Source organism: Schistocerca gregaria, chromosome 6 (assembly GCF_023897955.1).
Source record: "Schistocerca gregaria isolate iqSchGreg1 chromosome 6, iqSchGreg1.2, whole genome shotgun sequence".
NCBI classification, from domain to species: Eukaryota; Metazoa; Arthropoda; class Insecta; order Orthoptera; family Acrididae; genus Schistocerca; species Schistocerca gregaria.
In genome coordinates, this window is record NC_064925.1 from 44,208,810 (window position 1) to 44,339,828 (window position 131,019).

Genomic DNA, 131,019 nt, shown 5'->3' on the forward strand with positions numbered 1-131,019 from the left:
AAAAAACAAAGCACAGTGTAAAGGGAGTCGTACAGTGTACATACCATTTCGCAATAAATGTTCAAGAAGTATCCACAGAGTTCAGTGTATTTAGCTGCAAGCGAATGAACAGATTTTGTTGCTTGTTTCCACTTCGCAGGGTTGTTCTTAATTTCGTCTATTGTATTTATGAGAGCAAGTAATGCATATACACGTCTTGGACATGTTTCATTAGATTCGCCAGACCAGTAACAACAAAATAAATGGTAATTGTGCTTCACTTTAACCTCGTATAGTTTTGCGATGGCTTCGTATTAGCGAAGTTGCTAAATTTCAGGTAAAATATTTTATTAGCCGTAACTCCGCAACTAAACATTTGTGGACCTATGATTAACTTCCTTCTTTAATCTTACTTGTAGAATGACACATTAAAATATTTGGATGTCTTCGTGAAGCACCCTGTACAATCAGTTCTGCAGGCCTGCACGGATCGTCAGAAAGATTTGAGGAAATGGGCGAGACTTCTAAAAAATTTAGATCGTTGGAAATTTCTGTGCATGGTGTTGTTTGATACCAGCTTACATTGTCTGAGACCTGTAGGCTGAAAGGAACACCTGACAGAATATGAGAGACCTGTATGGAAGAGGCCGGATGCTGGTAGCCAATTCCCCTTTTAAGGACCTGGGCATCAACCTCGAGCAACAAGGCAGTCGGTGAGTAGTCACAGTGCTAGGGTGGATATTACCACCGGGCGGTAAAGGAAGTGTTTGAACTGAAAACTATTGAAGTCTTGTTCTTGCAAGTTTTTCCCTGATCTCTCGAACTGTATGACGAATATTTTGCCTCCGAAAGTGGTCATACTCACAGGAGGCCAGCCTTAATCTCGGGAGTCGTGTTGTTCGTTAAGGCATCCATCATTGCTTACCACTGTTTATAGTTTCCTCTACTGATGACCAATTCGTTCTCCCTTCTCCGTTTGAAATGGAAGAACATGAACGAACTTGGGTTCTGAGTCTGATGCCACGAGGGGATCTGGCATTGCGGGTTTCCATTCTACTGTTCTTCCCTTCTGTAACTACTTCAGAGCACTGGAACGCAAGAGGGCTTACCTGCTGTGGCGGTAGCCGGCAGCCGTGGGTCGCGCAGCCACTGGCTGTTAGTTTCGCAACACATTATAAAGTAGGAATTATGCAAATGAAACTACAGGTGTGTGCCTATGCTGCAGTAGTTGGATAGTAACAAATTAGATTCCATTTGATGCTGGGGTACTATTCCTATACAGTTGGAGAGCCTCTTGGGAGTACCAAGTGGGATGTGGCACGATGGAGGATGGAAGCGTGCTAGGGTAGTCAGGGCGATTGCGGAAAACGACTGTGCCAGGTTGGCGTAGTGGTTAGCGTGTGAACAAGGGACCTGGGTTCGAATCCTGCCATTCGTAAAAAAATTTCATTCGCCACTTCAGTCCGCATATATACATCACTGGTGTCGGAGGTATCTGGAACTCTGTTTCATTTGAGTAAATTATCTTCCTTTAGTGGCTCTGCTACTAATGTAGGTGTCTGGTTGTGCAACCTTGCACTTTGCCATAAAGAAATATGTGAATCATAAAGGCCCACTCTGAGGAAAAGTCAGTGATTGAATTGTGCTTATCCATTACGGATATTTTAGAACCGTGACTGTCAATTGAATGTAAATAAGTTATACGCAACTGCAACCAGTCACTTTTCAGTAATAATGCTTTATTACATGAACCGGTTTTCGAACCTTTTCAGGTTAATCTTCACGTGGTTTCGGGAGAATCCAGGAAGTTACATCATTACTGGTAGTAGCATAATGCTGGATGCTGGTTCTATGGCAGAAAGATCGGCCACACTTCAATGTATCGCCATGACTATAGCTTATCTGTCGATATGGTTGTAAATTTTTTACTTACGAAAAAAGCCGCCTATACTGTCACAGTATCTGTCTGCCTCCATTTTGTTGCCCAGGACACTTTCACACAAACTATATTAGTTTACATTTTGACAGTGACACTTTACCAGCATCCAGCATGCGCTTTACAACTGTTGCTTGTAACAAAGATCTTGACAGATGTGGCGTAAGCCTACTTTGTACAGAGATGTAATTTGTTGTTCTTTACATGCGTTAAAGTCGGTATACGGCAAGTATTTCAATCAGAATGGTGATAACATGAGAGCACAAGATAAAATAAATTACTACAAGAACAAATTTCAGGTGATCTGATATCTTATTTCTACTTATTACAGGCAGTTTTTTTAATAGCAATTATCATGTTTAGCATTAACATGAATCCCATGGAATCAATAATACAGAGTTGTAGTATCTGCAGTGAGGTGCAGCTGTCTGTATGACTAGGACCTGTATATTTTATTAATAACAAATCTTCAGATGAACTGTTGGCTTATTTCTGTTGTTACGTTAACTTGATCTGGGGTATCACCAAGAGCAGATTCTGTTTATTTCAGCTAAAGGTATATGTATAAGAGTTTTAGTGATTTTAATGGATTAAAGCTGTTTGTATGGCTGTACTTTTAATATTTAAAAAATCATGAACAAAAATTCTTTAACTGTTTTCTTATTTTTATTCTAACATTAGAGTGATCTGGGATATTGGTAAAGTCAGCTTCTGTTTGTTCCAGCTAGAGTTGATAAATATAAAGTACTGATTTATGTTAGCAATGGGGGGCTTCAACATTTAGAGATATGGTACATGTCTTATTCTGTGTTAGTATATTACATTGACACCGGTGTGGTTAGGATGTAAGGAGAGGGAAGGGGTGGGTCATTGGGGGGGGGGGGGGGGTTGGGGGGCAGGTGTGGGTTCATTGAGTGGTTACTTGTTTTGAACTAGTAGATCTTCAAAGTTCTGAAGGAAAAATTGTTTCTCAGTTCAGTTTGATCATTGAGTACGTAGTCAGGTGCTGTATTTGTGTAGATAAATATTTCAATTTCTTCAAGAAGGTAAAGTATTGTGCCTTTGTTGGCAAAATGGAGTATTCGGAGATTCTCTTCTATGTTTGCAGAATGATTGTGTTGGGCAAGATGTGAGGTAAAGCTGGACTTACTCAGGTTGTTAAGACAGAGTGCATCTGTGTTTTCTTTAAATCTTGTTGTGAAGCTTCTACCAGTTTGTCCACTGTAGAAGCTTGGGCACGAGTTGCAAGTGAGCTTGTACACACCTGACTTTTGATATTGTATGGTGGTTTTGGTGCTGTGTATTTCTGTTTCTTTCACTTGTGTCCATTGGGATTTTAAGCTTGCGATTAACCATTGTTCTGAAGAATGCTTTATGTTGCTCTGGATGGCAAGAGGATTTGTGTGTGGTAAGATTGGTGGTTGTTGGCTTTCTGAAAATTTGAAATTTATGCTTCTGATTTTTGAGGTTGTTATAGTTAATGCCTTCCGGTGTTTCATATTCTACTGTGAATTAGATTTTGTGTATTTTATTAAGTTCTATCTATTTCTATATCTATTTCTATATCTATTTCTATATCTATTTCTATATCTATTTCTATATCTATTTCTATATCTATTTCTATATCTATTTCTATATCTATTTCTATATCTATTTCTATATCTATTTCTATATCTATTTCTATATCTATTTCTATATCTATTTCTATATCTATTTCTATATCTATTTCTATATCTATTTCTATATCTATTTCTATATCTATTTCTATATCTATTTCTATATCTATTTCTATATCTATTTCTATATCTATTTCTATATCTATTTCTATATCTATTTCTATATCTATTTCTATATCTATTTCTATATCTATTTCTATATCTATTTCTTCTGTTGCTCCATTGAACAGAATAGGTGTGTCGTCAACATAGCGTTTGTAATAAAGCAGCTTATCTTTTAGTTGGATTTGGGACCTAAAAAGTTCTTTTCAAGGTTATTGATATATATGTCTGCTAGCAAGCCTGCAAGACTACTACCCATTGCCAGTCCATCTTCCTGAATGTAAAGCTTGTTGTTGAACAGGAAGTAGTTGGGTGACAATATAAGTTCCAAGATCTCTAAGAGGTCATAGATTTCAGCTCTACCCATTGTCCCATGTTTTAGTAAGTTATTCCTTATTAAACTAATTATTTTCTTGACAGGTACGTTTGTATATAGGTTTGCTACGTCAACAGATGCAAATTTAGCTGTGACTGGGATATCTTTTATACTATTGATGATCTCATAAGTGTTTTTAATGGAGTAGTTATTTTCAAATGCATATGCCTTGCGATGACTTGGTCAGTGATGGCACAAATCGACACCATTGAGATGTGATATAAACGCTACTCTTTTTTTTCAGGTTTCAGAATGAGGGAGGGAGGCGAGACCTAAAGTTTTTAAGTTAATTACGCTCTCACACTTTAGAGGTCTGGGGGGGTGGGGGGGTATGTTATCGTGAACGCAATTGACATAAAATATTCAAAGGTTCCGACGCTTTTTGAAAGTTCCTGCTGTTCTACCCAAATTGGGTTTTTTGTACGAGAAAAGTGTTCGCATTTTAAAGCACACTATGCAACAGGATCACCATATTTTTTGATTATCTTAAGAATTTCAATGACCACCTGCTCCCACCTGATACTACGTAGAAAATTTTCTGTAAAAAGCTCGCCTTCTACATCCATCACAAAAAGAATGATCACTTGCTTTTACTGATATACACAACTTTAACGCATTTGTTTCCCCTCTCATAATCTTTAAGGAGCAGCTGATCAATTGTGTTTGTTGTACCGGTATGTGCTGAATTTAAAAATCACACTCTTGAAGTGATAACAACCGATGCGTTGGCCTGCTGTTCATTAGGTACAAATTTAGGAAGAATGAAAGTGTTTGATGCTCTGTAACGTTATCTCATCCCAGTACCAGCGAAACATTTTCAGTGGAAATGCTCTCTTCTCCAGTGAATATGTACTTCCTCTCCCAGTGAGTGAGTGTACGGATTGCGAATGCGACAGTAAAATTTACGACGGTTCTGTTAACCTCGTACTTTTCTGCGCCAAGGTAAAAATAAATGGAATTAGTACCAGTGTAGAAACCAGTTTGGCAAAGTATCGGTGCCTCACAACTGGTTTTTAGTTAACTCGGATGTTCCTTATTCCACTTCAGAAAAAAATTGAGTATCAAAACTGTGATAGAAATTGCACAAACCGAGAAGACTTCATTTGTCTACAGCACTTCGGTGCAGGAAAGTTTCTCGCTGCTTCCATTTCCGTCAGATTAGGTTCGGTTCCGCAGAAAAAAATGTGTCCAAGGTATTTAATCGCGACCTGGCGAATTCTTATTTATCCGACTTAAAATGTGACTCCAGCTCCGTTAAGCGCTTAAAATATATGGCATAGAATGTCTAAAGGTTCTCCCCCAAGGCAGTACTAATCACAATATCGTCTACATAATGTTGAATGTGCCTATTATTCTTCTCTTGGAACTTCATAAAGTGCTCTCATAACGGCCCCTGATGTAGACAGATCGAAAGGCATTCCTCTAAACTGGTAACATCTTGGGTTCCACATAAAGGCTGTACACTTCCTCCTATATCTTCACCTTCCAGTTGGTCACATTCTACAATAAACGGCATCATTCCGCCATGAGCGTCAGTGAATAAATGCGCACTGCCGTCTCTTTCCGTTACAGTGTGCATTGGATTAAAACGTCAACTGTCTGATGTTCATCCCTTTAGTTGCTTTATTAACTACTGCTTTGTAGGTACTGGTTACGATTTGCTATGGAACCGCTCATGATTCTTAACTTCACTTCCACTAGTGCATTATCAGCCAAGATGTTTTTGAAAATAGATAGACGTAACATCTTAATATTTCTACCCGTTCCCCCCGCTTAGCTTCAGGCACGTCCACTGATATTTTAATCTTACTTTGAATACTAGTCAGAGCATTGTAATGGTTTTCCTGAAGACCAGTGTCTTCCTCAGAATTCTTGTAAGTTCCAGTACTCCTTTTTTCGAAAACGATTAACCTCATATTTACGAATGCAACACCCTAATCATCTCCCGCGTCGTATCCTTACTCTCTCCTCTCCTGTCCCTTCCACTAGTCAATCTTGGTTTGACGGAAATGAAGTGTAAGAGAATGTATTTACAAACCTGTTCAGAGCCGGGCAATTCTGAGAACTAAACTGATATTAATTGATACGGAAATGGATACACTTTGCTCGTACTTCTGAATTCTGAGGTTTGTCAGTGCCTGGCCTTTAATGGGTTTACTTTGTTCACAGCAAGGACAATATGCGGGTGATACTGAAAATGCAAGTGGGTAGAATTTTCTGAAATAGCTCCCCTCCTCCTCGCTGGCTGTTGTCCCAAATTCCCCATATTTGGACTACTATGAAAGGCATTAAAATGTCCTCTCAGAGGCTCAGCATTCGTTTGCTCAGTAGGTGCTTCGCGACCCCGGGGTTCCTGAGCTGGGGACTGGTAAGCGCCACCGGTCCTGTCACCGCAAGCTCTGGTTATAGTTCAGCGACCACCGTGCGGCGCAGCGGTTGAATGGTGAGAGTTTTGGAGAACGCAGGGGTCTCTGCTTCATGGCCTGGACCGCGAAGAAGGTACACAACTCTATAAAAAGAACCTCAACCTCAAGGTGTGCTACGTGCTGAGGTGGTGAATGGGTGTTGAGGTAAAACAGTCTCTAGCGGCCAACCTCTGGGGCACCTGCCGGCCCCCAGTTGTACGACGCTTGCTCAGGCACTCACGGCTCTGCCTGGGTCGACGGTTGTTTCCCCAGCGTCTCGTGGATCCCTGTGCAACTCTCATCAACCTACTACTCCTGACGTTCCGTGTACGGGTGTACGGTCAGGCAGCACCTACACCCACTCCTCAGAGAGAGCTCGGTTGGTCAGTCCTCCCGAAAAGACTCCTGAGAATCGTAGTAACAGGTCATTAGTGTGCCATAACGCTTTCATTGTAATCAAGATAAATAAGGAAAGCTTTGAGAATATATTGCCTTTCTATATTCACAAGGAATTGCAAGGTATTGCTGGGTCTCTGAAAAGCGTCAAAAGACTTCGTAATCGAACGCTTTTAGTTGAAACTGTTAATTCCAACCAAATGTCGAAGCTTATGGGATGTAAGGCCTTAGGTGACTGCCCAGTCCAGGCTGAGTTGCAAAACACCCTTAACTTTAGTAAGGGCGTAGTTACGTGTTCTGATATAATGGTGGACCCCACGGAGTTACGTGAGAAGAAGAACGTGGGAACCACGGAGTTGCAGAATTGTATGAGGAGAGTCAATGGTAAGTTGGAAAATCGGCAACGGCCATTCTAACGTTTAGTACTCTAGAATTACCGGAACATATCCTTGCAGACTACATCCGCCTTAAGGTTCGCCCTTTTGTTCCGAAACCCATGTGATGCTATGCACTTGTCGATGTACCTGCGGGGGAAACGCTGCACTTGCAACTGACGTCGTTCGGAAGCCGTCAGCAGTAGGCTTATCACCTAAGCCACATACCACTCCCCAACATCAGAAGCCGAGTAATCCATCAGCGCAACCCAGGCAACCGCTTCCTATTGTCAGAACTACTTTTCGAAGAACGTATTTGTTTGCTAGGTCCAGGAAAGCGGCAGGTAAATCGTCGAACCGACGAGCTTTCTCACTTCCGGATGGAGACTATGCTCTTGAGGATATGGACTTCCAATCGGAGGAACCAGAGAGCATAGAACCCTTTAACGTTCCCCTGACCTCCCCAGTAAATCAACGCCTCCGAGGGAGAAAGGAAAGAACCACCATCGCTAACCAAAGGTTTCCAGAGACTTCTGTGCTGCTGTGGAATTAGAATGGAAATCGCCCACATTGCAGGTGCTGGTCCAGGATAAAACTTTCTGCACCTGCTTACAAGAAACACGCCTTAGTCACAGAAACTTGCATTACAGGGCTACCACATACACAGGAAGGACGATACTACTGGAGACAGGATCCTTGATGACACATGCCACTGCTCTCATGTCCCTCTTACCACGACCATGCAATTGCTGTGGAAGTTCTCACCTTTTAATATGACTGTTTTTCGTACCTGCCTCCCAATGACGGTTTTGACGCTGTGGCAGACTTCTTCCAGGCACTCCCACGCCCATTCTTCCTTTTTTTGGGGGGGGGGGGGGACTTCAGTGCCCACAGTGTGCTGTGGGGCTCGGCTATTACTTGCTAAAGGGGACGGATGATCGAGCGACTCGTCCATGCTGAGAATATCTGTCTTCTGAACGCGGGTTAGATGACTCACTTTTCCACAACTGCAGGGTCTTTTTCAGCTATTGACCTTTTTTGTTTCCCAGTTATTGCAGACTCAGTTCACTGGGAAGAGGCTCCAGATTTACATTCTAGAGACCACTTTCCAGTGTGGATCCGTCTACCAACTAGGATGGTGGCGAACTCGAGACCATGCAGGTGGCTGATACAAAGGACAAATAGGTTACAATACAGTCGACAGGCTGTTTTTGAACTAAAGGATTGTGCATAGGAGGTGGTGGCCCATATCATCATGAGATCCAAAGGGCTGCCACAGAGCCCATCCCCAGCTCTAGTAACCACCTCGGACGACGGCCTGTACCTCAGTGGAATGACGACTGTCCATTGGCAATCAGGGCCAGACGGACAGCTCTGTGGAAGTTCAGTGTCCAACTACAGACAGTCTTCATGCTTTCAGGTCTCAGAGAGCACATGCAAGGCTAGAGATCAAAGAACGGAAGAGGGCTTCCTGGAGAGCATTTAAGACTTCCATTAATCGTCCACTTGCGCTCTGCATATTTGGGAATTAATAAGATGGATTTCAGGCAAGGGTAATCATTGTCAAATAGTGGTGTCTTGGTGGGCACGTCAGAAGACATGGCCCACGTTTTCGCTGAACACTTCTTTTCCGTTACTAAGTCATCCAGAAAAGCTCCTGCTGTTCACGTATTCCATCAAACTGCAGAGATGAGCAAGTCCTATTTCTCCTCGTCTAATGAGGAAGTCAACAACCTTCCATTCTCCATGTGGGAACTGGAGTCAACTTTACCTGCAGCCAGAGTCACTGCTCTGGGACCTAATGATATCCATTATACCATGCTTCATCTAAGCCCTGAAGCGAAAGGTCATCTCATCTCTCGTTTCAGATCTGGTTTGGTGGACAGTACCCCACGACTAGGAAGGAGGCAATATTAATCCCATTTTGGAAACCAGTCAAGGACTGTAGCGCCCCTAACAGTTAAGAGAGTCACCCTTACTAGTTGTATGGGTAAAACTCTTGAACGCATGGCCAACCGCCGCCTCATCTGGCTGCTCGAGTCCCGAGGCCACCTGAGCCGCTCCCAGTGCGGTTTTGGGCGCTAGGATTCCACTCTTGACAACTTAATTCTACTGGAGACAGAGATACAGGAGTCCTACTTAGTCCGAAACCATTTAGTTTGTATTTTTTGACCTCTATACAGCATAAGACACTACTTGGAGGTAAAACATCCTTCGCCAACTTCATGAATGGGAACTATGTAAACGCCTGCCGCTTCTGATCAAATCCTTTCTCGAGGACCGGCGTTTCCGTTATCGCATTGGAGATGCCATGTCTTATTGCAGTTTTCAGGAGTATGTCGTGCCCCAGGGCAGTATCCTCCGTGTCACATTGTTTGCCATCGTTATCAATGGCATTTCCTCTGCAGTCAGCAGCCCTGTCAAATGCTCTTTCTTTGTGGATGACTTTGCAATCTTCTGCTCTTCCTCTGATCTTCCGACGAGGCAGCTACAACTGACCATTAGGAGGCTGGAAACGTGGACTCAGGTAACTCGTTTTCGGTTCTCACCTGAGAAGACTGTGCGTGTGTGCGTGTCAATTTTAATCGTGCTCGTCGGAGTTTTAACCAAGCAGAGCTTACAATGGGGGACTGTATTCGTCTTTTTCAAAAGATAGTGCGCTTTTTGAGTTTGTTTGACTCGAAATTAACATGGCTCCCACATCTGAAGGACCTACAAACAAAGGCCTTCAGGTTGTGGAATGTTTTGAAATTCCTTTGCGGAAAAACAGAGCGCTAACAGGTCCCGCCTCTTGCAGTTTTAAAGGGCATTTGTTCGATCATGAGTAGCCTATGGCAGTGTGACTGGATCTGCCAGCGTATCCTTCCAACCTCTGGATGTTAGAAGCTGTCTACCATCAGGGCATTTGGATATCGACTAGGTCCTTCCAGACCAGCCCAGTTTAGTCTGGTTTAGTGGTGAACCACCAATCTAGATGTGGCGACGTATCCTTTTTGGTTCGACAGGCGCTGAAACACTCAGCGTTGCCTCAGTCGTTATCTTTTAGTTCAGTGATCCAACCCACTTCGAACGACTGTTATGGAATCGGCCCCCAAGCGATCCAGCCATTTGGCACATGTGCTACGGCCTGCCTCAAGGATCTGGACTTCTCTGGCATGAAAATCTACACCCAGGGATGGGACGCACTGCCGCCTTGGTGTCTTCAGAGGCCCAAAGTGATTTTAAGCTTGACACAGTACACGAAAAGTTGTACTCCAGATTTGGTTGTTACAACTTAGACGAAAACAATTTTAAGTATGTACCATAGTTTTATCATTTATACAAATGGATCCCATCGGGGGAATGCTCTCGGTTGTTCTGTGGTTTTCCCTGATAGGGTTCTCAAAGTGTCTCGTCCATGACTCCTCAGTGGTTCCAACACTGTGGCAAGGTGGTGATCTTTTCTTGGGCACCTGGCCGCATTGGGATACAGGATAACGACATGGATGACAAAGCTGCCAAGGAAGCATGTTGGAATGGTGCTGTCCATCAGTGTCCCATCCCGTTACACGCCATTGTCATTTTCTGACGGATGTAAGATGCATCATGTGCCAGTGGGAGACTGAATGGTCGCTCAAATCGACTACAAAGGCTCGGCAGACTTCGTGCCAGCCTCGCTGCTGGAAGGAGGTTTTGCTTACCAGCCTGCGCATCGGGCATAGCCCTTTCACACGTGGCTTCCTCCTATGGAGAGAGGATCCACCATTCTGTGAAGTTCGTGGTGTGCCGCTTCCAGTTCAACATATTACGGCTACATGTGGCCTGTATACTGATAATAGGGCAACCCTCGGTCTCGCTGGAGATCTGCCCACCGTCCTCCCAGATACCGATACCAGTGTTACATCTACATGATTACTCTGCATTTCACATTTGAGTGCTTGGCAGAGGGTTCATCGAACCACAATCTCTACCATTCCACTCCCGAACAGTGCGCGGGAGAAACGAGCACCTAAACCTTTCTGTTAGAGCTCTGATTTCTCTTACTTTGATGATCATTCCTACCTATGTAGGTTGGGCTCAACAAAATATTTTCGCATTCGGAAGAGAAAGTTGGTGACTGAAATTCGTAAATAGATCTCGCCGCAACGAAAAACGTCTTTGCTTTAATGAGTTCCATCCCAACTCACGTATCACATCTGCCACACTCTCTCCCCTAGTAAGTGATAATACAAAACGAGCTGCCCTTTTTTGCACCCTTTCGATGTCCTCCGTCGATCCAACCTGGTAAGGATCCCACACCGGGCAGCAATATTCTAACGGAGGACGAACGAGTGTAGTGTAAGCTCTCTCTTAAGTGGATTTGTTGCATCCTTTGTGTCCTGCCAATGTTACGCAACCTTTGGCTTGCCTTCCCCACAATATTATCTATGTGGTCTTTCCAACTAAAGTTGTTCATTTTAACATCCATGAATTGTGAAATTTTGTGAACTGTCAGGCCCCATCCCTAAACTGGTAGAGAAGGGCGGCAGACTTCAATACGTCATAAACTGCTCCCCATGTGGGAGCCTTCGTCTCCACCCACGAGACTTGAATGTTTACTTTTCGTTAGGGCGCTGATGACCATGCTGTGGAGCGACCCCTAAACCCAAATAATAGCCCATCATCTTCAAAATGTATTTGATTCTCTTTCTTCTCTCTTTAAATCTTTCTTTTTTTTTTTTAGCCACAGTGACGCGTTTGCACTTGATAGTCCTCACTGCGACTTCTGACCCATTTCCCATTACTTCAGTTTCAGAGCGGGCCGTCTCCAAAACTTCATTTGCTTCACTGAATTACGACTTCTCAGATTACGACTTGTGCTTGTGGCAGGCTGTAACCATTGATTTTGCACTCTATCTCCGGCATATGTTCGAAGTTTTTTGTTTTTTCTCGAGACCAAAATTTAAGAAAGGTGTTTCAAATTCTTCACGTTCCGGATAATTTTCGGATACATAAATGTTCCAGATATGTGTTTATCACTTCGCGTGGCTGACGCTCATGTCTGTTTTAGCTTGTTCACTTTAGTGTGTCTGAAATGTTTAAGCTGTTTGATAAGGGGCACCGGATGTAATCCTGGTAGAGTTCATTGTCCTCAAAATTCCATTATCTACAGTTATTTAGGGCCCATTGTCACTGTTAGTCTCTTTCGTTTAATGCTACATTAATCTCGTGCAGTAGAAGCTCTATTCCGTCCGACTCTTCGCCGCAGTCTAAGACTTGGCGGCGGGTTTCGTTTGCTTCAGCACCCACTACCGCTCGCCCACCCACCCACCCACAAACTCTACTGACCAATTTCGCCGCGCACGCTATTGCGCATTGTTTCTGTCAGCGATATTACATTCAAACATGTACGGGTACTTCTCCTTCACAATAGGTACGGTGGTACTTTGTATCGACGATATTATACAACCTAGCCACTAGGGAGTGCACAGAAGCAGATTAAGCTACCTCTCTGACCTCTTCACCTCAAGAAAGAGAGCAATAGCTGCGGAGCTGACACTCTCCAGTCTAATAAATGTGACGTTCCCAGGGTGATTTGCCGTGTAAGTGAATGCCCAAGAACTTGATGGTATCTAATCTTTATTTGGTGATTATTCAGTGTCACTGACCGTCTGTTTGGCTTTCCGTGACTTCGTGTAAATTGCCTAAGGTTTCTCTCTTACGTTGGCAGGAAGGGAATTAACAAACCTGCTACAGAATGTTGATGAAATTTGTGTTCGACGGATATTCTGTTACAATGATGGCGTCATCTGCAAATACGGTACATTTCTGCTGTACACACACCATTCACAACTGCAGGCAGATCTTAGCACACATCAGTCGCTGAAGGAATCAGGGGGACAAAAGGTGTTTTGGTACCCAAATACTATTGTCTGTATTACTAAATGAATAATGCGGTTCATGACCCAATACCAGATGCACGCTGCATATGTAACTTTGATTTTTCAGTATTTCATACAAATATGGAGTAACTTCTAATTGTCATAATATAGTACTTCGGAGGTATAACCTTACGACAAAAGTTTAACATCGTAGGGCGAGGTACGTTGTTGTGGTCTTCAGTCCAGAGACTGGTTTGATGCAGCTCTCCATGCTACTCAATCCTGTGCAAGCTTCATCTCCCAGTACCTACTGCAACCTACATCCTTCTGAATATGTTTAGTGTATTCATCGCTTGGTCACCCTCTGCGACTTTTACCCTCCGCGCTGCCCTCGAATACTAAATTGGTGATCCCTTGATGTCTCAGAACATGTGCTACCAACTGATCGCTTCTTCTTGTGAAGTTGTGCCACAAATCTCTCTTCTCCCCAATTCAATTCAGTACCTCCTGATTAGTTGCGTGATCTACCCATCTAATCTTCAGCATCCTTTTGTACCACCACATTTCGAAAGCTTCCATTCTCTTTTTGTCTAATCTATTTATCGTCCACGTTTCACTTACATACATGGCTACACTCCATACAAATACGTTCAGAATAGACTTCCTGAAACTTAAGTATATACTCGATGATAGCAAATTTCTCTTCACAAACGCTTTCCTGGCCATTGACAGTCTACATTTTATATCCTCTCTACTTCGACAATCATTATTTTGCTCCTCAAATAGCAAAACTCATTTACTATTATAAGCGTCTCATTTCCTAGTCTAATTCGTGCAACATCACGCGACTTATCGACTACATTCAATTATCTTCGTTTTGCTTCTGTTGATGTTCCGTTCAGCTGCTCTTCCAAGTCCTTTGACGTCGCCGATGACATTGTAATCCTGTCAGAGACAAGTTTTTATTTCTCCTCCATTGAATTTAATTCCTACTCCTAATTTTTCTTTTGTTTCGTTTACTGCTTGCTCAGTATACAGATTGAATAACATAGGGGATAGGCTACAGCCCTCTCTCCCTTCCCAACCAATGCTTCCCTTTCATGTCCCTCGACTCTTGTAACTGCCATCTGGTTTCTGTACAAATTGTAAATAGCCTTTCGCTCCCTGTATTTTACCCCTTCAATCTTCAGAATTTGAAAGAGAGTATTCCAGTCAACATTGTCAAAAGCTTTCTCTTAGTCTACAAATGGTAGAAACGTAGGTTTGCCATTTCTTAATCTAGCTCATAAGATGAGCCGTAGGGTCAGTATTGCCTCAGGTGTTCCAACATTTCTACGGAATCCAAACTGATCTTCTCCGAGGTCGGCTTCTAGTTTTTCCATTCTTCTGTAAAGAATTCGCGTTAGTATTTTGCAGCTGTGACTTATTAAACTGATAGTTCGGTAATTTTCACATCTGTCAACACCCGCTTTCTTTGGGATTGGAATTATTATATTCTTCTTGAAGTCTGAGGGTATTTCGCCTGTTTAATACATATTGCTCACCAGGTGGTAGTTTTTTTCAGGACTGGCTCTCCCAAGGCCATCAGTAGTTCCAATGGAATGTTTTCTACTCCGGGGGCCTTGTTTCGACTCAGGTCTTTAAGTGCTCTATCAAACTCTTCACGCAGTATCGATCTCCCATTTCATCTTCATCTACATCCTCTTCCATTTCCCCCCTGCGAGTCCGGGGGTTAGAATAGGCCCGATGTATTACTGACTGTCGTAAGAGGCGACTAAAAAAGTCCCTCCCCCTCAAGGGGGTAATTAGCGCCTGCATCCAGAGACGGAGGGTTCCACGACCTATATTTGCGTTCATTTTGGTTTTTCACTTCTGGTTTCTTTCTTCCTTCCTTTGGTTGGTTCCTTTTTGTTCTTCTCCACCTCACTGTCTTACTTCTCCATGCCGCCTTGAGACAGTCTGTCCTCTCTTCCCCTCTCTCCTTTTTTTCCCCTCTTCTTCCTTACTTCCTCCCTGTGCGTGCCTGAAGGCCGACCAACGCATTCGCATGCGTAGCCGGTGACGGGGTAACGCGTAATTCCCCGCCCTGGGTAGACAAGTAAGGCACACACGTACCCCCTGGTAAAGGCCAGGCCCAGGGAGGGGTGATTGCCTGAGCTGACACCTTCCGACCATGCCGATTGGTCCCTCCGTCCGTTTCTCGAGAGGTGTGACCTGAGGTGTGAACAATCACCTAAGGCGGAAGTGCCCTCTGGAAGGGCCCCCAAAAGGAAGGAGCGCGCCATTGGGGACGCTGGCAATCATGGGGGATTCCTCCGCAATGGATTTCTCTTCGTCTCTCTCGACTTCTGCCCACAAGCGGAAACTTGACTAGCCACCAGTGACAAAAGTACTACCGCCTGCCCCACTGTTCCTCGTAGTTTCTCGATCTGAGGACGGAAAGGATTTTTCCTCTGTCAACCCTTTCTTTATCTAGAAGGGCGTAGATGCCATAGCCAGATCGGTCAAGTCTTGTACCAGGTTGCGTAATGGTACCTTGTTACTAGAAACTGAGAGAGTCTTTCAGGCACAAAAACTGCTTCGGGGCACACTCCTGTACACTCCTGTACACTCCTGTACACTCCTGTACACTCCTGTACACTCCTGTACACTCCTGTACACTCCTGTACACTCCTGTACACTCCTGTACACTCCTGTACACTCCTGTACACTCCTGTACACTCCTGTACACTCCTGTACACTCCTGTACACTCCTGTACACTCCTGTACACTCCTGTACACTCCTGTACACTCCTGTACACTCCTGTACACTCCTGTACACTCCTGTACACTCCTGTACACTCCTGTACACTCCTGTACACTCCTGTACACTCCTGTACACTCCTGTACACTCCTGTACACTCCTGTACACTCCTGTACACTCCTGTACACTCCTGTACACTCCTGTACACTCCTGTACACTCCTGTACACTCCTGTACACTCCTGTACACTCCTGTACACTCCTGTACACTCCTGTACACTCCTGTACACTCCTGTACACTCCTGTACACTCCTGTACACTCCTGTACACTCCTGTACACTCCTGTACACTCCTGTACACTCCTGTACACTCCTGTACACTCCTGTACACTCCTGTACACTCCTGTACACTCCTGTACACTCCTGTACACTCCTGTACACTCCTGTACACTCCTGTACACTCATGTACGGGTGGAGGCTCACCGCACTTTGAATTCGTTTTGTGGTGTGGTATACACTAGATCACTCGGTGGATTGACTGAGGAGGAGATTCAGTCTTTCCTCGCTGAGGAGGGCGTGACGGTTGTCCATAGGGTCATGAAAAACGTCAACAATGACCTTGTACCGACCCAGGCACTTTTCTTGACCTTTGATAGTGTTCAGCTGCCGCCGCGCATCAAAGCGGGCTACGAGGTTATTTCTGTTCTCCCCTATGTCCCGACACCTACGCGCTGCTACCAGTGTCAGCGTTTCAATCACACTCACCAGTCTTGTTCCAATGTGGCTAAATGTCACTTGTGGCAGGGATGCCCATGAGGGTGACTGTCCACTTCAGTCTCCTCGTTGTGTGAACTATCAGGGTGACCATGCAGCATCCTCCCGCGACTGTCCCATCTACAAGGAAGAACGATGTATACAGGAAATTCGGGTCAAAGAGAAAGTGTCCACCTCGGCTGCTCGCAAGCTATTTGCTAGTAGGAAGCCCCTGTTGCTCCCAGCGGGGAAGTACAGTACTGTCCTCGCCTCGCCTCTCCTTGGACTACCAGGGAGGTGGCGACGCAGACATGTGATCTTTCAGCACTACGGTCATCCGTTTGGGCAGCGCTAAGGTCGCCCGGTCGACGCCTCCACTTCCTCCCGTCGTCCCTCAGACACAAGCACCTTCATCAGCTTCTGCCAAGACGAAGACCCAGAAGTCCGATGCACGGGCGTTAAAGAAGGAACTGTCCCGTGCAGACTTCCTACGTACCTCGAACTCACAGCCATCGACCAATACTTCCACAAAACGACCTTCCAAGAAGGCTCATAGGAAGCACAGTTATCCTTCTCCGCCACGGCGCATTTCTTCTACTGCGCCACCCAGCGGTTGCCGCCCCAGGCCGTCATCCGTTTCGCCTGGCCGCACCGTTGGTAGCTGAACATCTGGCTGTTCACCAGCAGAGGAAACTCCCCCTCCCGGCCACCTTAACAAGATGGCCGGTGAACCTATAGAACAAATGGACGATGACTGTCCGCCTACTGCCAGCGGCTGCAGTGCTCGCTCGAAGCCAGGCCCTCAGCGGCCTTTGAGGTGACCCCTTCTTGCATCTTCTTCTCACGATGGTACTTATTCACTAGACTATTCGCAGCATTCGTTCCAACCGAGAGGACTTGAAATTTCTGCTCCGCTTGCACCGTCCGCTCGTCGTAGCCGCCCAGGAAACGAAGCTACGCCCATGCGATCAAATTTCATTGGCACACCTTACCCCTGTGCGTTTTGCCCTACCCCCTGTGGCAGGTATTCCGGCTCGTGGAGGGGTTATGTTGCTGGTCCGGGATGATATCTACTACGATCCCATCACGTTAATTCGGACGGCAACTGCCTGCACGCCGGTGTGCACTCTCCCCACTTTTACATTTTCCATTTGCACCGTTTACACTCCATCGTCGTCTGCCGTTACCAGGGCAGACATGCTGCAAATTATTGCTCAGCTACCTGCACCGTTTTTGCTAATTGGAGACTTCAATGCTCACCATCCTCTTTGGGGCTCTCCAGCATCCTGTCCGAGACGCTCCCTGTTAGCAGACGTTTTCAACCAGCTCAGTCTAGTCTGCCTTAATACTGGCGCCCCTACTTTCCTTTCAGACACCTCTCACACCTATTCCCATTTGGACCTCTGTCTGTACTACCCAACTTGCACGCCGGTTTGAGTGGTATGCACTTTCTGATACATATTTGAGCGACCACTTCCCGGCCACCTAACTTCCGCTCCTCGAATCGTGAAAGTTACAATGCCCCATTCACCATGCGGGAACTCGAAAATTCACTTGCCCGGTCACGGTCCTCCGGTCCAGGGCCTGATTCTATTCATATTCCGATGCTGAAGAACCTTTCTCGTGCAGGTAAAGGTTTCCTTCTTCGTACTTATAATCGCATCCGGATTGAGGGACATGTTCCCGCATGCTGGCGCGAGTCTGTTGTTGTACCGATTCCTAAGCCGGGGAATGACAAGCACTTGCCTTCCAGTTATCGACCCATCTCGCTTACCAGCTGTGTCTGTAAGGTGATGGAGACAAAGGTTAACTCTCGTTTGGTTTGGTTGCTCGAATCTCGACGCCTACTTACCAATGTACAATGTAGATTTCGTAGGCGCCGCTCTGCTGTTGACCATCTGGTTACTTTGTCGACCTTCATTATGAGTAACTTCTTGCGGAAGCGCCCAACGCGGCTGTGTTCTTTGATTTGGAGAAGGCTTACGACACCTGTTGGAGGGTGGGCATTCTCCACACCATGCATACATGGGGCCTTCGCGGTCGCCTCCCTCTTTTTATTCGTTCCTTTTTAATGGATCGACAGTTCAGGGTACTTGTGGGTTCTGTCCTGTCAGACACCTTTCGCCAGGAGAATGGGATGCCACAGGGCTCAGATATGAGCGTCGCTCTTTTCGCCATAGCGATCAATCCAATAATGGATTGCCTCCCAGATGATGTATCAGGCTCTCTTTTCGTGGACGATTTTACCATCTATTGCAGCGCGGCGTACATGTTTCCTGGAGCGCTGTCTTCAGCGTCCTCTTGACCGTCTTTACTCCTGGAGTGTCGCCAATGGCTTCCGTTTTTCTGCCGATAAGACGGTCTGTATTAACTTCTGGTGCTACAAAGTGTTTCTCCAATCGTCCTTACGACTCGGTCCCATTCCTCTCTCATTTGTGGAGACAACAATTTTTAGGTCTTACATTTGACAGGAAACTTAGCTGGTCTCCACATGTGTCATATTTGGCTGCCCGTTGTACCCGTTCTCTAAATGTCCTCCGTGTTCTCAGTGGCACGTCGTGGGGAGCGGATCGAACCGTCCTACTTCTCCTATGTCGGTCGATCGTCCGCTCCAAGCTGGATTATGGGAACTTCGTATATTCCTCTGCACGGCCGTCCATCTTACGCCGCCTCAACTCCATACAACTTTGGTGTTTACGTCTTGCGAACGGAGCGTTTTATACTAGTCCCGTCGAGAATCTTCATGTTGAAGCCGGTGAGTTGCCACTCACCGGCGCGATATACTGCTTTGTCGTTATGCCTGTCGGCTACTGTCAATGCCCGACCACCTATCGTATCGTTCCTTTTTTGACGACTCTCTCGACCGTCAATACGGGTTGCATGTCTCCGCCTTGTTACCCCCTGGTGTTCGCTTTCGTCGCCTCCTTCAACACCTTGATTTTTCACTCCTTGCAACCTTTAGAATGGGCGAGAGCCACACGCCACCTTGGCTCCATGCTCAGGTTCGCGTTCACCTTGACCTCCGCTCGCTCCCAAAGGAGGTTACCCCCGGTTCAGTATACCACTCCCGTTTTGTCGAACTTCGAAGTTCATTAATATGACCTCCCTGTATACAGATAGCTCTGAGACCAACGTCGGGGTCGGGTGTTCTTTTGTTGTCGGGGCACAAAGTTTCAGATACCGGCTACATGGCCGTTGTTCGGTCTTCACAGCTGAGCTCTTTGCCCTCTACCAGGCTGTTCTTTACATCTGCCGCCTCCGACATTCTGCTTATGTCATCTGCTCCGATGCCCTGAGCGCCATCCAGAGCCTCAGTGATCCGTATCCGGTTCACCCTTTCGTGCACCGGATCCAACGCTCTCTTCTGAAGCTGGTGGTCGACGGTTCTCCGGTTTGCTTTATGTGGGTTTCTGGCAATGTCTGCAGATGTCGCGTCGGAGGCTGCGGTTCTCCAGCCTCGGGCGGCTTCTTGTGGTATCCCTTCACCAGATTGTAGCAGGGTCATTTGTCGGCGCGTGTTATCGCTGTGGCATGCCGACTGGGCTGCACAACAAGCTTCCGGCCTTGAAACCTCTTCCCGCGGCTTGGACGTCCTCCTCAGGCCCTTCTCGGCGGGAGGAGGTCGTTTTGGCCCGGCTACGAATTGGACACTGCCGGTTCAGCCATCGCCATCTGCTGACGTCAGCGTCGGCGCCGTTCTGCCCATGTGGGCAGTTGCTGACGGTCCGCCACATTTTAACGTCCTGTCCGGATTTTACTTCACTGCGTCTTGATCTTGGCCTGCCATGTACTCTGGATGCCATTTTAGTGGATGACCCATGAGCTGCTGCTCGCGTTCTTCGTTTTATCAACTTGACACACCTGTCTAAGGACGTTTGATTATGCTGTTGTTTTTTTTAATCCTATGCCTGTTAATGTCTTTTATAGTGTTGTCCCTTATAGTTGCTGTTTTAACCTTGTGCCTCGCGGTGCATTCCTAACTTAGTCTGGGCGCTAATGACCATTGTAGTTGTGCGCCCTAAAACCATAAAACTCTTCCATTTCCATATAATTGTCCTCAAGTACATCGCCATGTGTAGACCCTCAATATACTCCTTCCACCTTTCTGCTTTTCCTTCTTTACTTGGAACTGGGTTTACATCCGAGCTCTTGATATTCATGCAAGTGGTTCTCTATTCTCCAAAGTTCTCTTTAATTTTCCTTTAGGCAGTATGTACCATACCCTTAGTGATATACGCCTCTAGATTCTTAGATTTGTCCTCTAGCCATTCCTGCTTAGCCATTTTGCACTTCCCGTCGATCTAATTTTTGAGACTTTTGTATTCCTTTCTGCCTTCTTCATTTACTGCATTTTTGTATTTTCTCCTTTCACCAGTTAAATTCAGTATCTCTTCTGTTACTCAAGGATTTGTATTAGCCCTCGTCTTTTTAGCTACTTGATCCTCTGCTGCCTTTACTACATCACTCAGAGCAACCCATTCTTCTTCTGCTGTATTTGTTTCCCCCATTCCTATCAATCAATCCCTAATATTCTTCCTGAAACTCACTACAACCTCTGGTTCTTTAAATTTATCCAGGTCCCATCTTCTTAAATTACCACCTTTTTGTAGTTTCTTCGATTTTAATCTACAGTTCATAACCAATAGATTGTGGTCAGTCCACATCTGACCCTGGAAATGTCTTAATTTTAAACCTGGTTCCTGAATCTCTCACCATTATATAACCTATCTGAAACCTTATAGTATCTCCAGGCTTCTTCCATGTATACAACCTTTTATGATTCTTGAACAAAGTATTAGCCTTGATTAGGTTGTGCTCTGTGCAAAATTCTACCAGGCGGCTTCCTCTTTCATTTCTTAGCCCCAATCCATATTCACCTACTAAGTTTCCTTCTCTCCATTTTCCTACTACTGAATTCGTCACCCATGACTTAAATTTTCGTCTCCCTTCACTATCTGAATAATTTTATAAGTTTTCTTTATCCTGATAACGACGTCCTCTTCAATAGTACCCGCCACGATGGCCGAATGACGGACTATTCTACCTCCGGAATATTTTACCCAAGAAGACACGATCATTTAACCACACAGTAAACCTGCATGGCCTCGGGGAAAATTATGGCTGTAGTTTCCCCTTGCTTTCAGCCGTTCGCAGTACCATCACAGCAAGGCCGTTTTGGTTATTTTTACAAGGCCAGATCAGTCAATCATCCAGACTGTTGCCCTTGCAGCTACTGAAAAGGCTGTTGCCCCTCTTCAGGAACCACACGTTTGTCTGGCCTCTCAACAGATACCCCTCCGTTGTGGTTGCACCTACGGTACGGCTATCTGTATCGCTGAGGCACGCAAGCCTCCCCACCAACGGCAAGGTCCATGATTCATGGGGAGATATATATAAAATTTTATAGTAAATGTTTCATAATGAGAGCTTGAAATTATGTTTAAAGTATTTTGGATTCACAAACCTTACCTGCTTAACGTCAGATTCAAAACAGTCGTGCATCTGCAAAGCAGTCAGTCTGAAACTTTCATGCGTTGGAGTCTCTAAAGGTACTGAAGACGTTTCATGTGGAAGATACTTTTAATGAATCCTAATTTGAGAATATTTTTATGATCTTGTTGTTCGTCACTCGTGCCTGAAATTATCCTACCCACATGTGCTTTTGTAGCCATTTGGGATACATATTATTGTACTTCGTTATAGGTCAGCCTTGTATTGTACTTGATAGATAAGCAGCTGATATATGTATTTGCTGATATGTCTGTTCCATTGTCCTGAGGATGAGGTGAGAATCGTGAGGGGCTGGATATTATCAGTCTTCTCACTGTGTATAAATATTATAGTCCAGTAACTTGGTTTATACCATTTTGATGTATTTTAGAATGTAAGATTCAACTAACACTAATTGGCACGACACGTAACTCTGTACTGTGCCTAATGTTGAAGTATCAGAAGACTTGTAAATTTTCTTTAAGTGTGTCTTCGGCAGAAGTTGTAACAGCTGATTAATTGTTCATTCTGTGTTATCAGTAGATTTGATTAGTTGTGGTTCGCACACGATACAGTATGTCCTGCAGTGAGAGGACGGAATCTTCGTCCTTGAGTTATTCTAGGTGTGGAACTTCCACATACTGTACTGTTCTTTCCTTTCTCTGATACAGAACATACTGTTGCCCATGTGTGGCTTCGTGTGTGGGCTGATACTTTGGTCTGTGCGTCACATCTCGTGCGACATGGCGCACATTTGTAAGTGGACGATGTTTTCTTTGACATCTTTTACAAAATGTTTATATGAGAGTTCGCAGCCTCCAGATAAGATTGTCGGACTTAATAAACGTAGATATAGAAATTATAGGTGAAGGTGTAACTATACTTAAGAATTTAATGACCTTGAAAGTGATTGTCATTACTTTTATTAATTTGTAGAAAATTTACTTTAAGATAATTTAGAAACACCCTAAATAATTTCTGGAAAGTTATATTTACTTCCTGTTGTGTAACCTGTGTATACAGGCAGTTACTATATTTTTTGTTATCCGCCTACATTACTACAGCTACCACAATGGCAGTACGTTTTCCTACAAAGTATCTCTCAACACACTACTTGTAAAATCCCCCAAGTTTATTTCTGTGTGATGCTTTCTCCACGTAATGACAATCTCTATTTGTAACACTATGTAGGAGGAGCGTTCAGTAAGCAATGGGACATATTTTCTCAGCCAATGTCAGTTTTAAAAATTAACAATTTGTCGTGGGACCGAAGTAGGAATATTCCGCGGATTTCCGATAAGTGGCAGCACTGTACGTAGCCTCGAAGTAGAGACCTGTCGAGTTCTCGGTGCAAAACCAGACCAACGCATATATTCGTAGGCCCGGGAGAACATCTACAGAGACCTGGTTGTGGAACAAAAGAAGCACGCCGGCCGCGCACAGCTGCCACTCTTGACGTCGGATGACTCCTCGCTGCTACTCGCCCACCAGTGGGGTGTGTGCCCTTCTGGCTTCCTCGCCGCCTATCTGAGGGCCGTAAAGGGCAACAAAGTGGCCAGCTGTCTGCGCGTTAGGAGGCTGACGGTGATAATTTTTCGTCGAAACGTGGGTGCGTCACTTCCAATCAGAAAGAAAACTGCTATACGTGGGTGGCGCCATACCATCTCCTCCGAAGAAAGAGTTCGAAGACACATCCTGGCCCACTAGTCACGGTGGCGGTCTTCTGGGACTGTGAAGGTGTTGCTATGTTTGATTACATCTGTCACTGTGTGACAGTCAACTCTAAAGTGTGTTGCGCCACCGTGAGGAAGCTGAAGGAACGCCTCCAGCGTGTTCGTCGCCACATAAATGGAAATGAACTTTTACTTCTCCGTGGCGTCTCAAGACCTCAAACGAGTCTGCACACCCGAGAGGAGCATACAAAATTACTTCGGCACAAAGAGATGGAAGCCAGAAGGTGCGAGATCCGGACTGTCGGATGGCTGAATGATGCACTCTGCAGGCGGCGGGGCAAGGGAGCCTGTCGGTGCGACGAGACGCCGACGAGTGGAGTGGAGTGGAGTGGTGGTGGTGCGTGGGCGAGAGAGCCCTCCCAGCAAGGCCGCGACACAACGGAAATTTCGTTGAGAAGTAGGGTTTTGTAGCCGAAATCGCAGGGACTAATATGGTGTATTGGAATCCTGAGTGAAACCAACCTGCGTTAAAAAAATTGTTGCATTACTTACTGAACGCCCCTCGTATATTTCAGTATTTTGTACAATCGAACGTTGCAATTTAGTAATGTGGAAATTATTATTTTGTTGTATTACGATCAGGTCAAACAACCTGCAGAAATATTTCATCTGTACTCGACGTTAAGAAAAGTCTTCCAACACTAGTATTTATTTTCAGCTGTGCTGTAACCTGTAGTGGCTACAGATGCTTTTACATGTTAAATTTGTCTGTGTTGTAAAAATTGCTGTTTAAATGAGTCAATAAATGTAACAGCACAAGTATCTGGTACCTTGGAGGTATTCAGTTTTGTAATGTTGCATGTAATGCAACAATGTACCCATTGTTGTATCATGACCAAAGAATGTTCTTCCAGTATTAGAAAACATATTGCATCTTGCCTCAGCATAAATTTAATACTGTATGATTTACATATGACATATCCTTGTTCTGTTTGTCAAATAGTATTCGACCATATTTAAAAAGTCTCTCTCTCTCTCTCTAGCTGTCAGCTCACTAAACACGTCTGACATTGCTTCCACTCGCTTGTCAGGCGTATTCTGTTCCCTTTCCTGTCGGTCTCTCTTGACCAACTCTTGATTTTTTCGACCCCGACGGTATTAGGTTGCGAGGCCGGAGGGTGTCTTTCATTTTCTTCATTTAATCTTATCTCTTATGAGGAAGAGGACCTGATCAGGCATAGTAGTAGTAGTAGTAGTAGTAGTAGTAGTAGTAGTATTGTTTCGAATCTCCACATTGTATCTGGAGAAAGTTTTGGCAATGCTTGTATTTGAACATTGTGAAGACTGTGCTGTCGATGAGCATTAATTTGTCACCGTCAGCCCATAAGCTGGTGGTAAAGGGAGCAACTTAGTACTGGCTGTGATTCTGAAGATACAATCCTGGCTGCCTGCACTGCTACATCTCCTAACATACTGGGTGTCTACACTGCAGTGATCCTACCATTACTCGCAGTTCCGCATTTGAACACATGATGCACAGTTGGAGACGTTTCTCTGCATCAAAAGTGAGTGTATGGAAGGCTTCTTTCGCCGTCCACCCTTGAGAGACAGATGTTAACCACGGTAAGTGGGAGCCTGCTGCTCTTGGAGATGTCTTCACCAAAAGCAGTGGGGGATACTGGAGAGCTATAACTGCATGTTGCTGCCATTAGTAAAGGGACAATCCTGGAGAGAAGCACAGCACTGAAGTGTCCTTCGTGGCGAGTGAACAAATGCTTGTGACAGAAAGCAGGCTGCTGTTGAAAATTCCCGTGACGTTGTGCACGAGGCTGGAGATTGCTGACGAACACAAAAGTAATTTTGGAGGTGCCAGATGGTTTGAGAAGACTGAAGTAAAAATGACAGGGCACTGTGGTGGAGCCAAGTACGATGTACTTCCTCCCAAAACAATACCTTCTTGGTAAGCAGTCTCCCAGATGCTACTTTGTTCAGAGTTGGGTCTTTGATCCCAGACCTCACGGATGTCTGCCCTGAGCCTATCGTTTGTATTTTGGTGGCCGCTGCTGGGAGAAAGATCACTGTCATTGTGGATGAATGTTTTGCAAGTCTGCTAACGGGAAGACGACACGATGTCTACAGAGCTTCGCCAGATGCCTGCGCGACCGTTACCTGCACCCTACACGGAGAGGGAACGTCAGCTGCCTGCGGGCCAACGACCTTCCACAAAACTGTCTCACGTCAGAACCCCTCTGCCGAGCAGCACGTTTCTTGCAGCCATGTACGTGCCTCACCGTTCCACAAATGTGTACGTCAGTGTTACAGAAGCCAGGACAGCAGTGTACGGAGGGCAGCTCACGAGTGCCGCCGACTGCAGGTCGACGATTCTCCGTCACGCATAGACGTTGCAGTTACTCGCAGCACATCGAGGTGTCCGAACTTGAATTGGGCTGAATGCCATGTTACGCAGAAACAGTGGGTATCACTTTTGTCCGGTGTGGAAGGTGCCAGCTTAGAAGAAATACAGACTTAGCCCAGCACCTCAAACGTGCGATTCCCTTCCCAATGTTTCAACACAGCCGGTGCGATCTGGTTGAGTTGGTTGTGTGTGCACAGTGCATGAAGTATCCGGTCTTCTCTCTACTTTATACTGTACATGTATTTGAATTTCTTTTCTGCAGCTTAATTTTTTCTCCTTGTGAACTCTAATATGTTTAACCAGAAAATACTATATACAAATTTGTGGTTTATCATTTCTCACTTCTGATTAGCAACAGTTTGCTTCAGAGGGGCTGTGGATTTCCAACTGACCCACATGATGCATTGTATTTTAAATCAATGTAAATGAAATAATTACCATTTCAAATAACGTAACTTGTTTGTATGTAATGTGCCATTTAATGTAAATGGCATGGGCAAATGATAGTTATTTGTTGTATTATAGCTGCCAATGAAGTAGGAATATTTCACCGATAACAAACACGCAGCATATCATGACTTCAGAATTAAATCTATCAAAGAACAAGTCATTATTTTGGCCATTTATTTAGTCACAAATATCATACCATTCATGCTCTTGGCACATTCACTGGTGTTGAATTTAATATGTATTAAGCAGTGTGTTGTAAAATTGCCACACCATGCTGTTAAATTTTTACGTTAATGAGCATTTGGCTTGGTGTGGAAATTTTGCAACGAAATATATCCACGCAAACTGAGATGGAAATTTTAAGGTAGATTAATTATAAGTCTTTTATCGTCAATTTTTGGTTCCAGACAGTCACGGCCTAAAGAGCTAGTTGAATTATGTCGCCTCTTTAATTCAGTAATTGCTGAAAGATGATTTATGACTGCAGAGATGCTATGATAATTCCGGAATGAGATTTTCACTCTGCAGCGGAGTGTGCGCTGATATGAGTACCGGACGTGAGTCGCGCTTCGGCAGCTCAGTCGGCAGAGCACCCGCCCGCGAAATGCTATGATAATGCTTGTTTATAACGTGAAAATGTAGGCACATGTTCATAGAAACACTCTAAAGCCTACTTTTCCACTATCTTTTTAAATGATTAAAATTGTTTTGGAACTTAGCTGCTGTAATGTTCTTACTATTGGGGCACTGCACTTACACTATTCATATTAAGATGGGTAGCCACTCACAACGCCCAGGACATTTCACAGTTCCTATTACAGGCTTGTAGAAGTTGTAGAAGGGACTTTGTAAATTTTCGGACATGGGTTCATTAATGAAACTTAGTGGATAAAGTTTGCTCTACAACCTCTCTGTAACAGGAACTGTGGGACACCCTGGCTTTTTTAGTGACCATACGGATGGCGTGTGTTGTGGAGGCTACTGAACCTCAGTAAGCCAGTGTCCATATCTAGTTTGCACATGATTCCGCTTGCTACACATGTTATCAATATTGCTACACGGAAATTATATATTACTTTGGTGTAGTTTCTTTTTATTATGCTAGTTGGTCAGTTGGATTCATGACAAGCTTGTTGTTTGCAGTAAAGCTTATTTTGATGCCTATGTAGTGAACTAAGTTTTTTTGTAAAGGCTTTGTTAATTTTTGAAACTTTAAAAACAAAGTATTTTGTTACCTGGCGATGAAAAACAGAACTGGTTGCACTTAAACTTAGCTTTCGTCTTAATTTATGAATATAAATTTGCAATAATTCAAATACATCGTTGTTATGTGATGTACATACGATTCTCTCTTTAGATACTTTTGTACAAATATTGCCCCAGTCAAGAGTACAGTTACTGAGTCACGTTTTCCTTATACAGTTTGAGTGACGAAGAATGTGAATGATATACATTACATAATAATAAAATAGATTGTTCATAAATATTTTCAGAGTGCGAATGCTGTTACAATAAGGATAACATATGATTTCCAGCTGTTACCACACACTTTGTTGTTGTTCACAAGTTACTGTAATGGTGCACATATTATTATTACAGTGATATTTCCATATTCCTGTTGTTCATATGTGAAAATTCAGTACCTTGTCGTCGAGCTGTTGTAAATGTGCCAGGAAACTGCCGACTGTTCAGACTCTGCCGTCTATAACACGGCGTCAAACTTCTGACTGCTTTGCAAATGAGTTAATGTGCTAAATATTTCACTTGCATCATAATTTCAAGCCTTTAATAAACTTTCTCCTGCTTAGGCGCTTGAAGTTCATCAGAAGTCTGTGAGTGCGCTCACCTCGAGATGCTTGACGAATAAAGTCTGGGTGTCCGCGCGCACAGTTGCCAACTGCCGACACTCGCCAACATCTGCTCGTTAAGACGTAAAATCGTATGTCAAAGACAGTCAATAACTACACGAAATATTGAAAATCAAACTTTTATAGTTGCTGGAAGGCATTAATTAGGCAACTTGCAACTGGTACAGGGTTCCCGGGTAGCCCCTGGATATTCAGCTCAATAGTCAGTATCCCTTAGTAAAAGTTACCTTGAAGGTCAGTTACAGGAACAGTGTTAGTTTAATAAGTGACGATGTCATTCGTTGTTATGAAAGTGAATTCCGTGCCTACAGAGTTAGTTTCATGATACTGTCTGACTGTATAGTGACTTTTTTAACGTAAGTCTTCAGTTATTGGTGTCAGGGCATCTCCATCTGTTCTCTTGCCTGTTTCTACTAAACGAGATGTTGGCAAGAGTGTTTTCTCCGTCAGATGCCTGTATTAATGCATGTCGCCTCTATGCAACTTTCTTATTGGTCTGAATTTTAGGTACATGATGATTGTGCACTTCGTTATTGGGTGGTCAGAAATCACTAACTCAATCCATTAATTAGTGGCTAATAACAAAAGCAGTTCCCTATTGCGGAAGGTTCTTCATTCTTCTGCATCGTATCTTCACTTACACATGCCTGTCTTCTGATAATGCGCACTGCAATACGACAGACAAAGTATAAAGTGTGTGTGTTAACTGTTCTAGCTTGAGTATCAACTCACTTCTCAAGATCGGCAGTGTGGCTAAGGTGTTCTGTTGCTTGTGTCTGATTTTGTTAGTGGCTGCAAGAGTCGGACTCCCACAATCCAAACCCCCACAAATACCGTCAAAGGCGGTGATGGGTTCCGTAAGACGTGGGGTAGTTGCTTCCGTAAGTTGTTCCTCCATGATTTAGTGGTAATTATTTTGGGGGATCGGACTGTGAGCTGCAGTAGGTTTGTCCTAGCTGTTTGCCCCCATAAGTTGGTTGCGTCGCAAGGTTTTTTTTGTCATCAGTCTTTTGATTGGTATGATGCGGCCCGCCACAAATTCCTCCCCTGTGCTAACCACTTCATCTCAGAGTAGCACTTGCAACCTACGTCCTCAATTATTTGCTTGACGTATTCCAATCTGTCTTCCTCTACCGTTTTTGCCCTCTACAGCTCCCTCTAGTACCATGGAAGACATTACCTCATGTCCCTTCTCCTTATCAGTGTTTAACAAATATTCCTTTCCGATTCTGCGTAGAACCACCTTATTCCTTACCTTATCAGTCAACCTAATTTTCAAGATTGGTCTGTAGCACCACATCTCAAATTCTTCGATTCTCTCGTTCCGGTTTTCCCACAGTCCACGTTTCACTAAGATAAAATGCTGTATTCCAGACGTGCATTCTCAGAAATTTCTTCCTCAAATTAAGGCTGATATTTGATATTAATGGATTTCTCTTGGGCAGGAATGCCCTTTTGCCATTGCCACTGCTTTTGATGTCATCCTTGGTCCGTCCGTCATTGGTTATTTTACTGTGTAGGTAGCAGAAGTCCTTAACTTCGCTACCAGCAGTCGTGATATTAAGTTTCTCGGTTTTCTCAGTTCTACTGCTTATCATTACCTTCGTCTTTCTCCGATTTACTCTCAAACCATACTGTGTACTCATTAGACTGTTCATTCCGTTCAGCAGATCATTTAATTCTTCTTCACTTTCACTCAGGATAGCAATGTCATGAGCGAATCGTATCATTGATATCCTTTCACCTTGTATTTTAATTCCACTCCTGAACCTTTCTTTTATTTCCATCATTGCTTCCTCGATGTACAGATTGAAGAGTAGGGGCGAAAGGCTACAGCCTTGTCTTACTCCCTTCTTAATACGAGCACTTCGTTCTTGATCGTCCACTCTTATTATTCCCTCTTGATTGTTGTACATATTGTTATGACCCGTCACTCCCTATAGCTTACCCCTACTTTTTTCAGGATCTTGGACAGCTTGCACCATTTTATATTGTCGATCGCTTTTTCCAGGTCGACAAATCCTATGAACGTGTCTTGATTTTTCTTTAGCCTTGCTTCCATTATTAGCCGTAACGTTAGAATTGCCTCTCTCGTGCCTTTACGTTTCCTAAAGCCAAACTGATCGTCACCTAGCGCATTCTCAATTTTCTTTTCCATTCTTCTGTATATTATTCTTGTAAGCAGCTTCGATGCATGAGCTGTTAAGCTGATTCTGCGATAATTCTCGCACTTGTCAGCTCTTGCCGTCTTCGGAATTGTGTGGATGATGCTTTTCCGAAAGTCAGATGGTATGTCGCCAGTTTCATATTCTACACACCAACGTGAATAGTCGTTTTGTTGCCACTTCCCCTAATGATTTTAAAAATTCTGATGGAATGTTATCAATCCCTTCTGCCTTACTTGATGCCAAGTTCTCCAAAGCTCCTATAAATTCTAATACGGGCTCCACTCTCTCTTCTAAATCGGCTCCCGTTTCTTCTATCACATCAAATCTTCCCCTTCGTAGAGGCTTTAAAGTTATTCCTTCCACCTATCCGCTCTTCTTTATTCCTCTTTATTATTGGGATTGCCTTCTTCTCAATTGTAAAGGTACTAAAACTGCTGGAGTATTTCTCTAGAATATTTCTAAATATTTTCGATGTGGCTATTTAGAGTTATTTCTGAAGTCATATTCATTTTCTGTGTTGGGTTAAATGTACTAAACGTGCCGGTGGAAAGCTCTTTCATATTGTCACACCACGGAGTTTTGTAACAAGACTGCTCTCGACTTTATTATCTTAAACAAATACTCGGTCGCGGTGAATGTTCGTACACCACGACAGAACAACCCACATAAGCCACAGTCTGTCCGACTGCGGACCCGATTCGTGGAGCACTTGATTGCAGCTCATCGCTGTTTCCACCTTTTAATAGAACTGTCCAATCATCAGCAAACAGGATACCTTTTAGTGCTTCTACACTTGGGTCCAGTGTGTTCAGCTGCTTTGCACTTTAATCACAATTACGTGCTGCAACGTTTGCTGATGACGCTGTGGCACCCAGAGAAGTACCGTCGTTAAGGGACTCCAGGAGGATACATTTTTTCTGCGTGTAGAGCAAGCTGCCATTCATGACACCAAATACAGATTCAGTGTAAGATAATGCAGATGAGTAGGGGACACAAGCCAGTAACGTTGGAATAAAACATCCGTACCGTGATGCTCGAAACAATTTACATCCACATGATTAATCTGCAGTTCAAAATAAAGTGCGATGCAGGTGGTTTATCGACCCACCTTCACGCTTTTTTTTTTACGTTCCACTCACCAACAGCGCGCGGATTCACGAACACTTCAGTCGTGTCGTGTGAGCTCTGATTTATTCCATTCGCATTATTTCTCCCTACGTAGGTGGGTGCCAACAAAGTATTTTCACACTCTAGAAGACTGATGATTAAAGCTTCATCAGATGATCTCACAGCATCGAAAAAGACCTTTGTCACGGATATAAGAGAATTAGAGTGTTGATCATTAAAACAGTGTCTCCCCTACTTCGCGATAATACATAACGAGCGGCCCTTCTTTGAACTTACTGTTGTCTTCCGTCAGTCCAGTCTGATGCGGGTGCCACACCTGGGCGGACAAGCTTCGTGTTCGCACTCTTAACTTGTAGAAGCTGCGGCTCTCTCCAAGCGTTCTGCCAGGAAATCTCAGTCGTCGGTTTGGTTTCCTCACAACATTCTGTACAATGGTTCCAGTTTAATTCTTCCGTAATTGTTTCTAGCTATTAAGCTGAATTGGCAGCAGCGGATATTTAGTACACATGTGGATGCTCTCACTTCTCCTTATCGGTAGACAATCGCTCCTCTTTGCACCATACAGACATCTTCTCTAAATCATTTTGCAATTGGTTTTGATCATCTGAAGACTTTAAACGACGGTAAAGAACGGCATCGTTTGCTAACAATATAAGGGGACTGCTCAGATTGTCTCCTAAATCGTTTGTGTAGATCAGGAGCAGCACAGGGCCCATAAGACTCCCTTGGAGATCACTAGATATTACTTCTGTTTCACTCGTTGACTTTCCGTAAATTAAGATCTCTGAGCTCTCAAACGCAATCTTGAATTCAGCGAACAACTAAGATAATACATAGTCATGCAATTTTATTAGAAGTCGCGTCCGAGGAATAGTGTCGAAAGCCTGGAAATCTAAAAATGTGGAGCCAGTTAGAAACCCCCCTGTCGATAGCACTCATTAATTCGTGGATCTAACACGCTAGCTGCGTTGCACTGTTTCACGAGAAAGATGTCTGAATCGGTGCTGACTGTGTGTCAACATCGTTTTCCTCGAGATAATTCATGATGTACGAACACAGTTTATGTTCAAACATCCTGCTGCAAATCTGCGTTAGTGATAAGAGTAATTTGCTCTTAATTGCAGACCACTATTTCCTTTCTTGGGTATTGGTGTGACGTGTGCAACTTCAGTCTTTAGGTGTTGATCTTTGTCAGCGAACGGTTATATGAGATTGCTAAATACGGAGATACTGTATCAGCCTATTCTGAAACGAACCTGAATTGTATACAATCTGGACAGGAGGCCTTGCTTTCATTAAGTGGTATAAGCTACTTATGAACAGAGTAGTAATCTTGGCATTAGTTCTTGATTTAAATACTGGAATATTTACTTACTTTTCTTTGCTGAATGAATTATGGAAAATCATGTTTGGTAACTCGGCTTTATTGCCACTTCATAAGTGACATCACCATTTTTATCGCGCAGTGAAGGTACTGATTGGGTCCTGACGTCGTACTTCACATACGACCAGAACCTCTCTGGATTCTGCCAGATTTCGGGATAGTTTCGTTGTAGAAGTTGGCGCTAAGTTTCCAGCTTTTGCAAAACACTTTCGCCAGTGCTGGGATTTTACGTTGTCTTACATTTGGCGTGCTTTCCTTCGTAGCTTCTGTAATGGTTTACCGACCTGCTTACTGATTTGGTATATCTCTCTCAACTGCCGTCAATTCTATTTGAATCCAAACTACGTCTGGTCTAGGCTTGCATAGTGAGATCGGATTCAGAGTTAACGCTGTTTCTTAGAAAGGCCTCAAGCGCGTTTTTATTTGCTTTTATACATATAAATGTGTGGACTTTCCGTTTATTTTTGGTGCGCCTGGATGTTAAGATTATTACACTCGCTACAAGGTGGTCACTAACCCCTGTATCCGCCATGACGCTTTGTATTTTCTCATGATTATTTGTTGCCAAGAAATGAGCAATGCTTTAACAATAGCTTACGCTTCAAGTGAGCCCTTGAAGTAATAATTACTGTTAAAAATTCTTACCTGAGAAAGCTTTCGGAAGGATCTCGAATGACGTCATATGTCTACAACCGGCTTCATAAGTGTTTCCGTCAGCACCTCACCGGTAGATTGAAGTAGTCACCGTCTGCAGTTGTAAGATTTTTGTTGTTTTGGTTTTGGGGCGCAAAACTGCTATAGTAATTAGCGCCCGGTCTGTGACTTAGGAAACTGTAAAAAACGAAAATGGAAAGCAGCAGCAATGGCAACGAAACTCAAAAAATTGGAGAAACTAAAAGCAGCAGGAAAGGTTAAAAATCCACTACAGAAAGGGGTTAGTTGTCCCCAAAAAGAGCTTCAAATGACTGACGTCATCTCACTGGCACTAATAAACTCGAGAACGCGATCGGCCGAGCGCGTGTCATCTGCGACAGCTGTAGACGGGCGCGTAATGGAGTAAAATAGGGGCACTCAAGTAAAAGGTCTTACCGTCCACAGCTGAGAGCAGTGGGGACAGAGTGGGGGAGGATCGCTCCTTAAAATATGTCGATGGCTAAAAAGACATTGCCCTATCCGGAGTCTAGTTAAAATTACCTTCTCCCGACGACGCGCTCGGGAGGAAGAGGTCCAAGCACAGGGAAGAGCTTTCACGTCCCGCAATTTATTATGGGGAAGTGTCGACCAATGTGCGTGCCATAAAAGAACAAAACGTAGACATAAAACGCTCCGTAGATCGGCGAAGGGAATCGATCGAATAGCTGGCCGAAGAAGAGAGACTGCAGCCTTGGCCGCTATGTCGGCCGTCTCATTGCCACAGATACCAACGTGTCCTGGGATACAGAGGAACACCACCGAGACGCCCCCCAAATGGAGCAAGCGCAGGCAGTCGTGAATCCGGTGGACCAGAGCCGAAATCGATTTGGGGTGTCGCCAATAATATAGGCACTCCCTACACCTAACGATGTTTTCGTGCCATCAGTGTAAATAAATGTGGCTTCCTTCATTTGTGCACATAGAGCAGCAAATGCCCGAAGATAAACAAGTGAAGGGGTACCATTCTTGGGAAATTAGCAAAGGCCACGGAGCGAGAATTATCGCACAATCAGCTTAACAGCTCATGCATCGAAGCTGCTTACAAGAATAATATACAGAAGAATGGAAAAGAAAATTGAGAATGCGCTAGGTGACGATCAGTTTGGCTTTAGGAAAAGTAAAGGCACGAGAGAGGCAATTCTAACGTTACGGCTAATAATGGAAGCAAGGCTAAAGAAAAATCAAGACAGGGTCATAGGATTTGTCGACCTGGAAAAAGCGTTCGACAATATAAAATATTGCAAGCTGTTAGAGATACTCAAAAAAGTAGGGGTGAGCTATAGGGAGAGACGGGTCATATAGAATATGTACAACCACCAAGAGGGAATAATAAGAGCGGATGATAAAGAACAAAGTGCTCGTATTAAGAAGCGAGTAAGACAAGGCTGTAGCCTTTCGCCCCTACTCTTCAATCTGTACATCGAGGAAGCAATGATGGAAATAAAAGAAAGGTTCAGGAGTGGAATTAAAATACAAGGTGAAAGGATATCAATGATACGATTCGCTCATGACATTGCTATCCTAAGTGAAAGTGAAGAAGAATTAATTGATCTGCTGAACGGAATGGACAGTCTAATGAGTATGGTTTGAGAGTAAATCGGAGAAAGACGAAGGTAATGAGAAGTAGTAGAAATGAGAACAGCGAGAAACTTAACATCAGGATTGATGGTCACGAAGTCAATGAAGTTAAGGAATTCTTCTACCTAGGCAGTAAAATAACCTATGACAGACGGAGCAAGGAGGACATCAAAAGCAGACTCGCTATGGCAAAAAAGACATTTCTGGCCAAGAGAAGTCTACTAATATCAAATACCGACCTTAATTTGAGGAAGAAATTTATGAGGATGTACGTCTGGAGTACAGCACTGTATGGTAGTGAAACATGGACTGTGGGAAAACCGGAACACAAGGGAATCGAAGCATTTGAGATGTGGTGCTGTAGACGATTTTTGAAAATTAGGTGGACTGATTAGATGGGTTGATAAGGTAAGGAATGAGGAGGTTCTACGCAGAATCGGAGAGGAAAGGAATATGTGGAAAACACTGATAACGAGAAGGGACAGGATGATAGGACATCTGCTAAGACATTAGGGAATGACTTCCATGGTACTAGAGGAACTGTAGAAGGGAAAAACTGTAGAGGAAGACTGTTATTTGCTGGATGTATTCCAGTCCCTGAGGACGTAGTTTGCAAGTGCTACTCTGAAATGAAGAGGTTAGCACAGGAAAGGAATTCGTGGCGGGCCGCATCAAACCAGTCAGTAGACTGATGACAAAAAAAAAATTCACTGCCGTAGAGTTCTCAGATCGGCTGGACTTCAACTCGGCTATGGCCAGGCGGAGGCTCGCTTCTGTTATCTCCGCCTAGATGGCGCCCCTGTCTCGGTGTCGTCCTAGAAAGCGCTCAGTCAGCGTACTGATGGATGATGTCATCACGGCCCCCTCTGCTCAAGCGCCGGAACATCCCTCCCCCGAAAAGCGACGGACCGTCCTCTTATAGGGGATCGCGACAACGGCGTTGGGGGGAGGGGGGGGGGGAGGAGGAGGAGAAGTGTGGACGCTTCGCTGGAACAGAAGTTGTGGCTGCAGGGGACGTCAGGCTTTCGGCAGCACCCAGCCATGTGGCTTCACTCTGGAGGAAACTTCACCTGGAAAACAGCCAGAAGGGCACGCGTCCACGTCACGAGGCCCGTAACCAGATGCAGTAGGCGTCGGTTGCTGTGGTGTGCGCGGGTCCAGAGGAGGGAAGACTCCGTCTCCACGGGGTCGTCCTTTGATATCGTGAGGACACCTTCTGGCAGCCGCTGTGGCCGCGTTGTCCTCGGGATCCGCGAATCTGAGGGAAAAGACACGGAAGGTTCAATATGTACGTGACAGTGGCGAACTTCTTTGTGATGCCGGTGCTGGAATCCGTCTGCACCTGAAATGAGATACATGCGTGTGCCAAGTCGACGTAGGGTCTCGCCTCGCGCCCACCCTCCGCTGCCGCTAAAAACCTTGCCAAACAACATCAAGCGGTGCGAAGCGATGCTTACTGCCTTCCTTCGGCGCCGGGTGCTGACGAGGGCCTAGCAGGTGGAGCAGTGACCGATGGCGGCGGCCGTGAAGCAGTTCCGCCGGCGATGGTCCATCTCGTAGGTGCGAACGACAGGAGGCGAGAAACCATTCCACACACACCAGGGATCAAACATATGAACTAAGTTTGGCCATCTGCTGCTTGAAGGTTCTGACAAAACGTTCCGCTTCGCCGTTTAACTAGTGCAGCGTTGCATCCACAGTCAGATGCTTTATGCCATTGCGTTCACAGAATGTTTCAGATTCATTTGACGTGAACTGCGAGCTGTTGTCTCAGGTGTTGTCCCCCATTTTTTGCTTCGAGGGTTTGCCTGAACTCAGTGTCGGACATGCTACGCGACGTTGTCGAGTTCATTGGCACAGCAAAAGGAAACCTGCCGTACGAGTCAACCAAAATCAACCAGCGAGTGTTCCAAAAAGATCCCACAAAATCTATGTACACACTTTGCCAAGGTCATGGATAATGTTTGTGGAGGAGCCGACTGTTTTTCCACTTCCACACATGTGATGCTGTGACACCATCTGTTTTGTTTGTACTTGGGGGTGGGGGGTAGGTGGGGTGTATGGACACCCAGTCTCGACGTGCTAACTGTTACGTACGAACAATCCCCCAGTGTCCTCGGTGAAGTGACTGCAACACTTCTCCTTGCAAAGGTTTAGGGATCAAGACACGTGACTGTCCACTGTTACGTCGCACAAGAATCACACCTTTGTGTATAGCGAGGCTATGCCGACGTTCAAAGGTGTGATTCTTGTGCAAAATAACAGTGGACAGAGTTCTTTATCTTCTACAACCAGCATGTGAATATACTGAAGCAAAACGTTCAAATCTGAATGTTTCCGTGGCCTGTGCAATTTTCAGATGATTCTTAATTGCTTCAATCCTTTCATCAGTGTGACAAACCGATTTAGACGGTTCTGGTGCATCTTGTTATGTCCGCAGCATCATGTTTATCTGTCGGACGATAGTTCCACATCTTCCGGTGGGCCCTGATACAATCTCATGCTGATATTGAGACAACAACAAATCCTATCTCTGCAATTTTTGGGCAGTTCGCACAGGAACCGATTTCGTCAGATGAAACACAGTTACGAATCGCAAGCCGCTGCAGTCCAAGTAGAATTTTCTGCCGTACAAATAGCGGTGGAATTTGGTGGCACCATACACAATAGCCAGTTCCTCTTTCTGTGAATAGTCACTCTGAGCGCTGGACAACAAACACACTCTTGATGCGAAAGCAATAGGCCTGTCTTTATCACCAATTCTGAGCGAAAGACTGCACCGATTCCGTAAGAAGCAGCGTCAATTTACTAGACAACTGGTTTGTCAGCACCGAAGTGCACCAAACATCGATCGCCAAACATCGATCACTAAACAACGCATCTTTAAGTTTTTGAAAAGCGCCATGGCACTCTTCTGTCCAAACAAAGTGAGTGTTGCTGCGACGCAAGCGATGCAATGGCGCTGCGGTGTGAGCAGCGTTTGGTATGAACCGAATATAATAGTCCATTTTCCCTAAAACTGACTGCAATTCTGTGATATTAAGAGGAACTGGCAAATCTGATACGGCTAACAAATGCGACTGGAGAGGATTTACACCTTGACTATTTGTGACATGACCAAGACACTGCGACTCAGGTTTTAAAAAATCAGTTGTCTAATGTAGGTAACGCACGAGACAAACAACGCAAATTTTCAATGCGTTTTTCAGATTTACAACCTGTTACGACAATATCGTTCAAGTAGTTTGGAACAGCTGACTGCTCAAGTACCAAACTGTTCAAATAGCGTTGGAAAATAGCGGGTGTGGAGGCACTGCCAAAAGACAAACGCAGATATTTAAACAAGTCCAAATGAGTGTTCACTACACACACTTGAGATTATTCATCGAGTGCTACTAGAAGATATGCATCGTACAAATCAGGTTTTGAAAATTAACGACCAGCACCTAATCTGTCCATGAGGTCATCTGAGGGTGGCAACGGATAAGTATCAATCACAGTTTGTGGGTTGACGGTAAACTTAAACTCAGCACGGAGGAGAATGCGAATGGGGAGCAAAACCAGTCGACTTGTCCATGGACTAAATTATTTAAGGTACCAGAGTTATTGCGCTCATACAAACTAAAGTTCAGTAACGACTTTGTTTCACATATTACTACGAAAGACCGTACTCAGGCGAAATTTTGCTGGGCCAGAACTGTTACCATTTCACTGTGGAACAAAGTTGTTAGACTTGCCTAAATCTTCAGAAAAAGTGTAGCTTGCTGAAAGAATTTCCTGGACTGTGATGAGCATTGAAAGCAGACTCTGACAACACATTGCCCCGTATTTTAAAGCCAAATAAATAAAATGAATCAAGGCCAAATATGTTCTCACAATTGCATGATTGTAGCATAGTGAAAGTTACAGTTCGCGTAAGCGAGCGATACATGGCAGATAAGTTAAATTTCCCGAGAACAGGAATGTCTTGTCCATTGTAAGCTCTCAAAAAAATGGTTCAAATGGCCCGTAGCACTATGGGACTTAACATATGAGGTCATCAGTTCTAAGGACATCACACGCATCCATGCCCGAGGCAGGATTCGAACCTGCGACCGTAGCGGTCACGCGGTTTGACTGAAGCGCCTAGAACCGCACGGCCACACCGGCCGGCATAAGCTGTCAGGCTCGCCACGCTTGCCTGAAACTAGCATGCACCTAACTGTTACATTGCTGAATTGTAACACATATGAACTGAGGCACCCGTGTCCAACTGAAATTTCACACGTGTTCCTCAAAGAAGCAAATGAACAGAAAGTTTGATGGACTAGCACAGCACTGAAGAAACTGGTCTGTTGCTCGTTTTGCTAATGCCTGCAACACGCTTTTAAGACACTACTCATAAAAATATATTTAGACAGACAGATTGTTTGCCACAAGCATCACACGGTGCTTGTCGGGACGCGCAGTCATGGCGTTTGTGGCGTGAATAGCAGCAAGGGCAGGACTTAGTTCTCCATGGCGCATGAGCAGCCCTCTAAACAGGCAAACAGAATTGTTTACGCCGCGACGCGCACGCCAGCTATTACTACCTAAGAGACTCAAGCCAACAAGCTGCTGGCCCCTCAAATATGGGCTAACGATTCTCACCCTTAATCGCCTCACAGTTCAAAGACCAATTACGGTCTTTGCTGCCCTTACCTCGCATCTTGCGTCAACTATTCGGCCTAGGGCTACTGTACGCGGGACACTGCAGCACTAAGTGATGGGTAGCTCGACAACGATAACATGGTAACTTGCGAGGGCTATAGGACACCATTTCTCTACCACCACGCAAGGTTGTTTCATTTGGCATTGCGGTCGTTGATCATCAACTGGGGAGACCGTTTCTACGTAATCAGTTAGCTGCTGGAACTGTGTCAATGAAGTCGGACGCTGCGCAAAAGTTAAGCTCGAACGATCTTTAGGACGCATGCCCTCAAGCAGATGTTCCTATTGACATTTCGATATCAGAAGTAGATAATATTGAACAACTGCAGTTCTTACTCGATCAAAATATTGGGCTAGCGTCTCATCATCTGCTTGTATCCTCCAATAGAAATCACGCCTCAACTATACCCGTATTCGATGCGAGAGCTTTCTCCCTAAAATTTTCCGGCGGATTTCAACCAGTGTTCCTTGATTCTGCAACTCCTCCGCTGAGATCTTACCCCAACGCACCCTCGAGCCATTGTATACAATAAAGACAAAATTACACAATGCTCCACTCCTAATGAATCACAATAAACTAGTAACCAAACAAACAACCACAACAATTACATATTGAAACCTTATTTCAGAATTGCTGATTATGGTCTAACTTCAATGTAAAACTGTGTACTGATTGTTTTTTGAAATTGCTGTATCCTAGTGTAAAATTGTTTGCTCTCCCACATCCTCATCTCTGCTCCGTACAACGGGCTCGTCTCCCAAATTTCACTCACCTACAGCAAGCGCGACGGTAGAAGCCTGAAAATTACGAACGTCACAATTTGTCGATCTCTGTGACGCATTGCAGCAACTTCGATATCAGTCGATAAATCCGTTTAACGGTTATAATAGCAATTTAGGTCTGAATCAGAGGCCGAGACGGTTCTGCGACTGTGTGGGCTGCAGATTCCTCGACTTGCGCCATAGGATGGTGGGGTTTCGGGTTCCACTGGATAGGTCAGGCGTCCCCTACACACAGCAGGCGACTACACGGGTAGCAGGTGTTGTGTGGCGTGGACTGGGCTGTTTCTTAGGTTAGATGGCTTCGGACAAGTACAGAAAGGGCAACAGCCTCAAAGGGTGCGGGGCAAAGTCAGGACATGCGGGGACCAAGCAGCAATTGGTATTGTAATTCTAAACTGTCGAAGCTGCGTTGGTAAAGTACCGGAACTTCAAGCGCTGATAGAAAGCACCGAAGCTGGAATCGTTATAGGTACGGAAAGCTGGTTGAAGCCAGAGATAAATTCTGCCGAAATTTTTACAGAAGCACAGACAGGATAGATTGCATGCAACCGGTGGTGACGTGTTTGCCGCTGTTAGTAGTAGTTTATCCTGTACTGAAATGGAAGTGGACACTTCCTGTGAATTATTATCGGTGCACGTTATACTGAACAACGTTATACTGAACAACCAACTTAGGTTAATAATTGGTTCCTTTTACCGACCTCCCGACTCAGCAGCATTAGTGGCAGAACAACTGAGAATCTGGAATAAATTTCATATACATTTCCTCAGCATGTTATGGTCTTAGGTGGAGATATCTATTTACCAGATAGACTGGGACACTCATTATGTCACTGGTTGATCTGTCCTGAACATATGAGTGCAATCGTGGAGATAATATCTTGGACCTACTGATAAACAGACCCGAACTTTTCGATTCTGTAAGCGCAGAACAGGGAATCAGTGATCATAAGGCCGTTGCAGCATCCCTGAATATGGGAGTAAATAGGAATATATAAAAAGGGAGGAAGGTTTATCTGTCTCAAAGTAATCTTACTAAACAGATTTCAGACTACCTAACAGATCAAAACGAAAATTTCTATTCCGACATTGACAATTTGAGCGTTTATGGAAGAAGTTCAAAGCAATCGTAAAATTCGTTTTAGACAGGTACGTGCCGAGTAATACTGTGAGGGACGGGAAAAACTTAGCGTGGTTCAACAACAAAGTTAGGAAACAACTGCGAAAGCAGAGAGAGCTTCACTCCAAGTTTAAACGCAGCCAAAACCTCTGACATCGTTTGGCTTCTATTTGTCAAAGTAAGGAGGGCTGTGCATTAAGCGTTCAGTGAATTCGAAAGTAGAATTCTATGTACCGACTTGACAGAAGATCCTAGGAAGTTCTGGTCTTAGGTTAAATCAGTAAGTGAATCGAAACACCATATCCAGACACACTGGGATGATAATGGCATTGAAACAGAGGATGACAAGCGTAAAGCTGAAATAATAAACACCTTTTTCCAAAGCTGTTTCACAGAGGAAGATCGCACTGCAGTTCTTTAAATCCTCGCACGAACGAAAAAATGGCTGACACCGAAATAAGTGTCCAAGGAATAGAAAAGCAACTGAAATTCCTCGACAGAGGAAAGTCCACTGGATCTGATGGGATACCAATTCGATTCTACACAGAGCACGCGAAAGAACTTTGCCCTCTTCTAACAGCTGTGCACCGCAAGTCTCTAGAGGAGCGGAAGGTTCCAAATTATTGGAAAAGAGCACAGGTAGTCCCCGTCTTCAAGAAGGGTCATCGAGCAGATGAGCAAACTATAGATCTATATCTCTGACATCGATCTGTTGTAGAATTTTAGAACACGTTTTTTGCTCGAGTATCATGTTGATTCCTACGAAGTAGATTCTGGGTTCCCAAAAGTGACATTGATCGTGTGAGACCCAACTCGCTTTATTTGTTCATGAGACCCAGAAAATATTAGATACAGGCTCCCAGGTAGATGTGGCCGGATTGTAGAGTTTTTACCAAACAGAACACAGCATGTTGTTCTCAATGCAGAGACGTCTACAGACGTTAAAGTAACCTCTGGCGTGCCACAGGGGAGTGTTACGGGAGCATTGCTTTGCACAATATATTTAAATGACCTAGTAGATTGTGTCGGAAGTTCCATGAAGCTTTTCGTGGATAATGCTGTAGTATACAGAGAAGTTGCAGCATTAGAAAATTGCAGCGAAATGCAGGAAGATCTGCAGCGGATAGGCACTTGGTGCAGGGAGTGGCAACTGACCCTTAACATAGACAAATGTAATGTATTGCGAATACATAGAAAGGAGGATCCTTTATTGTATGATTATATGATAGTGGAACAAACACTGGTAGCAGTTACTTCTGTAAAATATCTGGGAGCATGCGTACGGAACGATTTGAAGTGGAATGATCATATAAAATTGTTGGTAAGGCGGGTACCAGGTTGAGATTCATTGGGAGAGTCCTTAGAAAATGTAGTCCATCAACAAAGGTGGTGGCTTACAAAACACTCGTTCGACCTATACTTAAGTATTGCTCATCAGGGTGGGATCCTTACCAGGTCGGGTTGACGGAGGAAATAGAGAAGATCCAAAGAAGAGCGGTGCGTTTCGTCACAGGGTTATTTGGCAAGCGTGATAGCATTACGGAGATGTTCAGCAAACTCAAGTGGCCGACTCTGCAAGAGATGCGCTCTGCAAGAGATGCGCTCTGCAAGAGATGCGCTCTGCAAGAGATGCGCTCTGCAAGAGATGCGCTCTGCAAGAGATGCGCTCTGCAAGAGATGCGCTCTGCAAGAGATGCGCTCTGCAAGAGATGCGCTCTGCAAGAGATGCGCTCTGCAAGAGATGCGCTCTGCAAGAGATGCGCTCTGCAAGAGATGCGCTCTGCAAGAGATGCGCTCTGCAAGAGATGCGCTCTGCAAGAGATGCGCTCTGCAAGAGATGCGCTCTGCAAGAGATGCGCTCTGCAAGAGATGCGCTCTGCAAGAGATGCGCTCTGCAAGAGATGCGCTCTGCAAGAGATGCGCTCTGCAAGAGATGCGCTCTGCAAGAGATGCGCTCTGCAAGAGATGCGCTCTGCAAGAGATGCGCTCTGCAAGAGATGCGCTCTGCAAGAGATGCGCTCTGCAAGAGATGCGCTCTGCAAGAGATGCGCTCTGCATCGTGGTGTAGCTTGCTGTCCAGGTTTCGAGAGAATACGTTTCTGGATGAGGTATCCAATATATTGCTTCCCCCTACCTACACCTCCGGAGGAGATCGTGAATGTGAAAGCCTGCGTGCGGCTCGAATCTCTCTAATTTTAGACAGTCCTTCTTCCCGCGAACCGTACGCGACTGGAACAGAAAAGGGAGGTAATGACAGTGGCACATAAAGTGCCCTCCGCCACACACCGTTGGGTGGCTTGCGTAGTATAAATGTAGAATGTAGATGTAGGTGAGCCTGCACGAGGCAAATTTGCCTCTCGACTTTTTAAGATCTTCTCAAGTTATGTAGTGTATGACCAATGTCGCCCACCGACACTTTAACGCATGTGAGCCACTCACCCACATCAGCAAGGTAATCAACAGGAAGCGAGACCCGAGTATCCGCCGCCACCAACTCGTCTACACTACCCTCCACGGGCAAATCGCGTACGCGCAGCTCGTAAACTAAATGCTCGCGGAGCAAATATAAAGTTCCAGGGGAGGTCCGTCCGCTCATGCTGGGCAATTTCCTGAAGCAGCAAAACGTATTGGTTAAAACTTGTGATGATTGTTAAATTTCCCAGACGTTATTAACACTAAGGATAGGAAAGGACCCCCCCCCCCCTCCCCCTTTGTTCATTCTGCTAACAGCTGAGCTGTTTTCCTGCTCAAATTACTTGCTAGAGAAACCAAAATTGCAATTTAACCATAGCTACTCAAAGGAGATAGGAAGCTAGGGATCTTTGCTGATGGACAAACTCATGGTTGTAATTATGTAAAAATGAAATTTGTTCTTTAGATAAAATTAAAATCATGTGCGAGAATCGGAAAAATAAAAAAAAATTAATTCGGACCTTTGTCTTCGCAAAATACAAAATGGAATTTTCAGAGGACAGTCTTTAAATTTCGGACGCTTGTCTTTTACCGAACTTAGTTTTTCTATGTTACATTAATCCATGATCCAATGACAAACATTATTGTAAAAATGGTAATTGTATGTGATGCTTTTGCAATCACATCTAGTCACCACCATAAGCACACTATTAGGCTCACTGCTTACGTAACCACAGTTTACACAACACTGACTCACCTTGAGCTACTTACGGAAAGATCTCGTCCGTCCCGGCGGAGAGGCCGGATATTTAACTAAAGGATTGACGTGAGGATTACACACGGTGGTACTCGGAACAAACGCCGAACGCAGCCTAATCATCCTCGAAATTGCTTGGCGGTTTGCTTTCTGCTCGTGTTTTCTACTCTGGCTTACATTCACGATCTCAGCCTGCCCGCCAAGGCGACAAACCCCATCTGCCTCATTACCACACCATTTCTGTAACAGCAAACAATTCACACGGCATACAGATTCAACTCGTGATTAGCATTTTCCAAGACCATGCAAGGCTTACTACCTATGCGACTATCTGTACCCTAACTGAAAACCAAACTGAGATATTTACCGAATAAAAGAACAATTAAAATTACGCTGACTTAACAAAAGCTCTGCCTTTCACACTGAAGAAAGTCTACACCCAGAACTGGGCGGAGAGCACACTAACAAACATACATCAAATTAAAACTGCCAGGAACCTTTAAAATAAGCAGTAAAACTCTATTTCGGCAAATGCAAAAGGGAATAGAGTCCGCTCCGCGGAAACAACACTTTAAAGCATTAGACTTCATAACTTCAGTTAAGGATGGTTTTGAATAAGAGAGTGTTGTACTGATTTCCGTCAGATACAACATGCCACCATAAGTTTCACAAATCTTCACAAGTTAAAGGCACAATATCAATCGTGCGTGACTTAATGCTTCCAGTTACGCTATGAGAAGACGTCCAGTATGAGATGACGGACCCGCCGCCGTTTCGCACGCAAACGCGTCGGCTAATCAGCACCGTACTCCCGGCGCGTGGCGAGGGCGGCGAGGTCCAGGCACAGCGGATAGAGGGGGGCCTGCCTTCAGAACACGTTGCCTCGTCGAACGCCGACCGGAGAAAGCCCCCGGCCACACGCAAAGCCGGAAAACCCAAGACCGAACAGTATAACCTGAAGCTTGTCATGGGTGCACAAGAGGCAACCATGACGTGCTGCTCGGACTTCAGCAAGTCATTTGACATTGCCAACCCTTAGTTTCCGAACGTAGCATACTAAATTTCTCGCCGAGTGCAGTGTAATGGTATCACTCATACATGTCGCATCGCCAGCAATGTGTCATGTTGGGTACCATGAAAACTCAAAGGAGGCAGGCAGTTTTACTCAGGTCCTACGGTTCTTCATTAGTTTCTATAGTCTGTTCATTGAATGCCAATGATGTGTCATGCGTTTTGTCCTGCTGAAAATACCACGTGACCAAGCTGTATCTAAGTACAAAACCAATAGGCCTGAAGACTGCCTACATTTTGGTATCGCGCAAAGGTCGGTATTTACATTCTCGATGGCTCTGTCGGGTTAAAGGGGAACTCACCCTAAATCTCAGCAGTACTGACCCGTCATTCTAGGCCTCATTAGCTCCAATTATCGGGAATTCCTACCACCTTCAGTCCTGATTGGAAATTATGTATCTCAGCACATGTCCTGGAAGAAATAATAGATGAAAATGTAGATTGGGATGAACACCTAACTGCTCTGCACAAGACGGCATCAGCATCTGTGCATGTCCTACAAAATATACCATAAAAACCTCTTCCCTCTTGATCAGAAAAAGAAATTACTACGAACACATACACTTCCATTTATTGATTACACTGAATGTACCCTGCAAGGTCTTCCTCAGGAAAGCCCAAGGTACCTGTAACTGGTCATGGATGCCACTGAAACCTTGATCATGTTTCACCATCGTATACATACCTATCCTGACTACGTGCAGACTAGTGCAGATTTTTTCCATATCCTTCGGGTTCTCTACTGTCTTACCAACGTACACTGTCCTTCATATCTTCCTGGACCTTAACGTTCCTGTCTCAACAACACTGCAGCAATACCCACGCCTATAAGAGAAAAACCCTTTCTACACCACTCCATGGTTGAGCCACTTTCACGAAGCCCTTCTCAGAAGCAGGAACTCGACCATGGCATAACCTCCTGCTCTATTCTAGATAACTGAATAACATTTACAACTTCAGAATACGGCTAGTGACATACCTACTGAAGCATAAATAATAGATACGACTGTTCCTGAACGCACTCGCTAGCGCCAAACACACTTAAATTTCCTTTCCCCAGAATTCGCTGTATCGAGAAACATATATTTTGTACACGTACACATTCTTTTTTCATCTTCCATTATCAGCATTGTCATCGCTGTCACGATTACCATCTTTTATTGTTATTAACGGTATTAGTGGCGGCGGCAGCGGTAGTAGTACTGCCAGTATTAACCTCTCAGCTCACAGTATTACCCACATTATTTGTATCAATACAACCATTTTGATTCTATTTATCATATTAAAATTTCTATTTTTTAGGTAAATACGACGTAAAAATGTACTTGGTGAGATGCATGACAGGGCCCGAAGGCCATAAGTTGTTCAGGTTGAGAAATAAATAAATATTTCTCTTGAAGGTGGTTCTAAGCTGATGGCTGGGAGTTTAACGGTGTGTCACAGCTACAGCTGCAGCTGCTGATGCCACTCCTGAAGATGGAGTAAGTGTCACGTTTGTAACCGATTAGGATGCAGTATCTGCTATCGTTCATGTTCATTTCAAAACAGCCCTGTTAGCAATGTCGACATTTACGTCAGCGTGTTAGAAAGCAGATCCTGAATTGTGTCATCTCGGGCTCTCGAACGGTCTAACACCTCTTTCAGCCTCGTTTGAAAGTACTCATATCTGTATCTTTGTTTTTACCTCCCTCATCAGTTGCCGTACTGAACAGTGTTACTAGCTTTCTTTCAATGTTTCGTTTCTTATTGAAATTGCACAAACATATTTCTGTATCCGTCTCCACATCATGGTGGTGTCACATGCGAAGAATCAGAGAATATACTACACGAAATTGCCCATAGATTGCGCTATCGCGAATTAATCCTACGCTGGAAAATTCAGAGATTATAACAATATAAACAAACAATAGATAGCGTTGCCTGCGGTTAAATATTTTATCATTAAACGACTTTGTTTAAACTTTTACTGTCCAGCCTGTGAATGACCTTCTCAATACTTGCAGAGTTTACTTAATATACGTTTGCTAGAATAGTAGTCGCATAGCCTCGGCCCGGCAATTGAGGTGTACGCTTTAATGAGTATTCTGCTGTATGCTGTCTCCGTTCTTACCTCGACTCGAGGGCGTGAAGCAAGTGGACGTCGATTTTCGTCTGGCAGCTGGACTCCCACTCCACTGCTATACTATCCTAGTCACAGAAACCGGGTGTCGGTACTATATTATGCACAGTGCATTAACTGATGTATAATGTTTACAACTTTATTTATGTTTCCAATCATATATATATATATATATATATATATATATATATATATATATGTGTGTATGCATATATATGTGTATATGCATATATATGTGTATATGCATATATATGTGTATATGCATATATATGTGTATATGCATATATATGTGTATATGCATATATATGTGTATATGCATATATATGTGTATATATAAGAGATGAGTAAAGGTCAGAGCACATTCACGATGAAGATCATGTCGAACTTGTATTCGATTAAGACAACTGAGGAATCACTCATGACTAAATGTAATGCCAATTATGGAACATAAAAACTTCATTTGCTTGACTCTGTGGAACCAGGAGCTATGGCTTAAAGGGCGTGTTTGGCTATGTTTGTCCATAGTCTTTCCATTTACTGTTCCTTGACGACTGATATTCGAGTGCCCCCTCTAGTCTTCCTTTTCATTAAAATATGCCATCTCACCGAAAGATTGCATTATACAGAAGTAGTGGATGAGTTAGTGGGGATCGCTGATAAAAATGGCTCGTTAAATATAGTGTTAGCATGTCCCTCGATCCACATAAACGTTAACTTCTACACGAGAGTACAGACCTTTTTTGTGGCATTATTAGTGTCCGCTGCCATTAGATTGATTTTTCTGAGAAGAGCTCACGTCTGAATGTCTTGGAACAACCTTCTACAGTACAGTAAAAGCGCAATGTTTATATTGTGAGTTTCTGCAACTAATTTAAAGCTTCACGCATAGTTCGTTGGCGCTTCTATGGAAAGTCTCCCTGAGAAGTGCAATCGGATTCTTTGCAACATGTGCTTGGCCACAGGAACACGCAACAACCCCCGCCATTAGCTGTGGTTTTGGAGCCGTCATTATGTGCACTACCGGACAAAAGTTTTCTATTAACTATCACAACTAAGGGTTTTTAATTAAAATATTTAGAATGAAATCTGTTTCATTATGGGAATCAGGGATGTGATAAAACAATTAGTACAGGCGCTTCCAGCTTTACATGATTCTGAGTACTTGACTGGTTGTTCACGTAGAGAGGCACTGATGAGCATCAGCTACAACACAGAACGGAACCAGCTTAGGTCAAGGTACGTCAAACAGGCCACATTCCTTCAGTTCGCGTTAGTGTACAGTACAGTGGGTGTACCTGGCAGTGTGCTTCTATAACTAGTGAGGTTCATAACGTATTATCTCCTAATGAGACAGAATCAGAAGACTGCACCACGTTTTTGAATTCCAATTTAGCCCTGCAGCAACGCTATTCTAGAAAGACAACAGCAACAAAAGTGGGCCAAACCTCATCTACAGTGATGTATACGTTGTAGCGGTTCAAGTAAACTAGTGTCAATGTGTGTCTGGAAGACACCGACTAACATAAATTCAAATGTGCACAGACTACTCACCAGAGGACGCGTACTGCACCTTAAATTCTCGAGAAAGTAAACACTATGCGAGCAACTCCAACCGCTGTCCCAATAGCTCAATGCCTTCTCCGTGACAAATTGTGAAGTGGTTTATAGCGGCCATAAAACGGTCATCATGTGAACAAAATAAGGTGGAATTATTACGACGAGCACAGCGAAAGCAGTGGTTTTCACGGACGAATCTAAATATGAAGTATTTTAGAAGCTATCGTCGACTTCGTGGAGAACGTATGAGGAGTAATGTTTGGTGGCAACGGCGGATGGTCGGCCATGGTGTGGGGATGTTTTATGGTTGATAGTCTATGGTCTAATGAGAATTAATACAAAAATTAGAGAAGTAGTAATAGTACAAGGATACTCATCAACAATACAGTTCCATCTGGCAAGAGACTTAAATTTCGTGAATTGTTCTGGAGCAGGACAACGATCCGAGACATGCATCTAAATTGTGCAGCGCGTCTGTCAATAGAAAAGAAAAATGTGGGGGAGCAGAAGAATATGATTTGGCCAAGTCACTCGCCTGCTTTAAATTCCATTGAAGTCTTATGCGATGGCCTTGACAGGGAGAATAGATAAATGAGGTTATCTAATGTTGAAGGTCTGTGGAATAATTGAAGAACAGGGATGTGAAGCGGCCACAGTCCTTTGGAAATGACATGACTGAGGCCTCTGAAAATGGAACTGTCGACACGGATCAGACCTGTCTTACTGGCGAGCCACACTTTCATCTCCATAGGTACATCAACAAACAGAACTGGCACTACCAGGCTGCCGAGAATCCACATTTTCTAGCTGCTGCTCGACCGCATCAACAAGAAGTCACTGTGTGGTGCCCACTTAGCACACGATGTACTAAAATGCCTATTTTTATTGCGGGGCCCATTAATACACACCAATAAAGCTAGGTATTGGAACATGAATTTGTACCGACTACACGATGCGACGGAATGCTTCAAAACTACTGTTTCACGCAAGACGCAGATAGGACGTTCATATCGTACTGCGGCCAAGATTTCTCTCGAGAGACGTCCAGGGATCGGACCATTGCCCTGGACACCTTAACGGCGTCATTCTAAACCGTGCACAGTGAATGTTATAGTGCCGATCTCAGCGCTGGTGATAATTTCAGATGAGATTATCAGGACAGACCCTTCAAAGGTGCACCTGCAACAATCCTAGATGTTGGTACTGCAGTTTACAGAGAAATTTGACCGTTCTAAAATAAATTCCGTGATGACTTTCTGATTATAATTAGTCAAGGATGTACCTGCATCCTTGGGAATGATGTGACGCAGGTGAATAGCAAATTTCTGCAAGGCCCGCTGAAGTGTCGGAAAATCGATGCTGTCGATGAACCCCCTTAAAGGCTGTTTTCTGATCAGCAATTATTTTTGAGCTATTGCTGTACACCTTGTTTTCAACATAGCCCCACAAAAAGGAGTCGTAAGAGTTCAGATCCGAAAAATATGGCGGAATATCGAGGGTCATGGCAGTGGCCTCTGACTACCCAACAGGCAGAGTGTGGTCCCCAAAGTGCTCCTGCACGGCATCAAACACTCCCCCTGCTTAGACAGGGTCGAGTTACATCTCGCACGAATCACATCTTCTCGAAATTAGGGTCACTTTAAATGAGAAGGATGAAATCATCTTCCAGAATCTTCACGTAAAATTCGGTAGTCACCGTGCCACGAAGGAATATCTCCCCGACTTTTCCGTCACTGGACGATGCTCACCACGGAGTCACTCGAGGAGGGTGAAGAGACTTCTCGGTCGCGAAATGCGGATTCTCAACCCCCGAATGCGTCAGTTTTGGATATTGACGAATCCATCCAAGTGAAAGTCGGCTTCGTTGCCAAAACAAACCGTGCATTCGCGTACTAATTCCCACCATGCACGCGGCCAACCGTGCACTCTCGACGTCTTAACTCAAACCGCTGAGAAGCTATGACGACTTTAATTGGCACAGTTCAATAATTATCATGTAAATGGATGAAACTTTCGACTGCATTCATCTATAAACTTCAATTTTTTTTTGCACCGCCAAGAGGCCGTAAGCTTTAGTAGGTGGCTAAAGGCATAAAAGTTTCAACTCGATACGTGTACATGTACCTGAGATAGACGGAAAGACAGGGAGAAAGTTTTTAACAGGCTGATCTCTATCTGTTTAAGTGGCCCTAAAAGGTTTCCGTTCTTGCCGACCGAGGTACGAAACCAGCGAGAAATGAACCGTTTATAGTACCATTGTTTCCAGGCAGCATTTAGTACAGCGGAAGGTGTACAAAACGGTAATTCCAGGGTCGTGTGATAGAGTCCCTGGACGTAAGCTTATTTTAGTCTTCGTTTTCACTTTCAATTTTTACGTTGCACCGTCGACTTCTTCGGAGCAAGTCAGATCCTCATCGCACACAACCGTATACGCTGACAAAACTTCCGCTGCTTTCTAGTGTGTTTTACTTACAGTATGAATGCATTCTTCAGTTATTACCTTTGTACTTTCTGAAATGATTGTCATTTTCGACCGAAACATGTAAACTTTAATTCAGCGTCGTTTTCAGTCGTTGCTTCGACACATGTTCGTGGATACTATCATCTTATGACTCCTGGCTTCCTTCTAGCGGTGTTCCAGGCACATCAGTACTTTCACTTGTACTATCAGAAATCTTCGCTCGACTCGAAACTTTTCACAACCCTTTTACTCTGTTCTCACGGTATTCTCCTAAAATTCACTTTATGGCTACAGAGCTCATTCATTTGCGACCTGTCCACCAAGTAGTTAGGGCTAGCAGAAGGTAAATTCTGACAATCGGCCTTTGGGTTCAGCGCTATTATTTGCCTGCAGCTGCCAAGGGCTGTTTGAAGATCAAATTGACATTGACGGAATACAACCCGTTCTTGGAAAAAATGGCAAAAAAAAGATGCATACGAACTACAGTTTTCCAAAGGCACAATAAAAAGGGGTAGCGTTAGCGATTAGTAATAAAAACGTCTTCGGCCTCAGGTTCTAACCGCGCCATTGGTGATGATTTTTATTCAAAATTTAAAAAAAGGCAACCGAAGACCTGCGGCATAAGAAGTAACCAACATTATGCCAACGGCCTTATCAAAGTAGGCCGAGGAGTGGACAGAGATTCAGTGCACTCTCCCAACCTTAGTGTTGGGAACACCCCGTGAAAGGTGAAATAATCAGCCATGACAACGGCGTGATGAATCAAAATTCAGTGGAAACCGCTGCATTAAAAACACACAACGTGTATCCATAGGACGGGCCTGTAGTTTAAAATTTGTGGGGGTCCACATGAAACCATTTTCGTCAGAAGACTGATGAGTAAAAAGTAAAAATAACATAGTGGATCTTTCCCAAAGCCTTCAGACTTTGCTCGAAAAATACTTTTCTAAAGCGTGCTTAAGGATATTTTTGAACTTTTGTCAGTTTCTGCCTCACATCTCCGTCCTCATTATTGAGTATTTGATGTTGACCACAGAGATAATCTGCATTTTGTACCTGTCATTATCGTTAAGCAAAAACATATTCCTACCATTCTTAGCATTCTTTGTAAACCCGTAGCCGTTGTTCCTTACTATAACTGAAACCTTCCTCAGCGTAACTGATTCGATAAGTTCAGGTCTGTTGCTGGGAGGTATAAGACGTCACCTTAACGAGCTGTTTCTCTGTCTGCTCGAAGCAATATTCGGAAAACACATTCAAAATAATATCACATAAGTCCCTGTGTGTGGCCACCAGTTTTGACTGTTCAATTTGCCAGGCATTGGTTCGGAAGGTCGTAGTCACCCTCTGGCGACTAACGCATCCTCATGATTGATATTCCAATCGGAGCCTACGATTTCTCTGCTATTTTCTTCCGGTTTCAGTCTACATTCTGTTCCTAATACCAACTTGGCATTATAGCCTTCAACAATCGATACTAGTTGTGGGAACTTTCCTTGGGTGCTCGTGCGGTTTAAAATCAGAAACTTTTCGACATTCAGTCAGCGAAGACGAGCATTCTGTAAGAACATTGTGGTTGTTGTAATTTAGGTTAGAGGAACCCCCTTTGGATAAGAAACGTTTCTTATAGTTTGGCAGCAAATTCGTCTATGTGCATCCCAAATATACTCTGCTACACTAGTTGCCGTTTCCTGCTTGTAGTGCACGCCTGAGGTATTAAGGGAACCCTACAATTCTCCACCCAGCTGCGGAGGTCGAGAAATTCGCATCTGAAACCTCCGTAGAGTTGTCTGAGCGTCTGGCTTGAACCTCTCACTCTGCTCCAAACCCGAGGACCGCGATCGACACTGGGTACGATGCTACGAATAGCCAGCATAGCCAGCACCGCGTGTACGATGCTACTTGGGGTTCGTCACAAGTAATAAATGACTATTGTGGTTCAACCTATCACCAGTAACCTTTATTATAGTAAAGTCAGAAGTGGCGACGTGTAGAAACTCTAATATGAATTTCAGACCGCAATGCCATTACACAAAGTAGACGCTAAACATGATATTCCTTCTCTACCATCTTCACTTGGCGTAGCCAGAAGAGAATAGAATCTGTCTCTCCCTATCAAAAATCATCGGAGGAAGTTAGAATCTAGCCCATACCATAAGTATACCACCCTATCATCAATCCAACAGACCACTGAATCCTCTTTTCTGTGACTCATTTCTCTATCGTAGCGCCACACTGGATGAGAATTCTGACTCAGGCTCCCTGTAGTAGTTTCCAGCATGTTCAGTACATTCATTTACTTGTTAGAGTCGAATGTATGCACTGGGTAGCCGAGGCAGCAATTCATGGCGATTAGGTCAATTTTGTAATAACCGAAACGAAATCACGTAATTGCCACCTATACAGAACTGCCAACGGTGTAGGATGCAGAAATTTAAATAGGTGTTCCTTTCCACTTGAGCTACTATATTGCGCTATCTGTTTGTTGAAAACGTCAGACAGTTCCAGCTTTTCTTTTTCACTGCATGTCTCTCAGAAGTCTAGATCTGGCCACATGCATTATCTCACAGCACCGTGGAATGCGGAAGTTCTGTAGGAACTGTTATTGACTTCTGGAGCTGTTGTTGCTACGTGTCACCTAGTAGTGTAACGGTAAGTGTCGTTCACCACAGATAACTTCGTGAGGCAGAGTACAGTCACTGCTACACTTTTTAAAAGAGCAATGCTGCTGTCTGCTGATGTCTTATCAGTCTAATGGAACTTTGAACATAATTCCCTTCACTTTTCATCCCAAATAGTTGAATGTGGAAAAATGGTTAACTTCTGTGGCACTTTGTTCTTTACAGGTTTAATAGACAGCCAGGCAGCAGATGCATCAGATAAGTACTTCCTAGTGTAGCTGTCGTGTAGTAATAGCATTATTGCATACCTCTACAGTGCTGTTCCTAGCACAGCCAAGCACTGGCAACATCGTCACAAAACTTTTGGCAACTCTGAGACAGTGCAATCACTTCCATGTACGGTACTGAATTGACTCACTAAATTCACTTGATATTTCGTTTCTATTTGAATGACTCGTGTTATATAATTCTCAAGTAATCTAGGACACTGAGATAGAAAATTTTTGGCTATAGAAATGCTATTCGTCTATAAGTGACAACTTTTGATTAGAATTAGGTAGTCTTCTTGCGTCCTCAGCCTCATTAATGCATCGTGAAAGATAAACACACTGAGACGCCAACTTGTTCGTCATCATGGTGTTACGTGGACAGAAATAGTTGGGTATTATTGCCTGCATCACCGGCATCCCATTGTCGTCTTCTCTTACTGAGATTTTCATATCACCCTGAACACAAGACGCCGAGATATGGACACACTGCTGCCAGCACACCACTCTCATCATGGTATAACCCCGTGGTACAGCCCGTGCCTCGTGTCGCAGTGACTCAGTGAGTCGTCAGTTCTAACCGTGGTAGGGGCCAGCATGTGCGAGCTTTTTTTCTGATTTTTTTCTGGAAATTCGCAGCTCCATAAAATAATTCTGTAACGAAATCTGAAGAAAACCTTCACACATCAAGTCCTCTTGGTAGCTAGGCTCAGATCTCGGCCTTCTGACTGCAAAGCTATCACCATTAACAACTTACTGTTTCACAACACAAGCATCTCTACTGAAATTCGTACTGTTGACGGTCGATTTGAATTTCTTCATTGTTCTTCACTTAAGACTGACATGCCAGGGTGATAAGTATGAAGGAAACGAACTTCTACGCTAAATTCCCACAGTAACAATTAGTAAGTTGCTGGAGCCGCTGTTAGGATCTCTCTGCAGACATTTGCTGTTTCTCTGGGTAGCTTCAAATATAGGTAATATTTAAAATATTCGGTTGGATTTAAGACGACAATCACTTTTGAAAAGAATTCACTTTTCCATTAATTAGTCTATGAACCTGAAAACAAGCAATTTGACTGAGTAGCTGTAGAGCAGGTTCTGAAAGGTATCCACACAATGTTTCGCATCCATTTACCATATGGAATCAAACAAAGAAACCAAGCACATTACATTGCATTTACTCTCTGTGCCTTAACTAACACACATGAATCCATGACAAAAATAAATTTCATTGTTTCTGATTCAGTGCACTATAATTAAAGCGCCACATCCTGTTCTTTTTCCTTTCACAGGAGATTCTTCAAATTACTTTGTTACGCTAGTATGCAATACATCGATGTTTCACAGAATTAATTCTCATCAAATAATTTTATGGATCACCACTCAACAACATTAAAGAATTTTACACCGTCGAGAGTGAGGAGTGGAGCAGACATTGTCGGGGAAGGCGAGACAGCGCAGTGCCTCAGCCCCCGCCGGTAGGCAGCAAACGTGTCCCAGAGAACTGAGACGCAATCGGTGTTCAGCGAGCGATTTGTTGGGTGGCTATCTGCCTCTAAAATATTGTTGAACCAAGCTGTTATTACCAATGTGGCAGAAAGCGAAATACAAAGTTTATCGTCGGTAAAGCAGATGCCGGACTGAGATTCATTGGAAGAATCCTAAGGAAATGCAATCCGAAAACAAAGGAAGTAGGTTACAGTACGCTTGTTCGCCCACTGCTTGAATACTGCTCAGCAGTGTGTGATCCGTACCAGATAGGGTTGGTAGAAGAGATAGAGAAGATCCAAGGGAGAGCAACGCGCTTCGTTACAGGATCATTTAGTAATTGCGAAAGCGTTACGGAGATGATAGATAAACTCCAGTGGAAGACTCTGCAGGAGAGACGCTCAGTAGCTCGGCACGGGCTTTTGTTAAAGTTTCGAGAACGTACCTTCACCGAAGAGCCAAGCAGTATATTGCTCCGTCCAACGTATATCACGCGAAGAGACCATGAGGATAAAATCAGAGAGATTAGAGCCCACAGAGAAGCATACCGACAATCCTCCTATTCCAGTCTCGTATTGTTCGAGGAAAGAAGGGAGAACCGATAGAGGTACTCAGGGACCCTCCGCGCCTCCGTCAACTGGTTTGCGGAGTATGGATGTAGATGTAGAACTATAGCGTATGTATTGTATACATGTGTGTAAACGCCTTCCAATGCCCACTCAAGGAAGACAAGGATGCACAGTCTAGCTTTAATATTATAAATACGCCTCAGTTTGTGGATGAACTTATACTTAGGTTACTAATCATTTTGAATATTGTACACCAATGTGTACAGTACTGCTAAACTCGTTTTCAATCAATGATTCCCACAGCTACAGGAACACTACTTGTGATACCTCTTAGCACTGCATTAGTATTTTGTGTATCAGACGAAAAGATCAACCTGACACAAACTGTGGGAAATTTGTTTTACAACCTTCGCACCTGCATAAAGAGCTTTTACTATTAGAGATATCTGTGAACGTTGCTGCATAAGGCAATTTAAGAAGAAACTAAATTCCTTCAGCTATGACAATGTTTAAACAAATAGTCTAAATACCACTAAATCGTGGTTTGTGAATCATTTACCAGCCGTACTGTCAGTATGCTTTTTGCCTTCCAACAAGAGAAATGCGGCAAATTTCACATAAGCAGAAGGGGGACGAAAAGTCATGTTGTGCTTATACTGACAACCTCACTGTTCGTTTCACCTGATTTTGTAATCATTTAAATAACACATTACTGTTTCCAGTATGATGATCTACTGCCCAGGGCCTGTAATTAGAAACGGCCCGTTTAGGTCAGGCATATTGTATACAGAAGTAGAAGAGAGAGCACCAGTAAATTCTACAATCCGTATGCATTGCATATACATGTGGAGCCCAATGAGTGAACTGCCTAAGTACACTATAAAAGTAATTTCTATTTTCCAGTAAGAAAGTCGCTGACCATAAATTCTAGTTCAGAGTGACACCAGTTTAAGTAACCTAATGTAGCGAAGACTGACCTTACACTTGGAGCACTGGCAAACAATGAGTCAAATGTGGGTTTTGCAACTGTGAAATACTTTCCTACATTATAGAAGCGCATATTAAATTTGAACTAATATTGCGATAAGTTTGAACTTGCATAGCTTAGAGTGTGTTTTAGAAAAACAATTGTTTTCCTTTGCAATAAACAGAAATATTTTCAATCTGTCATACACAACATAAAACAGTTCTGCCATATGATTTGATCGACGTGGCCTGACAGCGACGTACATCGGAAGGCAGTAAGATCCCTTGGCTTTTGGTTTGGCAGTATTCGACAGCCATTTCTAGGCCCAAGTAAATGAGAAAAGGCAGCGTGTTTTGTTGTCAAGTAACGTCTTCATCAATTACTTTAGTTTTAATGTAATCTAAGAGTAGTTGCTGATGTTTGATGTTGTTGTTATTGTTGTTGTGGTCTTAAGTCCTGAGACTGGTTTGATGCAGCTCTCCATGCTAATCTATCCTGTCCAAGCTCCTTCATCTCCCAGTACCTACTGCAACCTACATCCTTATGAATCTGCTTAGTATACTCATCTCTTAGTCTCCCTCCACTATTTTTACCCTCCACGCTGCCCTCCAATACTAAATTGGTGATCGCTTGATGCTTCAAAACATGTCCTACCAACCGATCCCTTCTTCTAGTCAACTTGTGCTACAAACTTCTCCCCAATCCTATTCAATACACCTCATTAGTTGTGTGTTCTACCCATCTAATCTTCAGCATTCTTCTATAGCACCACATTTCGAAAGCTTCTATTCTCTTCTTGTCCAAACTATTTATCGTCCATGTTTCACTTCCATACACTGCTACACTAAATACAAATACTTTCAGAAACGACTTCCTGACACTCAATTCTATACTCAATGATAACAAATTTCTCTTCTTCAGAAACGCTTTCCTTGCCATTGCCAGTCTACATTTTATATCCTCTCTACTTTGACCATCATCAGTTACCTTGCTGCCCAAACAGCAAAACTCATTTATTACTTTAACTGTCTCATTCCCTAATCTAATTCCCTCAGCATCACCCGACTTAATTCGACTACGTTCCATTATTCTCATTTTGCTTTTGTTGATGTTCATCTTACATACTCGTCTCAAGACACTATCCATTCCGTTCAACTGCTCTTCCAAGTCCTTAGCTCTCTCTGACAGAATTACAATGTCATCGGTGAACCTCAAAGTTTTTACTTCTTCTCCATGAATTTTAATACCTACTCCAAATTTTTCTTTCGTTTCCTTTACTGCTTGCTCAATATACAGATTGAATAACATCGGGCAGAGGCTACAACCCTGTCTCACTCCTTTCCCAACCACTGCTTCCCTTTCATGCCACTCGACTCTTATGACTGCCATCTGGTTTCTGTACAAATTGTAAATAGCCTTTCGCTCCCTGTATTTTACCCCTGCCACCTTCAGAATTTGAAAGAGATGTTAAGGAAAGGCAAACCTACGTTTCTAGCATTTGCAGACTTAGTATTCCAGTCAACATTGTCAAAAGCTTTCTCTATTTTCTAAGATAAGTCGTAAGGAGGTCAGTATTGCCTCACGTGTTCCAGTATTTCTACGTAATCCAAGCTGATCTTCCCCGAGGTCGGCTTCTACTAGTTTTTCCATTCGTCTGTAAAGAATTCGTATTAGTATTTTGCAGCTATGGCTTATTAAAGTGATAGTTCGGTAATTTTCACATCTGTCAACACATTCTTTCTTTGGGATTGGAATTATTATATTCTTCTTGAAGTCTGATTGTATTTCGCCTGTCTAACACATCTTGCTCATCAGATGGTAGAGTTTTGTCAGGACTGGCTCTCCCAAGGCCGTCAGTAGTTCCAATGGAATGTTGTCTACTCCGGGGGCCTTGTTTCGACTCAGGTCTTTCAGTGCTCTGTCAAACTCTTCACGCAGTATCTTATCTCCCATTTCATCTTCATCTTCATCTACATCCTCTTCTTCCACCTAACGACAATATTATGGGAATGGGAGTATATGGAGGGTCTATACAAGGTCGATGTACTTATCTGCTTTCCCTTCTTTACTTAGAACTGGGCTTCCATCTGAGCTCTTGATATTCATAGAAGTGGTTCTCTTCTCTCCATAGGTCTCTTTAATTTTCCTGTAGGTAGTATCTATCTTACCCCTAGTGAGATGTGGCTCTACATCCTTACATTTGTCCTCTAGCCATGCCTGCTTAGCCATTTTGCACTTCCTGTCGATCTCATATTTGAGACGTTTCTATTCATTTTTGCCTGCTTCAATTACTGCATTTTTATATTTTCTCCTTTCATCAATTAAATTCAATATTTCTTCTGTTACCCAAGGATTTCTACTAGCCCTAGTCTTTTTACCTACTTGATCCTTTGCTGCCTTCACTACTTCATCCCTCAAAGCTATCCATTCTTCTTCTAATGTATCTCTTTTCCCCCATTGCTCTCCCTGAAACTCTGTACAACCTCTGGTTCTTTTAGTTTATCCAGTCCCATCTCCTTAAATTCCCACCTTTTTGCAGTTTTTCAGCTTGACCACAATCTATTCGTTATGATCTGTAGATTAGAGTCCACATCTGAACCTGGAAATGTCTTAATTTAAAACTTGGTTCCTGAATCTCTGTCTCACCATTATATAATCTATCTGATACCTTTTAGTAACTCCAGGGTTCTTCCATGTATACAACCTTCTTTCATGGTTCTTAGTCATAGCTAACACTGGGTTTAAGTTGTGCTCTGTGCAAAATTGTACCAGGCGACTTCCTCTTTCATTTCTTAGCCCCAATCCATAATCACCTACTGTGGAATTCGACAGTAGGGAAAGGGAGAGAAGGAAACAGTCACCCATGACTGTTAAATTTTCGTCTCCCTTCACAATCCGAATAATTTTTTCTTTCTCATCATGCATTTCTTCAGTTTTTTCGTCATCTGCAGAACTAGTTGGCGTATAAAATTGTACTACTGTAGTAGGTGTGGGCTTCGTGTCTCTCGTGGCCACAATAATGCGTTCACTATGCTGTTTGTAGTAGCTTACCCGCACTCCTACTTTTTAATTCATTATTAAACCTACTCCTGCATTACCCCTACTTGATTTTGTATTTATAACCCTGTATTCACCTGACCAAAAGTTTTGTTCCTCCTGCCACCGAACTTCACTAATTCCCACTATATCTAACTTTAACCTATCCATTTCCCTTTTTAAATTTTCTAACCTACCTGCCCGATTAAGGGATGTGACATTCCACGCTCCGATCCATAGAACGCCAGTTTTCTTTCTCCTGATAACGACATCCTCTTGGGTAGTCCCTGCCCGGAGATCCGAATGGGGTAAAATATTCCGGAGGTAAAATAGTCCCCAAGAGGACGCCATCATATAATCATACAGTAAAGCTGCATGCCCTCGGGAAAAATTACGGCCGTAGTTTCCCCTTGCTTTCTGCCTTTCGCAGTACCAGCACAGCAAGTCCGTTTTGGTTATTGTTACAAGGCCAGATCAGTCAATCATCTAGACTGTAGCCTTTGCAACTACTGAAGAGGCTGCTGCCCCTCTTCAGGAACCACACTGGAGGTGGTGGGGGGGGGGGGGGCTGTGATGTTTGATATTAACATGAAAAAGGATTCCGTAGACAGGGAAAGAACCTGTTCTTGGGCAACTCCTTCGAAAATCACCAAAATGCATAAAATGATCTTCAACCACATGTGTTTCAGCAGCGGTATGAAGAAAATGATAGTTCGAGAAAATTCAGTGTGACGTGTGAAATTACCAGATAATTCGATTATTACCGTCATTATAACTAAGAAATTTGTTAAATTAATGAAAATTTCAAAATGGCTTCACATCGAGGCTATGATGCCTAGAAGTCTTTTTGCTATTCTCACTTCAGCAGGTTGTAATCTCCGCATCAGACTCTTGCTTCTACTTAACCATTTAATAGACTCGCATTTTTTGCCCTGTGACTAAGTACATCATACGTTACAGCACACTCCTGGGGCTGGGAAATGTGGCCGCAATGGTCTGGTGGAACAAACCATCATAGGTTCAACGCGTGGGTTCAGGCTTTTACTTTTGAGACGTACAAACAGATTTACTTTACCTCTGGTAACCTCAAGAGAAAGACGTTATAATCCAGAATCCGCATTAAACATCACGTTCCTTCATTACCAACTGGGCAGAGCCGGTTTGTGTTGGGAAATGACATTGGAAGCAAAGACCTGCCTTCTGTTCGTTACAGTGGTTACGTGCACCGTAAAGTGAAGGAACCTACAGGTATTGTTACGCGCGTGTGCGTACGACGAAAACCGGATTATTGCAAGGAAAGGATGCAATCGAAGAACGGAGATGCCTCTAACGTACCAAAACACCTCTGTGAACCACACGATGACGCAGCTCTGGAAGTGAGAAAACAAGTGGAGAGAGCGGGCAGGAGAGCCACAGTAGGTAGTACACAGTTATCTGCTACACAAGTGGATGAAATGGGAAATTTTCGTGAAAAAAGTTTGACATTGTGACACTGATGCCTAAATCTTCATCTATGATTGACTCCGCCGGCGGCTCAGGATCCTCTTCACAGAGGAACTAACAAGAGCCATGGAACTCTCACCAAATTCATCTTCATTGATGTCTGTTAAAAATGGGAGATGCCATTGGTTTCCTTCTAGAAGAGATAAGATTAAAGGATAGGAGAGAGAAATCATTTTCAATGGAAACAAAGGAAAAGAAAGCTTAAATGCTCTTCCCGTAAAAAAATGGGAAGATGTTTTTAAGAGCTGCAGCAAGTGGTTTCCACAAATCTATACCATGCATGCAAGGGCCAGGTACTGTGTTCTTACTAGGGAACTGTCAAATGAAACAGGCAAACATATGTGTCTTTATTTGCACTTTCACTTCTGTAGGTCCTAGGACCACTGGGGAACTGCTTGTTTAATCAATTTTCAGGCAGCTGTGATATCGGTCCTTGGTTAAGGTTTCCCCTCAAGTGAAATAAACGGATGTTATTTCCATATCGAGAAGAGATCAAGGAAAGGACTTAAATATTCGTTCTGGCTGTAACCCTCAGTTAGACCGAGATCTTGAAGATTCGCCCCTTGCAGCCGCTGGAATTTCTAATGCCAGATGACATATGTAACGGATGCTTTGAGATTCATGCACAAGCTCCTGATAAAGAAAGGCTCTCTCAATGTTTTGACTACTTTGTGGACGACGGCTGTAGAATGAGGATATCCCAATAGCGGCGCGAAAATGCCACGGAGAATGGCACCAAACGACGAAGACAGTTGAAGCGCGGCACAGTAAATAATATTATTGAAAACCCTCACCCTAGAATCACCTGTTCGGTGGAGTATTTAAAGAAAGGAGCGAAGATCACAAATTGCATGCACACGAAGGTGGAAATGAATCTTCAACTATTTCTTTTTCTTCTTCTTCTTTTTCTTCTTCTTCTTTTTCTTCTTCTTCTTTTTCTTCTTCTTCTTTTTCTTCTTCTTCTTTTTCTTCTTCTTCTTTTTCTTCTTCTTCTTTTTCTTCTTCTTCTTTTTCTTCTTCTTCTTCTTCTTCTTCTTCTTCTTCTTCTTCTTCTTCTTCTTCTTTTTCTTTTTCTTTTTCTTCTTCTTTTTCTTCTTCTTCCTCTTCTTCTTCCTCTTCTTCTTCTTTTTCTTCTTCTTCCTCTTCTTCTTCTTCCTCTTCTTCTTCTTCTTTTCCCTTGAAGGTGGACGACAGAATAAAGAGAACCAAAAAGAACTATGAAAAGGGTTTCAAAATTAGGGCCTGCATGAAGGCCATTGCCCACATTTAGGAACTCGACTAATAAACTCTAAGAAGAAGAAAAAGAAAAAAACGCCGCAACACGAAGAAATTATCTGAATGGGGCGCAAGTCGGTAAATATGACGTACATGAAGATACAAACGAATGATTGCAATTTCAGAAACATTGAACCACGTACTCTTCAATAAATAATCCACAGATTGAGCAAGTTAGTAACGCATTGGTCCTCCTCTGGCCATTATACAAGCAGTTATTCGGCTTGGCATTGATTGATGGAGTTGTTCATTTCCTCCTGAGGGATACCATGCCAAATTCTGTCCAGTTAGCTTGGGATGTTGACTTTCGAACGCGCTAATTGGAGAACCCTGCCCTTAATTCTCCAAACATAGTACTTGAGGAGAGGTCCAGCGGGATTGCTGGCCCAGGCAGGGTGGCGACTACGAAGACAGGCAGGAGACACTCGGCGAGTGCAGGCGGGCATTTTGTTGCTGAAATGTAAGCCCACAATGGCTTGCTACGAAGCGCGACGAAACGGGGTGTTGAATGCCACTGTCAAACTTCTGTGCTGTAAGGGTGCCGTGGCTGACACTCAAAGAGGCCCTTAAATGAAAAGAAATCTCACTAAAGACTATCACTCCTGGTTGTTGTGTCTGGAGGCGCCCCTGATAGGTTGGTACCTCACGACTAACTGTCGCCTACCAAACGGCCCGTCTTCAACGAAGATCATTGGCTGGAGTAGAATTGCCTTCAGTAATGCGTCCCACATCCAGCTGAGAGCCAGTAGCCAGTGGCCAGCGGTCATTGTGGCCTGGAATCTGTGTCTTGAGATGCCTGAGACAGCAGCGGTGGGGTACTGCGCTGAACCGGCAACCCTGTCGCAGCAACTCGGCAACGATGTCAGCAGCAGGGGAAAGAAAGGCAATCTGCAAACCAACAGGCTTCACAACAGCCAAACCGTGTACCCAATATCGACGGTCGGCCGTAGATGAAATTGTAAGTTCTTTTTCCAGTTACTTGAAAAATCCATAAAGAAAAGCATTAAGCTGTAGCAGATTCAACCTGGAAGATAAGGATAGACGCAGCAAAATTCACCAGTCCCCGTCGTAGAAACGTTTGCCTTTTATCGTAAAAATTTTTTTTTTTGACAGTTCAACACAGTGTTTGTATATGTTCGTTGTGCGACCTGATACTCCTTGATATATTTGCCAGAATAAATTGAAAATTTCCTAATTTTTCCTTAAATAATTGATTTTTTAGTGACATTAATTAATCTTGTTCACATTTAACGAAACATTCCACTTTTAATACTTCAAAATCGATCTTCTTGACCAATATCGCCGATAAACACATTTTGAAAATAATCGATACTGTTAAGTGTATTAAAATTGTGTCGGCTTCTCATTAATAAAACTTTGAACTAGTTAATTATTGAAGATTGTCCACACTCCTCAAAGTTCTTCCCGAATCTCTTCAAGAAGTCTGTGAAATTTGCAAATTTTTTAAAATTCACACAAAGTTGATAACCAATTGACATCCAATTACAAACTGTGTTTTAACTTCCACCTCGAAGTTTTAGTCAGTTAATTCTGTTCTTAAGACATACATCGTAAATATTACTTATCATTCCCCATCCAACATTGAACTCGTTTTTATTTTATAAAAAAAACATAAAACATATTTTAATAATGGTCGGCATGATGTTTCAACGGCTCTTCCAGCCGCCGGCCGGCCACCACGATGCAACAGTGGTTAGCTCTCGTCGTCCGCCGCGTCTAGAGTCCCCAGTGGATCATCTTGCTGCCACGCTAGACATGTTATTTAAAAATATTTTCTTTTCTTTCAAGTCTCCACTTAATATGTATTTTTATTTGTAGTAAGTTAACATTTCTCACCTGGCGTCGCTCACTAGGGAAAGAAACGCGATGTTTCCTGATCAGACTTTTGAAATACCACAGTACCAACCTGTTCGTGACACACACCACGGTCTGGCAACAAGGAGTGGGGAGGAGGGGAGACGTCACAGCAGGGCCCCTTTGGTTGTCATTTGCGGCACTCTTACAGCACAGCAATACGTCTACAATATTCTACGCCCCGTTTTGTTGCCCTTCCTGACAATTCATCACGGGTTACATTTCAGCGAACAGTTCATGCACACACGAGGTGAGAGTTCCCACTGCGAATGTTCGTGCTTGCCAAAATCTACCTTGGCCAGCAAGGTTGCCGTATCTCCTGAAATTTATGTTTGGGGCACTACGGTCAGGACCCTCCAACCAGCCCGGGATTTTAACGATCTAACCCGCCAACTTGACAAAATTTCGCCAGTTATCCCCAAGCAGAACATCCATCAGAATCAGAAAGTCCCAATGGAGAGACGTCTGCAGACGTTAAAGTAATGTCTTACCACAGGAGAGTGTTAGTGGACCATTACTTTCCACTATATATATATATATATATATATATATATATATATATATATATATGAGACCTAGTAATGTCGGAAGTTCCATCCAGCTTTTCGCGGATGATGCTGTAGTATACAGAGAAGTTGCAGCATTAGAAAATTGCAGCGAAATGCAGGAGGATCTGCAGCGGATATTCACTTGGTGCAGGGAGTGGCAACTGACCCTTAACATAGATAAATACAATGTATTGCGAATACGTAGAAAGGAGGATCCTTTATTGTATGATTATGTGATAGCGGAACAAACACTGGTAGCAGTTACTTTTGTAAAATACCTGGGAGTATGAGTACGGAACTACTTGAAGTGGAATGATCGTATAAAATTAACTGTTGTTAAGGCGGGTGCCAGGTTGAGATTCATTGGGAGAGTCCTTAGAAAATGTAGTCCATAAACAAAGGAGATGGCTTACAAAACACTCGTTCGACCTATACTTGAGTATTGCTCATCAGGGTGGGATCCTTACCAGGTCGGGTTGTCGGAGGAAATAGAGAAGATCCAAAGAAGAGCGGTGCGTTTCGTCACAGGGTTATTTGGTAACCGTGATAGCGTTACGGAGATGGTTAACGAACTCAAGTGGCAGACTCTGCAAGAGAGGCTCTCTGCATCGCGGTGTAGCTTGCTGTCCAGGTTTAGAGAAGGTGCGTTTCTGAATGAGGTAGCCAATATATTGCTTCCCCCCTACCTACACCTCCAGAGGAGATCGTGAATGTGAAAGCCTGCGTGCGGCTCGAATCTCTCTAATTTTGGACAGTCGTTCTTCCCGCGAACCGTACGCCACTGGAACAAAAAAGGGAGGTAATGACAGTGGCACATAAAGTGCCCTCCGCCACACACCGTTGGGTGGCTTGCGGAGTACAAATGTAGATGTAGAACCGAAAAAGCTGCTTGCATAAGGAACACAGATGGACCAACACGTCATTGACTTGCTCAATTTGTGAAGCCCTTTCTCTTCAATAAATCGACCAGTTCGTCTGAAATTTTAACAGCTTCCTTGTCTGCGTATGTACGTATTACCGATTTCCGTATAATTCGGATAAATACTTCGGTGCGCTTTTTGTCTAAGTGTATATGTTAATAATATGAAGACCACAGAGTCCTCTCAGTTTATTTAGTTAAAAGCTTTTTAATGAAATTATTTTTAAGTACAGTCAGTTCTAAAAGAGTGTGTGCGATAATGTCGCTGCGGACGTTACATTTTACATCTCTCGTAGCGTTCTCGAATCTGTACTCAATACGCTTTTGTAAATTTTAAATAAATGTAAATACCCAAACTACAAACGGCAAAACGTTCAACTCTCGCACTGTTTACAAGTAAAGTCAGTTTAAATGCTGGAAAAATATGCAATATTAATGACGTCCGTTAAGAAGCTAATTTGTTTCGAACCTCGAATCATCACCCTATTGAAACACCCAGTTTGCGAACATAGCAGCCGCCTCTGTACAGCGTAGAAACAAAACAGTGGGTTGTCCAAGATGGATTGGCCTGCAGTATCTCCGGATGCAAATCCGATCGAAAACTTTTGGTCGTATATTAAGACGAAGCTTAAAGGAAAGCCAATACATACATTGAAGCGGTTGTCACATATAATCAGGACGATATGGAGATCGTTATGGAGAGAGAAGCGGAAAACCTCGTGAAAAGCATGCCAAGAAGATGCGAAGATATAATCGATAATGGCCGCGATTGTATTTACTATTATGTAGTTGTATTTTCATGTAATTACTAATTACACATGTTAACATATGATATAAAACACTATTATAAATATAACGGCGTATACTTTCTTGTGGAACTGACTGTATACTGAAATAGTATTATCGGCGCTAATATTAAGATCTAGTTGTAATTAAAGTGTACTACAATTCTTGCATAAAGCCTGATTCCTTCAGACTTTGATTTCAAACACGCCTAAATGCACAGGATTTGAACTGGTAAAATGATCAGTGTGTTTCAGGCCTCACTACACTACCCCTAAAAAACTTACTGATTAAACGCCCGTGATCAGCTAGTAACGTCATTAAGAAGTGAGACAGCGCTTAACGAATCGACAACCTTCCAGTCACCAGAAATTACAATTATTTCAAACATTTTTCAGCATTTTAGTGATGTTTCACGGATCAACGTTCAAAACAGAGTAAGAAATTGTGCTTACTAATGAATTTTTGACAGCAAGGGTATAGGAATTTTAGTGAGTACATTGACATGAATTATGGCGTTCTTCTTTGACAACCCAAAACACGATAAGTTAAGAAGAAATAGGTATGCAAATGATTGATTTTTACCACTGTGGCTATTTTGATTACTGTGACTACAAACTCACTTTAACATCGTTCCTTTCCTGCTCCTCCCGTGGCGATGGGCTGTTTCTATCACAGTAAGTTTGAAAAGAAGCTACCACATAGACGATGGGAGAATGGAGCTATATTTATGCTTGGAAGAACTAGTGACAAATTGACACAGTCGATGGTATTGCTTTCGCTTCCCAAAAAGTTTTTAATATTTCGATATCCAGGTATTCAGGAGAAACTCTATATTTCAGCATATTGAACAGTAGTTGGAAATATGTTTGTATTCGATGCAACTACGATACCTAAAATAATTATTAATCGTGCCCCACTACATATATGAATGTCATTATTTTCATTTGGCTCCACGAATTCAAAAAGCCAAAATGTCAAAGGACAAGCCCTGTTACTACTGGTTGCGTCAGGTAAGATGTGGAGACTGCAGTTTGCAGGCGGACACGACACGACACGACACGACACGACACGACACGACACGACACGACACGACACGACACGACACGACACGACACGACACGACACGACACGACACGACACGACACGACACGACACGACACGACACGACACGACACGACACGACACGACACGACACGACACGACACGACACGACACGACACGACACGACACGACACGACACGACACGACACGACACGACACGACACGACACGACACGACACGACACGACACGACACGACACGACACGACACGACACGACACGACACGACACGACACGACACGACACGACACGACACGACACGACACGACACGACACGACACGACACGACACGACACGACACGACACGACACGACACGACACGACACGACACGACACGACACGACACGACACGACACGACACGACACGACACGACACGACACGACACGACACGACACGACACGACACGACACGACACGACACGACACGACACGACACGACACGACACGACACGACACGACACGACACGACACGACACGACACGACACGACACGACACGACACGACACGACACGACACGACACGACACGACACGACACGACACGACACGACACGACACGACACGACACGACACGACACGACACGACACGACACGACACGACACGACACGACACGACACGACACGACACGACACGACACGACACGACACGACACGACACGACACGACACGACACGACACGACACGACACGACACGACACGACACGACACGACACGACACGACACGACACGACACGACACGACACGACACGACACGACACGACACGACACGACACGACACGACACGACACGACACGACACGACACGACACGACACGACACGACACGACACGACACGACACGACACGACACGACACGACACGACACGACACGACACGACACGACACGACACGACACGACACGACACGACACGACACGACACGACACGACACGACACGACACGACACGACACGACACGACACGACACGACACGACACGACACGACACGACACGACACGACACGACACGACACGACACGACACGACACGACACGACACGACACGACACGACACGACACGACACGACACGACACGACACGACACGACACGACACGACACGACACGACACGACACGACACGACACGACACGACACGACACGACACGACACGACACGACACGACACGACACGACACGACACGACACGACACGACACGACACGACACGACACGACACGACACGACACGACACGACACGACACGACACGACACGACACGACACGACACGACACGACACGACACGACACGACACGACACGACACGACACGACACGACACGACACGACACGACACGACACGACACGACACGACACGACACGACACGACACGACACGACACGACACGACACGACACGACACGACACGACACGACACGACACGACACGACACGACACGACACGACACGACACGACACGACACGACACGACACGACACGACACGACACGACACGACACGACACGACACGACACGACACGACACGACACGACACGACACGACACGACACGACACGACACGACACGACACGACACGACACGACACGACACGACACGACACGACACGACACGACACGACACGACACGACACGACACGACACGACACGACACGACACGACACGACACGACACGACACGACACGACACGACACGACACGACACGACACGACACGACACGACACGACACGACACGACACGACACGACACGACACGACACGACACGACACGACACGACACGACACGACACGACACGACACGACACGACACGACACGACACGACACGACACGACACGACACGACACGACACGACACGACACGACACGACACGACACGACACGACACGACACGACACGACACGACACGACACGACACGACACGACACGACACGACACGACACGACACGACACGACACGACACGACACGACACGACACGACACGACACGACACGACACGACACGACACGACACGACACGACACGACACGACACGACACGACACGACACGACACGACACGACACGACACGACACGACACGACACGACACGACACGACACGACACGACACGACACGACACGACACGACACGACACGACACGACACGACACGACACGACACGACACGACACGACACGACACGACACGACACGACACGACACGACACGACACGACACGACACGACACGACACGACACGACACGACACGACACGACACGACACGACACGACACGACACGACACGACACGACACGACACGACACGACACGACACGACACGACACGACACGACACGACACGACACGACACGACACGACACGACACGACACGACACGACACGACACGACACGACACGACACGACACGACACGACACGACACGACACGACACGACACGACACGACACGACACGACACGACACGACACGACACGACACGACACGACACGACACGACACGACACGACACGACACGACACGACACGACACGACACGACACGACACGACACGACACGACACGACACGACACGACACGACACGACACGACACGACACGACACGACACGACACGACACGACACGACACGACACGACACGACACGACACGACACGACACGACACGACACGACACGACACGACACGACACGACACGACACGACACGACACGACACGACACGACACGACACGACACGACACGACACGACACGACACGACACGACACGACACGACACGACACGACACGACACGACACGACACGACACGACACGACACGACACGACACGACACGACACGACACGACACGACACGACACGACACGACACGACACGACACGACACGACACGACACGACACGACACGACACGACACGACACGACACGACACGACACGACACGACACGACACGACACGACACGACACGACACGACACGACACGACACGACACGACACGACACGACACGACACGACACGACACGACACGACACGACACGACACGACACGACACGACACGACACGACACGACACGACACGACACGACACGACACGACACGACACGACACGACACGACACGACACGACACGACACGACACGACACGACACGACACGACACGACACGACACGACACGACACGACACGACACGACACGACACGACACGACACGACACGACACGACACGACACGACACGACACGACACGACACGACACGACACGACACGACACGACACGACACGACACGACACGACACGACACGACACGACACGACACGACACGACACGACACGACACGACACGACACGACACGACACGACACGACACGACACGACACGACACGACACGACACGACACGACACGACACGACACGACACGACACGACACGACACGACACGACACGACACGACACGACACGACACGACACGACACGACACGACACGACACGACACGACACGACACGACACGACACGACACGACACGACACGACACGACACGACACGACACGACACGACACGACACGACACGACACGACACGACACGACACGACACGACACGACACGACACGACACGACACGACACGACACGACACGACACGACACGACACGACACGACACGACACGACACGACACGACACGACACGACACGACACGACACGACACGACACGACACGACACGACACGACACGACACGACACGACACGACACGACACGACACGACACGACACGACACGACACGACACGACACGACACGACACGACACGACACGACACGACACGACACGACACGACACGACACGACACGACACGACACGACACGACACGACACGACACGACACGACACGACACGACACGACACGACACGACACGACACGACACGACACGACACGACACGACACGACACGACACGACACGACACGACACGACACGACACGACACGACACGACACGACACGACACGACACGACACGACACGACACGACACGACACGACACGACACGACACGACACGACACGACACGACACGACACGACACGACACGACACGACACGACACGACACGACACGACACGACACGACACGACACGACACGACACGACACGACACGACACGACACGACACGACACGACACGACACGACACGACACGACACGACACGACACGACACGACACGACACGACACGACACGACACGACACGACACGACACGACACGACACGACACGACACGACACGACACGACACGACACGACACGACACGACACGACACGACACGACACGACACGACACGACACGACACGACACGACACGACACGACACGACACGACACGACACGACACGACACGACACGACACGACACGACACGACACGACACGACACGACACGACACGACACGACACGACACGACACGACACGACACGACACGACACGACACGACACGACACGACACGACACGACACGACACGACACGACACGACACGACACGACACGACACGACACGACACGACACGACACGACACGACACGACACGACACGACACGACACGACACGACACGACACGACACGACACGACACGACACGACACGACACGACACGACACGACACGACACGACACGACACGACACGACACGACACGACACGACACGACACGACACGACACGACACGACACGACACGACACGACACGACACGACACGACACGACACGACACGACACGACACGACACGACACGACACGACACGACACGACACGACACGACACGACACGACACGACACGACACGACACGACACGACACGACACGACACGACACGACACGACACGACACGACACGACACGACACGACACGACACGACACGACACGACACGACACGACACGACACGACACGACACGACACGACACGACACGACACGACACGACACGACACGACACGACACGACACGACACGACACGACACGACACGACACGACACGACACGACACGACACGACACGACACGACACGACACGACACGACACGACACGACACGACACGACACGACACGACACGACACGACACGACACGACACGACACGACACGACACGACACGACACGACACGACACGACACGACACGACACGACACGACACGACACGACACGACACGACACGACACGACACGACACGACACGACACGACACGACACGACACGACACGACACGACACGACACGACACGACACGACACGACACGACACGACACGACACGACACGACACGACACGACACGACACGACACGACACGACACGACACGACACGACACGACACGACACGACACGACACGACACGACACGACACGACACGACACGACACGACACGACACGACACGACACGACACGACACGACACGACACGACACGACACGACACGACACGACACGACACGACACGACACGACACGACACGACACGACACGACACGACACGACACGACACGACACGACACGACACGACACGACACGACACGACACGACACGACACGACACGACACGACACGACACGACACGACACGACACGACACGACACGACACGACACGACACGACACGACACGACACGACACGACACGACACGACACGACACGACACGACACGACACGACACGACACGACACGACACGACACGACACGACACGACACGACACGACACGACACGACACGACACGACACGACACGACACGACACGACACGACACGACACGACACGACACGACACGACACGACACGACACGACACGACACGACACGACACGACACGACACGACACGACACGACACGACACGACACGACACGACACGACACGACACGACACGACACGACACGACACGACACGACACGACACGACACGACACGACACGACACGACACGACACGACACGACACGACACGACACGACACGACACGACACGACACGACACGACACGACACGACACGACACGACACGACACGACACGACACGACACGACACGACACGACACGACACGACACGACACGACACGACACGACACGACACGACACGACACGACACGACACGACACGACACGACACGACACGACACGACACGACACGACACGACACGACACGACACGACACGACACGACACGACACGACACGACACGACACGACACGACACGACACGACACGACACGACACGACACGACACGACACGACACGACACGACACGACACGACACGACACGACACGACACGACACGACACGACACGACACGACACGACACGACACGACACGACACGACACGACACGACACGACACGACACGACACGACACGACACGACACGACACGACACGACACGACACGACACGACACGACACGACACGACACGACACGACACGACACGACACGACACGACACGACACGACACGACACGACACGACACGACACGACACGACACGACACGACACGACACGACACGACACGACACGACACGACACGACACGACACGACACGACACGACACGACACGACACGACACGACACGACACGACACGACACGACACGACACGACACGACACGACACGACACGACACGACACGACACGACACGACACGACACGACACGACACGACACGACACGACACGACACGACACGACACGACACGACACGACACGACACGACACGACACGACACGACACGACACGACACGACACATGTGTTCAGCTGTAACACACACACACCGTCCAGCACAGTAGTGGGACAAACTATACTCTTGTGAATTTTGTTTGTGTGGGTTGCCTACATCAGGGCCAGGTATGCACTCTGGGAGCAAACATATTGTTCTCCTCTGACATCATTAACCTATTGTTTTGTAAGATCCTTCCTTTGGATTGACAGGTCCTTAACCTATTGTTCCTCCTCTCCCCCACTCACTCAGGAAACCTCCAACCAACTCCCTCCCCATCGCTGATGCATGTACACTTTCAGATCTGAGTTATTTGAATAGCCCTCTCACTCTTATCAATTTGATTGACTACTTCATTAAACTTGCCACTTAATTAACAACCTCCTACCCCTCTGGTAAACCCCCATCCCTCCTCCCCCCCATCCTTATAAAGGGACATTCAAGGGTATAATGTTTAATTACTAAACAAATCAGTTAGCAGAGAATGATGAGCAACAGAAATCGAACCCCTGCTGTTTTTGTAAGATGCAGATCTTGTAAGAAGTAATTAAATCGATTGCTTTATGCTGGGATTCCTTGCACGATTTGTATCTTAAAAAAAAAAGCACCTATCACACATAATGACAGTGGTAGAAATCTTTCTATCACGAAGCATGCGCCACACACTGGACCGCACAGACCACCACCACAGACGCTGCCAGTAGTCGGTGTGCACCAGCAGCCTCTGCAAAGCGATGTCGCAGCTGTCAGCTGCCGAGCCAGGCGCAGCTGTCTGAAAGTATCCCACCGCCTCATGCTTGCAGGACCCGAACAAACTTGAAAACTGAGAAATTCCCGTTGAAACATGTGTTCACCTACGCACCATGGCTGACACCTAGTGTTTGTACCTGCGAGTACAGCACAGGCCTAATTGCCGAGCAAGACATGTTTCCCTAGTGACTCACCCCCACAAGTGCAGCTAAAAGATAGCCATGAGATGTCAGTATAACACTGGCAATCTAAAAAAAACAACCAAGTCTCCCTCTGGGTGCACTATAGAAATCTTTTGCAATGCTTTCAGAAACTGCCAGCAAAAATATCCCAGAATAACACAGGATGCATTCATCTTGGCGATTCTAACGTGACACCGGTGCATCACGTGTTGCCCTTCCCAGAAACAGCAACATTCTTCTTTCAACATATGTCTCAGAAACGGTAAATGTTATGATGAAGGCATTTAACGGTGTTTTTGCAAGCCCTCTGACACTTGCTCATTCTCTCACTGGTAATCATAAAAGCATTCTTGTTCTTTGCGTAATTGTTCTGATTTTCCTGTCTGCTTAGACAGGGCTGTAATTTTCGGTTTGGAAAGAGAGCAATTTTCCTCTTCTGTAGGACAATGTGCTTCAAATTCAGAGTCTTACGACTGCTGGTCTGGAGGTGTCATAATGCCACAATGGTTAATGAGGGACGGCATCACGCCAGAGATGGACAGTCTGCTTCAACTTGTGCTGATTTCTTTGTTCAAGTGTTCAAAGTCATGTCTCTGACATTCCATAGATACTTTGGTTTAAACAAGATGGAGGCAGTCTGTAGTGACTGTCTTTCACAAGACATTCTTTGTGGTGAATCAGTGGAGCATTCTGATTGGTGGGTAAATTCAGTAAGAACCAAACTGCTGCTGCTGCCACTGTGATAGCACTATTCGCCATTTTTTTTTTCTGTGGAAGAAACTTTCAGTGGCAAAACTATTTTGTACAGATCGCCATGTCACACTGACAGTTAAACCCAGCAAAAGTGGTCTCCATATTTCATGATCTGTAAAGACACTCCTTCAATTACACTGCTCTGCTACTGTTGAACAAAGCTTGAATATTGTAACCTGGCTATTTCACCACATACCGTATCGATGTAGTAAACAGACAATTCGTATCCTGTACCGCACAAAATCACCACTTCTGTATCCTGCATATAGCTATCGACCACCAGACACTCGTACTTACGGTATCTGTGTCTGTGGGATATGTACATGCAGCAGTAAATATTTTCTGTGGGCTCGGTAGGCCATCCACCACAGCCGATAGTCAAGAGTCATTTGCCCTCGCACATACACTCGTCGGACGTCTGACCAAAGCACACTCATTGGACCGAGGCCACTCTCCGAACTGTTATATAAAGGCTGGGTCGGTTCCCCTCGACACAAAGGCGTTGCTGTTTCCGGGCCCAACCTGCTTGCTTGCTTGCTTGCTTGCTTGCTTGCTTGCTTACTTACTTACTTACTTACTTACTTGCGTTTCTACTCCAATCTCCAGACTCCAGGATTAAAACATGATATTCTGGTAAAAAAATGTGAAAATACATACCATTTATGCGATACTTCTACTGTGCAATCGATAGTGCTGTGCAAGCGATGTTGCTATGTGCTTGATATAGAGAATTCCGAAGACACAGACTGGAACTCGAACCTTTAGCGAGGTGCAGCGTGCTGCAAACCAATGAGTAACTAGAAATTTCTCATGTGAGAAAACCTTTACATGAAAACTCAAAAAAAGAAAAAAAATAAAGATAGAAAGAAAAAAACTACAGAAAATGATCTCCACTCGACTCGCAAATACCGATGTCAGTGATATAAGGATGATTTACAATTTACAAAGATTCCAAAAGTCAACTAAGGTGTTTCTCATGTCTAGACAACCAGCAAACGTGTTTTCCACCTTTCACCTGCGGGATGCGCGCGCACACACACACACACACACACACACACACACACACACACACACACACACACACGATGTTCTCTCAAGCAAATAAAAGTGGTAAATGTGCAGAAACAGTCAGACATTTTGTTGTGGTTGGCAGGTGAGCCAACACCGTATAACTAGAGGAGGCCGAAAGGCACGTGATTTAGCTCACGCAGGCTGGCGTGAGGTCTGGAATAGGACAAGGAAATTAGAATTTAGAAACAACGGACGTAGCTGGTGGAATACTTAACTTTAATCCATTCATGGAGAACGTCGCTCTTTACATGATTCACAATATCGATAGTAACTGATGTCAAGGCGCCTTGCTAGGTCGTAGCAAATAGCATAGTTAACGTAGCTGAAGGCTATCGTCTCGGCAAATGAGAGCGTATTTGCTATTCAGCCGCCCAACTGGTGATCCCACTCAGATAGCTCCTGTCATTAGCCAGAAACTTGAATCATTCCCATCACAGGCCACAGCCACTGCGCATCACACACCTCCAGTCATACATGTAGCCGGATTGCTGGGACGATTCTATTTTATCGTTATACTTACAATTAAATATTACGATTGCGGTCTCAATTGGATGATATTTGACAATGAGCGAAGTATTGACAATACCCCTTTCTGATGACTGAGGCTGTGGTAATATAAATACCTCTACCATTCTTGTGACTTGAATTAATTTACCAAGTAAAATAAAATCTTTCATTCCCTTTGCTGCTATCGCAGTATTCCACATCAGATCAATACCATTGTTACGACAGGACATACCCATTTCTTTGTGCGTGTGCTCAGACATGTGCACTTTACTGTCGTTTCTCTCTCCTGGGTCCTTGAAATCAGGGACGCTTATAGATCGGACAGTGATATGCTCTACAATGTGGTGCATTTTTCAAAGAATTTATATTACCGCGTCAGAAGTGCGAAGTATCGTCGCCAGAGTGCAGGATGGTCGCATGAAGTGAAAATGGCGACTCCACAGCAGCACGTGCAAACAGTAGTGTGGTTTGCAGAAACAAAATTGCCGATTACTGTGCAATTAAATTATCGTCATGTGTATGAATGTGATCCACCTGATGTGAAAACAATTAAGGAATTCTACAGGAAGTTACTTCCTGACTTCTTCAGTAGACTTTGTTGCTGATTCTTTAGCTGATCTCCTGTGGGATCTTCCACTGAGGTACTTTGTCTCCAGCTACGACTTGAACTTCGGCCACTGCACCTATATGTGGTGCAGTCCACCTTCTCATGCTGCAGTATCATGGTGAGTTCACACGCCAGTGTGATCGCAGGTCGAAAGGTGCGTTTTGCTTCAGACTTTCAGGGATCCTGTCACAGATTCTATGGTGCTCCACGGGTTGCTCATGACTACATCGATCATTGTGGGGTGAAAGTAAACACATGCAGGCCCTCTGATACCTTAATCATCATGTCCTGTTTCGAGCCATGTTTTGAATTTATTTTGAAGCAACGTGACTTTCGTACCAAACGAATTCTCATTCCCTTTCTCTCAGACATCACCACTTAGCGCTGCTTTATGTTAATAGATTGTACTGTAGATATTTTGAAGTTCAATTTTTTCTTAGTATCTTCTCCAACACAACAGATATATTTCATGTATAAATAATGTTTGATTTTCCTTTTGAATTTTATAACAATAAATATTGATGAGAGTGAACCTATTTTTTCTTCTGCAGTTAGATGAACCCCATAGCTCCACTTATTTTTATTTTCACAAGTGCCATGTCTACAACAAATTTGTGTGCAATGGAAACGAATGACAAATTATTGGCCTTGACAGTCTGTACGCCTTTAACTCAGATGTGTGATGTGACAATCTGTGTATCAAGGGGGTTCCACTGATACAGACCACAGGCACAATTTCCATTTATCCGTAGGCCAATGGCACCTTGAATTTTCCCGCTTTGCTCCAAAAATAATATAGGAATCTGCTAATTGTAATACAGGAATCACAACTAAATGCAACCTGTCATTGCCACGAGGGTGCTGACAAGGCTTAATATGCTTCCAGAGAATGTTGTCAATGAAAACAGTTGGAAAGGAACTACAGAAAGGATACAGCAGCTGTGGAGCATTATCTTACAGTTCTGCTGTAACATGACAATGAATTGGGTAAGCTATTACAATTTTAATGTAACTAAGAGGAATTTGTTACTATTTTCTGCAACATCGGGCAATTTTGTCAAAATTCGCTATATAACAGCATATTGTGTTACAATAAAACAGTAACAAATTGTCCTATGTTAAAGCAAAATTGTAACACGGGGCATTTTGTTACAATTTTGGTGTAAGATGAGACAATTTGTTACAATTTTGATAAAACCTGGCAATTCATGGGGCATTTTATTACAATTTGGTTTTAACATGAGGCAATTCGTTACAGTTTTGCTGTAACATGGGGTAATTTGTTACAATTTTACTCTAACATGGCGATGCATGGCATCATTTGTAATGATTAGGATGCCTGAGAATGTGATGTCCAGATAGAAATGTGACCTGGTAGGAATTCAGTGGCTCTGTGGCTGTACTATTTTCATGCGATCTTGCTACAATAAGCTGTAACGTGAAAGTATGGCGCAACTGACACGCAGTTGGCATCGCGCAATATTAATACTGTCAGCAGAAGCTTACCATTTGTGTTGTAACATACAGTTAATAAGGATGGTGACACTACAATGGTTGAGTAACTGTAAAGTAGTTGAATGTGGGTAGTTGAAAACATGGCAACCCCCATTTTCCCACCTATAAAATTATGTATTACTTCTGTTCAGCATGCAGTTTCATGAAAGTGTTATGTAGTTTCCACTGTATGACTGCATGCGTCATTCATCTATTAGTGCACTCTGGTTCTATTACACTACAACATACACATGGAACACCTACTGAACTTAAATGTCAAAGATGGATGCAACTGCGAGAAACTGTACCAGAAAATGTCTCTTACAACATTTGACTAATATCGTGCATCTTCCTGTCACATTCTTGCAGCAGTGGAAGGAACCTGAGAAACATTTGGATGACAAGAGGGTAGGATTTTGGACGAGATAGTTATAGGTTATAAACATCCGTCAATATTTTTCTTATAATTTCAGAGTAAGACTGGTAATAAACAATATGTAAGAGAAGTTCTAGGAAATTGTAAAAATGTAAGTCCAACGGAGAAGGCACAGACGCTGTCGTACTCTGGACATCAAAGAACTCTGGGGTATTATTGTATACCAGGCAGTAGTACCATCTGAATCTCCATCTTAACATCTGCCAATTCCACTTTACATGATGTGGCTCAAGGGTTGTAGATGCTTCCTTCCCCATTTTATGCAGCATTCCCCTTGCTGTCACACTCTCATTCCCATGTAGAAAAAAAATGGTATTTCTGCCTTGACGTCGTCTCTCGCGGAGATGAATTTGTGTGTGGTGCATTTATGTGGTAAGTTATTCATTTTCTCCTTTTACGTGACAGGCGGTCCCTTCTCTAACTTTTCAGTCCAATTAATCATAGTTTTTAAGCATCATAACAGAATCACAAAATGGTTCTGCAATGGACATAGAAGAATTTAAATATGCATAAGGAATTTGCCGTTTGCTATTTTTTATGTGATTTATGCTATCGATGTCAATAGCAACTTTGTCCATTTCTTCAACCAAGCGTTCTTCAGTTAGACCTCTCTACATCCCAAGAAGTTGAGAGATGTTGAGCACTTTAGGGCAGCTTATATTAATGCTTTGAACTAGCGCATAGTAAGAACTATTCTTGCAGTGAATCAAGTCGTTTCTGTTTTCCTTCCTTGGGAATATGACTGCTCAATAATTATAGTATGTACGAATGAAGCATACCAGGTGTCCGTACGAATAGCAAAAAGCGGTATACGGCGTGCTACAGGGTGTGGAGACATTTTACATTTTGGTTTATCAAGAAATACTGTGAAAGTATTTGCCAGATATCGATCGGTCAATCAAAGATAAGTAAGAACATTGTAATTACGTCATTGTCTCTTAGAGTCTGTCACTCTTTAATTATTAGATTTGTACTAGTCTTCCGTTCTGTTTTTGTTCGTCATAAAGTGTAGACGTTTATGTGAAACCTGGTACTATATCTATGAAAGTTTATTCAAATAATCACCAGATTATTTGTATTATTAGGCTTCCATAAATAGAGATTTCGTTTTGACTTAAACGGTTATTCCTATTATTCTAGAACTGACATATCATCTGCACATTTTCTTGGTGTAGCAATTTTAATGGCCACTAGTGTAATAACTGGTCCAGGAGAATATCATTATATTTGTCCAATGATTACATTTTCACGCAATTTGGGTGCGTAGATCTTGAGAAATCAGTACCCAGAACAACCACATCTGACTCAATGCCCAGGCGTATCATGGTCGTTATTACGGCCAAACACAGCTTGGATGGCGTGTACAGGTACAGCTGCCAATGCAGCTTCAACACTGGCGTATTGTGACGAGCCAGTTGCTCGGCCACCATTGACCACACGATTTTAATTGGTGAGAGATCTGGTGAATGTACTGGACAGGGCAGCAGTCGAACATTTTCTGTATCCAGAAAGTCCCGCACAGGACCTGCAACATGCGGTCGTGCATTATCCTGCTGAAATGTAGGGTAGAGCCACGGGTCGAAACACATCTGAAAAGTAACGTCCACTGTTCAAAGTGCCGTCAGTGCGAGCAAGAGGTGACCAATGGCATCCCACATCATCACGCCGGGTGATACGTCAGTGTGGCGATGACGAACACACGCTTCCAATGTGCGTTAACCGCGATGTCGCCAAACACGGATGCGACCATCATGATGCTGTAAACAGAACCTGGATTCATCTGAAAACATAGACGTTTTGCCATTCGTGCACCCTGGTTCATCGTTGAGTACACCATCGCCACCATGGTCCCCGAGCTGATAGTCCATGCTGCTGCAAACGTTTTCGAACTGTTCGTGCAGGTGGCTGTTGTCTTACGAACTTCCTCATCCGTTGACCCGGGGATCGAGACGTGGCTGCACGATCCGTTACGGCCATGCGGATAAGATGCCTGTCATCTCGACTGCTAGTGATACGAGGCCGTTGGGATCCAGCACGGCGTTCCGTATTACCCTCCTGAACCCACCGATTCCATATTCTGCTAACAGTCATTGATAAAGGCGGATTGTAGCCTGACGCGATTGCGGTTTATCGTATTGCGACATTGCTGCTCGCGTTGGTCGAGATTCAAAGTCGGAAACGTGATGATACTCATTTCTCCTCCTTACACGAGGCATCACAACAACGTTTCACCAGGCAACTCCGGTTAACTGCTCTTAGTGTATGAGAAATCGCTTGGAAACTTTCGTCATGTCACCACGTTGTAGGTGTCACCACCGACGCCAACCTTGTGTGAATGCTCTGAAAAGCTAATCATTTGCATATCACGTCACCTTGTTCCTGTCGATTAAATTTTGCGTCTGTAGCACGTCATCCTCGTGGTGTAGCATTTGTAATGGCCAGTAGTGTATCTATACGAGATGGATACAGATAGCAGTGGCGATCATCGCGATGGCACAGTCGAAAGGAGGAGGCAGGTGAATACGCCTTTTTCTTCCTTTGTGGCAGCCATTTTCATTTTTTAAAATTTGGTCATTTGTCGCGACACTACTACCTGCAATCTCCATCGTTCCTCCTTTTGTGACGAAGTCCGATTGCAAAGAATACTGGCTATGGTGGAAATAAGAACGAGATAAAAATTATAACAAAAGCAATCAGGCCACAGGGAAAGGTAAAGCTAATAAAATACGAGCGTCTACTACACGCGCAAACAAAGTTGCCTTTACGGTCGCTCCCATCGGCCACCGCGCCGTGTGTCATTTCCTATTTACAGTCGGTCCCATCAGCCATTGCGCCAGGTGTCAACATTGTTTGCACGAACATTACCTCACCCCTATGTTCGTCGTATATGAGTGACTTTTACAACAATATACGCCCCCCTTTCTCGTTGTTGCAGCCAGTCTGGTATTAAATATTACTTACATTTTATTAGTATTCCGTGGCACAGTTTCCACTTGGATTTAATTATAAAGTCACGTAATAAATCTCGCAGTGGAGGAGCGTTGCGACAGTAGAAAGACACACATTTTCGAAATTGCTGTTACAACTGGCGTAATAATCAGAAATATTAAAAAACAATGGGAAAGGCGAATTAGAAAGGTTAAAAATCAATGTACAAGGCGAATTACACCGGGTTATGTAGTTTGTGGTGCAGTAGCCCGGGCACAAAGCACGTGGACGGACGAGGCAGCTGAGCTGAGGGATATCAGGTGTATGTGCAGAGGAAACAGAGCAGAACGGACCTCGTCGATCCGTGGCACACTCTTGCGGATGGAAGGGTGGGAGATCCAGGATTAGGCATGGTTAATGACGACAAAAGAGGAATGATATATAGAAAGGAAGCCAAAAGGCTGATGGAGATCAATGGAAGTGCATACGCTGTAGTTTGAAAAGGGTACCAGGATGCCTTACTAGGCCAAAGGTTTTTTTCTTGTCAAGGGATACAAAAATGGATTTAATGGCGTTTATTCGGTTTCAGGCAGGAGAGTTGAATGAGTTTGAGAAGTTACTGATCTGCATAATATATATTAATGGCTGCTGGGAAGGGGTAGCTGCAGGTTCTTCGTTGGAGACGAAGCTAATGATCACAGTAGCTGTTGTGGAACCGTCTTGAGTAGGAGTTCTATTTACTTATTGATTGTCTATTATCAAATCATACATGAATACCTTCTTGTAAGGCAACACTTACGTACATGCAAGTTAGTGGCCACAAGACATATAGATGCAGCGATATACAGTGTAGCTTCCACACGTCAACATCACTGTATGAAACCTCCTTCTACCCACTCATTAGAAGCTTTGACAGAGATTTGTTAGGTTCCGGGAATAAGAGCAGTTTCTACCGCAAGGCATGGAATTCCATCCTACACACTATTTTGGAGGTGATGTACAGCTTTTTCTGGGAAATGAAGGAAGGAGAGGCAGCCGTCATGAGGGTGATCGCAGGTGCCATGACCAGGCACACAGTTGTGATTCTGGGAGACTGAATTAAACAAGCCAATTAGTTTGCAAGACATAAGTACAACAGTTTGTGGCATTGCGTGTAGATACTGAAAGCTGGCAGCAACGGTTGGGATAATCAGATTGGTACTTTGGTGCAGATCGTTTGGATCAATGATGTCTTGGAGGTACCGGCAACGAAGTTAGCCTTACTGAGGTTCGCTGGTTGGTTATTGTGAAGAAGAGGACAATGTTAGGGATTTATGCCAGTGAGACAATGAAAAGCTTTTCAATGCTTTATTGAGTTCATACATATTGAGTTTTGTACATGTCTGCCGCCAGTTTCGTCGTTTCTTTCTCTGTGGGAGGTTATGGATGTACTGCTGTAGTTGCCTGTGGCGTGTGAGGGTGTCCCAGTCTCGGGTGTGACGGATGGATCGTTGAAGCCGGTGGATGCACTTAGGAGTAGTACAGCAGTTAGAAGTAGCACGCAGTTTAAACTGGGCTCATAGAGTTGTCGGTGTACGTGGCTCGAGAAAGTGTACCGTGGAGGAACGGTTTATCTACAATATCCCTCATTGCACCGAGTAACTTTCTATCTGGGCGTATCTCGACTAAAGTGCGTAAATCGAATGCTTCCTGGGCCTCATCACACGTATGCCGAAAATGCGGATACTGATATAAGCGATCGCGGAACAGAAAATCACCTAAAACTAGTCAACAGTCGGGTGGGGTTCTACAGGGGTTATGCGAAACAACTTGCTCCTGCTGTAGCAGTAGCTTATCGTAGGTTACTAAAGCAGCGGAAGCTAGCCATCGACTGGTCACTCCCGTTTTCAAGAGAGACCGTTAGGCAATAACCCTAAGCATCTGTCCATGTCGCTGGTGTCAGTTCGTTGCAGAACTATGGGACAAGTTTTATGCTCACGTATTTTGGGGAACGTAAACTTCCCCTATAAAAATCAACGCAGATTACGTAAACACATACCTTGCGAGACTCAGCTCGCTCTGTTCCTCTGCGAGATCCGAGGCGCCGTAGGCAAAGGCGCTCAGGTCCACAGGTCGATGCCCTGTGGCTTGACTTCCAGGAGGCGTTTCATACAGTTCCGCACGGTCGTTTAGCTAGCAAAATACGAGCTTACCGAGTACGACCCAGGTTTGTACTGGATACAAGACTTTATCTTCACTGCAAAGACAACTCGGCACATAGTTCCCAAGGGAACAAAATCGACAAATGTAGTTTCTGGAGCACTCCTTGAGTGTAATTAGAGTAGCGGCCCTGTAACACAATGTACATTAGCGTTCTAGTGGATAACGTTGGAGGCTTCACAAGACTATTAGCGGACGATGGTGTTCTCTGTAGAGAGGCTGCGACGCCAGGAGACTGCAGCGAAACACAGAAAGAAGTGCAGAGGTCCGAAGATTGACGAAGGGGTGGGCACGTGATCCTCAGCGTAAATTTATTGTAAGTAAGCTGTTTAGGTTTTCTTATTGGTAACGCCGAGTAGCGCTCTGCATACAGCACAGCCAGTGATTTTCATACAGTCTGTGGCTAGTTTGCATTGTTGTCTACCATTGTAGTGTTGGGCAGCTGGATGTTAACAGCGCGTAGCGTTGAGCAGTTGGAGGTGAGCCGCCAGCAGTGGTGGATGTGGGGAGAGGAATGGCGGAGTTTTGAAATTTGTAAGACTGGATGTCATGAACTGCTATATATATTATGACTTTTGAACACTATTAAGGTAAATACATTGTTCTGTATCAAAATCTTTCATTTGCTAACAAACTATGCCTATCAGTACTTAGTGCCTTCAGTAGTTTGAATCTTTTACTTAGCTGGCAGTAGTGGCGCTCGCTGTATTACAGTAGATCGAGTAACGAAAATTTTTGTGAGGTAAGTGATTTGTGAAAGGTATAGGTTAATGTTAGTCAGGGCCATTCTTTTGTAAGGATTATTAAAAGTTAGATTGCGTTGCGCTAAAAAATAGTGTGTGCGCTTAAACTGAAAAATTGTACATGACTGACAAAGGGGACGTTTCAATATGTAACGCACTGCACACAGACAGGGGAAGAGCTCCACTACCATTCGATTGCACTGTACACGACGAACCACTGGAAACAACTACTACCGTAAGAAGAGTTGCAAGTAGATCATTTCGTTCTAAGTGGCCGAACTTGCCCATTTGGGGACTCTACGCCATTGACACCATATTTTTAGTTGAGGCAGCACTGGGCGTCTAGCATGTCAATGATAATCAAATGATGATAACGCAACAGCCAATGCCCAGGCAGATAAAATTTGCCACCCGGCTCGGATTCGAGTCTAGGACCGCTACGTGGCAGGATTGATTACACGAAGCATTATTTGATGTTTCATCGAGGTTCATTGTGAATGAATTAAATTTCCTTATGAATTCCTCACTTTTCGTCACGCAATCGTTTACTCGACAGGAGAGCGCGAAGGAGGTGTGAAACGCCCTGTAAACCCGCAGCACAGGACAGCCACTAATTTTGGCCCCTTTCCACAATTCCAACTATCTGTCAGTTACACTCGAACCCACATATAACTTTATTTATTTGACCAAACATTACATTACAAATTCTTGAACTTAGCTGAATACGCCGCACTATCTTATGCCTGATAACATAGGGCACAACCACTTTAAATTTTGAGTACACTTTTTTTTTAATTAGACGCCAAAAGGAATATTCAGAAGGCAGAGGGCCTCACGTTAAGTAAGATTTTTGGGCCTCCAGCCAAATTATAGAACTAACACCTTGTAACCTCCCAACAGTTTCAATAATTATAACAGTCACATTTTATTGCGAGGTTACGGAAATAATCTGTTGGGAGGTTGCACTAAATGTGAATAACTCTCAATAAAATTGTGACTCAATTATTGAAAGGTTATATATAACTGACTGTAAATCTAAACTGGTAAATCTGGACGTCAGCAATGGTGTGTCATGGCCCTGAAAAGTCATTCTGAATAAACTGAAAATTCTTACCTCAGTTATGTCGCCGGATAACGCGTATATATGTGCCCCTATAAGAAATTTTACTAGCACAGCCCAGTGCAATGCTGGCCGCTAGATTTGTCATGTATTAAAAGAAACAACTGACTTTTCTTTGCATAATCGGGATGACTAGTAAAGTCTTTAAATTTTGACAATTTTTCCTACCCATAATCATTCATCTTAATAATAATATTTCTTATAAAATTAAATTCAAAGATCTTTTTAAAAACGTTTACACATGACTTGATATAGCAATAACACAAAATCAGTTTATTCATGGCAGTGCGCATTTGTAATTTGTGATTCTTGGTTTTACCTTATACTACGTCGCTCAGGCACCGCCATCGCTCTCCACGACTGGCCCAACCGCCCGACTGCGAGCACTACCACTACCACCACCACTACTGCTGCTGCTGACACTGCTCTGTGGTCTATTGTAGCTCACACGTCGCAGGCTGCCAGTGAGCAATCCATCGAAGTTACATCTGCTCAAGTGCGCTAATAATAAATTCCTTAGTCATGGACCTCTTAAAATTAAAAGTTTCTTGCTTGTCAGGTTGTAAAACTGCTGAATGCTCATGACTCAAAACACAAGTAAAATAATTTTCAGTATGCAGGAGGCCAAAGGCTTTGTCTTCAAACAATATGTTAATTAGGCTGAAGGTCCAAACAATTTAACACTTCAAAAGCCAGGAACTTTAATTTTAAAGCTGCTGAACGCCCATGACTTAACACCACTAAAAAGAATTCAACTTTATTTGTATGGCTCATAGCCGATGGTTCTGAATTACACACAACAGAAAATAAGAAAGGGAGTGCAGCTAATGGTGCACAGGCAGTCGACCCAACCATTCCCGATCAGATGACAACCCAACCAACAGACAGTCAGCGGACCCACCGACGAGGTAACTTGCGCTCCACTCGACCAGCACACAACCGGGACATCAGTGCAAATGTAAAAGGCATGGACGCCCTCAACCAGGCATACATTAAGCTGTCGAACTACACACTGTGCTGGACAGCGACAACACGGTGAGGAAAGGACACTAACTGTATTTGGTTCTTTGCAACTGAAGTGCACCAGCCGAATTTTCTGCCTTGTGATCATTGCCTGAACTTACGTCAATGGCCAGGACAGGTAACCGGAACGTTAGACTCCACCGGACAGTGTTCACGTTGACGGAGGGGTAGCCACACATATTGTTGATCGTGGCAGTGTTCCTAAAGCCAACAACGAGAACCAAACGGCACAATGCGAACAGTCTTGACTTGCCGGTAAATTAAAAAGAAACTCAATTTTCGTGTCTAGGGTCGGTGAGGCACGGACCTCGTAGCAATGGGCACAGCCCCAGACACTCCGACGCTGCGTAGAGGCCGCCAGCAGGCCCAGCCAAACTAAGCCCCGCGGAGATTTCCACGCTAACCAACCGACTGCTACACATCAGCACAGACAAAGCGCAAAAAAAAAAGTGTGTACCTTGTTATGTCGACTGCTCAGTTCCCCGAACACTTGCACGAAGGACTAGAGAATAATAACGGCAGCGACAAGGACGAATCACCACGAGTCGGCACACGCAGGCACCCCATGAGCGGTCGCCGGCCATCATACAAGTCGTCCGACATGACGACCGACCGACGACCAAACACGGTGGTCCGCACTCAGGTGGTACGTGTCGGCAACCGTCGTGCGAGTCACGGCTGTCCGGACCTCACTGCTGCCGTGCCCCGACTGAACTTGTGCTACGTCCGAAGTCAAACACTGCCAGGTCTGAACTGCACAGCTAGTGTCTCCCAACTCACTGACAGATCCGAACTGACTCTGCTGACTGATCACACGACAACCGGGAAGTAACAGCAAAGATAATACGCCTGGGCTTATATCGATAAGCACCACTGCTGCCGCTCACGGGCAGGCAAAGCAGCCACACCACTCACCCCCCCCCCCCCCCCCTGCGGGTCCGGGGGTTAGAATAGGCCCGAGGTATTCCTGCCTGTCGTAAGAGGCGACTAAAAGGAGTCCCTCCCCCTCAAGGGGGTAGTTAGCGCCTGCGTCCGGAGACGGGCGGTTTCACGACCTATATTTGCGTTCATTTTGGTTTTACACTTCTTCTGGTTTCTTCCTTGCTTTGGTTGGTTCCTTTCTTTGTTCTTCTCCATCTCACTGTCTTACTTACTCTTCTCCTTGCCTTCTCCTCCTTCTCTGGTCTCCGCTTCGGCGTTTGAGACAGCCTGTCCTTTCTTTCCCTCTTCTTCCTTACTTCCTGCCTGTGCGTGCCTGAAGGCCGACCCACGCATTCGCACGCGTAGCCGGTGATGGGGTAACGCGTAATTCCCTGCCCTGGGTAGACAAGTAAGGCACGCACGTACCCCCTGGTAAAGGCCAGGCCCAAGTAGGGGTGATTGCCTGACCTGACACCTTCCGACCATGCTGATTGTTCACACCTCAGGTCACACCTCTCGAGAAACCGATGGAGGGACCAATCACCTAAGGCGGGAGTGCCCTCTGAGAGGGTCCCCACAAGGAAGGAGCGCGCCATCGGAGACGCTGGCAATCATGGGGGATTCCTCTGCAATGGATTTCTCTTCTTCTCTCTCGACTTCTGCCCACAAACGGAAACTTAACCAGCCACCAGTGTCAAAAGTACTACCGCCTGCCCCACAGTTCCTCGTAGTTTCTCGATCTGAGGACGGAAAGGATTTTTCCTCTGTCAACCCTTTCGTTATCCAGAAGGGCGTAGATGCCATAGCCGGATCTGTCAAGTCTTGTACCAGGTTGCGTAATGGTACCTTGTTACTAGAAACTGAGAGCGACTTTCAGGCACAAAAGCTGCTTCGTGCCACACTCCTGTACACGTTCCCTGTCCGGGTGGACGCTCACCGCACTTTGAATTCGTCTCGTGGAGTGGTCTATAGTAGATCACTCGACGGATTGACTGACGAGGTGATTCAGTCTTTCCTCGCTGAGCAGGGCGTGACGGCTGTCCATAGGGTCATGAAAAAGGTCAACAATGACCTCGTACCGACCCGGACACTTTTCTTGACCTTTGATAGTGTTCAGCTGCCGCCGCGCATCAAGGCGGGCTACGAGGTTATTTCTGTTCGCCCTTATGTCCCGACACCTACGCGCTGCTACCAGTGTCAGCGTTTCAATCACACTCACCAGTCTTGTTCCAATGCGGCTAAATGTGTCACTTGTGGCATGGATGCCCATGAGGGTGACTGTCCACCTCCGTCTCCTCGTTGTGTCAACTGTCGCGGTGACCATGCAGCGTCCTCCCGCGTCTGTCCCGTCTACAAGGAAGAACGCTGTATCCAAGAAATTCGGGTAAAAGAGAGAGTCTCCACCTCGGGCTTCCTACTAGCGAATAGCTTGCGAGCAGCCACGTTGCTCCCAGCGGGGAAGTACAGTACAGTACTGTCCTCGCCTCTCCTCGGACTACCAGGTGGCGGCACAGACATGCGATCTGACCTTCAGCACTACGGTCGTCCGTTCGGCCAGTGCTAAGATCGCCGGGTCGACGTCTCCTCTTCCCCCGTCGCCCCTCCGACACAAGCACTTTTATCAGCTTCTGCCAGGACGAAGACACAGAAGTCAGAAGCACGGGCCTTCAAGAAAGAACCGTCTCGTGCACACCTTCTACGTACCTCGAACCCTCAGCCATCGACCAATTCTTCCACAAAACGACCTTCCAAGAAGGCTCATAGGAAGCACAGTTATCCTTCTCCGCCACGGCGCATTTCTTCTACTGCGCCCCCCCAGCGGTTGCCGCCCCAGGCTGTCATCCGTTTCGCCTGGCAGCACCGCTGGTAGCCGAACATCTGGCCGTTCACCAGCGCAGGATGCTCCCCCTCCCGGCCATCTTCACAAGATGGCCGATGAACTTATAGAACAAATGTGAAACGTCCCCTTAGAAAAATTTATACAAGACTGTGCTTAAACTGACACACAATATTTTTAGCGCAACGCAATCTGATTTTCAATAATCCCTACAAAAGAATGGCCCTGACTAACATTAACCTATACGTTTCACAAATCACTTACCTCACAAAAATCTTCGTTACCCAAGCTACTGCTATACCGCGAGCGCCACTACTGCCAGCTAAATAAAAGATTCAAACTACGGAAGGCACTAAATACTGATAGGTATAGTTAGCAAATGAAAGATTTTAATGGAGAACAAACAATGTATTTACCTTAGTACTCAGAATATATTCTATCAGTTTATGACACCAATTCTTACAAATTTCAAAACTCCGCCATCTCTCTACCCTCGTCCACCACTGCTGGCGGCTCACTTCCAACTGCGCAGCGCTACGCACTGTTTGCATTGTTGTCTGCCATTGTAATGTCTGGCAGCGGCAGCTGGATGCTAACTAGCCACAGACAGCGCTCTGTATGAAAAATCACTGGCTGTGCTGTGCGCAATGTGGCGTTACCAATAAGAAAACCTAAACAGCCTACTTACAAATGGACGATGACTATCCGCCTCCTACTAGCGGCGGCAGTGCTCGATCGAAGCCGGGCCCTCAGCGGCCTTCGAGATGACCCCTTCTTGCATCTTCTTCTTCTCACGGTGGCACTTTTTCACTGGAATATTCGCAGCACTCGTTCCAACCGAGAGGACTTGAAATTGCTGCTCCGCTCGCACCGTCAGCTCGTCGTAGCCCTCCAGGAAACGAAGCTACGCCCTTGCGATCAAATTGCCTTGGCACACTACACCTCTGAGCGTTTTGACTTACCCCCTGTGGCAGGTATTCCGGCTCATGGAGGGGTTATGTTGCTGGTCCGGGATGATATCTACTATGATCCCATCACATTGCACACCGGCCTGCAGGCAGTTGCCGTCCGAATTACTCTCCCCACTTTTACATTTTCCATTTGTACCGTTTATACTCCAATAATTTGCAGCATGTCTGCCCTGGTAACAGCATACGACGATGCTCAGCTCCCTGCACCATTTTTGTTAACTGGAGACTTCAATGCTCACCATCCTCTTTGCTAACAGGGAGTCCCTCGGACAGGATGCTGGAGAGCCCTAGACGTTTTCAACCAGCTCAATCTAGTCTGAAAGGAAAGTAAGGGCGCCAGTATTAAGGCAGACACCTCTCACACCTATTACCATTTGGACCTCTCTGTCTGTACTACGCAACTTGCACGCCGGTTTGAGTGGTATGCGCTTTTTTACATATTCGAGCGACCACTTCCCGTGTGTTATCCATCTCCTGCATCATACCCCCTCTCCGGGCTCAACTAGTTGGAACATCTCCAAAGCAGACTGGGGGCTCTTCACTTCCAGGGCGACCTTTCAGGATCAAACCTTCACAAGCTGCGATAGTCAGGCCGCACATCTCACGGAAGTCATTCTCAGTGCTGCTGAATATTCCATCCCTCACACTACTTCTTCTCCACGCCGCGTACCGGTCCCCTGGTGGACCGCAGCATGTAGAGACGCCTTACGTGCTCGTCGACGTGCTTTACGCATCTTTAAACGCCACCCTACAGTGGCGAATTGTATCAGTTATAAACGATTGCGTGCGCAGTGTCGTCGTATTTTTACAGAAAGCAAGAAAGCCAGCTGGGCTGCTTTCACAAGCACCTTCAACAGTTGACTCCTCCTCCTGTTGTCTGGTGAGTGGACCTTAGTGCCAGATAGCCGGCGTAGGCTACCCCAGTTTCTGGCTTGACGGTCGCGAATGACGTCCTTGTGGCCCCTGAGGATGTCTCCAATGCCTTCGGCCGCTTTTTCGCAGAGGTTTCGAGCTCCACACATTACCCCCCTGCCTTCCTCCCCCGAAAGCAGTCAGAGGAGGCTCGGCCACCTAATTTCCACTCCTCGAATTGTGAAAACTACAATGCCCCATTCACCATGCGGGAACTCAAAAATGCACTTGCCCGGTCACGGTCCTCCGCTCCGGGACCTGATTCTATTCATATTCAGATGCTGAAGAACCTTTCTCCTGTGGGTAAAGGTTTCCTTCTTCGTACTTATAATCGCATCCGGATTGAGGGACATGTTCCCGCATGCTGGCGCGAGTCTGTTGTTGTACCGATTCCTAAGCCGGGGAATGACAAGCACTTGCCTTCCAGTTATCGACCCATCTCGCTTACCAGCTGTGTCTGTAAGGTGATGGAGTGAATGGTTAACTCTCGTTTGGTTTGGCTGCTCGAATCTCGACGCCTACTTACCAATGTACAATGTGGATATCGTAGGCGCCGCTCTGCTGTTGACCATCTGGTTACCTTGTCGACCTACATAATGAATAACTTCTTGCGGAAGCGCCCAACGCGGCTGTGTTCTTTGATTTGGAGAAGGCTTACGACACCTGTTGGAGGGTGGGCATTCTCCACACCATGCATACATGGGGCCTTCGCGGTCGCCTCCCTCTTTTTATTCGTTCCTTTTTAATGGATCGACAGTTCAGGGTACTTGTGGGTTCTGTCCTGTCAGACACCTTTCGCCAGGAGAATGGGATGCCACAGGGCTCAGATATGAGCGTCGCTCTTTTCGCCATAGCGATCAATCCAATAATGGATTGCCTCCCAGATGATGTATCAGGCTCCCTTTTCGTGGACGATTTTGCCATCTATTGCAGCGCGGCGTACATGTTTCCTGGAGCGCTGTCTTCAGCGTCCTCTTGACCGTCTTTACTCCTGGAGTGTCGCCAATGGCTTCCGTTTTTCTGCCGATAAGACGGTCTGTATTAACTTCTGGCGCTACAAAGAGTTTCTCCCACCGTCCTTACGACTCGGCCCCGTTGCTCTCCCATTCGTGGAGACAACAATTTTTAGGTCTTACATTTGACAGGAAACTTAGCTGGTCTCCACATGTGTCATATTTGGCTGCCCGTTGTACCCGTTCTCTTAATGTCCTCCGTGTTCTCAGTGGCACGTCGTGGGGAGCGGATCGAACCGTCCTACTTCTCCTATATCGGTCGATCGTCCGCTCCAAGCTGGATTATGGAAACTTCGTATACTCCTCTGCACGGCCGTCCATCTTACGCCGCCTCAACTCCATACAACTTTGGTGTTTACGTCTTGCGAACGGAGCGTTTTATACTAGTCCCGTCGAGAGTCTTCATGTTGAAGCCGGTGAGTTGCCACTGACGGGCGCGATATACTGCTTTGTCGTTATGCCTGTCGGCTACTGTCAATGCCCGACCACCCATCGTATCGTTCCTTTTTTGACGACTCTCTCGACCGTCAATACGGGTTGCATGTCTCCGCCTTGTTACCCCCTGGTGTTCGCTTTCGTCGCCTCCTTCAACACCTTGATTTTTCACTCCTTGCAACCTTTACAGTGGGCGAGAGCCGCATGTCACCTTGGCTCCAGGCTCAGGTTCGCGTTCACCTTGACCTCAGCTCGCTCCCAAAGGAGGTTACCCCCGGTTCAGTATACCAATCCCGTTTTGTCAAACTTCGTTCGAAGTTCATTAATATGACCTTAATTTATGCAGATGGCTCTGAGACCAATGACGGGGTCGGGTGTTCTTTTATTGTCGGTGCACAAAGTTTCAGATACCGGCTACATGGCCATTGTTCGGTCTTCACAGCTGAGCTTTTTGCTGTCTACCAGGCTGTTCTTTACATCTGCCACCACCAACATTCTGCTTATGTCATCTGCTCCGATTCCCTGAGCGCCATCCAGAGCCTCAGTGATCCGTATCCGGTTCACCCTTTCGTGATCCAACGCTCTCTTCAGCAGGTGGTGGACGGTGGGGCTCCAGTTAGCTTTATGTGGGTTCCTGGCCATGTCGGTATCCCTGGGAACGAAGCTGCAGATGCCGCGGCCAAGGCTGCGGTCCTCCAGCCTCGGACGGCTTCTTGTTGTGTCCCTTCATCAGATTGTAGCACGATCATTTGTCGGCGCATTTTATCGCTGTGGCATGCCGATTGGGCTGCACTTAGGGACAACAAGCTTCGGGCCTTGAAACCTTTTCCCGCAGCTTGGACGTCCTCCTCACGTCCTCCTCACGTCCTCCTCACGTCCTCCTCACGTCCTTCTCGGCGGGAGGAGGTCGTTTTGGCCCGGCTACGAATTGGACACTGCCGGTTCAGCCATCGCCATCTGCTGACGTCAGCGTCGGCGCCGTTCTGTCCATGTGGGCAATTGCTGACGGTCCGCCACATTTTAACGTCCTGTCCGGATTTTACTACACTGCGTCCTGATCTTGGCATCCAGAGTACATGGCAGGCCATTTTAGCGGATGACCCAGGAGCTGCTGCTCGCGTTCTTCGTTTTATCAACTAGACACACCTGTCTAAAAGACGTATTGACAGGCATGGGATTAAAAAACTACAGCATAAGCAAACGTCCTTATAGTGTTGTCCCTTTTAGTTGCTGTTTTAACCTTGTGCCTCGCGGTACATTCCTAAATTAGTCAGGGCGCTAATGACCATTGTAGTTGTGCGCCCTAAAACCACAAAAAAAGCAGCCACTCAGTTTCAATTACTGGTGTCACTAACGTAAAGAGGTGGTAGTACAGTAAAAACAGGATGTCAAATGAGATATGGCACCACCTTGAGCCGTGCATGGCTCGTGCTCTTAACATGTTAAAGCCTCTCGTACAGCATCCGGCACTGGCATTTGTTCGTTTATCACAGAGATCGAAACTTTCAAAATTTCGAGACCTTGCGCTAGAAAGAGAGTCGGACGGTATAATACTTTTCCCACAAACATCTCACGGAATGACCATGAAGAAACGGTTAGAAGTATTAAATTTGGTTTAAAGCTTTACCGACGGTAATTTTTCCCACGCGCCGTTCGTGAATGCAATAAGAAATCGTGGGTAAAGAAATACCGTGCGACACACACTGAAGGGTGCCATGCGGTGTGCAGACGTGAATATACAGGGTGACAGTTACTGAACTATATGAAATAAAGTCGTCATAACTTCTGAACGGTTTGCGGTAGGATGTTCGAACTGCACGGTTGGCCGCGGACCATGATGGTATTCAGTACGCGCTCTATGGTTTGATTTAGTGACGAAGCCCACTTTCGTCGGAATACGTCCGTCAACAAGAAAAATTGCCGCATTTAGCGGACTGAGGATCTGCATTTTGCGATCTAGAAGTCTCGTGAGTGTGTGGTAGTCACCGTGCCATCAGTCACGGAATAATCGGTGCGATATTCCTTGAACACCAATGTCCATCTTCCGAATGCTTCACGTACCGTTTGATTTCCTCCCCATTATCCAAAGTGGCTCTAATTTCGACCAGATGTGGTTCTTGCAAGGCGGTGCTCGACCCCATCGAAGCAGGAGGGTGTTTGATGTCCTGGAGGAGCACTTTGGGAACCGCATTCTGGCTCCGGGGTCCCCTGAGGCCACTGGGATGGACTTCGATTGGCTGCCATGTTCTCTCGATCTGAAGACAAGCGACTTGTTTTTGTGGGGGTTCATTAAAGAGAAGGTGTACAGCATTAACTCTGATTCTGTCGATAATCATCTGAATGGTTGTTTTCAGCTCATAAATGGTTTCTATGTTCCGACACTTCAGAGGGTCATGCACAATTTCGCTATTCGTGTGCGCCATAGCATGGCCAATGATGGCAAGCAAATTGAACATGTCATAATCTAAGTCCGAATATCTGCAGTGACGCTTACATGTTGAATGAAGTGTGTGGACACCGCAGTTTGTAACTAATGTACATTTTTTAAAATATAGTTCAATAATTTTTTCCCTGTAGATTTTACTGCTATCGTATGAATTTGGGGGCGTGGGAAAGTCCGCCTAGGATGTTATACAGCGTTATTTTGTCGTTCCTGTCGCGTCAGTTTGTCAAGGACGTCACTGAACCTCATGTTGGGTCGTATGGCTGAAATGCTGAGCCACAGACCGACCTACAGTGATTAACCAAAACAGTATGACCACCGGCATAATACCTTGCTTGTCCATTGTTGGAACGAAATACGTCACTGATCGTGCGGATCGATGATACGCACAGAGTCCAGACACATCACAAAACTTTAAAACCCTAGACACATACGTCTCGTCATTAGCTAAACCACAGGGCAGATCCCCACCAACTTGTAATTCTGGCCTTGCATCACGGTATAAAACGCAGTCTGTTAAAATGTGGCGGACAGAGATGTGCACACCACAAGCTTCATAAAACGGGGGATCCTCCCGCTGTAATAGGAAGCTATGTGTGAGAGGACAGTACCCAATCCGAAGACGCGTGAGGGTCACTTCCTCCCGCCTGAGCAACCGGCAGGAGGAACGCCACGGCAGAGTTCTCAACTCCACCAACCGCAGTTTATTGGCCGTCACCGCCAGGCCATTCTTTCTCCCACAACTCCATGCACTTCTTGTGGAGTGCAGAAATGACGGAGGCAAGGCTCCGAACCCCACGTTCTGTGAAGAGTGGCACTACCACTAGGCGCTGCATGGCTGGACATGGACGTCTTTCCTTGGATGCTCACGTCTAGAATGCGAAAATTCGGCCAGCTTCCCCATTTTCAAGGTACTCGTTAACAGGTTGTGCGTAATAACAATCAGCGCTTTGTCAAAGTCTCTTATCTCGATGGGTTTCCCCGTTTGTAGCCCATAGCTGGGACGATTACCCGACCGTGTCTGCTCCGCTTACATGCTTTTGTTACCGCGTCACGTGTTCGCAACACCACCGGGCGACATCCGACGTCGCCGTGGGCGGTGGTCATAATATTTCTGCTGTTCAGTGTAGTCATACGGGTGGCTCTTCTCCTTTCAGTTGCTGTTGACTGGTGCCAGGGACGAGCGGACAGACGTGGCAGCAGTTCGCCCCCACAGTGGCTGCTGGCTGGATCGGGCGCCACGTCCTATGCCGCCACGGTTTCTGGGGCGGCTTTTGAATGCTGTCGGTCCGTAGGCCGCTTGCCTACAAGACTCTACAGAAATGCCCAGGACGGAGCCCGCTTCCATTAGCCAGCCTGCTTCACACTTTGTCTTATATCTTTTCTTTCTCTCGAAGGTACGCTGCTGGCTAGCGCCGGCCACAGCGATCTTCAAGAAAGTCTGTAATTTCGCGGTACTGCCTGTGACGTTCCGCCACTGATGACGCACGCGTTGTCAGTCTTGTGTACCTTTCGCGTGCCGTTAAGCGCGTGCTAATTGGACACCCCGTAATGCAAACCGTGTCGCCATCACAGCTAACTTTGTACACTCTGCTGCAGCTTACTTTCTGCGTCTTTCGAGACTACCACATCTCCGATCTCGTTGATGCTTCTGTATGGGTCCTCGCGGGGGTTGCGTTTTGCCGCTCCTTCACTAGCAGCCTCCTGTTACGGTAGAAGGCCGATGTGCTTGTGTTCCGTCTCCTCCTTCGTTTTGGATTCATTTTGTGATACCGTGTTGGTAGGTATCGTTCTGTTACCGTCGCCACTGACTCTAACAGTACATCACAGCCTCTCAACTTCCACGTTCGAGTGTACGTCATCACTCCGTGCCCTGTCGGTTAACGCGTGCAGGACGGCAGTGTCTCGTTCCAGGTGTGCCGCAGGTACTGGCAGGTTCCCTGTGCGCTCAGTGACCGAGTGGGCCATCAGGCTTTCCGTGTACTCCCAGTATCGCCAATTTCCGCCGTGGAGTGGATATCAGCGACGTGCTGGTTAAGGTGGTACGGAAACAGTGGCGCTTCACATTCACCATGTGCCCAGATGACAGAGGGGTTATCTGCTTACCGAAGCCGGTATTTCGGGTGCAGCATCTACATCTACATGGATACTCTGCAAAATAAATATTAAGTGCCTGGCAGAGGATTCATTGAACCACTTTCACAATTCTCTATTTTTGCAATCTCGAATATCGCGCGAAAAGAAAGAGCTCTTACGGAAAGATATAGGTGTTCAGATTTCCCTTATTTTATTGTGGTGATCGTTCCTCCCTATGTAGGTCGGTGTCAAAAAAAAATTTTCGTATTCGAAGGAGAAGGTTGGTGATTGGAATTTCGTGAGAAGAGTCCGTCGCAACGAAAAATGCCTTTCTTTTAATGATTTCCAACCCAAATCCTATATCATATCTGTAACACTCTCTCCCACATTTCGTGATAATACAAAACGTGGTGCCTTTCTTTGAACATGTAGCAGACCTATTAAGGAGACTACCTACACCACGCTTGTCAGTCCTCGTTTAGAATACTGCTGCGCGGTGTGGGATCCTTACCAGTTTGAACTTTTTCGATGTACTCCGTCAGTCCTAAGTGTCCTGCCAATAAAACGCTGCCTTTGGTTAGCCTTCCCCACAACATTTTCTGTGTGTTCCTTCCAATTTAACTTGTTCGTAATTATAATACCTAGTTATTTAGTTAAACTTCGGTTACACGATAAATCAGTCTAATCTAAAAGCCGTAAATTCGAGTGCCGTTTAGCACTCATTTGGATGACCTCACACTTTTCGTTATTTAGGGTCAATTGCCACTTTTAGCATCATTCAGATATTTTTTCTAAATCGTTTTGCAGTTTGCAGATGACGCTGTCGTTTATATACATAAGGAACACTAAAATAGAAGTGATTTCAGGCGTTCCCCAAGGTACTCAGACGATATTCCATAAGCACGCAATTTTACTCAGTTATGTGACTGACCTCTCTGAGAAGGAATCGCAAATCCACAGTTCGTAGTAATTCAGGGAAAGTCAAAGAGCCGCTTGTATGGTACAGTGTCAAAAGCCTTCCGGAAATCCAGGAATACGGAATCGATCTGAAATCCCTTGTCAATAGCACTCAGCACTTCATGCAAATTAAGAGCTAGTTGGATTTAGAAAACATCGTTCCTGTGAAACGCATGTTGACTGTGTATAAATAGAGATAATTCATAATGTTCGAACAAAATATAAGGTAACGGTCTATGTTCCAAAATTCTGCTGCATATCGACGTTAACGATATGGGCCTGTAACTTAGTGGATTACTCCTACTACCTTTCTCGAATATTGGTGTGACCTGTCCAACTTTCAAGTTTTTTGGGTACGGATCTTACGTCGAGCGAACGATTGTATGTAATTGCTGATGCATTAGCTTCATACTTAATAAAATCAAGTCTTGTGGTCCAGACTGTATAGCAATTAGGCTCCTTTCGGAGTTTAAGTGATTTGAGTTGCTTCGCTACTCCGAGTAAATTTACTTCTACGTTACTCATGTTGGCAGCTGTTCTCGATTCGAATTCTGGAATATTTACTTTTTCTTTTGTGAAGGCATTTCGGAAGGCAGTGCTGCCAAAGCAGATTTACTAAACACAGTCTTCGGTAAGGGCGCAAGGGAGTGCTGCTTGAGTTCAGCGACATTACTGCTGGTCCAGTGACGCGTTCAGATCTTTCTGGACAGTCGGACTCATGTGGCGTAGCTTCACCCTGCCAGTAAACACCCCACTGTGGTGGCTGACTCTCGTGACAACGGCCAAAACGTCTGTTCATAAACACAAAGTGGCGACACGGAAAAGTTTTGCTGAAAATGACGTCACAGACGATTGCGCAGCACAGTAAGCACCTATTTAGTCATTAATTCGAACAACACTTTTTTAGGGCACCATAACTCAACTTTGGTTTTACCTCTTTGTGTTTAATTTTCGTTGCTGTGATACTCCCTCCTTCCTTCCATGGAGTCGTTCCGTTTGCAGGCTTGTTTCTTTCCTAAAATCCTGTCCGTCGTGTTGCTTCTGTAAAAAGTATTCTTTTATCTATTGTGTCCATTCTAATTCCAGTAGTTTTCGTGTCTTTGTCAGTTTCGTGTGCCACGTGGGTTTGGATTTGTAGGTGTTTAACAGACTAATGAACGAGATCGTCAGTTTACTACTCTCCATTCGGTATGTGTTGTATGTCCATAAAACTGCAGTCTTGTTTCCCTAATTATCCTGCAAAGTTATAATATAGGTGCCTATTTAGATTTGTAAATAGGAAAGGTAACTGGTGTGTTTCCGTGTGAATACACATTAAAATGCATAACAAAAGCTTGTGTTTTAAGGATACTTCAAAACGCTTCAACTGATGCGACGAAAATTACGAACTGTAAACTTAGTTCACTGTTCTCATAGAGAACTAAACACTGAAAAGTATAGTTTAGCTGACAGCTGAGCGCCCTGTACAGCAGACTACTAAGCTACTCGCCACAGATAGTTACCTGATCATCTACATCTACATCCATACTCCGCAAGCCACCTGACGGTGTGTGGCAGATGGTACCCTGAGTACCTCTATCGGTTCTCCCTTCTATTCCAGTCTCGTACGTGGAAAGGAGTATTGTCGGTATGCTTCTGTGTGGGCTCTAATCTCTCTGATTTTATCCTCATGGTCTCTTCGCGAGATATACGTAGGAGGGAGCAATATACTGCTTGACGCTTCGGTGAAGGTATGTTCTCGAAACTTTAACAAAAGCCCGTACCGAGCTACTGAGCGTCTCTCCTGCAGAGTCTTCCACTGGAGTTTATCTATGATCTCCGTAACGCTTTCGCAATTACTAAATGATCCTGTAACGAAGCGCGCTGCTCTCCGTTGGATCTTCTCTATCTCTTCTATCAACCCTACCTGGTGCGGATCCCACACTGCTGAGCAGTATTCAAGCATTGGGCGAACAAGCGTACTGTAACCTACTTCCTTTGTTGTCGGATTGCATTTCCTTAGGATTCTTCCAATGAATCTCAGTCTGGCATCTGCTTTACCGACGATCAACTTTATATGATCATTCCATTTTTAAATCACTCCTAATGCGTACTCCCAGATAATTTATGGAATTAACTGCTTCCAGTTGCTGACCTGCTATTTTGTAGCTAAATGATAAGGGATCTATCTTTCTGTGTATTGGCAGCACATTACACTTGTCTACATTGAGATTCAATTGCCATTCCGTGTACCATGCGTCAATTCGCTGCAGATCCTCCTGCATTTCAGTACAATTTTCCATTGTTGCAACCTCTCGATACACCACAGCATCATCTGCAAAAAGCCTCACTGAACTTCCGATGTCATCCACCACAATCGAACTGGTATCCCATTAGGTCCAGCGGCCTTTCCTCTTTTGAGCGATTTTAATTGTTTCTCTATCCCTCTGTCGTCTATTTCGATATCTACCATTTTGTCAACTGTGCACTGTGCTTCCTTCTCTAGATTGCCGCAGTCTTCCTCTGTGAAACAGCTTTGGAAGAAGACATTTAGTATTTCGGCCTTTAGTCTGTCATCCTCTGTTTCAGTACGATTTTGGTCACAGAGTGTCTGGACATTTTGTTTTGATCCACCTACCGCTTTGACATAGGACCAAAATTTCTTAGGATTTTCTGCCAAGTCAGTACATAGAACTTTACTTTCGAATTCATTGAAAGCCTCTCGCATAGCCCTCCTCACACTACATTTCGCTTCGCGTAATTTTTGTCTTCAAGGCTTTGGCTATGTTTATGTTTGCTGTGAAGTTCCCTTTGCTTCCGCAGCAGTTTTCTAACTCGGGAAAGAGCCACCGTGGTACAACAACCATCTCTTAGGATCTTGCTTGGCACATACTCATCTAACGCATATTGTACGATGGTTTTGAACTTTGTCCGCTAATCCTCAACACTATCTGTACTTGAGACAAAACTTTTGTGTTGAGCCGTCAGGTACTCTTTTCTGTTTAGCAAAAGTGACAAAAAGCAGATTACAATCTTCCTACCTTTTTTAATATTTCTATTTACGGCTGAAATCATCGATGCAGTAACCGCTTTATGATCGCTGATTCCCTGTTCTGCATTAACTGATTCAAATAGTTCGGGTCTGTTTGTCACCAGAAGGTCTAATACGTTATCGCCACGAGTCGGTTCTCTGTTTAACTGCTCCAGGTAGTTTTCAGATAAAGCACTTAAAATCGGAGTTGGATTGAGCGAACTGTCAGAAGCTCTGAACAAACTACTCGAAATATTTTGCGATTTTTTTTTTTGGATTTCCCCACCATGTTATAGTTCTGGGTGGAGATTTTAATTTGCCGGATATAGACTGGGAGACTCAAACGTTCATAACGGTTGACAGGGACAAAGAATCCAGCGAAATATTTTTGTCAGTCAAGGCATCTGACTGTGCCTTCATTGTTTCGGCACCTTTCTTCTTTCCATATGCTTCCGACCTGTTTTGATTTCTTCCTCGGCGACTGTTGTTCTTGCAACCTCTGTATGATTGTTGTGCTGCTCGGGGTTCTCTGTGCTGCTGCCAGTCCCGGCTCCTTCATATTGTCCCTCATGATCTCGTCTGGCCACTTCACGCACCGCAGCGCGGCCGCGTGGACCATAACCACTCGCCATGGTAGTAAAGCTATCAAACGGAATCCTCTACAGCTCTGAGAAAGCACCCACCAAACAGCGATCTTTAATTAATGTTCCTATAAGAAAATACTATAACTGTGGATACTCCGGCTGGCGGATAATCTTGGTGAAAAGAGATATTGGTATCAGTTTAGCTTTTCCAAATGGAAGTACACGAATTCATGCTGCTAGGTTGTTGAGTTTTTCTCTTTGAGAACTGCAGTGTTTCACTCTGCAAAATCGGATTACTATTTTCATATCAATTTATCTGTTTTCAACATGAAACTGTCTGCTGCCCAATGTGGAAGCTAACGATACGATACTAGTGTAAGGAAATACATCGTGTCGGGTAAGAAGGAAACAGTTATGCACCGCCGCGGTACCAGTATGAAAGGGACACATAGGCAGAATGGAAGCTACATCTTCTCTGTCTCTCACGCCAACCAGTACTCGACACGCTTAAAACAATTAGGCCCTTCAGAAACGAATATGAAGTATATGTGCTAGGTATTCCAACAGATGGTGTCCAACAAGAACGACAGTTCAGTGGCCTTCAGCGAACAAACAAAAAATTGTTATTGGAAGTACTGCCCATGGGATAAGGAGGAATCCTGCAACGAGCTGAACGGACGAAGTAGACCTTTTGGCAGCGGCCGCTCACAAAACAGAACGTCAGCTCCAGGAAAACTGCCTCAGGAAATTGGCTGCAGAATGCGATGCACTCTGCCTGACTGACAGCTTCCGTACGTACTACGCGTCGCTTTACCAGGAGATTAAAAATCTGGCTAGAAAAAGACGCAAGGAACTGAGTCGCTCGGTTCTCATGTGGCATCAGGTCAACACATCCTTTCTTCAAAGAACAGGTGAGGAAGTACAACTTCTTGTCCTTATAATCTGCTTCGCCTGTACCATACATTTTGAAGAGGACTGAAGGATGGAGGAATATTGCTGAGAAACAGGTTCAAAGTGGTAAATACTTTTGCAAAAATTTTAAACCATTTTGAGCAAACTACTAGTGAAAAATAGTTGATTCTCCCGCATCTCACAGCTTTACTCGTTTGTGAAATGATAGGCAGTTCATCATGAAGCTGTCATTGTGATCTTTCAAAATTAAGTAACCTACTGCAAGAATTTCTAACTGTTTTATTGAAAAACAGTGCTCGCTATAAATTCACGTTTGCTGAATGTTTCGTTACATGTTTCTGCGTATGAAACATAGGTAACATACTAAATTATCCTTTAAACTTAGAAAGATATAGCTATCTATCACCATCTCAAGAAAATTGATTGTATGGAAGCGCTTCGTTCCAGGGTCGCGCGCTAGCGAAAAAATCCAGAATGAAATTTGTGTAACGTTTCTATATCTCAAACCGTTTATGAGATATGGGGAATAACATTCTGGCAACTGACAGTACGCAAAGACGAGAATATTTTGCCATGTGACTGTAGTAGCTTGGATATCGGATATTAGATTTTTCTAATAAAATAACACCATTTTTAAGGACCATAAATATCTCGAAAAACTCTTCTAGTTTCATAGAAACGGTAACAATTCTTGTTTCATGAGTTATTGCTCTGACATTCACAACAGAATTCACCACCATTGTGCATATTGTGGATTAAACTATTGCATGTTGAGTGGCAAGTGGAAATCCCACAACATTTCGAGTGTGTTACACAAATCTTACACGGTATGTAGAAAACCATACAGAACTTCCCAACTACAGTCGGTTATGTTGACAGAAAACACATTGTTCAAAGTACTTATGGGCATTCAGCCAGGTTGGCGGAGTGTGCATCCGCCGAAATATCGACAATTGTCGAAAATTCATTTTCAAGGCCTTGTAAATGGCGGAGTGTGCATCCGCCGAAATATCGGCAATTGTCGATAATTCATTTTCAAGGCCTTGAAAATGGCGGAGTGTGCATCCGCCGAAATATCGGCAGTTGTCAAAAATTCAACCTGGCTGAATGCCCGTAAGTACTTTGAACATAGTTTACGCGAAGAGAAGTTCAGGTTACACAGAAAACACATTCGTCTAAGATGTCCAGAAAACTGTGGTGCAATGTTCCATAGTGGAGTGTTAAACAGGATGTGTCACTAACTAATGCCACCTAGAATAACTTCGAAAGTATGATAGGAATTGAAAAGTATGATAGGAACTGAAAAGTTTGTAGGACAAAATTTGAAGCGACACCGCCTTGCAGCAAAAAAACATCGTCATATTATGGCTCCCTTTGTCCCATTCAGAGATATTAAGGTCAACTTTAACTTTTTTTTAATGGGATGCTAAAGTTTAGTACTTATTTTCTGATAGCGGCTATCGAGACGAATCCAATGATGTGTAACAGTAAGGTCTCTGAAGGTCCACGAAGGTCACAAGGGTGGTATCAAGGTCCATATACAGAAGGTTTTGGAAGTGATGAATATTGCAGCACTGCATTGATATGGTCTTTTCACGGACTGAGTGGTATTCCTTATCACTTCGGCACTTATCCGAGGGAGAATTGTCGAGCATGTGCTTACATACCTTCAGGTGTACTTGTAACACCTTTATAAACAATGTCTCTTACAAATACCCGCAAGAAAAAATGCAGAGGCGTCAAGTCTGGCGAACGAGCTGGCCGCGACACATCTCCTCCACATCCAGTCCAGCGATTTGGGAATTGTCTATGCAATTCATTTCTAGCTATCAGCGAAAAATGTGCCGGACACCCATCGTATTGATACCACATCCGTGTACCTAAAGATATTTCTTCCAATAACAGATCTTGATTGGCTTGGATTTCAGTACTCTAAGAAACGGAGTTGCCGTGTAATAAAAAAAGCCGGATGCAGAAATTATGTGGTCATGCATAGACTCCGGAATTTCCCAGGAATATCCGCAAGCAAGTGCACACCTATGTCCATGTAGAGCCATGCATACTCCCTTAAAGTGTGAATGTCGAATTCCCACCAGACATTCACGGCATACTCATACTCTGGCAAAACTGCATTCTCCAGAAACCTTACAGGAGATGCCATAATGCATGCATACTATACACATACTTTTATGGGAAAATCCCCTTCCTAGTCCTCATCTGGAAATGCAGCGCCACTGGTATGCATTACCTCTGAGGTAGAGTTTCAATGCGTTTCTAGAGTGGCGGCTGCATAAAACGTAGCGTGTCAGGAAGCGGAGCGTAACCCCTGGCGTCATTCGTTCCAAGAGTGAAATGTGTTTCCTGGCGCTCTCAGACAGGACACTCAGCTGATCGTTCTCCATGCCGACATTAGCCAGCAAGAAAGTGAGCCTATCCCCACTTAAATAATGGAAGAAAACGGCTATGTGCTTTGGTAGATTGCACCGCCTGGGAACTTCCCCATGAGTAGACACGGATAGAAACTCAGAAGCTCCTCGTAGGGATCAATCGACAGCCCGCAAATATGCTTTACAGCGTCAACGTTCCCATGACCAAATCGAAGGAGAATGATATGACAGTCAACCGTGTTATTGTACAAATCTTCAACCTCTCGTGAAATATTTTCGAACTCAGTGAGCAGTCAAACTGCAGGATTATCCCCGACATCAAATTTGTAGCAGTTAAGACTCGTATGATATGTGACAAACTGCAGATTGTATCGTCCTATCTCTGTAAAGGTGGTGTATCAACACGAATCAAAGTCGTGCGGTCACAGGTGCGAGGAGGCATTCAAAGGCGCGAACACTATTGAGGAAGATAAATTCAAAAAGTCTACAAAAGGTGAGTCGCTCCTGGTAGTGAGCATTCTTAGGCATCATAACATGTACCAGGTCCTTGGAAGCGAAATCTGATAGATGTGCCGCTAATAGCTTGTCTGAGGCAAAATTAAAAAAAAAAGTTTCAAATGGCTCTGAGCACTATGGGACTTAACAGCTATGGTCATCAGTCCCCTACAACTTAGAACTACTTAAACCTAACTAACCCAAGGGCATCACACACATTCATGCCCGAGGCAGGATTCGAACCTGCGACCGTAGTGGTCGCGCGGTTCCAGACTTAAGCGCCTAGAACCGCTCGGTCACTTCGGCCGGCAGGAAAAATAATTCAGGCACCTTAAGTAAATATGCCGTTTACCATGATGCTTACTCAGTTGGATGAAAAGGATTCGGGAGATGTCAATGATACAAACGCTAATGATAATCATCGCGTTCAGAAAAGAGTAGCACGTTTGCCTGCATCTCACCCTCACTGGCGAAGTTTGAGAAATGGTGGTGCTGACAACTGCGGACTCGTCCTGCTCATCTAGCTTCCTTTTCTTCTCCAGGCCATAAACGTGAACCGATATTTCAGTGTTCTGCGCCTCAAATTTAGGTATATCCTCGACATTGATGGGGGAACTCAATATTCGCGGGTATTACTACTTCGATGGTATCATCAGCTACGTAGTATGTTCTGGGAGGCTCAGGATGATCTCTGGAATTGTAATTTCTCTCGCAGGCTATGACTTACCATGCAGAACAACGCTGTTCCTTTCTATTTTCGATATTAATGCATGCCTGCTTATTAGCTGTATAGCTAAGGAGCTTGATATAGCTCTGACCCCTATTTATTGGATAACAGACACGTATATGGATGTCCAGGTGCAGTATTCGGCCGAGTGCTTTCGCTCGCCATCTCACTTCCATCTCGGAACACTGAGCCTGTACAGCACTCAAGATGGATTCACGAAACCACGGAACACGTCAATCACCGACTGGTCTAGCGGTTAAGGCTCTCAGTCCGGAACCGCGCGACTGTTACGGTCGCAGGTTCGAATCCTGCCTCGGGCATGGATGTGTGTGATGTCCTTAGGTTAGTTAGAACTACTTAAACCGACGTTCTAGGGGACTGATGACGACAGATGTGAAGTCCCATAGTGCTCAGAGCCATTTGAACCATTTTCTTTATCACGCCCCCTCCCCCCCCCCCCCCCCAAGATAATGAAGACTTATCTCTTCAACCATAGAGGCAACTTCAGGGAGGGGGAAGTAGGGGTTGTGACAGTTTGATACAGACCACTGCACTGCCTTTAATGGCAGGATACCACGGATCCGTTTCCAAGACAGAAAGGCACGTCCTTAGAAGCACCGAGCGAGGTGGCGCAGGAGCTAGCACACTGGACTCGCACTTGGGAGGACGACGGTTCAATAACGCGTCCGGCCAACCTGATTTAGGTTTTCCGTGATTTCCCGAATTCGCTTCATGTAAATGCTGAGATGGTTCGTTTCAAAGGGCACGGCCAACTTCCTTTCCTAATCTGATGAGACCGATGACCTCGTAGTTTGGTCTCCTCCCCAAATTAACCCATCCCAACCCTTAGAAACACGACAGGGTCGCTGTGTCCTCCTGCCGGATTCTCGATCCTTGTGAACAAGATTTGCTCCTCAAAGGCGTCTGCAATCACTGAGTATTCCAGCTACGGTATGGTGACGTGATGTCCTTCACTAGAAGGACATTTTAGCCACAAATAATCCTGATCTAATAGAGAGCGTCATGACGGATACAGGGATTAGTTAACACAAGGTCATTGTAGAGAGGCTCAAAACCATATCAACCAAAACCACTAAAAATAAATGCAAAATTATATCTATTTAAAACAGCAGATAAAAATTCCCTTGATAGCTTGGAAAGGAAGGAGACTCTCTCTTAGGAAGGCAATTATGTAAGTGTAGACCAGACATGGCTCAAATTCAAAGATTAAGTATCCACAGCAATAGATACATTCATACCGCAGAAGTTAATAAGAGACGGGACTGATCCACCATGGTACACAAAACACGTCTGCCTATTTTCGTTGCTTCTGCAACAGTGTTCTGTCTTGGGGATTTTGCGTTCTTCTGAATTTGGCATGCTAAGTTTTACGGAAGCTCGAAATTTACATACGACCAGAATCTCTTTGACATACTGTCTCAAAATATGGAAAAAAATCATTGTGGAAACTATTAAAAGCATCTCGCACTGACATCCGCACTAAAGTACATCAGTGGCAAAAAACCGTCGATACCGTCGATACCGTCGATACCGTCGATACCGTCGATACCGTCGATACCGTCGATACCGTCGATACCGTCGATACCGTCGATACCGTCGATACCGTCGATACCGTCGATACCGTCGATACCGTCGATACCGTCGATACCGTCGATACCGTCGATACCGTCGATACCGTCGATACCGTCGATACCGTCGATACCGTCGATACCGTCGATACCGTCGATACCGTCGATACCGTCGATACCGTCGATACCGTCGATACCGTCGATACCGTCGATACCGTCGATGCGCGGTAGCGATGGAAATGTTACCGATGATGGTGCCACTAAAGCGGAGTTACTAAATACAGTTTTCCGTAATCCCTTCACGAAAGAAGACGATGTAAATACTCCAGAATTCAGTTGCTGCACTTGTAATGGTGGAACAGTTAAAGCCCTTGCTGGGTTGGAGAGTGCTAATAGGCGTGATGTTACTGCTTATCGGACGTTGAATGTATTTGTTATGTTTGAAGAGAGATAACATTTTCCATAATCTTTATTCGACACGTCTTTTTATTGTACGTACCATGAACCATCGTAAAATTAATGAAATGGAGTCTGTTGCTATATGTTTTAAAGGTTTTGATGTTTGTTCTAGTATTGCTTGCTGCTGATGCAAGGAAAGAAGGAATACTGATGATTTGTGAGTAGAGTGAGTAATTAAGTTTCTCACTCTGGGTCCACAGCGTAAGCGTTTAATTGACATTGTCAGGTGTCTATAACACCCCTTTAGGAAACTCGTCCTCTAAAACGGCCAGGTCACCCTGCCCCTTTGCAGCCCTTCGTATGTGGCCATTTCACTGACCCATTCAGGTATCTCATCCTCGTCAGTCTCTGATCCAACTCGTCTACAACATTATATATATGTATATATATATAAAATTAGGGTGGTCCATCATCGATAGTGACCGGGTCAAATATCGCACTAAATAAGCGTCAAATGAAAAATACTAAAAAGAACGAAACTTGTCTTGCTTGAAGGGGGACACCAGATGGCGCTATGGTTGGTTTAGCTGCTATCGCGGCTAATCCGCACATCACTAGCAGACAAGTTACGCGAGAATCGAGAATCTTAAAAACGTCGGTGTTGAGAATGCTGCGTCAACATCAATTACACCCGTACCATACTTCTATGCACCAGGAATTGCATGGCGACGACTTATCGTCCCGTAATTTCTCTTGTGCAAAAAATCTGTCTGAACGTAGTGTACAGTTCTGGCACTAGGCACATCAGCGACCTTGCCGGCGTAATGTATGGTGCGGCATTGAAGGAGAAAGGTTAATTGGCCCCCATTTTTTCGATGGCAATCTGCGTAGGAAATCAGCATACATTGCACCATTTAATGTTCTACCGATGTTACTACAAGATGTTTCACTGCATGACAGAATGGCGATGTACTTCCAACATGATGGATATCCGGCACATAGCTCGCGTGCGGTTGAAGCGGTATTGAATAGCATATTTCATGGCAGGTGGATTGGTCGTCGAAGCACCATACCATGGCCCGCACGTTCACCGGATCTGACGTCCCCGAATTTCTTTCTATGGGGAAATTTGAAGGAGTTGCTATCGTGATCCACCGACAACGCCTGACAACATGTGTCAGCGGATTGCCAGTGCATGTGCGAACATTAGGAAAGACGAACTACTCACTGTTGAGAGGAATGTCGTTACACGTATTGCCAAATCGTTTGAGGTTGACGGACATCATTTTGAGCATTTATTGCATTAATGTGGTATTTACAGGTAATCATTTCTGAGAACGCATGCTGTTGACTGCGTGATAAGTTCACCAAGGTACATGTATCGCATTGGAACAACCGAAATAAAATGTTTAAAATACAGAACGTAGATGGCGCTATAATAGTCACACCAACTGTTCCATATGTTTAACAGGTAGGTTTTTAAAATTAAAATTGTGATAGGTACGCTTAGACGATCATAAAGTGAAAAAAGTGGTCCAACTAAAACATCCATATTCCTTTACGTACTACACGAATATGTAATAAAAATGGGGGTTCCTATTTTTAAAAACGCAGTTGATATCCGGTTGACCTATGGCAGCGCCATCTAGCGGGCCAACCATAGCGCCATCTGGTTTTACCGTTCAAACTAGAAAAGTTTCGTTCTTTGTAGTTTTTTCGTTTGACGCTTATTTCATGAGATATTTGGCCCGGTCACGATCAATGGACCAACTTATATATAACGTTCAATACTGCAGACACAAACAAACAAAAATTTGGAAATGTTTTATTTCCACTCTGCTGTCTCACTGCGTGCCAGACACTGCTGCTGCAGTTGGCGAATAGCTTCCAGCTGCCTGTCTACGAGCTTTAGCATCTCTAGAATTGTTGCTGCACCAAGACGAAAAAAATGCTTTTATTTGAATTAAATATCTACTACTGCATAGATATTTCTTTTCTTTCTGTGCTTCCGTGACTGTTGCGCTGTGTATACGCTGCGGTCGGCTGTTCCTCAGTGTGCACTTTTTCAGCCTCCATTATTGCCGCTGCCTTCAGCTGTATTTTCACCATGTGAGCTTTAACAAAAAGAAGTATGTAATAAGAAATAAAAAGAAATTCATGGTGGTAGTAGTAGTAGTAGTAGTAGTAGTAGTAGGTAGTAGTAGTAGTAGTAGTAGTAGTGTAATTTGTCTCTGTATCATTCGTTTAACACGCACTTGGCAGCTCTAGTTGGTGGGTTTCCACAAGGGAGGCTGGAGCTCGACAGGGAGAGTTCTCTGTGCTCCAGCTTCCTCCAGGCTAAATCCTGGAGTAGAGCTGTAGATCAAGGAAAAGAAACTAAATTACTGACCAGACTTTTTAACACACAATATTTTTCCCTATTTCAACGCCATAGCCACATATTTACAAAAAAAAAAAAAAAATTACTTGCGCGGCAGTTCTTCTACAAGTCTCTGTTATTTTCCAGTAACGCTGACGGTGTGTGCTGTTGAAAATGAAGCGTTCGGCTACATCAAACAGACGCACACACAACTAAAAGAACGGCCCTACTGGCGAACTGACGCTGGCAGAATGGGACCAGGCGTGGAGCAGCTACGGTTTATATAGACACAGCGAGTCGACGGGATCGAGTGCTGAATCGTATTTTCAGGAGCCAATAGGACTGCGTCATTCCATCCCTCCTGCAGGTGAGTGCTGGTCTCCGCACGCAGGACAGGTTGGCGGTGCTCTGCCGGTGACGGGGTTCGCGAGCCCGTGTATTCGGCCGCCAAGGCCCCGCTTCCGGCCGCCGCTTCACTCTGCTGCCGCTCACAGAAGAAGCGCTGCCGCTTTGCGGCTCCCCAATTACGGCCGCGCCACGTGTAGCCAAGTACTGCCATGGTGTACTTCACAACATTTGTTTTACGTGATGTGCGATAGTCTTAAATGAACGCAAATACACCGTGTCGGAACTCTTATTTCAGTTTCAGTGTATAAACAATATTCCCACGCGATTTTTTTCGGGTATATTTCCCGTAACGTATTCCAATTCCACGGAATTGGAAGGCAATGCAGTGCTCTGTGTGCAAGTATATTTGAAACAAATTCTTTAAAGCATCATTCCAGTTGCAAATTTCTCGAGGATTTAAACACTTTACAAAAATAGTGGCACACTAGTGAAGTCTCTCAGCCTTCCTCCACTACTCTGGAATACTTGCGTGCTTTAGAAAGATCGCTGCACAACAGTTTGTTCTATGGTGGCGGTATACATCACAAAACTCAGACAGAGACTCTACTTAATTCGTTAAACGTACTTCCAGAAACATATTCAACTGAATTTAATACGTACTGAAAAAGCTCGTGCTCAAAGACAAGGGAAGGACGTGGTATTTCCCATAAAAGCGCGCAAAGTGTCTCAGGGAGGTTTCACACGTGTGCTGTGACCTTTGTTTATAGTCCGTGTCACCACGACAGGAGCGGCATCTACACGATGAGAATAAACTTGTGTGATTAGCTTGCACAGGAAATAGTAGCTATCAAAGGACTTCGATTATTTGGTTTCTACATGACGGGTCGCAAGTAATCGGCGACATGCAAAGTTAAGTATTAACAGTTCAATTATTGTAATAAATCCTTTAATACGATTTGCTTGTGTGCTGTCTAGTTATCCAAGAATACGTCTCTTATGGGGTGTCTAAGAAGCTAAGTGGGCAGGATCCCACAGGAGGTACTCAGCGCACGGACGCCCCTGCAGTCACCACACGGCCGTGCCGTGAGCCTGGCGTGACCAGGGAGCGTGCGTGCTGTAATGTTATGTGAGCCTCACTGCCCCCTTTTTTTAACTAATTTGTGCCTGATTTTATTCTGAGAAACTCAGTAATGTTTGCAAATACTATACTTTTTGAATCACATTTACATTTACTTACAGTGAAGTGAAGCATAGCTGGACAGCAAGAAACTCTTAAGCGCGCAATCCCCTCAACGATAGTAGTTGTGAATCTCTGAGTATGGACTCTAAAAAATTGATTTATTAAAAAAAAAAGAGGGCGTGTTGCTAGGCCGTCGCTCAGAACGTATTGTTACATTTAGTGAAAATTGGCAACTCTTAGACATACTTAACACCGGTTTTATTACTAAAATATCAAACATTTATCTACACAAATTTTCTGGAAGTGAAGAATAGAAATATCTTGTTTTTGGAAAAGGAGGTGAACTTCATTGTCGTCACCGTCTATCAATCAACAGAATTTTAAGTGTACAAAATTCACTATAGAGAATGCATTTCTTTTCCTGTATTTTAGTTTTCATTCAATAACTAACAATCTAATTACTGTAATTAAGAAATTATGAGAGATTATGTTCTTGTACAATAGTACGTTTCTGAACTCCACTGACCATTGATTATTTAATTATTTAATACAAATAAATATAATAAAATAAATAAACAAAAAATAATTTTATTGAATTTTGTCTTAGTATATTTTATAGAATTTATTTTTTAAATTATAGTGTATTGGTAATGTGTTTTCTGAAATATTATTTTAAAATTTTTTAAGTAGATTTTATTTATTGTACCTTTTGTATCAGAGTTTTGAGAATGGCAGGGTGTGCTCCTGTCGAAATATCGGCGGTGGTCGACGTCGTCACCCGGCAGCAAACCCGTAAGTTATTTGAACAGTCAGTGCAATGTTTACAAAAGCGGAGTTGGCAGATGTATGGATTAGCACGGGGCAATAGCCGCGGCGCGGTGCGTTTGTATTGAGACAGATTTCCAGAAAGAAGGTGTCCCGACAGGAAGACGTTCGAAGCAATTGATAGGGAGTGCGGAATATTCCAGCCTAAGACGCCGATCACTCGCGACTGGGAAAGACCTAGAACGACGAGGACACCTGCAATGGACGAGGCAATTCGTGCAGTTGACGATAATTCTAATGTCAGCGTCAGAGAAGTTGCTGCTGTCCAAGGTAACGTTGACCACTTCACTGTATGGAGAGAACCAGTTGTTTCCGTACCATGTACAGCGTGTGCAGGCGCTATCAGCAGCTGGTTGGCCTCCACAGGTACACTTCTGCGAATGGTTCATCCAACAATGTGTCAATCCTCATTTCAGTGCAAATGTTCTCTTTACGGATGAGGCTTCATTCCAACTTGATCAAATTGCACAACTGCGTGCTGATTCTCGTCAGCCCACACATGTTGATTGTAAATTTTCACAATCATGTCATCAACACAGATTTCCTGTGAACGTTTGGGCAGGCATTGTTGGTGATGTCTTGATTGGGCCCCATGTTCTTCCACCTACGCTCAATGGAGCACGTTATCATGATTTCATACGGGATACTCTACCTGTGTTGCTAGAACATGTGCCTTTACAAGTACGACACAACATGTGGTTCATGCACTCTTCGTGCTCGTATTGTGAACGGCTGTGATACAATACGCCATTCTCCAGGGCTGCATCAGCGCATTTGGGATTCCATGCGACGGAGGGTGGATGCATGTATCCTCGCTAATGGAGGACATTTTGAACATTTCCTGTAACAAGTGTTTGAAGTCACGCTGGTACGTTCTGTTGCTGTGTGTTTCCATTCCATGATTAATGTTATGTGGGCACTTTCCATGTTATGTGATTTGAAGAGAAGTTATAAAATGAGCTCTCATTTCTTTCTTTGTGTGTGAGGAATGTTTCCTGAAAGTTTGGCTGTACCTTTTTGTAACACCCTTTATAAATATACATATTATTAAGATAAAAGCCATTTTATAGTGCCAAGTGGGTGAATGTCTTGCCTCTTGCACTTCAGAAGACTGAATGAACTTTTATCGAATGATCTACTGTTACACTTCGCAACTCATGCTGATAAATGTGTATGCTGTAACTTAGCCCAATCCAGCTGCATCTTCATTATCGATGAAGTGTTTTCGTCTTCTTCACACATTCACCAAATATCATTGCTTTCCAAACATTGTGCAGAGGGCTGTCGACTTAGCTCCATGATTACAGCTAATATAACCCTTCAACTTTTCCTTCTCCAGCACAGACATTTCATACGCTGAACAGATAGTACACAGTAAGAAACTGCTTCCATCGTGTTGAGAATCTTAGCACAGACTGAGCGAATTTTTCCCACGACTTCTCCTCTACTGTGATTTAACCCAAGATGGCAGTCTGGGGAAGACGGACCAACAGCGCCCTCTAAATCCAAGTTACCCAGCACACAAAACCACCACCAGACCTCAAGGTGAACAAACTGAGTTGTCATAGACAGTAGCTACAGCCAAACTGTTTATTTAAACAATGTACCACATTGCATACGAAATAAAGACATGTCAGTCCGTTCAGTACTGCTAGATAGGACAGAGTCCTTTTCCCACGAATTTCCGTATGGGGGACGTAGGGGAGTGCAGAGGAGGGGAGGGGGAGACAGGAAGTGGAGTTAGGTCAACCGGGCTATCTCCACTAACCTATTTTCGCGCCAAAATGTGAACTTCCCACCACGACGTCAGTGCAATGTTGCCACATCTATGGCTGCTATCTTCGAGCCACCAACTTGAATAAATTTGGCAACAGCATAGAGCGAGGTGGCCCTCTCTTTGTTACACTACTAACAATATTGTTTCTGTTCTACAAGAGCTCAACTTTCTTCCTCTCTACAGACACAAAAAATGGCAGCTAGAACACCTTGATTTCATTGGCTCAATGGTCACACTCTTTTTCTGTCTAGTTCCGCCATATTAGATAATTGACTTTGGAATCTTTCTCCGTAGTACTACTCTAATCATGCATCACTGCGAGAGCGTTAAACTCATTTAGTATTGCATGTGAGTGCTTGCCTGGAAATTCGTTTATTTAATTTAGAGCACGTAAATTATCGGAAGATTTTCTTTACCTTTATTTCTCGATGTGAAGCAATCGACCTAGAGTTTTATGTTCCTAAATTAATCCGTTGCATAGGAACAGAAGCAAACAATTATTGTTTTGAAATTTCAAATTTCTCTTCATGCAAGAAGGCTACACAGTTAAGAATAAATAAATATCCAGGAGGGACAAGTAGTTTCTCTCATATATTTCATTAAAATTTGTTTTTATTAGAGAATGATATATTGGGAATTATTCAACCTACCCAAATTCAAGTGTGGTGGCAGGGAGAACAGGATTCTGGTTAGGTTAGCACAAGGACATAATGAAAACTCAAATAAGAGTAGTTTATTATTTATTTTGACCTCTGCTCAACGACACAAGTGTTTTCGACTATCTTAGCCATTAAAGAGTGTTTACCTAAGACAATGTGACAAACGCATGAAAATGACAGTGCGTCGACATGATTTGCCAGCATTCATGTTGCTTTTTCAAATTATAATTTTCATGATGGTCTCTCAGATACTGGGTGCATTATATTTGACACGATGTGCTAGTGTTTGTGTTGAGTCACAATGTTCTGCCGTTTTCATGCTCACTGCACACAACCATTTTCGACTTCTGAAGACATTACAGAGTGTTTACGCAAGACAGTGTCGCGAAGAAGAGAGCTGGATAAATATGGCCTAAATGAAGAAATGTCTTCTGTGGTGCTCACTATGAATCACCATCATTTCCTTTGGGCTTCTGTCCCATTTCTGCACGGGGTCGGCCTTGATACTGTGGATTTGGCGATGTTAGTGGCAGAAGGTGGCCAGATGCCCTTCCTGTCGCCACACTGTATCCCATCGGGAAGGAATTAGTGTATCCTAGCTGTGTGTGTCTGGTGTAAGCCATGAAATAGTTATACGACTCGCAGACATCTGAGAACGTTCGCACTGAGGCGGGACGTGGACACCAGCTCAGCATTCACCCAGTGGGATGTGGAAAACCGCCTATAAACCACATCCAGGCTGGCCGGCACACTGTCCCTAGTCGTTAATTCGCTGTGCGGATTCGATCCGGGGCTGGTGCGCCTACCCGAGCCCAGGAAGCAGCGTATTAGCGCCCTGGGCTAGCCTGACGGTTGGTGCTCGCTGTGAATATACTGTTTTATTCATTTCAGGAATAATCTCCACTCACCCTGACATTGAAACACACAAGCTTCTTTGCGTTCCTTCTATTATGTCTTGTGCTGGCACAGTATATCTGCTTTTTCAAGGAATATCTTCCGATTAGAAGGCGATCAGAATCGACTATTGACATAATCCTGTAAAGGCGATGGCAGCGTCACGTGGTGAGGAATGACTGCTACTCAGACACATGCACAGTGCATGTAGCAGCAGTCAGCATGCTGTCCATGTGTAGAGTGGGGAAGGCTTTTGGTCGATCTGTGTTTGATGGAGGGCAGGTTGTGATGGCGCAGAAACTGCACAACTTGTCTCGTGTTCAAGGAATGCTTTGGTGAGTGAACGTGATTTCCCCTTACTTTTGTCACGTGTTGAAGGTAGATGTCTTGGGGTTGGGCGGTCACCCCTCATTATAGATGTCATAGACTGGGCAGACTGGTGCAACTAACATCACACTTTAATGCTAGACAGAGTACAAATTTGTCTCAACATTGGCACATTCACGGGTCGTCAGCTGTGGACGACATCGTTGGAGTGTTTGGTGCGCTGTGTGTTAACACCATGACACAGGCACTGGATGTCAGCACAGTGGCAATGGTCAAGTGCCCATTTCAGTCGTAGTTGCCAGAGAGTTGCAAGGTCTGATGAATCCCGATACCATCTTCATCATGTCGGTGGGAGGGTGCGAATCCGTCGTCTTCCAGGGGAACGGCTTCTTGACACCCTTACTGCAGGACAGAGACAAGCTGACAGCAGCTCCATAATGGTCTCGGGAAGATTCACGTGGGCATCCATGGGTCCAGTGGAGTTTGTGCAAGGCACTTTGACAGGCAAGGGGTATCGTACATTGATTGCAGACCACATAACCCCCATATGACGACCATGTTTCCCAATGACAGTGGCATTTTTCAAAAAGATAATACACCATGTAACAAGGTCATGTGATGAAATGGTTTGGTGAACGAAGTGGTGAGCTACAATTGATGTTCCGATGGGACACACATGGGATGTGAATGAAAGTGGCGTCAGAGCTCATCGCCCCCCCTCCTCGGAATTTATGGGAATCAGGTGACCTGCGTTTGCAGATGTGGCGTGAACTGACTCCACTGACCTACAGAGGCCTAATGATTCCATGCCACGGTGCGTCGCGCCGCTGTTATGCGTGCCAAAGTTGGATTTGCCTGACAAGAGAACCTACCTAATAGTCGGTATATCCAACATCTTCCATGAAAACCCTGACACCTTACACGATAGCAAATCCAGCAGTATGGTTAATTTAATGTCAGTCTGTGGTATTCCATTTGCTCACTCGTTGATCGCATTACTTTGTCACATAGCTCCGAATAAATCCTAACACAAGAATGCCTAAATGCATGTCATACCGTCCCACCATGAAACAGACGCAGTTCCGAGGGAAGAAACGAGAACAGAAGCCGAGGGCAGAGTCGCGTAGGCTAGGAGGCCCTACGATAAGGGACGGACACTAATGTCACCTGCCAACCGCCAGGACCACCCCCTCCACAGCCCATGTTAAAGGATAGAGCCCCCAGAAGAACAGTATAGATCTTACGATAACACTACAAGGACCACACCAGCTGAAAGTTTTAGCGTGAGACTATATGCATCTCTGTTACGTTGCAAACGTTAAATGTCTTGCCCCACCACAAAAAGTATAATCTTTCTCATTGGATAGACAGAATTTTTGTAGGCGGAGCTTAAGGTTAACATTGAAACCCTGATTGGCTGTGTTTTCAACTGACCAGATATCTTTTTTTTAAACCAACTTCGGTAAATTGTAGAAAGGAGAAGTTAAGAGAGAGTTGCTTCGGAGTCGGCGAGGTGCGTGGAGCTGTGCAGCCCGCCGCCCCCTGACGCTGCCTAAACACCGACAAAGTAATGAACGCACGCGGTGCCGCCATAAGGCTTCACTCAGAACTACAGAAGTCTCATGTGTTACATCCCCTTTTTACGAAATACTAGTGTCGATCGTCAATTAAACTTCATGGTATCCACATTTGCTACTTGAAGTTAAAATCTGGAACGTGGCTTCTCAATAATTATATAAAACAAAAATCATCACATCAGTCACTGTAATTTACTTACTTACTTAACTAGTCGTAAAGATAATAGAGGGTCACTGTAGACCATTTTGATAGTTTCCTCTTTTTATGAAACTTAACTTAAACCTCGATTATAGATGTGATACGGCACAGGTCATCCTTCGATTCATTGTAGAACTTGGAAACCCATTCAGGGAATATTCGTTCACATTTTTGTTGAACGCAATTTGTTTATAAATTGCACTAATGGTTTTCATCATCCTGTATTGAAATATTTCCTTTTATCAAGTTTTGTGAGTAGAATAAAATTTCCAATGGTAAACTTACCTATTTTTAGTTAGCTGGTAAAATAACGTGGAAAAAGCAGTTAAGCCTTGAACCCCTTCCACTAAATTTAATATGAAGATTCTTTTACAAGGAGTGCAGTGGAGCTGACGCTGAAATCATTAAGTATTTGGTTATATCATCGCTAGTCTCACTGAACTCTTCTGAACTCTACATGTCATGTGTGGTCTGGCGTCTCCTTACCAGAAACAGGTCCCAGGTTCAAACTAGTCGATTCCGTAAAAAACGCGCTCAGAGCGTCGTTGCGCGAAAGTGGTAGGGACACACGACTCTGACATCGCTATACATACGCAGTTTAATATGCTGCGTAGTGCCCGTTTCTTCTGAGTCTAAGAGCTATATATATTAGCCAGAACATTGACGAGAAGTGTATTAATAATGTGCAATCATTCGAAAGGAATCGTTTACTCATTGAACGTCAATGTAAACTCCATCCACAGGCTCTGAAGTATTCAGTGGCACCGACCGACCGCCATGTCATCCTCCACCAATGGTATCTGCCGACCCCACACCCACCTGTACCGAACCCACAGTTCTCCTTGTTGTTGTCGGTTTTGGTGACTTTGGAGCCGCTATTTCTCACTCTAGTAGGCCCTCTATTGGCCCCACAATCCTGAGTGTACCCCATTCCAGTCCTCTCACGAAGCAAAAATCCCCGGCAGCACCGTGAATCGATCCCGTCTCGTCCACACGGCAGCCAGCAGTACTGGCCACTCAGCTACGGAGGCGCACTCGGTGAACGCAGGGAGTAAAAATTGTTTGCACGTGGGCGACAACTCTTCAACCAGTCTAGAAAAAGATTTTCAGTAGTCTAAATTCGGCCACCAGCGTCCGGAGTGAACGGAATCTGTAGCCTCCTCCTCCCCTCTTTGTGTTTGAAACGAAACACCGGATTCACGGCGGAACTGCATTCTGGGCTGCGTCTCATATGAAAAACAGCGCGTTCGCTTTTATAAAGATATGTAATATTCTGTTTGACAGAAGATATAACCGCAGAGGAAATATTTGGAGGAAATAAAGAGAAAACGAATTTCACTGTCTTGAACCATTTGGCGGCTGAAGTTTGTCCGCTGTTCGTGTTTGTCTCCTCGATTTCACCCTCGCCTTCCGAAGATTTTTTTGTTTATGGCTTTTGTGTGGACTACTTTTCGTGGACGCCGAGGAATTGCACGTATGTTCCAGTCTATTACCACCGGGTAAGGCAGTCTGGAGATCCAGCCAGAGAGAGAGAGAGAGAGAGAGAGAGAGAGAGAGAGAGAGCGAGAGAGAGAGAGAGAGAGAGAGAGAGTCCGCCTGCGTACGCCCTGGTATTCGTGACAAATGTGTCGCCACTTTCACGGCCTAAACGTCCGGTGACAATGAAGTTGTGACGCTTTCACGACCTGGACATTAGGCGTCACTTTCGTTCGACAGTACACGCCACACGGTGTCACGTATTTACAATGCGATATGGGCGGAACGTCGTCTCTGAAACAGCGTCATCCAGTGGCTAATACTATTTGCAGTTTTTCGTAAAAATCGAATACATCGGTAGTACATGCGTGCAAATTCCCAGCTATATTTTACCAATCGCACATGGTCACCAATTTACATCGGAAGCTTTTGTATGTGAACCCTCTCAACAGAATAGTTTATCTGGAAATTGACAGGTATTGTCGCACAGGAATAACTATTACTGAAGCAAATTCTCGCAGAGATTCTGCCTCCTTATGACTATATCGCGGAAACTACTGTCTGATATGGCATTTAAGCATTTCTTTGGCAGGAAACTTACACATGCTGCGTCTTGTCCTTTGATTTAGTGCGTAGTCTATTATTGCTGTCCTCGACATCGAGTCCATCCTCCAATAATTCGTACATCGTCCACTTACTCGGCTTGTAACACTTGAAAAGATGATTTCGTGGCTAGTGTCACAAATTCCTAGCTACCAAAGTCAATAAATGTTGATGACGATTAGAGAGTGGTGTCGCTGCTGTCCACACAGTTCTCGCAGTTGCGATCCATGTTTTCGCTGCCAGGTAACATCACATACATCTACACCTGCAACTATACTTTCGTCTACATCAACATGGTTACTCCCAAACTGGCGTTCAAGTGCTTGGCAACGCTCCACTTCAAAATTTCAGCTGTTACACTTAGGGATGACCTCTGTAAATGCAAGTGGGAGACAAAAAAATCGACATTCAGAAGAGAAATTATTGCTTGCAATTTGACCACTGTTGCGAAATCACGACATCAAGGTTTTTGGTTTAATGGTTGCCACCCCAACTCGCTTATTGTATTAGTGACTATCTACCCCCCCCCCCCTCCCTTCCCCATTGCATGATAAGACAAAATGAGCAGTCCTTCTTTCGGTCTCTTCGATGTCTTGCGTCAATCCCTTCTGATGCAAAACCTTTGCTGCGCAGAACTACTCATAGTAGATGTCGGACAAGCATAGCTCGGGCATTTTTTTCAGTGTGTTTGTTACATCTTGTAAATGCACTCTATTGGTAGAAGAGTCTTTGTTTAGCTCTCTCCACAAAACTTTGTATTTGATTCTTCCGGTAGAAATTGCTTATAATTCTAACCCATATATACCCACTTGAATCGACACCCACTAAAACTATTTTATTTATTCAATGGAATCTTGTTAGAACTCATGGGTTTGTACTTCTCATCGACAATTTCTCCTTTTGATGCCACTAAAGTATCTTGCGTAAATCATCTAGTAGCTCGTTCTAATCTTCTGTTCGCCTTACTACCTGGAGGGAACTGACACCATGAATCCTGCAGGGTTGTCCATAAATCCCTAAGAGTACGAGAGGATGGAGATCTCTTCTGAACAGCAGGTTGCAAAGCAACCCAGATGTGCTCAATAATATTCATTTCTGTGGAGTTTAAACACTTCTGCTGGCACCAAACTGAGAAGAATGTTCCTGGAGCCACTCTGTCCTGCTGGAATTGCCAGAATTGCTACAATGCGACACCCCATGGGTCCAAAGTCCGACGGAGTGCACAATGGACATAAGCTTCCTGTCTGATCACCTGCATCCATTTACGTTCGTGTCACGTTTCAGTGTCGTATCTAGACGTATCAGGGGTCCCTCACCACTCCAGCGTCACACGCTCACACCATTACGGAGCCAACACCAGCTTGAACAGTTCCCTGTTGACATGCAGCGTCCATGGATTCATGGGTAGTCTGAAGCGAGATTCATCCGATCAGGCGACATGTTTCCAAATTGTATCGAGTGGATGGACGTGTGCGGGTATTCAGTCATCAACAGCCCAATGTCGGTGTTGACGGTCCCAGGCGAGGCGTAAAGCTTTGTGTATTGCAGTGATCAAGAGCACACGAGCGGGCCTTCGGCTTCGAAAGCCCATGACTCTGACAGCGTGCGAACCATTCAAGAAAACATCACTTGTCGCAGATTTCTATGCTGGGCCATCAACAATTTGCGGAAGAGCTTCACTTGCGTCACGCTGAACGATTCTCTTCATTCTTCGCTGGTCCCGTTCTCGCGGGATCTTTCTCCGGCTGCAGTGATGGCAGAGATTTGATGATTTACCGGATTCCTGATATTCACGGTTCACTCGTGAGATGGTCGTACGGGAAAACCCGCACATCATCGTTACCTCAGCGAACGAGCGATGAGACACTGCGTCTGTGACTGTAGCACCACGTTAAAACTCACATGGTGATAACCTGTCATTGACGCAGTTGTTAGATCGGTTACTGCTGCTACAGACACTTGTCTTATATAGGCATTGCCGATGGCAGCGCCGTATCTTGGCTGTTTACATATCTCGGTATTTTAATACAAGTGTCTATACACTGAAGTGCCAAAAAAACTGGTATATAGTATCTAAAGAAATTAGATTCTTACGATTAATTCCCTTGAGAACCCTACAGGACCTGTATTTTTCTATTCCGAGGTGATTTGGAAGTGGTTTTTAACGCCAGCTGGTTTCTTACACCGTGTTAGGATCTTAGGAGAACAGAGGTAGCAGGTACAGGGGGTTGCTCAAATATGGAAACACAAAAAACACGACATATTACCGTGATTAAGATTTTTTCCTTCTTTCTAGTTATGTAACCGACTTCTCAACATTACTCTTGTATATCGACCTGTCCTCTGTATTGCCAGATCTGATTGTACGAAGTATGCGTGCACCAGACACGTTGGCAAAAACCGAGAATACCAGTGTTTCAGCATCCTCTTTGGCGATCTGCTGGAATGCGCTCTGTTTGGAGGGCAACAGAACTTGAAGCATCACATCCGTATCACGTCATACAGTGGCAATGTGTCGATACAAGTCTGTATTGCTCCTGATCTTGCACTCGCCGTCATGGTTTTTCCTACGTCCTAATTTCTTTCTGATAACTTGGAGTTCTCTGAGTTGCCGTGTGCTGAGTAGGCCACCAGTGGCTTGATAACTGTAATGCAGTGACGCATTCTCACATTGGAAACAGGACTATGAATGAGCAGAAATTCCAAACTCTGTGTGCTGAGTCTTAGTTCTCCCTTTTTTGTGTGATTTTTCTGGAATGATTTCTCCAAGGCACCTAAATTTTGGTACCTTTCTGACATACCTTCTTTCGAGCTGAATTTGGCTAACGCTTTTGTTGGTCATGAATTCTGTTTTTTCCAAGGAGACATGTAATCGGGTTCTTTCTGCACATTTATTCAGAGTTTCGATTTGAGTACAAGCTGAGTCAATCCTTGAATGTTTGTGAAGGGTGCTTACAGGATGTTACAAAACGACACCGAGAAACCTCGAGGGAGGGTAGAGGGTGTTTTGGGGAACAGCTCCAGGACAGCAATCTGTGTCCGGAAACGTCGTCCAACGGCCCTACAGTGCGTTGAACTTAAAGGCGCCTGCGCCGGCTACGAGGCCACCCCTTTGGCAGCAAACGTGACTTTGGAGAAATGGAGCTAGTTGCTGCACACTGGCGATTGTTTCAAGTGAGTAACTAGCAACATTGTACACTGACGGACTATAGGGCGAACGTCTCGCAAAGTGGCTTTCTCTCCTATGAATGCGATGTTCTGTTACATCGGTGGAGATCAGTAAACAGTGGATGGAAACCAGTGTATAAAACCGAAGATTTTAGAGGGCTCTAGCAGAAAAATAAACTGCGGTTGGAAATCAGTGTTATCTTGGTGGATGACGTTTCGGGACAGAGCATTGCATTCGCAGGGGGGGCGAGGTCTGTCTCTGCAGGAGCCAGGTCCATCTTTTTCAATGATCGCGAGTGATTGCCTCGCTCGCCAGTGGAAAACAGTCAACATTGCGAGACTCTGCGCTGACTGACCATAGGCGGAAAAAGTCATGTTTCCTACCGAACGGATGGCCTGGCGGTAGGCCCCGATTCCTATAACTTCGACGCTGCGTAGCGCCGTTAGGTGACGTTTCTGGACACGCTGGTCACACGTTTCCATCCTTAGTTTGTTCCTCAAGACTGCCTCTACAACGCCCCGAAGTTTGTCAGTAGCGTTTTGTGACACCTTGTATACAGGATGCAGCAAAACTCCACCAACAAACATTTAGATGTTGGTCAGTGATACCTTCTGAGTATTTTCACATAAATAACGGATACCGCGGAATCCCAAACAGCAGAAACAAATGTTTACGATACATGCGTGCAACAGCAGTCTACATCTAGATCTACACTTTGCCATGCGCTTGACAGTAGGTTGCAGAGGGTACGTCCCATGGGTTTTCTTCCATTCCATTCAGGTGTGGAACGTGGGAAGGATGACTCCTTAAATGCCTCTGTGTGTCCTTTAAAAAAGCTGATGTTGTTCTCGTGATTAGCATGGGAGTAATACGGAGAGGATTGTAATGTATTGCCAGAGCCATCATTTAAAGCCGGTTCTTGAAACTTTCCTAGTAGGCATTCTGGTGGTAGTTTCTGTCTATGTTCAAGAGTCTGCTTACAAATCAAATCTGTTGTTCGAGTGTGTGGGAGGATTAGGAGGCGATGTTGAACGCACGCGGCGAAGATCAGCACGAATTGTCAGAAGTTTGTCTGATCCACGGAGACTGTCACAAAATTGCTGAAAGAACCGAGCTGGCAGTCTCCGTCGCAGACGTCGTATTTCCCTAGTGTTCTATTAATAAACCGAAGTTTGCCTTAGTGCACGGACACGACATGGACTGCATCCACATTGCCACTTACTTAATCCACGACTGTGTTATACCCACGTTTTGATATGAATTTATCGATTCCAACTGTGACTCGCTGATACATAGTATCCTGTGAGTACAGTGTTTTCGTTTTGTGAAATACACAATATTTTACATTTCTGAACATTTACAACAAGTGGCTAATCCGAGCACCACTTTGAATGTTCCTGGGGATTCTTTCAGTCAGATCTTCATAAGATTTCATACTATCTTCACTATAGATAACTGCACCATCTGGGGTAAGTCTGAGGTTACTGTTAATGTTATCCGCAAGGTCGTTAATATACAACGCGTATATCAAGGCATCAAATTGGCTCCCCCAGGGTACACCCGAAGTTACGTCCAAATCTGACGATGACTCTCCATCCAAGATAACTATCTTCCGTACCAAAAACTACTTAATCCGGATACAGATGTCGCTTGGTACCTCATACAATCTTATTTCGATAATAAGCGCAGGCGTGGTAGTGAGTCAAATGCTTTTCGGAAACCGAGAAATGCTGCATCTGCTGACTGCCTTGATCCGTAGCTTTCAGAACGTCACAGGTGAGGAAAGTGCGAAATGGCTTTCAGATGATGGATGTTTTCGATTGGCACGGAAGAGGTCATTCTCTTCGAAATATTACTATTATGTTTGAGCTCATATATGTCAGTGGATGTGAAGGATGTGTATGGGTGTGATCTGTGCTTCTTTCGAACTACTGTGCACGGCTTTTTCTTCTGGGGATCTACGGCAGATAATGCTTTCGAAAACCGCAGTCAATAGTACCTCAGTTCGATCAAAAGGTTCGTCGGAACATAAAAAAATGCACTATTAAACACACTACCCACTAGTCAGAAAAAGGTAAAGCAGGTGTCCTTCCACTGTGACGCTTATAATCAGTTACGTCGGATGGCGCAGCTTCACATAGATTCTGTTTCCTGCCATCTTGGAGCTAGAGCGCTGTCGTCGAGCTAGTGGCAATTCTGTGTGCCAAGTAATCCCGGTCTGCCCTGCTGACGCCCTCCAAAGAGGAGTCGCGGTGACTCAGTATGCGAGAGAGGGGCAGAAGTTGAAATACTGTTCAGGAAACAGTGGCACAGCGGTCACAATACGTCAGTGGAAGCAACAGGACTCAGTGTTTGTGGAATGTAGAGATGGGGAGCGCCATCGGGGAGGGATATCTGTGATCGCACCGACGTCGGCAACCGAGAAAGCTGGGATTCGGTACGCTGGGAGATTGCGGTGCGCCGCAGCCAAACTCATTTCAGGTGTACTATACCACTTTCGGACTGAATACGCATTGTGCAGTGAGGTGAAAAAGTGATATGGTAGCTATATCCACATATAAGGATGTATCGCGTACGCAAGGTATAAACAGGGCAGTGCATTGGTGGAGCTGTCGTTTGTACTCAGGTGATTCATGTGGAAAGATTTCCGACGTGATAATCGCAACACGATGGGAATTAACAAAGTATGAATGCGGAATGGTAGTTGGAGCTGGATGCATGAGACGCTTCCATTTCGGAAATCTTTAGGGGTTTCAATACTCAAAGATCCACAGCGCCAAGAGTGTGCCGAGAAAACTTAATTTCGGGTATTACCTCTCACCACGAACAACGCAGTGGCCGACGGCGTTCACTTAACGACCGACAGCAGCTGCGTTTGCCCAGGGTTGTCAGTGCTTTCTACTGTTATTTGTGGTAGTGTCGCTTGTCTGGCAGCAATGTCGGACGTACAAAGAACCTATTCGTAAGAACGGTCGTCTGCTGCCACAGCCCATTAACGTCCCATTTCGCCGCACTAAGGCGAGTGCCTTTGCCTGCAGCACCTTTCCTGGGCTCATGACCATATCGGATGGACCCTACACGGCTGGAGAAAAGTGGGCTAGTCAGATAAGTCCCGATTTCAGTGTATAAGAACTGGTGGTAGGATTACAGTGTGGTTCATACCTCACGACGCTATGGGCTGTATTAATAGCAGTTGACCGCAGTTCCCTGGTGAAACGTTGTTGTGATGCCTCGTGTAAGGGGGAGAAATGCGTACCATCACGTTTCGGACTTTGGTAAAGGTCGGATTGTAGCCTGTCGCGATTGCGGTTTATCGTATCGCGACATTGGATCTCGACCAACGCGAGCAGCAATGACTGTTAGCAGAATATGGGATCGGTGGGTTCAGGAGGTAATACGGAACGCCGTGCTCGATCCCAAGGGCCTCGTATGACTAGCAGTCGGGATGACCCTACATTTCAGCAGGATAATGCACGACCGCATGTTGCAGGTCCTGTAAGGGCCTTTCTGGATACAGAAAATGTTCGATTGCTGCCCTGGCCAGCACATTCTCCAGATCTCTTACCAATTGAAAACGCCTGGTCAATGGTGGCCGAGCAACTGGCTCGTCACAATACGCCAGTCACTACTTTTGATGAACTGTGGTATCGTGTTGAAGCTGCATTAGCAGCTGTACCTGTACATGCTATCCAAGCTCTGCTGGACTCAATGCCCAGGCGTATCAAGGCCGTTATTACGGCCAGAGGTGGTTGTTTGGGTGCATAGATCCTGAGAAATCAGTACCCAGAATTGCGTGAAAATGTAATGACATGTCAGTTCTAGTATAATATATTTGTCCAATGAATACCCGTTTATCACCTGCATTTCTTCTTGATGTACACTACTGGCCATTAAAATTGCTACATGTAATGGCCTGGGTCTTCTTGATCCAACTGAACCGATCGTTAACTGGAAATTGTTGTTTGGTAACATGAATTCCATGAAAGACTTCATATGGTCTCGAAGTATCCGAACGCAACTATGTCTTTTCACCGCACCACCGTTGTTCGTGACTGGTTTGAAGAACATTCCTGACAATTGGAGGGAATGATTTGGCCAACCACATCGTCTGATATGAACCCCATCGAACATTTATGGGCCATAACGGAGAGATCTGTG

The 131,019-nt window shown here is 45.0% G+C and overlaps 1 protein-coding gene across 1 annotated transcript; it reads right to left on the reverse strand.

Annotated features, from left to right (window-relative positions):
- Positions 1-3,446: 3,446 nt before the first annotated feature.
- LOC126278713 (glutamic acid-rich protein-like) lies at positions 3,447-104,994 on the reverse strand. Its single transcript, XM_049978987.1, has 3 exons — positions 104,833-104,994; positions 63,705-64,023; positions 3,447-3,808 (listed from the first exon to the last, which is right to left on the reverse strand). The coding sequence occupies exons 1-3, from the start codon at positions 104,992-104,994 to the stop codon at positions 3,447-3,449; spliced, it is 843 nt and encodes a 280-aa protein (XP_049834944.1).
- Positions 104,995-131,019: the final 26,025 nt, after the last annotated feature.

Coding starts and splice junctions, on each gene's coding strand:
- LOC126278713 (XM_049978987.1), bottom strand. CDS start 104,994: ATGGTCCACGCGGCCGCGCTGCGGTGCGTGAAGTGGCCAGACGAGATC. Junction 64,024..104,832: donor CGAGGAAGAAATCAAAACAG/GTCGGAAGCATA, acceptor TCCACCTTCAAG/GGAAAAGAAGAAGAAGAAGA. Junction 3,809..63,704: donor AGATTCATTTCCACCTTCGT/GTGCATGCAATT, acceptor TGTTCAATGGAG/CAACAGAAGAAATAGATATA.